At 46.3% G+C, this 144,179-nt stretch overlaps 1 protein-coding gene and 1 non-coding gene across 2 annotated transcripts; one reads left to right on the top strand and one right to left on the bottom strand.

The window, feature by feature from the left end:
• Positions 1–54,868: 54,868 nt before the first annotated feature.
• IGFBP5 (insulin like growth factor binding protein 5) lies at positions 54,869–112,723 on the bottom strand. The gene is made up of 4 exons (XM_060262763.1): positions 111,596–112,723; positions 60,358–60,587; positions 56,765–56,884; positions 54,869–55,341 (listed from the first exon to the last, which is right to left on the bottom strand). Exons 1-4 carry the CDS (start codon positions 111,924–111,926, stop codon positions 55,210–55,212), a joined length of 813 nt encoding a protein of 270 aa, XP_060118746.1. The 5' UTR covers positions 111,927–112,723; the 3' UTR covers positions 54,869–55,209.
• Positions 93,113–93,187, top strand: TRNAP-UGG (transfer RNA proline (anticodon UGG)). The gene has a single exon. It is a non-coding gene; the product is annotated as a tRNA-Pro (tRNA).
• Positions 112,724–144,179: the final 31,456 nt, after the last annotated feature.

The raw sequence follows: 144,179 nt of genomic DNA, 5'->3' as shown, positions 1-144,179 counted from the left end.
ACCCATCCTGGCTCATGCAGGTTCTGGGCAATGTACAACATGCATCATAAAAACAATGTATAATTAAAATCAACGTAAATTATATTAAAATTTACAGAAACCCGGTGGTGTCAAGGAGAGAAAATGGACGCTTAAGGCTATAGCTCTCCTTAATCCCAGCAGAAAAATCCGCTAAAATAGCGATTTTACCCAACGAATGGGAAAGAAAACAACAGAAAAAGAGAACTTACCATCTCAGAAGCAACCAGAGAAAAAAATCACGCCTGGTAAGCTCTTACTTTTTAAAAAAAATTGCAACTAAAGGAAGCCGAGAGAAGAAGCTGCGGCAACGCTAAAATGGCAGCCGGGCAATGGAGATTCAGGCTCCTTCTCTATCTAAAAATGACTTGACTGAATTAGAAGACAATTTACTTCAAAAAATAAAAGCTCTTTTGGACCCAATGAAGTCCCAGTTGTCAGAAATAACATAGACGCTATCTGAAGTAAAAAAGATTGCAGAAATGGCTATGACGTTAGCAGAGTCAATTCAGGAAGAGAACCAAGCCTTGCAAAAAGAAAATGACTATACAACTCTTAAAATTCTTGCTTTGGAAATAAAACTTAGGCAACATAACGTGAAATTCAGAGGCTTCCCAAAGAAACTATATGAAATGCAAGAATTACAAATATTTATAGCAAACTGGTTGGCAAAAAGAACTGGACTTAGAAGAAGTTGTGCCTATAGTGACAAAAGTATATCAATTGTGCTCTCCTTTCAATCCAAAAAGGGTCCTCGTGATATAGCGGTAACATTTATGGATTACAGAGTCAGAATAAAAATACTGCAAACAGCAAGACAAAAAGGTTTCTTCCTATATAAAGAGAACAAAATTGAAGTCTTTCCAGACTTGCCCCTTGAAGCAATCAATAAGAGACGATTTTTCAAACCCATTTTACAACAATTATCTGTACAATAAAAATACAAGTGGTCTGGCCCCGCAACTCTGCAAGTGATTCACAATGGAACAAAACTTCAAGCTACTGATATGGAATCTGGACTGAAAACTAAACTGGGACAAAAAAAAAAATCTTGGACTAAAAGAACCATCTGACTTGACCAAAAAGAACTCTAAAAGGAAATTATTTGCCCAATCTACTCCTCCAAGGAACAAGAATAGTAGGATTCCTGTTTCTTCATCCCCCAGATCTACAAGCACATAAATAGACTTTATTTTATATGAAAATAACATGCGTTTGGTTGGAAATGTATCTGAAAAGAAATAATATTGCTTATTGTTTATTGAAAAAACATAAAGCTCATATTAATGTGTAAAACCTTAATATTGATGCCAGAAATTAAGGGAGAGTTATTGAAAATTTTGTTAACAGGAAGAGAAAAGTCCTTGGTTTTGTTTTTAGTAATCCGTTTTTGGTAGTAATTGATTCTTTTACTGGCCTGTCATAGTGTAGGATCCACAAGGGTTTAGTAGCTACTAATATAGAATTTATTATAAATACAATTTTGAGAGGAAATAAATTTTTTCTTTTTCTTTTCTAAAATAGTTATAGTTTATTGTTAGTGTTATAGTAGTGAAAATTTAGAATAGAATTTATTACTATTAAGTAGTAGATAACGTATTAGTGTAGTTTGATAAGGTTGTAATAGATAATAGGAGGTATTTAAATAGAATTATAGGAGACTAAAAGTATACTTGATAAATAATATTAGTAATAGAATTTTGAAGAAGGAACAGTGTTATTGATATATATTTAACTGCATAAAGGTTTTTTATTGTTGTTTACAAGTATAATAACTTAAAAAACTACTGGTTTATTGCTGTAATTTTTGAAATAATAAACAAAACCCAATAGAAATGACACAAAGTCTTAATCTTAAAATTCTTTCTCAGAATGTCTGTGGTTTAAATAATGTTGTCAAAAAACAACATTAAAACCTGATATTTTATTAATACAGGAAACTCATTTAAAGAATTCTTCCAATTTAATTTTAAAAAATACATGGTTCCAGCAACAATTCCAGGCTTCTGGAACATCCAAATCAAGGGGAGTGGCTATATTACTATGAAGAAAGGTAAGATTTACTCTAACTGATATTATAAAAGATCCCCAAGGGAGATATATTTTTTATAAAAGGCCAATTAGACAATAAAACTACAACAATTGGATCAATTTACGCACCAGATAAGGAACAAACCTCCTTTTTAAGGGAAACCTTTCAAAAATTAGACCAATTTAAAGAGGAAGGAAAGAAAACAAACTCACTCTGTTCACAGATGATATTTTGCTTTTTCTTACGGATCCTTATCACTCTTTGCAAGCATTAGAAAAGATCCTCTATAACTATGGCAAAATATCTGGACTGAAAATAAACTAAAAGAAATCAAAATTATTACCAATAAACCTCAATGCTAGCCAACAACAAAACCTGCAAAAAACCCCCTTCAAATTCAGTTGGACAACCTTATCAGCAAAATATCTGGGAATACAAATGCCAGCCAATCTTAACGATATATTTCCATTAAACCATCTAAAAATAGTGCAAGAAATAAAACTCCAGCTTAGAAATTGGAATAAATAAATATTTTCTTGGATGGATCGTTATAATCTAATTAAATCTTTTATTTTTCCAAAATTCTTATTTTTATTTAGAGGAATACCAATTTTTATTAATAAATCTCAAATTCAAGAATGGCAAAAAATCCTTTTGGATTTTCTCTGGAATGGTAAAAAACATAGAATTAAGGCAAATACTTTCTATAGACAATCTCGTTTAGGAGGATTTCAGTATCCAAACATACAATTACTATATAGCTACCCATATAACGAGAATACTAATTATGTTACGATCCAATAATATACCAGATTGGATTTTAGGACTTAATGAGTTCACGATTCTTTATGACATAAAAGAAACAATATGGCAACAAGGAAAAGATAGATCAAAAAATATTCAAGGGAGTGATTTTTTTATTTACTATAAAAATATGGGACTTAAATAGAAAAAAAACTTTTACCTGAAATATCTAGATTTACCACTTTTTAAAGAAAAAAAAAGGTACTCTCCTGGATTAAACAAAATAGAATATGAACCATGGAAAAAAGCTAATATAAGTACTTTAAAAGATTTAATACATAAAAATAAGATCTTAGAAAAAACCCTACTAGAAAAGAAACTAGGGAAAGCTGTACCATGGTATCAATACTTACAAATACAGCATATGTGTACAATAATAAAACTACAAGAAATAATGAAACAAGAAGTTTTGAAATACTACTTAACTTGGTGGACAAAAATAAACAAAGAAATATCTCTAAGATTTACCAAATTCTAGATAATCTCTCTATGAATATAGATCTCTCATATCAATCAAAATGGCAAAAAAAACCCTGCAAAACAGCACTCACTCCAGAAACTTGGGATAAAATATGGCATAATATGGAACATACATCCTCAATTATTCCTCTACGTTTACAAACTTTAAAATTCTAGCCTTTGGTACATGACTCCTAAAAACCTAGCATATTTAAATAAAGAGGTTCAACCTCTTTGTTGGAGAAAATGCAATAATATTGGATCATATATGCACTGTTGGCTTGAATGTCCAAGAATCTTACCTTTCTGGCACAAAATATTGAAAGATGTTCAATTAATAACATGACAGAAAATCAGTCTCACTGCCAAATCTCTATTTTTGAACTTTAGAATGGGAGTCAAACACTGCAATGTTATCCAAAAACGTATAATGCTGCTTATATATGCAGCCAGATCTGTAATAGCTGTTAACTGGAAAAAAGAAAAAAACACCATGTATTAATCTTTGGTACAAAACTATTTGGAATACATATGTTATGGCTAAATTGAATGAACAAATGAAACTAATATCTTAAATAGAAAATCAGTCTGACTTTTTAGCAACTTGGCTGCTAATACTACAATATTTACACGTACATTCTGAGATACCAGATATTATAAATGTATTGCATCTTTATTGAACTAAGAGAAACAATTTACACTTTTATAATTTGCAGTCTCTTAAGTCTCCAATTTATTTCATATTGCATATATAGTTGTAATTTTGAATTAAAAGTCAATGAAATACGTTTACAACAAATTTTTTTTTTACAGAAATCCCAGATGACACCCTATGGGTTTTAGTTTATGTTCTGGACTTCCAAAGCATCATACTGGGGGGTGGGGAGAAACTTATAAAGTTACTGTGGGGGAGGGGGAGTGGGAGGTGCCAGCTGATGTCAAAGCATTGCTGTCTTCAACCAAAAGCTTGGTGGAACATCTCTGCCTTACAGGCTCTGCAGAACTGCATAAGATCCCACAGGGTCCCAATGTCATATCCGGCAGAGAGTTCCACCGGGCTGGGGACAGCTGAAGTTCCCTAGGGCCAGGGATTACCAGTGAGTTGTCTCCAGTAGAGCACAATGCTTTGCTGGGGACATACATACCAGAGGAGATGGTCCCACAGATATGTTGGTCTCAGACTGCTCAAGGCCTTATAGGTCAGAACCAAAATCTTGAATCTGACTCAGTACTCCACCAGGATCCAGTGTAGCTGGTGCAGCACAGGTTGAATATGCGCCATCCATGGCGTTTCTTTCAGAACTTGGGCCATCACATTCTGGACCCACTGTAGTTTCCACAGTCAGCATTATAGTCATACTGCAGAAAGAGGGCTGATACCGATAAACAGTGCCATCCTAAGCGGAATTACAGCGGAATTACAGCCTCTTAAATCTATTGACTTTACTGGACATAGAAGGGTGTAACTCTTTCTAGGACACCACTGCGAGGCTCAGCAAATCCACCACGGAGATGAGATTGGAACCTCGGGGTTTCTCACTTATCGCTTTAACTATAAACTACATCGTGTACTCTTTTATGCTCTTCTGCTTATTTGTACAAAGCTATGTTTGATGTCACTTTGGAATTACAGACATGTCCCATTGACTTACCTAAACTGACTCTTGAGCCTTTCTCCCTTCTCTTCTTACTAAAAACACAAACGAAATCTTTGGCTCTATCTTCAGCTGCCCTACTCAGCCCTGCCAAACACACACACACACACACACACACACACACACTCCTCCTAATAAATAGCTTCTCCATCTTCTAATTTCAGGGGACAGATCAGGGTGAGGGGCAGCTATTCTCAGCATGTGGTGGGCATAGGAGCTAACAAGAGTCTCTGTGTATATATAATACAGGCAGCTTACAAAACACCCCCCCCCCTTTCTCCGCTTCCTGCCCCATTAGATTTAAGTCATGGCCTTAGGAAAACACAGCTTTTCTAGCAAAGCTATTCAGTCAACAGAAATGCCACTGACAGGCAGCTGGAGAAGGCAAGGCAGGCACATTCCACATATGGAGCAATTAGTTAAGAGACTCCATCACTCGTCCATCTCATTTGGGCATGAAATCAAAGAAGCAGCCTCAGTAACCGTGGAATCATAGCACACTATTGTTTGGTGCTGACTTCAAAGGTCACCTAGCATAACCTTCTGTGGTGAAGCAAGATCTACCACAACAGAGATCTGAGCCAATATGAAAGATAAATATGCCCTGTGACCAAACCAACCACAAGCTGAGAGCAGGATGAAACAAGACCCACCAACAACTGGACGAGCCCAATGTTTAGTTCCCAAGCTGTACCTAGCTGACTTAGCAAGTACTGATACGTGTTGTGCATGAAAATGAGAGTCACATGGATCAGGATAACATTTCTTTCCCATCTATACTGATCAATTGAAGCTGTTAGTAAAACACTAGAGATAGAGCTTTAAAACTAGGGATAAAACAATGGATATACGTTTACCTCTGACTCTGTCTATCTCTCCTTGGACCTTCTAAAAAAAAAAAAAAGAAAGCTAAATTACAGATTCATGGATAGCTCCATCCTCTGCTGACGTGCTTCCCAAGGGCATCTGCTTGGCCACTGTTTGGGATCACAGGGATTCTCACTCTAAAACCCAGCACAGACAGCTCTGGTGGATGCTTAGTAGAAGAAGAAGAAGAAGAAGAAGAAGATATTGGATTTATATCCCGCCCTCCACTCCGAAGAGTCTCAGAGCGGCTCACAATCTCCTTTATCTCCCTCCCCCACAACAGACACCTTGTGAGGTGGGTGGGGCTGAGAGGGCTCTCACAGCAGCTGCCCTTTCAAGGACAACCTCTGCCAGAGCTATGGCTGACCCAAGGCCATGCTAGCAGGTGCAAGTGGAGGAGTGGGGAATCAAACCCGGTTCTCCCAGATAAGAGTCCACACACTTAACCACTACACCAAACTGGCTCTCTAACACGTTGTTGAGGGCTAGGGAAGCGATCCCCAGATGATGTTGTCCCCATCTCTGTCACCACTGCTGAGGAGAGAAGGAAGGAAGGCTTTCAGCCCCCCCATTGGTAGCATCAGGAGTGACAATGGGTGGTTAGTACCATCGTGAGAAAGTGATGGTGTATGTTTTTACTGCAGTTATCACTCCAGGCGTAGGTGAGTTATAGTCAGGCCAGATACCATCCCCTCAAGCCCGTCATTCTAATTTTCTGCCACAGTGAGGTAGATGAGAAATCGTATTGCGACGGAAAGAAACGTTCTGTGGTGTGATTACTACCCTTTAATTCCCCCAGCCTGCCTGAATTGATCTGTTAGTTCCTGTAATAAACTTTGTTCTTGTTCACTTTTTAAAAGAAACCATCCTCTGCAGCCCCATAGCCAGGATTTGAAGAATTGGGGGGCCCTGGTTTTTTTCAGGGGGCACATAGTGGCCCCAACCTCTATGGCCTTCTCTCCTACCACCGCTGAGGAGGAAAGCTGCCAGCTTGCTGCCATACAGCCTCCTCCCTCCCCACAGTTGCCCCAAGGTGATCCCTTTCCACCCCTCTTCCAGCAGCTCTGGTGGGGAGCCACTCAGAGGTTTAGATACGTGCCACATGGTCTCCTGCCCTTACCTGTAGCATGATCCAGCTAGGCAAGCCCGGCGGGACAAGGGGGTGGGTGGAAGGCGCCACTAAGTTGCAACTGATTTCTGGGGTTACAAGACCTCCGATTCAGATTTCTTCCTGTCGGAGGGTGAGCCAAGGCTGCTGAAGCACAGCTCCCATCCTCGCTCAGGTGACCAGCGAGACCAGGCCAGAAAACCCTTGCAGGCGAACATCACCTCTCCACTGATCCCCAGCCCCGGACTGCAGCCGGGACCTCCACTTGTGTGCGCCAGCCTACCCTACCCTGCCCTGTCCGGCAGAGAAAGCCTGCAATGGAGCCATCCACTCCCTACCCCTGCTGCCCCACTTGAGGGCCAGAGCGGCCTCTTCTTGCAGGCGCCCTCTAGCCCAACATCAGCCCAAAGCGGAGCTTAACTTTCAGTCCTGGGGGCTGAAAGTGCCCTGTTGTTTCTGCTTGCTGAGGGGTCAGAGATTTCTTCTAGCCCCTAAGGAAGCAGAAGCAACACGGAGCTTAACTTTCAGTCCTAGGTGCTGAAAGTGCCCCCTTGTTTCTGCTTGCTGAGGGGTCAGAGATTTCCAACCCCTAAGGAAGCAGAAGCAACACAGAGCTTAACTTTCAGTCCTGGGCGCTGAAAGTGCCCCCTTGTTTCTGCTTGCTGAGGGGTCAGAGATTTCTTCCAGCCCCTAAGAAAGCAGAAGCAATACAGAGCTTAACTTTCAGTCCTGGGTGCTGACAGTGCCCTGTTGTTTCTGCATGCCGAGGGGTCAGAGAATTCTTCCGGCCCCTAAACAAGCAGAAGCAACTGTGTATGATCAGGTCCCCTAAGCAGAAGCAGAGGTGTATGATGATGGCAGAATGGAGAAGGATGCGGCCAAGGCACTGGAGGCTGGTTAGGGGCCCCAAGTCAGGGGGTCCTGCCTAGCAGTCAGGGGGCAGTGCCCCCACAGGCCCCCTTGTAGCTACGGGCCTGATCCTGTCCCTGTCAGCTTTACCTCCCACTGTAGCGGGAGACCTAGCTCCCTGTTACAATGAGAGATACTGAGTGGCTCTAGGTTACTAAGGTAGCTTCCACAGCAGAGTGGGAATTACCTGCAGGTCCACCAGATCCTAGTTTGATGCTCTGACTAGTACATCATAGTGGCTTTTTCGCAGAGGAAAACTGGGACATGCTGAAACACCACGGTAGATGAGAGCTTTACTCCAACTGCTGTGCTTACAATAGCTTAATCACCTTTGATTTCAAAGTCAAGACAGGGATTTTTTGTTCTTGTGATCAAAGATATATTTAGAAACTATAAATGTTCTACAATATGCTACCAACAGTACAAACTATGGCTGTTTCCACACATGGCTCTTTTCCAAGGTCAGTGCTCTAGGAATAGGGTTGCCAAGTCCAATTCAAGAAATATCTGGGGACTTTGGGGGTGGAGCCAGGAGACATTGGGGTGGAGCCAAGATCAAGGCTGTGACAAGCAGAATTGCACTCCAAAGGGAGTTCTGGCCATCACATTTAAAGGGACGGCACACCTTTTCAATGCCTTCCTTCCATAGGAAATAATGAAGGATAGGGACACCTTTTGGGACTCATAGAATTGGGCCCCCTGGTCCAATCTTTTTGAAACTTGGGGGTATTTTGGGGAGAGGCACTAGATGCTATATTGAAAATTTAGTGCCTCTACTCCAAAAAACAGCCACCCCAGAGCCTCAGATACCCGCAGATCAATCCTCCATGATTTTCTATGGGAATAAATCTCCATAGGGAATAACAGAGTGCCCAACAGACATTTCCTTCTCCCTCTCCCACTTTCTGAGGACCCTGAAGCGGGGGAAGGGCCTCCAAACCGGGGGATCCCCTGCCCTCACCTGGGGATTGGCAACCCTATCTAGGAAGTGTTAATGCTTCAGCTTCTGTAAACTGGCTAGGTTTTCCTCAGACTTTCTGTGATCTCTCTTCCAAACCTACTCTGCTCCGATGTTTCAGAAAAGATTGCAGCAAAGCTGGGCTGGCTATTATGTGGGTGGAAAAGGCTGGATTTTCCCAGTCTATGCTACATGGCTGCATTTTCTCTGCCCCAGCCCCTTTGGCAGCCATCTCCTTCCCCCAGTTGCTACCAAGGACTTTTTAAAATTGGCAAAGGGCATAGCAATATCATGTACATACCAATGTCGAAGTCAGCCAAATATGAGGGTACTTAAAATTTGGTGACTAGAGCTGGGAATGGGCAAGACAGATCTTTCTACAAAACACTACCCCAGGTAGGGAAAAACACACATTTTTTGTTTAAACCAAAGCGATAAAAGGAGTATCTGTATATTTCAGCAGTGGATTTCCTCTGTTTGTCGATAGGCAACCACAGTTTTCCAGGCTGGGTGTCTATGAGTAAAAGAGGGAGGGGGAGCTGGAGCAAGGGCCTTTTCCTGGCCTATTTTGTTCTTGGAGTGATGACTTGTTGGGACTAGGATTGACTAGGGTTGCCAAATCTAGGCTGAGAAATTGCTGGAGATTTTGTGGTAGAGTCTGAGGAGGGCAAGGTTTGTGGAAGGGAAAGATCTCAGCTGAATATAATGTCATCATAGAACCCACCATCCAAAGCAGCCATTTTCTCCAGAGGGATATCTCTGTGTTGTCTGGAGTTCAGTTGTAATTCTACGAGATCTTCTGGTCCCACCAGGAGGTTAGCAACCCTGGGCCTGGCAGCAGCCTTTGTGTGACTTAATATTACCTGACTTTCATGACTCAACTAGGCCTAGCTGCTTGCTGCTCTTCAACAGCAGCCACCCTATGAAAGCCAGTGCAATGCAGCAGTTAGACTTTAAGAAAGGGTTGCCAAGTCCAATTTAAGAAATATCTGAGGACTTTGGGGGTGGAGCCAGGAGGCTTTCGGGGTGGAGCCAGGAGACATTAGGGGTGGAGCCAAGATCAAGGCTGTGCCTCTCCCCAAAATATCCCCCAAGTTTCAAAAGGATTGGGCCAGGGGGTCCAATTCTATGAGCCCCAAAAGAAGGTGCCCCTATCCTTCATTATTTCCTATGGAAGGAAGGCATTGAAAAAGTGTGCCGTCCCTTTAAATGTGATGGCCAGAACTCCCTTTGGAGTTCAATTATGCTTGTCACAGCCTTGATCTTGGCTCCGCCCCTAATGTCTCCTGGCTCCACCTCCAAAGTCCCCAGATATTCCTTGAATTGGACTTGGCAACCCTAAAGTGTGGCGTAATATGCAAATGAGTTCCTGCTGGCCTTTTCTACAAAAAAAGCCCTGACTACAATCAAGCGGGTAGTTACTCTGCAAGAGAGGCGGGGAAAGGGAAAGCCAAAGCCAGAGAGGCAGAGAAAGGTAAATTGGCTGTTGGGTAGGGTTGCCAACTCCAGGTTAGAAAATTCCTGGTGATTTGGAGGGAGGAGCTAGGGGAGGGTGGGGTTTGAGAAGGGGGAAACATCAGAAGAGTATATTGCCATAGAGTCCCCCATCCATAGCTGCCATTTCCTCCAGGGGAAGGGGGGCTGGTCTTTGATTGTAGTTGTGAGTCCAGGAGATCTCCAGGCCCCACCTGGAGGTTAACAACCCTAGAGGAGAGAATGAAGCATGAAAAGGGGAGAGGATATGAGGCTTTCAGGAAAGGGATAGAGGAAATAGCGTATCACAGGGATAATGAGATGTCTTGGACATATGAACATATGAAGCTGCCTTATACTGAATCAGACCTTTGGTCCATCAAAGTCAGTATTGTCTTCTCAGACTGGCAGCGGCTCTCCAGGGTCTCAAGCTGAGGTTTTTCACACCTATGTGCCTGGACCCTTTTTTGGAGATGCCAGGGATTGAACCTGGGACCTTCTGCTTCCCAAGCAGATGCTCTACCCACTGAGCCACCATCCCTCTTACACAAGTCCTTGTAGGATCCCATTGGTAATAATATATTATAGGGCAGGCTGCCGTGAGATCTGGGCCAGAAAAAATGTGGGGAAACCTATCACCTGGAATTCTTGTGGCTGAATCCGAAGAATGCCAACTCTAGCAACTCTCTCTGGTTTAACAAGGCATTCCCCAAAGATAAAAGTTCAACTAGGGGCAGTGATTTATCATGAGGGAGGCACCTCAGTAACCCCAGTCACCTGCAGCAAACAATCCTCCCCCCACTGGCACCGCTTTTCAGGATCCAGCCCATGAAAGGACATTGCTGTGCAGCGGCACTTAAAGGATCAGTTTCTATCTGAGCAGCAAGATCTAGCTCCACGTTATGATGGCATGACATTACGATGGCCACCGTCTATCAGCAGCTATGAGTTATCACAGCTAGATGGAACCTCCTTGTTCTGAGGCCATGTGCCTAAATAGCAGCTGCTAGGGAACGGGGCTCCACTCAAGGAGAAGGGCTACTTCTTCAGGTTCATCTCAGAAGCATCTAGCTGTTGGTTATATTTAGATACAGGACGCTGCTGAAGGGGCTGGACCTCTGGTTGAGCAGGGCCCTTCTTATGTGACATGAGAATCAAAATGGAGGGCACTGATTTCTAACATGCATACCCCCCAAATAAATTAAGACTGGTAGTGGAAGCACCGCACCTCAAGATTCAAATGATGCCCCATTTATTAAGTCACAGGCAGCAGGTGAATTAAAAAAAAAAATCCAGCCTTTCTGTTAATGTTTTATGATTTTGGGCTGCCCTTCCTGAAACTAGAAGAAGAAGAAGATATTGGATTTATATCCCGCCCTCCACTCCGAAGAGTCTCAGAGCGGCTCACAATCTCCTTTACCTTCCTCCCCCACAACAGACACCCTGTGAGGTAGATGAAGATATTGGATTTATATCCCGCCCTCCACTCCGAAGAGTCTCAGAGCGGCTCACAATCTCCTTTCCCTTCCTCCCCCACAACAGACACCCTGTGAGGTAGATGAAGATATTGGATTTATATCCCGCCCTCCACTCCGAAGGGTCTCAGAGCGGCTCACAATCTCCTTTACCTTCCTCCCCCACAACAGACACCCTGTGAGGTGGGTGGGGCTGGAGAGGGCTCTCCCAGCAGCTGCCCTTCCAAGGACAACCTCTGCCAAGAGCTATGGCTGACCCAAGGCCATTCCAGCAGGTGCAAATGGAGGAGTGGGGAATCAAACCCGGTTCTCCCAGATAAGAGTCCGCACACTTCACCACTACACCAAACTGGCTCTCCAGTTTTAATTATTTGCTGGTATAGCTATTTAGGAGCCCCGTGGCGCAGAGCGGTAAAGCTGCAGTACTGCAGTCCAAGCTCTCTGCTCACGACTTGAGTTCAATCCTGGCGGAAGCTGGGTTCAGTTAGCCGGCTCAAGGTTGACTCAGCCTTCCATCCTTCCGAGGTCGGTAAAATGAGTACCCAGCTTGCTGGGGGGGGAAGTGTAGAGGACTGGGGAAGGCAATGGCAAACTACCTCGTAAAAAAGTCTGCTATGAAAACGTCACGATGCGACGTCACCCCAGAGTCAGAAACGACTGGTGCTTGCGCAGGGAGCTACCTTTACCTTCACGCTCTTTTACCGCTGTCTTATCCTATTATAGAGAGAACAACTTCAGCAGGATAAAACATTTTATGTTGCTACTACACATTGTAGTTAAATTGAATATTGTTTATAATACTGTTAAGGCATCTTGAGCTTTTATGATGTCGTAATCCTTTTGAATATATTGTAGGCATTGAAAAAAAATCTTGATGAATTAATCTCGGGGGGGATATATATAAGAGGCAGTAAAACGATATTGTAGCTGCTGCCTAAAAATTACTTCCCCAAAGAAGACTTCATCAATATATTTTCTAAGGTGGCCAAAGTTTGTAGGGAAATCCTTTAAAAGGGGAGGGGGTCCTAACTGAAGAGAGCAGCCCACCAGCGGGAGAAAGGAGATCCTTTTGACATGCAAACACTGCCACCTTCTGAGCATTCACAATGATGTCTTCAGCTAGACCTGATACATGGGTGATGGACTTCCATCTTTTTTTAAAAAAATTATCTCCTTAATTCATTACCAAAGATTATTGTAAACCTCATTACCAAAGATTATTGTAAAGCACCATTTTCTCACCAGAATGAGAATATTTTATACATTTTGAAACCAGTATAACTTTTTGGATGGAAAGTGCGGCAATACCCTACAGTTTTCAAGGCAAGAGGTGGACAGAGGTGGTTGGCCATTGCCTGCCTCTGCATGGTGACCCTAGACTTCCCATCCAATACTAACCTGGGCCAACTAAGCAGTTTCCAAGATCTGACAAGATCAGACTAACTTGGGCCATCTAGGAGAGCCAGTTTGGTGTAGTGGTGAAGTGTGCGGACTCTTATCTGGGAGAACCGGGTTTGATTCCCCACTCCTCCACTTGCACCTGCTGGAATGGCCTTGGGTCAGCCATAGCTCTGGCAGAGGTTGTCCTTGAAAGGGCAGCTGCTGGGAGAGCCCTCTCCAGCCCCACCCACCTCACAGGGTGTCTGTTGTGGGGGAGGAAGGGAAAGGAGATTGTGAGCCGCTCTGAGACTCTTCGGAGTGGAGGGTGGGATATAAATCCAATATCATCATCTTCTTCTTCTTCTTCCTCTTCTTCTTCTTCTTCTTCTTCTTCTTCTTCTTCTTCTTCTTCTTCTTCTTCTTCTTCTTCTTCTTCTTCTTCTTCATTAGCCCGACAACAAATATGGAAGCAGCCTGCCCTTCTGCAATCAAGCACAGAGAAAGCAGATTCTTAAATGATCGATAAACTTTACCTGAATACTGCAGCCCTTGCCCACCCTATAACTGTGTAACTGCTAAACTGGGGGGGGGGGCAACAGGGGGAGGGCTTCTAGCGTCCTGGCCCCACTGGTGGACTTCCTGATGGCACTTGGGGTTTTTTGGCCACTGTATGACACAGAGTGTTGGACTGTATGGGGCATTGGCCTGATCCAACATGGCTTCTCTTATGTTCTTATCTATTCTGTAGTAAACTGGAAATATCATTAGTCTTGCAGTTTTTCAGTTGCAGCAGTGTTTTCTGGGAGGTTCTTTATGCCAGCACTACTGAGTTTGATGGTGCATATAATGGTGCTGTAACATGGTGTGTATAATGAATATAATACATATCTCGTTCTGGCTTTGTCTTTGGAGCTGGCTCACTCCATAACCCTTGAGAATATTGATATTCCACCTATAGCCTGGAAGCAGAATACATGTTATGGATGTGTATTCTGCTCCAGGACATGTATTCTGCTTTATGTTATGGACATGTATTCTGCGAAAAAAAGGTGGGGACAAGCTCCTTTTCCAAATTCAGCCTTTCCTCCCTATACTAAATATGATCATCAAGCCACAAACCTAAGAAGACCTGAACATTAACTGAAGGAAAGAAGAAGAAGAAGAAGAAGAAGAAGAAGAAGAAGAAGAAGAAGAAGAAGAAGAAGAAGAAGAAGAAGAAGATGATGATGATGATGATGATGATGATGATGATATTGGATTTATATCCCGCCCTCCACTCTGAAGAGTCTCAGAGCGGCTCACAATCTCCTTTACCTTCCTCCCCCACAACAGTCACCCTGTGAGGTGGGTGGGGCTGGTGGAGAGGGCTCTCACAGCAGCTGCCCTTTCAAGGACAACCTCTGCCAGAGCTATGGCTGACCCAAGGCCATTCCAGCAGGTGCAAGTGGAGGAGTGGGGAATCAAACCCGGTTCGCCCAGATAAGAGTCCGCACACTTAACCACTACACCAAACCAGCTCTTTCCAGAGAGAGAGAGATAAGGAATCCTTTCCACATAAGGAATCCTTTCCAGAGAGAGAGAGACAGAGAGAGAGATTGCAACTGTTCCCACTGGAGAAAAGAGAGACTGATCCCTTCAATGGAATCTCAGTGGTGGTAGTTGGGTTTCCCCCCCATTATATTGTCCCTAAGTTTAGTATTTTGTTTCTTTTCCTAGCTGTCTCAGCAGGCTCCAGATTGCAGCCCTTTTACAGTCTAATAGTCCTCAAGGGGAGTGAGGGGACCAATTCGGATCTAAACCAGCTCCATCCCTTCATCTGTATAGTTCTAACCAAATGTCGACATGTGACAGAATTTTGGAAAGTCAGAAGGCTGAGAACTGGTTTTTATTCAGAGACTTGCTGTGGATATTTTTCCGCTCTCTTTCCAAAGGGAGCTTTACACTTATGGCAATGTGTGAGGAGATGTATATTTTTTCTGGAAGGCTGGTCAACCACCAGAGAACGGATACTTTCTGCGGAAGACTGGTTTTCTCTGTGGGGGAAGTGAACTTGCTTTGTGGGTGGATGTTAGTCAAAGGAAGGAAAGTTGCCTTCTGGTTTTTTCTGGCTAGTCCGACAATGGTTGGTCTTCCCATTATCCCAGGATTTCTTTGAGTCAGTTTGGCTGTGCATTGAGGCTGGCTTTCCATTCAGATTTTTTGAATACTTGGGGTAGGCATTTCTGTGCTCTGCTTAAGCACTTTGTAAAATTCACCTAATAAATTGATTAAATGCACATAAAACAGCATTTTAATTCTTCCTTTCATGTGTTTCTCTTCTTTTTTTATTATTATTATTAAAATTCCGTTTCACCATTCCTCTCATTGCTGTGTGCTAGAACTAAAGTGTCGCTGGTTTTGTGACTCATAATTTCCAATTGTGCAACGTTTCCCTTTAGGCAGTGGCATGACCTGGCCATTTCTGGGGCCAAGTGACACTAATGGACCGTTTGGGTTGCTTTTTTTGTCTAAAGTGGAATGTACCTCCACTCTGCCCACCTGCAGAATGATACAGGCCTGAAACTGTTTGCTCAGCCTGAATTTGGAAAGTATGAGACGGGAGCTTTAAAAAAAAAACTTACTTAAAACAGATCTGGATTTCATGGGACTAGATAGATTTTAAAATCTCCCCCCCTCCCTCCCAGTATATCTTGTTCTTTAATATATGCCCAATCTGCATATTTGTAAAATGTGGTAAAATCGCATATAATATAGGTCCCCTTTTCCCCCAAAGAAATTTCTCTTGTAAAGGCTAGATTTTCCCACTGTTAGGTAACAGACAGCAGACTGGAGACAAGGTTTTTGAAGCTTCTGAAAGCTCATGCCACAGCGTATCTTTTTAAAACGATGGTTATTTCAGGGAAGAAACTGAACTCCTTTCAAGGTTTATATCTCTGCACGTGTTAAGTGACCTAATAAATACTCATGAGACTTTAATCTATGCTATTGCATTTTTTTTTTTTAAGTTCAGGAGAGTGGAATCTCAAAAGTTTATGATACTCAAGGGAGACAATAGTCCATTTCCTGAGCCTTTCCTGCTATTCACAAAGCAAATCAACTTCTTCTTTCTTTCCACTGTGACGGGCAGTAGGACTGTGCTGTTCATATCAAAGGACACACAGCAGCTAATAAGTCAGAATCTCATGTGGGCACACGTCCGTTTCATTCTTCCCTTATCCCTGTCAGACATCAATAAACATAGAAATTTATATCTAAAATCCAGAAATCTGCAACCACAATTCTGTTATTAAGATGAACTGTTTCACTCCATGATAATATCCGTTAACGGAATTCATATAACAACATTTTATACATTAATTATAGTTGGCAGTTATGCTTATTTTGTGGTGATAAGTTTTGTTTCACTGTAGTGAAAAATCTGCTTTGATTCCCAACCAATGTTTTGATTTTGTGTTAATTGCTGTATTCAGTTATTTGTGGTCAGTTGTACAGATTTGTTCCTCCCCAAGTAGGTGAGAGAAAATATTCTTCATGGCTTATTCAAGAACCGTTGTAATTTAATTCAAAAGAAAATTTCCATTTGGGTAGTTCATTTAAGACTCAACAATTGAACATGTATGTCAGAGATATAAAGGAAACTCCAGAAAAGGATGCAAAGATACCCTACTTCTGTCTGGGACAGTTATCTGCCTAAAGTAAACCACCGAGCAACTGTCAAAGAGAATTTTTTTTCAGAAAGGAGCCTATTAAGTACAGTATGTTTTTTGAAAGTTATGTTTGACCAAGCATGTTTGACTCAAGAGATGCCGAATTGCCTTGCCTGATTTATTTATGACATTGAATAGCTTTTTGCTCAAACAAAATCTTTGCGAGTTTTAAAAAGGAAGGGTCTTTTTTACACTGTTGGTGGCTGTGCCCGGAAATAAATAATTTTTGGAAAGAGACTAAACAAACTTTAGACAACACTGTAGAGGGTAATATTCCTTTTACCCTGGAATCGATCCTTTTGAATTACTGGCCAAATTTAAAACTTTCTCCAGTAAAAAAAAAGAATTAGCAACTCTATTACTCATGGCAGCTAAACCTCTGCTAGCTCAACATTGGAAGCGAGATGTGTCTCCTACAAAACAACAATGGATGTCTAAAGTATGGGAAACAGCGGCATTAGATAAACTAGCCATACAGATAAGGGTAAATGACTTACCGCAGAAAGAAAACAATTTTGTTGAAAAACGGTTCCCATTTTTTAATTACATCAACTTAGAAGAAGAATGTGAAAAATGTATTCCCAAAAAGTACATAAACTTCTCGTATTATTGAAGCTTTTTATATATAATATCGTATCGTGAAAGATAATATATTTGAAATATGCATTGTAAATGCAAGACTATGAATTAATAGAAGACTGTAAGAGTGCTCTTATTGATATTGTTTTATGTATATTACATGTATTTATTTTTTGTTGTTTGTTTTGTGTAATGTTTGTGGATTTTTTAGAAAAATTAATAAAAATTTAAGTATAAAAATAAATTAAAAAAAAGTATATCGCTAGCCTATTTAGATGCAGAGGTAAGTTTAAACACAAGATCTGTGTTGCCATTGCATCACACAATGCTGCAAACCTCTTTCTTGTCTTTTTTTTATTTCATGGATGCTTGGCTCAGAGGTTAGCTTCATGATATGCATACACTCCCTACAGCATTGAAATGAGACCAGATGTGCATTCTAGAGACAAGAAGGCAGTAGCTGAACGTGGAATACAATACCGAATATCCTACCTTGTGGGGGTGAAGCAGAATTTGAAGCAGAGAAGCAGCAGCAAGAAGAGTATGCTTAACCAACTACCTGCATATGTGCAGCCCTTTCCAGCACAAATAATACCTGCAAATCCTGGGAGACATGGAGAGGCACAGTCTGGGAAAGGAAAGCATGGTAGACACTGCGACATCACTTCTGGGCGATCACTGAAGTGACATCACAGTACAATCCCATGTGACAATCTAGGAATTTAATACCATAGAGACTGGGGAATTTCCTAGAGAGTTAAAGAGGCGATGACTTCCATCTTTCGCCTACTGCAAACTTGATTGAGCTCACAGAGTTGAGGATGAGGGCAAGAGTTTTTCCACTGCTAGTGGGCATCTGGCTACTAGACCCAGTCTGTATCAGGTTGGGAAAATAGTTTATGTCGGAAGAAGGCAAGATACGTTCATTTTCTATGGATGTTTGACTGTGCAGGGCTTAGGTAATGCTCAAATGCATGTTTTCCTCTTGACTTTCGCTTTGCAGACTTTTTTTTTCCCCTCTCAAAGCAGCTGTGAGAAGGTGCAGTCCAGTCTGGAACTTTGCACTGTGGGGAGGGGAAATATCTTTGCCTCTGCAGCTTATCAAAATCACCCACCTAACTGCTTTGTGCCCAAAGGAAAATATGTTCACATTGAGATCTGTCAAAAGTAGATGCCAGGAGGGATGAACCGCATGATATTTATACACATGCCCATCAGTTCACTTTCAAAGCAGAAGCCACCCCCCCCCCCCCATTTTAAAATAGAAACCACACATGGCCATTCCCTATCCCACGTTACCTCAGCATACTCTGAGCCTTTCAGGATCTTCAACCCAGCTTACTTCCAATATTGCGTTATTTTTAGAGAATTGATAGCCGCTGTGAGGTAGAATATATACATATTTTACAAATATATGTAACCAGCCAGTCATACTTGTTTCCAGTCTTGCTCTGAAGAAGTTGCTGTTATACAAAGCCTCAAATGCTCACAGTATTCTGTATGGGAGAGCTTTAAGAAATCCCAACTAGCTCTTTTATAAATCACCAACCTCTAGCTAAATACAAGCGCAGCTATTTCATGACAGGAATTGCAGGTGTGTCCTGTGAGCCCACCTCCAGTTCAGCCCCATAACTGATTGAGGGTGTCCTTGCCCTTTCTCAGGAGGTTATAATGTCCTTTAAGTCCTTTTCGGTATTGCATTTGATTTCACTGCATGCAGTCCTACCGATACACACAATTCCATTTTGTCTGAAAGGGGTAAATGAAAAACGTACCCTCAGAAGGCTTCGCCTCTTAGGAGGAGAAGGGAGAGCAGCAGGTTTGGACTAGCCTTGCGTCCTCCTCTGTATTTTTTTTATGGCAGGAAGACCTCCATCCCGAGCATTCACTACTGCAGTACAAGCCAGGTACAAAGAGAACTTTTTAAAAATGGTACTGGCTTGACTTCATATAGGGGTCAGCATGTGTTGAGAACACTGGCATGCGGAGAGCGACTGGAGGAGTTCCTGTGACTGCCTCATCTGACAGCAAAGCCTCCGTATTCAATGGCTGTCCAGTAGACTAGGCCATTATTTGTAATGGATTTTTAATGCATAGTTACAAGGTAAGATAACCGGCTTTTCCTAAATCAGTACAGCACTGCCATGCATTCAATCCCAGTAGGTAAAATACTTGCTTGGAAAAGCTAAAGAATTCTCACCACTGGTAAGAAGCCCATGATCCCTTTACTGGGCTTAGTTCCAAATTTTTATGCCAACGTTCCCAACCCCATCTCCCTAAAGATTATTATACCTAGCATATAAGATGATATACAAGGAGCCTGATGATCTATCTAGTGCTGCAGTATTGACCAGCCAGGTAACTCGAGGAAGATCACAGGGCTGGACATGGAATGAGAAACCTTCACTCCTGTTTGTTCTTGGCATCTAGCATACAGACGTTTACTTCCTCTGAATATGGAGGTTACATTTAGCAAACATGGTTAAAAGCTATCGATAGGCCTATTTGACATGAATTTGTCCAGTCCCCTTTTAATGCTATCTTAGCCAGTAGCTACCATGTCCTGTGCAATGAATTCCATATGTTAATTAGGACTGTGGGAGGGATGGTGGCTCAGTGGTAGAGCATCTGCTTGGGAAGCAGAAGGTCCCAGGTTCAATCCTCGGCATCTCCAAAAAAGGGTCCAGGCAAATAGGTGTGAAAAACCTCCGCTTGAGACCCTGGAGAGCAGGGGAGGGACGGTGGCTCAGTGGTAGAGCATCTGCTTGGGAAGCAGAAGGTCCCAGGTTCAATCCCCGGCATCTCCAAAAAAGGGTCCAGGCAAATAGGTGTGAAAAACCTCTGCTTGAGACCCTGGAGAGCAGGGGAGGGACAGTGGCTCAGTGGTAGAGCATCTGCTTGGGAAGCAGAAGGTCCCAGGTTCAATCCCCGGCATCTCCAAAAAAGGGTCCAGGCAAATAGGTGTGAAAAACCTCAGCTTGAGACCCTGGAGAGCAGGGGAGGGATGGTGGCTCAGTGGTAGAGCATCTGCTTGGGAAGCAGAAGGTCCCAGGTTCAATCCCCGACATCTCCAAAAAAGGGTCCAGGCAAATAGGTGTGAAAAACCTCAGCTTGAGACCCTGGAGAGCAGGGGAGGGATGGTGGCTCAGTGGCAGAGCATCTGCTTGGGAAGCAGAAGGTCCCAGGTTCAATCCCTGGCATCTCCAAAAAAGGGTCCAGGCAAATAGGTGTGGAAAACCTCAGCTTGAGACCCTGGAGAGCCGCTGCCAGTCTGAGAAGACAATACTGACTTTGATGGACCAAAGGTCTGATTCAGTATAAGACAGCTTCATGTGTTCAATTACATGCTTTTGACTCTCCTGATTCTGAATCTGACAATTTCATCACCTGGCATCATAGTCTAATATCATGAGGGTACAACTAAATATAACACAAGAGATTCGTGACTCAAATCTCCCACTGTCTAATTATAACACCAGCCATTGGGTCAGGGCTGCACATCAGTGCAGCGACACTAAGGTGTGTGTAGGCAGAGGATATAGTGGTTAGAGTGTCAGATTATGATTTGGGAGACTCAAGTACAAATCCTTACCGTTTTCGCACACAGCTTACCTCGCAGTCACAATCCTGTTCCCTCCACAGCGTCTGTCAGATTTCCCACCATCTGCGCCGGAGTTACAGGAAGTGCCGCAGCTTTTGCGTTGCAAACGTAAACTGGGTTTTAGCGGTTTACGTTTGCTGCGCAAAAGCTGTGGCACTTCCTGTAACTTCGGCGCAGATGGTGGGAAATCCGACCAGACGCTGCGGAAGGAACAGGATTGTGACTGCGAGGTGAGCTGTGTGCGAAAACGGTCCCTGTCTCTGCAAGAAGGCCTCTTCAAGTGGTCTCTCTCAGCCTCAGCTACCTCACAGGGCTGTTGGGAGGATAATACGAAGGCGCACAGAATAGTGTACTGTATACCACCCTAAGTGTTTTGGAGGAAAGGTATGTACTAAAGAAATACATAAATACATTTCCCATTATAAATCCCCTCCCTAAATAATTTTTACCCTGTAAGGAAAAAAGACAGGGAATTCTTTTTTCTCTTCTTAACATTTGCAATTTTATACACCTCTATAGTATAGTATAAAACCAACCAGCAGGAGGTTTTAGTAGACGTTAGGTCAGAGTAAGGAACACTCCAAGACAAAATCCCAAGTAAGCTTAAAGAAGGCAAGGGCTCTTGGAGGCTCCTTCATCCCGCAGTCAGAACGTTGCTAGGTGTGAGTTAGGAAAGAGGAGACAGGCAGCTGACTGCCAAGAACATATCACCGATCACGGGGGCTAGGTGAAACTGATTTTATTGATACGTTTCTAATCTGTTTTTCTGGCATAGATTGCCTGTACATATTTCACAGCAACTAAACAGGCTCTGTCAATGGAAACTTGACTGCAGCAGGTTCCCAGACAAGAGGGAAACAAGTTGGTTCATGAAATATACAGTCTCAGTGCAGATCAAGAATCTCAGATCTCGATTGTATTATTGTTCTCTGCACTCCTATCCTTGTCGAAGATTGTCCAAACAAGAAGACAGTCCTTTTAAGCCTTTCATGGTATCTTTTATGGGATATTTGTAGGGAGGGCAGATCTGTTTCTTCCTGAAGGTGCAGATTCAAAACCAGGACTCCGGAGTCTGGATGAAGAAATCAAGGCTACTACAGCTCTCTGGAGCACTCACGAAGAATGACTGACTGCATGGGTGGCCTGAGCGCAGGCGTTTACTCCCCCCACCCCCAGAGTATGTCCGATTTGGCTCTTCCCTGCCAAAACTAGTACACTGCTTCAGTGTTCCCTCTAAGCTGAGATAGTGTGAGCTAGCTCACAGATTTTTAGCCTCCAGCTCACACATATTTGTTTTAGCTCAGGAAAAATGGCCCCAGAGCACAATAATTTATGCAGTAGCTCACAACTTAAATGCCGGTAGCACACAAAGTAGCATTTTTGCTCATGAGACTTTGCAGCTGAGAGGGAACATTGCACTGCTTCCATATGGACAATGACAAAGGCAGATTTGGAGGAATGTTCTGCTGCTAGCTAGCTGTTCCCCCACAGGGTTGACTACAAGTGGTAAGTAAAAAGGTAGCAGCAGGAAGTCGTGGTATCTTTGAGGGGCTGAGAAGTTGGGGCACTGAAATTAGGGTTGCCAATCCCCAGGTGGGGGCAGGGGATCCCCCGGTTTGGAGGCCCTCCCCCCGCTTCAGGGTCGTCAGAAAGCGGGGGGAGGGGAGGAAAAAGTCTGCTGGGAACTTTGTTATTCCCTATGGAGATTTATTCCAATAGAAAATCATGGAGAATTGATCTGCGGGTATCTGGGGCTCTGTGGGGGCTGATGTTTGGAGTAGAGGCACCAAATTTTCAGTATAGCATCTAGTGCCTCTCCCCAATATACCCCCCAAGTTTCAAAAAGATTGGACAAGGGGGTCCAATTCTACGAGCCCCAAAAGAAGATGCCCCTATCCTTCATTATTTCCTGTGGAAGGAAGGAATCGAAAAGGTGTGCCGTCCCTTTAAATGTGATGGCCAGAACTCCCTTTGGAGTTCAATTATGCTTGTCACAGCCTTGATCTTAGCCCCACCCCTAATGTCTCCTGGCTCCACCCCCAAAGTCTCCTGGCTCCACCCCCAATAGGGTTGCCAAGTCCAATTCAAGAAATATCTGGGGACTTTGGGGGTGGAGCCAGGATACATTAGGGGTGGAGCCAAGATCAAGGCTGTGACAAGCATAATTGAACTCCAAAGGGAGTTCTGGCCATCACATTTAAAGGGACAGCACACCTTTTCAATTCCTTCCTTCCATAGGAAATAATGAAGGATAGGGACACCTTCTTTTGGGGGCTCATAAAATTGGACCCCCTGGTCCAATCTTTTTGAAACTTGGGGGGTATTTTGGGGAGAGGCACTAGATGCTATACTGAAAATTTGGTGCCTCTACCCCCAAAACAGCCCCCCCCACAGAGCCCCAGATACCCGCAGATCAATTCTCCATGATTTTCTATGGGAATAAATCTCCATAGGGAATAATAGAGTTTCCAGCAGACATTTCCCTCCCCTCCTCCTGCTTTCTGACGACCTTGAAGCGGGGGGAGGGTCTCCAAACCGGGGGATCCCCTGCCCCTACCTGGGGATTGGCAATCCTAACCCCCAAAGTCTCCAGATATTTCTTGAATTGGACTTGGCAATGACCTTCTTGGCTGCTGTGCAATGCTCTCTTGGCCGCTCTCAATGCACAGCAGCCAAGAAGGTCAGAGCGCCTGCTCCGGCTGCAACGCCACTGAGGATGTTCTCCGCAGCTGAGAACGAAACGTCTGGAAGGAAAACTTTCTCCAGTAGAACACGGCACTTGAGCCCGAAAGATTCTACAAACCCTAATGTTACCAGCCGTGAAAAATCTTTGATAACTCTAGTGTACTCAGAGATCAAGTCTCATGAGCAAGGTTTGAGTAGAAAACTTTTGGGCCCCTTTAACAGCAAAAAGGCCCAGCTCCTTTAATAGCAGAATTCCCAGCCAACAAGCTCCGCAGCATAATTTAGTATACAAGGAGTCATAATCCATGGAGTGAGTGACCTTCCCTAGAAACGTAAACCTTTGTCATAGTAGCTATTGTTGCTTTTACACTCTCTCATTTTCTTTTCAAGTTTTGCCTTTCACCAGTTGTGCCAAGTTACTAGCCAACTGCCAAGTAATAATTAGATCCCATTGGGTACGTGCATGGCTGCACACAGGACGAGGGGTTTCTGTGTACTACATTACCAAATCAACGAACCAGCTTGAAGACTGGCTTGTTGTCCAGGAGGATAATTTAATACATCTTACACGCTCTCAAGTTTTAAATTGTACAATCAGTTACAAAGCACTAACTTTTTCCTCTTTAGTTTTCTCTGAGAGTTGTCTGCTTTTTTAGTGGATTAAGATCTCAGTAAGGATGCCTCTAGATTCGTGAAGACAACGCTGAACTACCTGAAGGAAGAAACTGGTCCCTTGCGAAGGAGCTATCATTTTGGTGGCCAAGTTCCAAAAGAAGCATGTACAAGTCTGCTTTTCTAGGGATGTTTCTAAAGAGATGCAGTGTAGTCTCTTCAGTGTTGCAGCCGACCTAGATTCCAATGCATCGTTGGGTGGCTTTTGATAATTGGTTGTTTTTTCATCCACGCAGCTTAATGTGGACTTGGAAGTAAATCCCACTGTGATCCTTGGGCTTTATGGCTAGATAAGTGTGCAGGGGATTGGCTTGTAAAGATGTTATCCACAACCAGTTGAAGTCAGTGGCAAAACGTCAGGACTCTTTTTTTTTTTTGAGCAGGAACGCACAAGAACGCAGTTCCAGCTGACTTGGTGTCAGGGGGTGTGGCCTGATATGCAAATGAGTTCCTGCTGGGCTTTTTCTACCAAAAAAAGCCCTGTAAAACGTTACCTAATTTTGATGGCTATGGATCACATCTGTGTATTGGAAGTTCAAATGACTAGCAACAGGTTTAGGCTTGCCAATCCCCAGGTCCCAGTGGGGGTTTGCTGCTTTCCCAGGCTCCTTCCCGCTCCCAGTCAGCTGACCAGTGGGGGGAGGCCCCGCCCCCACAGCCACCATGTGCCTTTCCACCTCCGGAGGCTTCAGACTCCGCTTGGAAAGCCTTCCTCTTGGGAAGGTGTGTCTGTGTCTTTAAGGCTGAATGGGGGCAGGAGAGGAGGCGGAAGAACATGGCTGCTCCCTAGGGTTGCCAAGTCCAATTGAAGAAATATCTGGGGACTTTGGGGGTGGAGCCAGGAGACTTTGGGAGTGGAGCCAGGAGACATTAGGGGTGGAGCCAGGAGACATTAGGGGTGGAGCCAGGAGACATTAGGGGTGGAGCCAAGATCAAGGCTGTGACAAGCATAATTGAACTCCAAAGGGAGTTCTGGCCATCACATTTAAAAGGACGGCACACCTTTTCAATGCCTTCCTTCCATAGGAAATAATGAAGGATAGGGACACCTTCTTTTGGGGCTCATAGAATCGAACCCCCTGGTCCAATCGTTTTGAAACTTGGGGGGTATTTTGGGGAGAGGCACTAGATGCTATACGGAAAATCTGGTGCCGTTACCTCTAAAAACAGCCCCCCCCAGAGCCCCAGATACCCACGGATCAATTCTCTATTATTTTCTATGGGAATAAATCTCCATAGGGAATAATAGAGTTCCCAGCAGACATTTCCCTCCCCTCCCCCCGCTTTCTTGATGACCCTGAAGCAGGGGGAGGGCCTCCGAACCAGGGGATCCCCTGCCCCCACCTGGGGATTGGCAACCCTATTCATAGGGCAGAGAAGGAAGAGCCCAGTCGAGGCTCACGTGGGGCCAGGGTGACCGGGAATGCTCTTGCTCCCTCCCTCCTTCAGAAGTGTGAAGCTATGGGGAGGGGAGGGGAGGGGAGGGTGTGGCTGGGGGCCCTTTTTCTGGTGTCACTTTGTGCTTTCAGTTCACCCCTGCTATTTATGTTTCTCTAGGGAAATTCCTCTGCCTGGAATCCTGGAGATTTTGTAATCTTTGAAAAATAATCTTTCCATTTCAAAGGACAACAAACCTGCAAGACTGCGGCAACACTGTTGCCACCCACAAAGGGCAGACAGAAATCAAGGGTGGCCCTTAATTTTTCCTTCTTTGTCATCCTCTAGACTTAGAGTTGCCAGGTCCAACTCAGGAAATATCTGGGGGACTTTGGAGGGTAGAGCCAGGAGACTATGGGAGTGGAGCCAGGAGCAAGGGTGTGAGAAGCACAATAGAACTCTGAAGGAGTTCTGGCTATCACATTTAAAAGCTCCCTTTCAATGCCTTTCCCCCACTGACAATAGTGGAGGATGGGGGCACCTTCTTTAGGGCCTCATAGAACTGGGCCCCCTAGACCAATCTTTTTGAAACTTGGGGGTGTTTTGAGGAGAGGCACCAGATGCTATGCTGAAAATTTGGTGCCTCCACCTCAAAAAAAGCTCCCCAGTTATCCATGGATCAATTCTCCATTATATCATATGGGGACCAATCTCCATAGGGTATAATAAAATGCCCAGGAGACATCCCCCCCATCACTTTCTGATAACCCTGAAGTGGGAAGAGGGCCTCCAAACCCTCTTCCCTGCCCCCAACTGTGGATTAGCAACCCTATTAGACTCCTGGGCACTCTGCCTTATTTATAGCTAGTTCTTGAAGGTGGTCCTTATCACCAAGTGGTGGTGTGCCTGGAATTTATATTGTAGAACAATCGAGACCCTTAAACCTCCAGTTTAAAAAAACAAACAAACACATGTTTGCCAGGAGAAGAAGGTTTCCTGGGTCATGTAGCTCATTCTCTGGACCCAGAAGTAATGGAGAGGCTACAATTCAGTATCTAGATGGTAACTCTGATGGCAGTGAACCAAGTTGCTTGTTTTAGAAGAAAATGTTCTTCCCTCAATATTAGAATTTAATCAAAGGAACAGAGAGGGGTCATGGAGCAAATTCTTGAAACGAAAGGCATGAGTTATAAATAGACACTCCTTGGCTAGAACAGAGGTTCCTTTGGAAAAGCCTAACAAAGCCAGAATGAGATATTCCATTATGATGGACTCTCCAAACTTTTTTTTTTAAATTCCTTGTTATTAACAGGAAAGATCAGAGAGCAGTTCTTGCTACAATTCTATCTGCACTGTCTGACTTGGCAGTGAGTATTGTCCTGCCCTCCTGTCTAAACACACACGCAGAAAATCGGGCACACAAACCAGTGTTTCCAGGAATGTCGAGAAAGATTCCTGTTGAGCATCCCTTCTCTGTGCTTCATCTGTGATAACTTGGCCAAGCTGCTGAGAGCACAGTGGCTCTTTGCTAGGCTGCATAAATTACCAAAATGCCTGTGACCCTTTACCTGCCCTTTTGTTCCAATTATCATGCAAAACTTGAGATCCTGTGGATAATGCCAGGAGCTATTCTGGGGCAGGGTGGAGGGTTCTCCTGGGCATTGTTTGGATGGCAATGGTTTTTTCCCAGTGATTAGAATGCATGTAGTAAAACAAACCTTACCGCTTACTCATATGATCGGTTCCCCTGAGGTAATGACAGCTTTATTGAAACACTTACAGCCTGTTCCTATGCAGACGTTTCCAGAAATAAATCCCACTGAATTCAATCCAAGCCATTCTCCACTAAGATAGATCCAAGCGGGCAGTGTGTTGGGCTGAAGCAGTTGAACAAAGCAAGAGTCAAGGAGTCAACCTTTAAGACCAACCAATTTTTATTTAGAATGTAAGCTTTCATGTGCTCCTAAGCACACTTCATCAGACAAGGGATCCAGCACAGTGTGCTGTGCTGGATTCTCCACTAAGTATGCATAGAGTTGTAACAGAATATAGTAATGTATACAGAATATAGTAATGTATACAGAATATAGTAATGGAGAGGCTGCATAGCTCAGTTAGCTGAGCGTTTATCATAATGCCCCTGTATAAATCGATGGTGCGGTCTCATTTGGAGTACTGTGTGCAGTTCTGGTCGCCGCACCTCAAAAAGGATATTATAGCATTGGAGAAAGTCCAGAAAAGGGCAACTAGAATGATTAAAGGGCTGGAACACTTTCCCTATGAAGAAAGGTTGAAACGCTTGGGGCTCTTTAGCTTGGAGAAACGTCGATTGCGGGGTGACATGATAAAGGTTTACAAGATAATGCATGGGATGGAGAAAGTAGAGAAAGAAGTACTTTTCTCCCTTTCTCACAATACAAGAACTCGCGGGCATTGGATGAAATTGCTAAGCAGACAGGTTAAAACGGATTAAAGGAAGTACTTCTTCACCCAAAGGGTGATTAACATGTGGAATTCACTGCCACAGGAGGTGGTGGCGGCCACAAGCATAGCCACCTTCAAGAGGGGTTTAGATAAAAAATATGGAGCAGAGGTCCATCAGTGGCTATTAGCCACAGTGTGTGTGTGTGTGTGTGTGTGTGTATATATATATATATATATATATATATATATATATATATATATATATATAAATTTTTTGGGCCACTGTGTGATACAGAGTGTTGGACTGGATGGGCCATTGGCCTGATCCAACATGGCTTCTCTTATATTCTTATTTACCTTGCAAAAAGAAGGTCCCAGATTCCATCTGTCCTCTAGGAAAGCTGGACCACCCCAGCCCCTCTAGCTGGACTCAACTGATCCATGCTTTGGGTTCAGATATTAATAAATGCACTAGGAAGAACTGATGGCTTTTACAAGGCATATTTATTTCTAATGCTCTTTTTCGCTCATTTCCAGGCAAATCAAAAGTCAAACATATGAAATCTGGAAAATTTGGGGAAATTGGCTTTTTTTTCTGGCCTCAGAGCTGGCATTGGTGCTACCTTCCAATGTTAGAACATGGGCTCATTTTCAGCATCTTTTTCGCTTTTGCGATCCTCGGTAGCATTTTTGACAGAGCACTGCCTCATTCACCCTAGCTTTTGTGACACTAATTTTCTTAGTGGCTTACTAGAAGGGAAACAAAAGCGCAAAGTTACACATCTTCCGAGTGGAAAAGCACTTGACGATACCCGGAGAGCTGCCAGCAATGTTTATGTGGGGCGCTAGAACAGGGCAGTAGCCAGGCTTTTAAAAGTCAGGGTGCTTTTGAAAAGTTGGGGGGGGGCACCCTTTCCTATTGACTGAGGGGCTTGCTGCTTCTCAGAACCTTTCCTGGGTAGGGACAAAAATGGACGGCTCTGAAAGTGGCCAAGTCGAGGCAGCCAACCCTAAAACTTTGGAGTGAAAAAGAGACTGCACCTTATGTGCAACACGGGAGGGGGGGGCGGTCCTTCCACCTCCTTCTCCCTCACCGGGGCGCTTTGCAGCCAGCAGCTCCATCCATCCCCCCTCCCTGCCATGGCCCATTCCATGTGGCTTCCTCCACCTCTCGCTCCTCTGTCTCTCTCCTCTCCAGCTGCTGCTTTTGCTTCTGCAATGCCCTGTGCCCTGCTCAGCTCCTCAGGCTTTGATTGCCGCTGCTCTGCCAGCTCAGCCATGGCAAGAAAGAAAGAGAGGAAGGAAGGAAGGAAGGAAGGAAGGAAGGAAGGAAGGAAGGAAGGAAGGAAGGAAGGAAGGAAGGAAGGAAGGAAGGAAGGAAGGAAGGAAGGAAGGAGGGAGGGGGGAGGGGGGAGGGAGGGAGGGAGGAGGGAGGGGGGAGGGAGGGAGGGAGGGAGGGGGAGGGAGGGAGGGAGGAAGGAAGGAGGGAGGGTGGAGGGAGGGGGGAGGGAGGGAGGAGGGGGGAGGGAGGAAGGAAGGAAGGAGGGAGGGGGGAGGGAGGGAGGAGGGAGGGAGGGAGGAGGGAGGGGGGAGGGAGGGAGGAAGGAAGGAGGGAGGGAGGAGGGAGGGAGGGAGGAAGGAAGGAGGGAGGGGGAGGGAGGGAGGGGGGAGGGAGGAAGGAAGGAAGGAAGGAGGGAGGGGGGAGGGAGGGGGGAGGGAGGGAGGAGGGAGGGAAGGGGGGAGGGAGGAAGGAAGGAGGGAGGGAGGAAGGAAGGAGGGAGGAAGGAAGGAAGGAAGGAAGGAAGGAAGGAAGGAAGGAAGGAAGGAAGGAAGGAAGGAAGGAAGGAAGGAAGGAAGGAAGGAAGGAAGGAAGGAAGGAAGGAATGCCCCAGAGGGCCCCTTGAAAGTCAGGGGCAGTGCCTCCCCCCACCCTGGGGCCCGTGGGCCTGCACTAGAAGCTCTCCAGGCAGAAGACTCGTTGGTTGGTTTTCATTTATAGTCCATCCTTCTCAAGGACTCAAGATGTATTACAAATATGATATTATTCCCTGTTGGATCAAACCAGTGGTACACTTGGAGCCCATATGATGTACTGTCGAAGTAGGATTTGTACTCTCTTTCAGCTTAATGTACCTCTCAGCACGGTTGTGGAGTTAAAATACTGTTGTGGAGTTAAAATAAAACTCAGGGCCATAGCCAGAATTTTAAAACTTTGTGTGTGTGTGTGGGGGGGGCTTTTTAAAAAGTCAGGGGGTACCCTTTCCCACCCGCTGTGGGGCTTGCCGCTTCTCAGAAGGTTTCTGGGGTAGGGCAAAAGCTGGGGGCCCTGAATATGGCCAAGCTGAGTCAGCCAACCCTAAAACGTTGGAGTCAAGAGGGGACTGCGCCTTGTGTGCAAATAAGGAGGGGTCTCCTTCCACCTCCCTTTCCCCCACCCAGGCACTTTGCAGCCAGCAGCTCCATCCATTCCCCACCCCTTCCCGGCCCATTCCACACAGCTTTTCTCACCTCCTGCTTCTCTGCCTACTTCTTTTGCTGCTGCAGTGCACTCTTCTCCTGGCTCCAGCTCCCACTGATAATGCTTTGCCAAGTCAGCCCTGGCAAAAAGAAAAAGGAAAAAAGCAGATTGTGCCCTGGAGGGGCCCCTCGGAGTCAGGGGGCACTGCCTGAAAGTCAGGGGGCAGTGCCCCCGCAGGCCGCCCTGTGGCTACAGGCCTGGGAGAACTATGTATGTATGTTTGTATATATGTACGTACGTACTTCATATATACATTGTCTTTTTCCCCAATAGGGACCAAAAAATGGTCTTACGACATTCTCCCATCATCTATTTTATACAACCCTGTGAACTAGGCTAGACGGAGTGTGTGTGTGTCTGGCCCAAGGTTCCAAGGCATGGTAGATTTAATCCTTCATCTTATTTCTCCCTGTCCATTCAAATTTATTTATTTATTTATTTTAGTAGGCTTCTATTCCACCCTTTCCTGTAAACGGACTCAGGGCAGATCACAACAGACAGTCTCTCTCTCTCGGCTTGGCTTCGCGAACGAAGATTTAAGAAGGGTGCAATAGTCCACGTCTGCTGCAGGCTCGCTGGTGGCTGACAAGACCAATGCGGGACAGGCAGGTCCGGCCACAGTGGCTGCAGGGAAAAGTCTGATTTAGGGTTGGTGCTGTAGCAGTGCGATTCTTCCTCAATCTCCTTTTGTCCTCAAGACCAGCTATGCGTGCGTTCTCAAAAGAAGAGACAGCCTGGTGGATGGTGTGCCTCCATGCTTTGTGATCTGAGGCTAGGTCAGACCACTGATGATGGTTGATGCGACAGGTGCCAAGGGATTTCTTCAAGGAGTCCTTGTACCTCTTCTTTGGTGCCCCTCTATTTCGATGGCCGGTGGAGAGTTCGCCATACAGGGCAATCTTGGGAAGGCGGTGGTTTTCCATCCTAGAAATATGCCCTGCCCAGCGCAGCTGCATCTTCAACAGCAGTGCCTCGATGCTGGTAACCGCCGCCCGCTTGAGAACTTCAGTGTTGGTCACAAAGTCACTCCAGTGGATGTTGAGGATGGTGCGAAGGCAGCGCTGATGAAAGCGCTCGAGGAGTCGCAGGTGATGACGGTATAAAACCCACGATTCGGAGCCGTAGATGAGGGTTGTCATCACAACCGCTTTGTAAACATTGATCTTTGTGCCTTTTTTCAGATGCTTGTTGCTCCACACTCTTTTGTGCAGTCGGCCAAATGCACGGTTTGCCTTTGCCAGCCTGTTGTCAATCTCCTTGTTGATCTTAGCATCTGAGGAGATGATGCACCCCAGATAGCTGAACTGCTGGACTGTCTTCAGAACTGATTCACCCACAGTGATGCAGGGAGGGTGATAATCTTCCTGGGGTGCAGGCTGGTGGAGAACTTCTGTCTTCTTCAGACTAACTTCTAGGCCGAATAGCTTGGCAGCCTCTGCAAAGCAGGACATCATATGCTGCAGAGCTGATACCGAGTGGGAGATGAGTGCAGCATCCTCAGCAAACAGTAGCTCTTGGATGAGTTTTTCCATTGTCTTGGAGTGGGCCTTTAGTCGCCTCAGGTTGAACAGGCTGCCATCGGTGCGATAGCGGATGTAGACACCATTGTCATCATCTAGATCTACTGCGGCTCTTTGAAGCATCATGCTAAAGAAGATCGTAAAGAGAGTTGGCGCGAGAACGCAGCCTTGCTTTACATCTGTGCCTATTGGGAAGGGCTCCGAGAGGTCGTTGCAGTGTCTGACTTGGCCTCGCTGGTCTTCGTGTAGCTGGATGATCATGCTGAGGAACCTTGGGGGACATCCTAAACGTTCCAAGATTTGCCACAGGCCTTTCCTGCTAACGGTATCGAAAGCTTTGGTAAGGTCGCCAAAAGTCACATACAGAGCCTTGTTCTGTTCCCTGCATTTCTCTTGGAGCTGCCTGAGAACAAATACCATGTCGGTGGTGCTCCTGTTAGCTCTGAAGCCGCACTGGCTCTCTGGGAGGAGTTCTTCTGCAATGGTGGGCACCAGTCTGTTCAGGAGTATTCTGGCAAGGATTTTGCCTGCGATGGAGAGCAGGGTTATCCCCCGGTAGTTGGAGCAGTCTGACCCCCCCACCCTCCCCCAACAACAGACAGTAATAACAATAAAAATTTACAATTCAGAGTTAAAACAGTGCATTGAAATTAACAGGTGAGAAACAATAAAACAATAAATAAAGTGCATCACACTTTACTCCAGAAGGGCATGGCATCCCAAGCTTTCATTAGTAGTTGCCCCTCCCAGTAACTAATAATTAGAGTAAAAGGCAAAGGTGCAATTAGAGTAAAAAGGCAAAGGTGCAAGCGCCAGTCATTTCTGGGGTGACGTCACATCATGACGTTTTCACAGCAGACTTTGTATGGGATGGTTTGCCATTGCCTTCCCCAGTCATCTACACTTCCCACCCCCACCCCACCCCTAGGGTTGCCAAGTCCAATTCAAGAAATATCTGGGGACTTTGGGGGTGGAGCCAGGAGACTTTGGGGGTGGAGCCAGGAGACATTAGGGGTGGAGCCAAGATCAAGGCTGTGACAAGTATAATTGAACTCCAAAGGGAGTTCTGGCCATCACATTTAAAGGGACGGCACACCTTTTCAATTCCTTCCTTCCATAGGAAATAATGAAGGATAGGGGCACCTTCTTTTGGGGCTCATAGAATTGGACTCCCTGGTCCAATCTTTTTGAAATTTGGGGGGTATTTTGGGGGGAGGCACTAGATGCTATACTGGGAATTTGGTGCCTCTACCTCAAAAAACAGGGCCCCCAGAGCCCCAGATACCCGCGGATCAATTTTCCATTATTTTCTATGGGAATAAATCTCCATAGGGAATAACAGAGTTCCCAGCAGACATTTCCCTCCCCTCCCCGCGCTTTCTGACGACCCTGAAGCGGGGGGAGGGCCTCCAAACCGGTGGATCCCCTGCCGCCACCTGGGGATTGGCAACACTACCCACCCCCCAGCAATCTGGGTACTCATTTTACCGACCTCAGAGCTGGCTACCTGAATCCACTGCAGTACTGCAGTTCGGACTGCAGTCCTGCAGCTTTACCACTCTGTGCCGCGGGGCTGCTAATAATTAGAGTACAGAACCTCTAAATATGGCGGTTCTATTTAGCCATCATGGGTAACAGCTATTCAGACGAGGATTTGTTTAATCTCCTTCTAAAGCCTCTTAAACTACTGTGTGGCTTAAGATCTTTTAAACTGGATAAGCCAGGATTCTCTATACGCCCTGCTCTCAAGCTGCAGCCCTTGCAACTGGCTTAGAAGATTTGGATAGTATCATGGTGTAGCCATTCAAGTGGCTAGCTATGTTGGTCTGAAGCACCATTGAAGACCAATGAAGTTTCATTCCGAAGAAGTGGGCATGCACACGAAAGCTTCTACCCAGACTTAAACTTCGTCGGTCTTAAAGGCGACACGACTCAAACTCAACCCAGCCATAGAACCTTGGCCAAGTCATCGTTCCCAGATTCTGCGTGGCATCAAAGGAATAGGAAGTATAGTAACCTTTCTAAATGTAAATCAGTAAGGACGTTTTATCGGTCAGAGAGGAGTATTGAATATTAAACTGTGTGCTTTGTGAAATGAAGCTTCCTACGGAAGCTCTTGCCATACTTGCCGCAGGTAGTGGGCCATCTCTTTAAACTCCCCTCAAAACATACTCAAAAAACACATGGCCGCACAAGCACACAAAGACTACGGCAGCCGACCCCAGCCTGTGAAATTAATGGAGATTTGGGGGCAGCCCCTGGGAAGGGCAGTGGAGAGGGGAGAGAGCTCAGTAGGGGTGTGAAGCTGCTATTCCCCCACCCCCCCAGGGAAACTGATCCCTGTAGTCTGGAGATAACATTGTAATTCTGGAAGAACTCTAATCCCCACCTGGAGATTGGCTTCCCAATCCCCAGGTCCCAGCGGGGGATCCCCCGTTTTGACAGGCTTCTCCCCGCCCCCAGCCAGCTGGCCAGCGGGGGAAGCCCCGCCCCCACAGTCACCCTGTAGTTTTAGAGCTCCTGCAGATTTAGAAACCTGCAAACAGTTTTTAAAATGTGTGCCTTGAAGGCTGAGCAGGAAGCAGGAAACAGGAAGGGCTTCATGGGAAAGGATCAGTAACAGTTTCCTCGGAGAACGGCCCCTCCCTTTCTTTTGGTTTCGTTTTCAGAGCGAGTAAAGTTCTGCAGGAGCAAGATCCAGTAAGTATTTGTGTGTGTGAGAGAGGGAGGGGGCAGGGGATTCCCTGGTTTGGAGGCCCTCCCCCCCTTTAGAAAGCAGGGGGGGGGAAGGAAATGTCTACTGGGCACTCTATTATTCCCTATGGAGAACAATTCCCATAGGGAATAATGGGGAATTAATCCGCAGGTATTGGGGGCTCTGGGGGGGCTATTTTTTGAGGTAGAGGCACCAAATTTTTAGTATAGCATCTAGTGCCTCTCCCCAAAATACCCCCCAAGTTTCAAAACGATTGGACCCGGGGGGTCCAATTCTATGAGCCCCAAAATATGGTGCCCCTATCCTTCATTATTTCCTGTGGAAGAAAGGCATTTGAAAAGGTGTGCTGCCCCTTTAAATGTGGTGGCCAGAACTCCCTTGGCATTCAATTATGCTTGTCGCACCCTTGTTCCTGGCTCCACCCCCAATGTCTCCTGGCTCCGCCCCCAAAGTCCCCAGATATTTCTTGAATTGGACTTGGCAACCCTACCTGGAGGCTGGCAACTGTACCCTGTGCGAGAAGTCCAGGCACGGAATGAAGGAAGAAGGCGCTGTGTATCTGGGAGAATCTCCAAGAAAAAGGAGGAGGGAAAGGCGGGAGGGTGTGGAGACCCCTCCCCCACAGCGCCATTCCTTGTCGGTCATCTACTTACTTGCCTTACCTGAAAAGGAGAAAATCAAGGCATACAGAGGAATGCCTGTAGGCTGTTTTGGATGAGAGTTAGATGGCACTGGTCTGCAATACAGCTCTTGATGAGTAAACAAGTGGGGGATCCACACGGGGCATCTTGTTTCCCCTTCGTTTACTATTTCTTCTTTTCCTTCCCTAAAAGGCCCCCGTAACCTCTCTCCTTTTCCTTATTCCTTCTCTCCTTTCCATCTGCCAACCAACCAACCTTTAATCTGTTCTGCCATCTCTCAGCTATAGCCATTATTTATTTACTTATACCACAGCTTTTTTTCCCACCGTGAGGACCCAAAAGAGCTTACAACATTCTCCTCTCCTCTAAGGCTGGAAAGCAGACACAACTGTTGCGGTTGCCCATAGTAACAGCCACTGTGGGTATTCATTTCTTAATGCTATAGGTGCTATTTTATTATATTGGGGGGGGGGGGGGAAGTCCAGTCCTTCTATTTATTTATTTAGATTTCAGGTTATTGTGCAAACCTGGGGCTTTTCTAAGGTTTGTAAAAAGATCTGCCTTGCCTGTTCATGGTTCCAGTCTCTGAATTTAAGTAGCCACAGATTTCACCATGTTGAGAATTAGATATATCCATATGATGTTACAAGCCAGAAATGTCGGTACAACTCAGATGGCCTCTTCAATTTGTAACTTTTTACTAAGGGCAGATGATACGAGAATAGCTTGGATCTGTGCTTCCCTCTTGTGGAAAGAACAACAATTGCAGCCACAGTCCAAAAAACTACACATTTTATGATATTACACTCAGGTGGGTAGCTGTGTTGGTCTGAAGCGGCAGAACAAAATTCAAGTCCAGCGGCACCTTTAAGATCAACAAAGTTTTGTTCAAGGTATGAGCTTTTGTGTGCATGCACACTTCCTCAGATACAATGGAACAGAAGTTACCAGTCCATATAAACAGGTAGAGGATGAGCAGTAAATTAGCCTGCAACATAATGAAGATGTTTAACAGATTCAAGAAAAACAAGCTTCAAGATTCAAGAATAACAAGATATATTTGTCCAGGTTCAACTCCGGAGGGGGGGGGGGCGGTGGCATAGCAAAGGAAATAAACATGTCTAAATTGGAGACTGATGAATCCCTAACTGTGGAATGCAGAGAGCAATCAGCTGAGATCCTGTCACCATGCCCCTTCTGTCTCCCCTCAAGCATGGAGGTGCCCTTACAGCATCATCTTCATTGGACTGGGGCAACTGTTTGTGTAGAGTTATCTCCCCTGTTCCCAGACCAGATACATACTTTCCAATCTACCATGCTAAATTTCATTACATTCTATTCATTAGGTTACATTACAATCCACTATTCTAATCTATAATTCCAAATAAGAAATAAAATCAAGAGGATGTATGGCCCTTCTGTGGGACTGGTAAGAATACGGATGTGAGAGATGAATGAGGTTAGCATGCATAGTGAGATAAGTAGCCAGTATCCCTGTTAAGTCCTGGGGATTCCATTGTTCTGAGTGTTGTAATAGCTTGCAACTCAGCAATTTCCCTTTCTAGTCTGTTCCTGGAGTTCCTTTGCAATAAGACAGTTAGTTTGAGGTCACCCAGTGAATGCCCTGGAAGGCTGAAGTGTTCTTCTGCAGGTTTCTCATTTAAATTTCCCCTGAACTCAAGGCATCTGTGAAGAAGTGCTGAGAGCTGGCAGGCCTTATCATGAGCATGGTGGTTTCAATTAAACATGCATCTGTGTTCCTATTATCTATTGTTATGAGGATAGCTGACAAGTTGATCTGAAAGGGCATGGCATAAATCAGGGGTGGCCAACGGTAGCTCTCTGGATGTTGTTTGCCTACAACTCCCATCAGCCCCAGCCATTGGCCATGCTGGCTGGGGCTGATGGGAGTTGTAGGCAAAAAAACATCTGGAGAGCTACCATTGGCCACCCCTGGCATAAATAATGTGTCATGCCAGGATTTTCAGACTTTCTATTTTCTTGTATCCACCTTCTTGTAGAACAGAAGGAGGAAGAGATTGGATTTATACCCTGTCCTTCAATCACAGCGGTTTACAATCTCCTTTCCCTTCCTCTCCCCACCAGAGACACCTTGTGAGGTGGGTGGGGCTGAGAGAGCTCTGAGAGAACCCCTCTTGAGAGAACAGCTCTTAGAGAACTGTGATTAACCCATGGTCACCCAGCAGCTGCATGTGGAGGAGTGGGGAATAACAAACTTCAAGATTCAAGTATAACAAGCTATACGGCCACCATTTGTCCAGGTTCAACTCCGGAGCTGGAGGAAATCAAACCAGCTTCTCTTAAACACTACACCAAACTGGCTCCCTTCAAGTCTGTTCTTGAGTCGGAACAAAGTTTGAATCTAGTGACACCATTAAAACCGTTTTATTCAAAATATAAGCTTTTGCGTGTTTGTGTGCACTTCTTCAGATACTTTGACATTAAAGTTACCAGTCCATACCTATAGGTAGAGGGTGAGCAGCAAATTAGCATACAGCATAATAAAGGTGTTTAATATGTACAAACTGAAATAACGAGCTGTATACATAGTCAACATTTTGCTGCTTGTATCTTGACTAAAACTTTGTTGGTCTTCCAGTTGCCACTGGACTTGAACTTTATTCTGCCGTTTCAGACAAATACGGTTGCCCGCCTGAATCTGTTCTTATAGAACAAAGAACAAAGAGTTCTTTAAGAAACGTTCTTATAGAACATTTCTTATAGAACCCAGATTTATAGCATTTCACACCTATGACATTAATCTGCTTTTTATCACCCTCCACTGTTGTTTCAGTCCAGTTAACAGCGCTAACAAACAAACACAGACCCCAATTTGTGATTCTTTTAATCTGCTAAAAAACATTTCCATGACTCTACATACCAGCTCACTGCCCACTTTCTCTATGTTTAGGACTGGTTGCCATTCTGTTTTTGTCTGATGAAGTCTGTTTAGAGCATACGAAAGCTTCCATTCTGAAGAAAACATACTTGGTCTTAAAGGCAACACTTGTCTACTGCTTTGCTCTATTGCTTCAGACCAACATGGCTGCCGACTTGGATCTGTTCTTATAGGTTTGTGATCCTTACCCTTCCCGTTGGTCCCTATCAAGTTATCAGCAGAACAAGTCAGCAGGGGGGACCTCATAAGTGCAATGATTTCTTAAAAAACAGTGAACATATGAAGCTGCCTTCTACTGAATCAGACCCTCAGTCCATCAAAGTCAGTATTGTCTTCTCAGACTGGCAGCGGCTCTCCAGGGTCTCAAGCTGACGTTTTTCACACCTATTTGCCTGGACCTTTTTTTGGAGATGCCAGGGATTGAACCTGGGACCTTCTGCTTCCCAAGCAGATGCTCTACCACTGAGCCACCATCCCTCCCCTGCTCTCCAGGGTCTCAAGCTGAGGTTTTTCACACCTATTTGCCTGAACCTTTTTTTGGAGATGCCAGGGATTGAACCTGGGACCTTCTGCTTCCCAAGCAGATGCTCTACCACTGAGCCACCATCCCTCCCCTGCTCTCCAGGGTCTCAAGCTGAGGTTTTTCACACCTATTTGCCTGGACCCTTTTTTGGAGATGCCAGGGATTGAACCTGGGACCTTGTGCTTCCCAAGCAGATGCTCTACCACTGAGCCACCATCCCTCCCCTGCTCTCCAGGGTCTCAAGCTGAGGTTTTTCACACCTATTTGCCTGGACCCTTTTTTGGAGATGCCAGGGATTGAGCCTGGGACCTTCTGCTTCCCAAGCAGATGCTCTGCCACTGAGCCACCATCCCTCCCCTGTTCTCCAGGGTCTCAAGCTGAGGTTTTTCACACCTATTTGCCTGGACCCTTTTTTGGAGATGCCAGGGATTGAACCTGGGACCTTCTGCTTCCCAAGCAGATGCTCTACCACTGAGCCACCGTCCCTCCCCAGTGAAGTTTAAGGTTGCTTCCACATGGAGGTTTTGCTCTGGTTAGGCATCTAAACTGGGGCATGTTTTTGAAGCATCCACACAATGTTGTCTCCTAATGGTCCACTTTCTGGATGTTCTCCAGCGTTGCCTCAGTATTTCCAGAAAGATTGCAGTGCACTTTTGCAGGCTGTGTGGATGTGAAGACGTGTACTTTCAAAGGTCCTGCCCACACTGATATGATTTTCCTTACCTCAGCCTCCATAGATGACATTCTCCTTTATCCATCACTGATGGAAGGCTCTGGATGAACATCACTTGCTTTCCCCACCACCCATATGGAGCTTGTAGGGTTGCCAAGTCCAATTCAAGAAATATCTGAGGACTTTGGGGGTGGAGTCAAGAGCAAGGCTGTAACAAGCATAATTGAACTCCCAAGGGAGTTCTGACCATCCCATTTAAAGGGACTGCACACCTTTTAAATGCCTTCCCTCCATTGGAAATAACAAAGGATAGGGACACCTTTGGGGACTCATAGAATTGGACCCCCTTGCCTAATCCTTTTGAAACCTGGAGGATATTTTGGGGAGAGGCACTGGATGTTGTGCTGCAAATTTGGTGCCTCTACCTCAAAAGACAGCCCCCCCCCCAGAGCCCCAGATACCCACAGATCAATTCTCTATGGAAATTGGTCTCCATAGGGTATAATGAAGTGCCCAGCAGACATTCCCCCCTTGCTTTCTAATGACCCTGAAGTGGGGGGAGGGCCTCTGAACTGGGGGATCCCCTGCCCCCACCTGGGGATTGGCAACCCTACTTGCACAAATTCCAGCTATCCCTGAGGGTAATACCTTAATGGCTAGTAAATTCTAAGAGGTTTTTGCTTTCAGGAGAGGCATAGGACTGACCTGCTTAAAATCATATACTTAAGTGGCTTTGAGCTAAATTGCTGTCAAAATAATGGCTCGCTTGAAATTAAAATTAAAAATGAACAATTAATTATAAAGAGTATAAGAGCAACTGGCCATCTAAAGAACAGCTTGCTTATAGTAATATATTGTAGAGAGCTATAGGCCAGCAAACTCCAGAAGGCTTGTGCATCTGGTTAAAAGAATACGTTTGGATCGGCTCAAGCTCCTAAAACAAATCATTGAGTGAACGAGAGAGAAGATTTTGCAGAAGAACATTAACAGTGGGTTGGTACTAGAGGCTGGTAAGCCTGGAAGAAGCATAGGAAGGATTACTCCTGAGGAAGTCCACTGACGAAATGAGCCTACATCCGGGTGCTCATAGGACTTTTTTTTGTAATATGGGAATGTGAGAATTGGACCTGTGTTACAATATGAAGTATAAAAAGATATGAAGGTTTTTAAAATGGTTTTATCAAACATTGTTAGTCAGCATATCACAGTAGTTGTTTCTTTCGTTGCTTGTTCCACCTGGGGTTTGGCAACCCTACCTGCACAACTTCCGGCTATCCCTGAGGGTAATACCTTAAGGCACATTGCTTCATCATTCCCACTAGTTCCAGTATACTTCCAAATCACAAAGCCTTGGGCATGTCAAGGAGGACAAGAGCTCATAAGCAATAAGAAATGCACAGGAATGCAGCTCCAGCTAACGTGACAGCAGGGGTGTGGCCTAATATGCAAAGGAGTTCATGCTGGGCTTTTTCTAAAAAGAGCTAAAGAATGTTGATGTCGGGGGTGTGGCCTAATATATAAATGAGTTCCTGTTGAGCTTTTTCTACAAAAAAAAAAAAAAAAGCCCCGCTCAGAAAATATACTGGAAAAAACACCTGGTTGTTTTGAGGGTGAATGTTTCTTGGACAATTCAGTCTGTGCAAAAATAAGCTGATGTAAGGCCACTGATTTCACTGAGCCTTGACTGAAGTAACTCTGCCCTGTAGCTGCAGTTTCTTGCAGAACTGGTGTTGCCAATCTCCAGGTAGCACCTGGTAGCTATTACAGTTGATCTCCAGATGGCCAAGATCAGTTTCCCTGGAGAAAATGGCTGCTTTGGACAGTTGACTCTATGGTATTATACCCCAATGAGGTCCCTTCCCTCCCCAGGCTCCACCCCCAAAATCTCCAAGTATTTCCCAAACCAGAGCTGGCAATCCTAGGATGAACAGAAAACCAGTGAAAGTGCAGAACACATTTTCATTCATACATGAAACTTCAACCTTTTTTGCACACAGCTTACCTCGCAGTCACAATCCTGTTCTCTCCGCAGCGTCTGTCGGATTTCCCACCATCTGCGCCGGAGTTACAGGAAGTGCCGCGGCTTTTGCGTAGCAAACGTAAACTGGGTTTTAGCGGTTTATGTTTGCTAAGCAAAAGCTGCGGCACTTCCTGTAACTTCGGCGCAGATGGTGGGAAATCCGACCAGACGCTGCGGAGGGAACAGAACCAATTCCAGAGATGTTTGTTTGCTGAATATCAAAGAGTCTTATAGCATCCACACTAACTAATTTCTTGTGGCATATGCCTCTGATAGATAGAGCTTTACTCAACTTATTTAAGCATCACAATGGAAAATGTCATCATCCTTAAAAGAGGTTCTGCAACTGAGAATGGGTGAGTGTTGGATCCAATTAAGCTTTGGATATGATCACAGAAGACTCAGTTTGGGTGGGGGAGAGGTAGGGTTGCCAAGTCCAATTCAAGAAATATCTGGGGACTTTGGGGGTGGAGCCAGGAGACATTAGGGGTGGAGCCAAGATCAAAGCTGTGACAAGCATAATTGAACTCCCAAGGGAGTTCTGGCCATCACATTTAAAGGGACGGCAAACCTTTTCAGTTCCTTCCTTCCATAGGAAATAATGGATAGGGGCACCTTCTTTTGGGGCTCGTAGAATTGGACCCCCTGGTCCAATCTTTTTGAAACTTGGGGGGTATTTTGGGGAGAGGCACTAGATGCTATACTGAAAATTTGGTGCCTCTACCCCAAAGAACAGCCCCCCCCCCCAGAGCCCCAGATACCCGTGGATCAATTCTCCATGATTTTCTATGGGAATAAATCTCCCTAGGGAATAACAGAGTTCCCAGCAGACATTTCCCTCCCCTCCCCCCGCTTTCTGACGACCTTGAAGCAGGGGGAGGGCCTCCAAACCGGGGGATCCCCTGTCCCCACCTGGGGATTGGCAACCCTAGGGAGAGGGGGCACATTGGTGAGAAATGCAATTCCTTATAATAGAAGCACTACCTTGAGAAAAGACATCTGGATCCCATGGAACAGCTAACAACTAGACCATTATTGCCCTGAAAACAATCTTCTGGAAAAATACTTTAGTGTGAAACTTTTCATGGCCCCAACCAGCTGCCAAGCAAGGGAAAACTTGAGAAATGAAGACCTTTGGATCCGAGCCTGCTTTCCCTCTGCTGAGTTTGTGAGGTTGAAGCTTGTTCACGATGCTCTGTACAAGAGCCTTTATGCAAGTCTCCTCTGCAGTAGGCCCCACCTTGGCAAGTAGGTGTTCTGGCCGCCATTCACTTGAATTTCATCAGCTGACTGTGAGTTTGCAGACGGCATTCAGAGTTCGAATATATATTTCAGAATGTTAACTACTACTGACAAGTTGGACACTCTCCCAAATGTTCAGATTAAACCTAGCTCAAAAAGGGTAATTAAGACTGATTACAGACCGGCACTTTGGGTCGACTCAGAGACGCCTCTGAAGTCGACCCTAAAAAACCGTCCAGATGGCAACACCTGCTGCCCGCCCCTGTCCCACACTTACCCCGTCCTCGAGGACGCTCCAACCGCCTCAAAAAAGGCACCACTTGGAAAGTGATCCCTTTTTGCTGGGTTGGCTCCGAGGCAGTGCCTGGCCATCTTGAAGGCCGTAGGGTGCCTTACAAGTGCCCGGGGAGCCGCGAGTGGGACGCATGAGTGTTCCAAACGCTCCCTGGCTGCCCAAGGCCCGCCCCTTCTTCCAGTGCTGTCCGGAAGCTCCGAGGCGCTCTCCTTCCGGTCGGCTGAAACTAGCCATCTGGTTTCAGCCTTAGAGAAGGATTTTTTTTTAAAAAAAACAAAACCCAGGACCTAAGCATAGATTAAAACCAGTTCCACAACTGGATTTATGCACAAGAAAATACAGCCATACATATAGGGTTGCCAACCCTCAGGTGGGGCCTGGAGATCTCCTGGAATTACAGTTGATTTCCCAACTACAGAGAATAGTTTCCCTGTGGACAATGGCTGCTTTTGAGGCTGGACTCTATGGAATTACATCCCCGCTGAGGTCCCTTTCCTTCCCAATCCCTGCCCGCAAGCTCCTCCTCCAAATCTTCAATGGATGAGTATCAACAGCTATCCATTTGCGATTGTGCCTCTCACTTGAATTTCATCAGTTTATTATGAGCTTGTGTGAGGCAAACCATCCCACTTGCTCTTAGAGGTTAACGTAAATATTGGTAGGCCCGCTCCAGTTTGCAGCTGTAATTGGGTCTCCCTGCCACCCTATCCTTATCTTCTTCAAGGCTGGACTCAAGAATGTGGTAGTTGGCTAATCATGAGAACCTGTGTTCAGTTGTGTAACTGGATGGGAGTGGGGGGGGGGAAGCAGGAGTGGATGTCATCATCTTCTGGAGCAAACTCCCTGATGGATTTTGGGAGACCACCTGGCGCCAGAGGGCCAAAGACTATAATTAAGCCACAGGCAAGAGGGAAGCCATGCTAACTTTATGATTCCACCAGGCTGTTGCTCTCACTATGTTATGTTTCTTCACGATGGACTGCTGCATAGAGAATGTTTAAACTTATAGCTTGGACTTTTGTATTCTAAGAAAGTGTGCCATCTAATAGCAGGTACTGATGGATTAAATAGAAAGTTAGCTTTGTTGTTTTCTTGCTATTAAATTGCAGAGACCGCGTTGCTTAGTGATATCCTTTCTTTTAAAAATACTTCATAAACCTTTCTACATTTTTAAGAGGTCTGTTTACTTGTGTACACGTTACCTCGAAGACACACTTGGACACTCCTGACTTGCCAAAGGAGTAGTGAACCAGGGGGGGGGGACCTAGGCTTATGTTCCTGACATCTTGTGAAAATCAGTGCTGGAATATATTTCAGAACTGGAACCACTAGCAAACTTGGATATTTCCCAAATGTTCACATTAACATGGGGGAGGGGGACAACATTTGGCTTGGGCTAGAATTCACAGCAGGGTGGGCCAGATTTACACTCCTTGTTAATTTTTTTTTGGCATTTGATAAACGTTACAACTTGTTTGTATGTTTTCACATGTTGTCAGTTTTAAATTATTATTGGTGGGGGCTTCAAAAACTAGAAGGGCTTCTGGACCTCTGAGAAGGGCAGACTACAGTTTAGGGCCTTAACTTACTAAAAATTGTAAAATTTGTATTTTTTAGATAATGCTATGGTGTTTCATTTGAGGGTCTCATCGTCGAGTTGCCAACCTCCAGCTAGGGTTGCCAGGTCCAACTCAAGAAATATCTGGGGACTTTGGGGGTGGAGCCAGGAGCAAGGGTGTGACAAGCATGACTGAACTTCAAAGGGAGTTTTGGCCATCACATTTAAAGGGACCCTGCACCTTATTTGGAAATAATGGAGGATAGGGGCATCTGCTTTTGGGGCCCATAGAATTGGACCCCCCACACACCGCTTTCTGATAACCCTGAAGCAGAGAGAGGGCCTCTAAACCGGGGGATCCCCTGCCCCAGCTGGGGATTAGAAACACATTTCGTCTTGCTGCATAAAGAGTCTCATTGCAAAGGTTGTCTTCTTCCGTCACAATGTAAATAAGCCCAATAGAAGAATTAAGGCCATTTTCCCACTGAGCTTACCTCGGAGCGACGTCCCTCTTCACCGTGCAGCGTCTGCACGGATTTCCCACCAACTGCTCCGAGGCTGCTCCGAGTAACCAAGTAGAGTTGCGGCTTTTGCGTCGGTAACGTAAACTGGTTTTTAGCGGTTTCCATTTGCGACGCAAAAGGTCGGGAACTTCCTGGTTCCTCGGAGCAGTTGGTGGGAAATCCGCGCAGACGCTGCGCGGTGAAGAGGGACATCGCTCTGAGGTAAGCTCAGTGGGAAAATGGCCTAAGTCAATTCAATGGACCAGTTTCGATTTCAAAAACCTTAATCAGCCAAGGCTTCAGCTCTGCAGTTTAGTACATCATGGCTTCAAGCTGTTATGGAAGAGACTTAACAATAATAAAACGTTCCTATAGTTACACTGCAAAATATTTCCTATAAAATACTCCATACTTACCTACGTAAACAAAAGACAACTTTTCTGTAGAAATGTTTTATAGTGCTACACAGTTTATTTTTTTCTGTCTGTGTGAAACTGTGGTTCTTTATTGCTGTAATCCCAACTGCGGATTGACAACCCCACCTCCTGGTGAGGCCTGGAGTTCTTCCAGAATTATACTTGTTCTCCAGATTACAGAGAACAGTTCCTCTGGAGAAAGTGGCAGCTTTGGAGGGGGGACTTTTTGGCAACGTACCTTGCTAAAGTCGCTTTCCTTCTCAAACTTCCCAGACTCCACTCCAACTATCTAGGAATTTCCCAACCTAGAGATGGTAATTCTAACTCTGACATCACATGCCTGCTGAACCCCCTCACCCCACCCCCCCATAATTGTACCTTCTACAAGTTACATCTTCAAATCTGCAGGAATTTCCCAAGCTGGAGTTGGCAAACCTACCCTTGATGAGTTCCCAACTATCTACCCCATTCAACATTTTGTCACATTCTAGCATGCCCAAGAAATGAGAATTCGGTGGGACTATATAGATAGCCAGTGTGGTGTAGTGGTTAAGAGTGCTACACAGTTTATTTTTTTCTGTCTGTGTGAAACTGTGGTTCTTTATTGCTGTAATCCCAACTGCGGATTGACAACCCCACCTCCTGGTGAGGCCTGGAGTTCTTCCAGAATTATACTTGTTCTCCAGATTACAGAGATCAGTTCCTCTGGAGAAAGTGGCAGCTTTGGAGGGGGGACTTTTTGGCAACGTACCTTGCTAAAGTCGCTTTCCTTCTCAAACTTCCCAGATTCCACTCCAACTATCTAGGAATTTCCCAACCTAGAGATGGTAATTCTAACTCTGACATCACATGCCTGCTGAACCCCCTCACCCCACCCCCCCATAATTGTGCCTTCTACAAGTTACATCTTCAAATCTGCAGGGATTTCCCAAGCTGGAGTTGGCAAACCTACCCTTGATGAGTTCCCAACTATCTAACCCATTCAACATTTTGTCACATTCTAGCATGCCCAAGAAATGAGAATTCGGTGGGACTATATAGATAGCCAGTGTGGTGTAGTGGTTAAGAGTGGTGGACTAGGCTTCCCAATCCCCAGGTCCCAGTAGGGGATCCCCCGGTTTTACAAACTTCCCTCCGCCCCCAGCCAGCTGGCTGTCGGGAAGCCCCGCCCCCACAGCCACCATGCAGTTCTAGATCTTGGGCAGGCTTAGAAACCTGCAAACAGGTCCCATTTCAAAATGTGTGTGTGTGTGTGTGTGCCTTTAAAGTTGAGCAGGAAGTACTTCATGGGAAGGGTCAGCAACACGGTCCCTCCGTTTGTTTTGCTTTCGTTTCAAAGCAACTAAGTGTGTGTGTGAGAGAGAGAGTGGGGTGGGGGGAGCAGCTTAGCCCCTGTTCTTTTCAGATGTCTTGCGGAGTTACCAGACCCAGTAAGTGTGTGTGTGAGAGAGGCAGGGTTGCCAATCCCCAGGGTTGGAGGCCCCCCCTCCCGCTTTAGGGTCATCAGACAGCGGCGAGTGAGGGGAGGGAAATGTCTACTGGGCAATTATTCCCTATGGAGAACGATTCCCATAGGGAATAATGGGGAATTGATCTGCTGGTATCGGGGGTTCTGGGGGGTGCTGTTTTTTGAGGTAGAGGCACCACATTTTCAGTATAGCATCTGGTGCCTCTCCCCAAAATACCCCCCAAATTTCAAAATGATTGGACCAGGGGGTCCAATTCTATGAGCCCCAAAAGAAGGTGCTCCTATCCTTCATTATTTCCTATGGAAGGAAGACATTTAAAAAGGTGTGCTGTCCCTTTAAATGTGATGGCCAGAACTCCCTTGGAGTTCAATTATGCTTGTCATACCCTTGCTCCTGGCTCTGCCCCCAATGTCTCCTGGCTCCACCCCTAAAGTCCCCAGATATTTCTTGAATTGGACTTGGCAACCCTATGGTGGACTTTAATTGGGAGAACTGAGTTTGATTCCCCACTCCTCCACACGAAGCCCCGCCTACCTCACAAGGTGCCTGCTGTGGAGAGAGGAAGGCAAGGCAATTGTAAACTGCTTTGAGACTCAAGGTAGAGAAAAAAGTGGGGTATAAAAACCTTCTCTTCGTCCTTGGGGACAGGCCCAGTTCTCAGTGTTTGGTGTCACCGAGGAGCCCTCTCACACACATTGCCTTTGGCTTCGAAGAGAAAGTTAAATGCTATCTCTTGGGGACAGTTGTGGTCAGACATTTTTGCAGGCAGGTCTAACTGGCCTGGTTCTCACTGAAAGGGATATTGTAGGGCTGTGTCCTTTGGGTGTCTGCAGAGTGCAAGCCCTCAATCCACGCACGTTCCACTTGTCATAATACTGGGTAGTTTCTAGTCCCAAAGACAGGCAAAAAGATTTCCCATGAAATCAGTCACCCAGCATACATGCAACACACCAACATTCTCCAAGCCATGCACACAGGCTAACTGAATGCATAACTTTATTAAATAAATGCTTTGTCATGAGAAAAGACAAAGATCAAAGAGTAACATAAATTATAAGTTGAATAAATAGTATACAGCAATCTTCACTTTTTAATAAAATGTGAGATTCTTCCCCCCCCCCCTTAAAAGTACAAAAGGCTAAACAGAGCATAACACTCCTCATCCGTTGTCAGTTTTTCACAAACTGCTCCCCCCCACCGGTCAGAGTACAAATATTCTTGTTTACTGCAAAAGAAAAAAAAATATCCACAGAGCTACTGTATGCATGTAAAGCTATTAAAGCTACCGTAAAAATGTGTTGTATTTTGCGTAATGATAAAAACCAGGCAGGAAACTCGGAATCTCGTATGTCATTTACTGTCCTAGTGTGGGTGATCACTCCATTGGAGAACAGAGGCGGCCTGGGTGGGGCTTAGAGTAGGTAGAGTTGGAAGTGGAGTGATACAAGGCTTCCCAGCCATTAGCCAAGATGCTCATACCTGGGACAGCAGTGACCCCGTCAACTGCTTAAATATAGATGCTCTGTTAAAAGAGGGGGTGGGGATAGAGACAAACAGGAGATGAAGTGAAGAAATAGTGCAATATGCTCTTGTACTAGTGGTTTCAAAATAAAACTACCCACTGCAGAACTGACAAGGAATAGCTCAGCCTGAAAAATCATTGCTTCCCAGGATACTGTTTTTCATTGGGAACATAAGCCACAGCGAGCCCCCCCTTGATATCTTTATACGCTCCTGATTCCTATCCATGTCTCAAAATTCTGAAAAGTGAAAGCTGAGATGGAAACTGGGACTTACCAATGCTATCTTCAGTATTTTCCTTGTGAAAAGCTGCCTTCAAAACCCTTTTAACTCTCTCTGCACTATGTGCGGTCTCTGAAGGTAGCTCCCCCCCCCCCACTGCTTTGTCTTCAAATGTCCTTCCTGATTTGCTCCTTGGGCTCTTGACTGGAAGAAAATCAAATGCCTCCAGTGAACATTTTGGCAACAACGGAGAGACTCTCCCGAGCATTTTTGCACTTAGCTAATTTAGGTTTTCTTGAGGAGAATGGTAGGGCCATATAAGTGCCCACCCTATCGGCCAACCAGAAGCGAGGGAAGACTGTATGAACTACAGTACTTTTATAATGTTGATGGCTTTGAATTTCAACACAATTTAATTCAGCAGTTTTTAAAAAGCTGGATTGTGTTATCTAACAGGGGCTAATCTTTAAGAATTGCTGGCACAGATGTTATCAGAAGAAGCTAATGAATTTTCTGATGGTAGGTAGGTAAAGAGAAAAGGAGTTACTCTAATGTTGGATTCCCTCATGTAAGAAGTTTCGGAACTTCTACTAGCTTGAATTGAAACATATTTGTTCTAAACAGACTCTTGTACTACTGCTTAGAAAACGGCAGGTTAGAAAATGGGCCTCCCTGTCGTTGATAGTCATGAAGATCTGCTGTTAATTATGGATGATTGTGATCAGTGCGGCAGGCCAAGTGGGAAGTTAAAGTGGCCTAGCAGGGCCACTGAGTCTTGGTCCTGCGTGTTCCTGGCTGCCATTGGTTCTCCAGGGGATTGAACCTAGGACCTTCTGCATGCAAAGCAAAAGTTCCTCCACAGAGCAACTCCTGAACCTAATCTGTCCATAGGATTGCCAGGTCCAACTCAAGAAATATCTGGGGACTTTGGGGGTGGAGCCAGGATCAAGGTTGTGACAAGCACCACTGAACTCCAAAGGGAGTTCTGGCCATCATGTTTCAAGGAACCCCACTCCTGCCTTTCCCCCATTTGGAAATCATGAAGGATAGGGGCACCTTCTTTCGGGGCTCACAGAATTGGACCCCCAGGTCCAATCTTTTTGAAACTTGGAGGGCGTTTTGAGGAGAGGCACCAGATGCTCTGTTGGTGCCTCTACCTCAAAAAACAGCTCCCCCACCCAGATCCCCATGGATCAATTCTCCATTTCACCCTATGGGAGCCAGTCTCTATAGGGTATAATAGAGTGCCAAACTGACATCCCCCCGCCCCCCGCTTTCTGATAACCCTGAAGCAGAGGGAAAGCCTCCAAACTGGGGGAACCCTTGCCCCCAACTGGGAATTCGCAAATCTATCTGCCCATCCTTGCTTCTTAGTCCGATTTCTTCAGCCTTTGCTGCCAGAATTTCCACAAGCCTTATTTCATTGCTGTCTTTTTTAATCGGCTTGACTATGATCAAACTTTGCATAGGGTTATGCCCGTGGTCAGCTCAGATCCTCTTAATGGTATCAAAGGCTGCCATCCTGTTAACAACTTTGCTGCTGGCATTAGAATAAAGTTAGACTCCAGTGGCACTTTTAAGACCAACAAACCACCTGGATCTTGCTGCTGGCATTTTCCCTCTAGGACTCTCTCCACTTGAAGCAAACAACTCTCAGGCTTTGAAAGATCGCATGCTCTTTCCTGGTCAACTGTGTAAGAACCATCTTCTTGATCAGGGACTGTTTTTTAATCCCTAGAATATTGGCAGTTTTTCAGGATGAGGTTGAGGAAGAACAGGACTCAAGAGTCCTGCTTCTCATATGAAACGTTTAGCTGCTGTTGCAAGTAATCTAGATGAGTTGACTTTCCAATGGCCAAAGTCATACCTGCATAGTTCCCAGAGGCCTTGAGCCTTTGCATAAACCCTTGAAAGTGAGCCTCAAAAGGAACTACCAGATGGTAATATTCCCTTGCAGACACTTCCCCTGACTACGGGCGTTTTCGTACTGACCTTACTCCGGAGCGACGTTCCTCTTCACCGCGTAGCGTCTGCGCGGATTTCGCACCAATTGCTCCGCAGAACCCGGAAGAGCCGCGAAGTGCCGCGGCTTTTGCGTCGCAAATGTAAACCGCCAAAACCCAGTTTACATTTGCGACGCAAAAGCCGCGGGACTTTGCGGCTCTTCCGGGTTCTGCGTAGCAATTGGTGTGAAATCCGCGCAGACGCTGCGCGGTGAAGAGGGACGTCGCTCCGGAGTAAGGTCAGTGCGAAAACGCCCTACAATACCTATACTTGATGTGCATCACCAGTGATGGGAAGTCAGAGGGGCCTGCCCCACCCTGAAGATCTCTTAACTTTCTATGCAGAGAAAGATTTTCAAGTTTCAGGAAGCAACAAAATAATAGATTTGGGGGAGATCAAGAAAATTGTTAATTAAAAAAGGAAATAAATGAATTCAAGATGGCTTTTAATGAAACCTGCCCCAAAGTACCAAGAGACTATCTCCAACATTTATGGAGGAAGGGGGATTTTGAGTGTAAACCTTTCATCTTACTCAATTCAGGGCATATTTATAGCACAAACTAATAACGATTTTATAGTCAGTTCATCTTTCCAGGAAACCTGGGAACTGTAGTTCTTTGAGGGGAGCCAGGGGTATCTACCACAGAATTTTCAGCACCTCACCAAAATATAATTCCCAAGATTTTTTTGGAGAAAGCTATGAAAAGTACACTAGCATAATTCAATAACTTGCATGGTAAAATGTGTCCTGTTTTATTTCCCTATGTGCCCAGCACAGCTCCTGCCCCTTTGTATGCTATATAGATTTTATGTCTTATCTCCCCTCACTTCATCCTTTTCAAGCTGCTTTGGAGAATAGAGGGTTGCATGCATGTCTCTGAAATCACAAGCTGTGAAATTCCTCTGCCCCTCCCATTCCCAAACTAGTCTGTCTTGGAAACTTCCAACATATCCTCTAGAGAAAACATGCTGCCTTCCCTTGAGTTATCACCTTCTTTTGTAGGAACAAAGAGTATTTGGGTGATAAAGAGTCCCCTTGCATTGTATTCCATCTATTCCAAGGAACTCAGCCTGGCAAATAGGAGCTGGTTATTAGGATAGTTCATTTTGGGATGCCCACGATACTCTAGTAAAAGTTAAAGTAACAATTTTGGCACCACTGTAAGTCTCTCCTCCTTGGAATACTGGCTGTTATTCCAGTATTTGAGAGACCATGTAGAAGGAAAGAAGTATTCAGAATTTTTCCCTGGTATCAATTTCTGGTCAAGTGATTTGTCCACTCGGAGATATGAGCTATGCTAAAAGTTGGTGCCAGAGAGGAAATCCTTAAACAATTTCTTTCCCCTTAGAGGATCGCATGGATAGCCCAGATGCTGGACATGGGTCTCTTCCACAGAATTATGACAAAAATGCAGCTCAGATCCTCAACAGCAACCCCCCCCCCTCCTTCCACCAGTACCAAGTCCACACCTTTCCTCCACTCTTTAGTGGTAGAGAATCCTATTCAGAAACCCTTGTAGTACAAAATCCCTAAAAGGAACAGTGATTCACTCTTCCTGTCCTAAAAGCACCTTTGACTAGTATAAATGGTCATTGTTTCCAGCTTAGAAGACCTGCTAGGCATGAATGGGGTAGGTGCAACTTGGAAAAAAGTTGTTCTGATTACATGAGTAGCACAGTTTCCCCAAGGCTTTTCCCAGAGGCTTGGAAAAGCACAGCCAAATAATCAAATCAGCCAACCAACCTACACCCAAATGCATGAAGTAAACAAAGGGGCTGTTCACCTTTCAGAGTCCTAAATAGGACTGGGGTGGGGGAGACCCCACTGTTTTGGTATCAAGTCTCACTCAAAGCATGGTCCTGGCTTTGGACACCAATTTGTGTATCCTGAATGGTGAAAAGTTAAATGTTCATCACTGCTGCCAAAGTCCAAGCGGTGATGGAATATTGAATAGAGATGTAAGAATTTCTTGAAATCCAAAAGTGAACAGATATTATGATTCAACATCTAAGAGACAAATTAAAAGACAGAATAGATTTTGTTTGGATTGCTCATGTTTGAGTTCAATCTACCCAAATTATTAGAATCTTAAACTGTTTATCTGGGGGGGAAAAAAATTAGTTTCTCTCCCAAATTTTCCTGGTTTCTTCACAAACGGATGGCATTTGCATACTCAACTGTGGAGAAATCTCCTCCACAGTCCAGGTATTTAAACATTATTTCAAAGTCCAGTTTGTGGTAGTGAAAGGGTTGGAGCAGAACCCACCAGTCACTTTCATACGCGGCAACCATTCTGTCAGAAAGATTCCTTATTTCCCTTTATAACTGTGCTATGGTGTTGTGTGTTGTGATTATCCTTTCAGTTCTCCTCACAACAGCTCTCTTTCTGGGTGTTCAGCAGGCAGCGAGCCTTCTCTGTCCGCCTACAAGGAAGAAATTTTTTCTCTCTCCATGCTTCTGATTAGCATGTTGTCTGGAAGAGCTCGCAGCCACACCAGCGTTGAGTCCTTTGGAGTCCTTCTCCAGGATGGAACGATCCCCAAGGATTCCATTTCTTTCTCACCCTTAGGTAGCTTGCAGTGCCCCAATGCTGCTTTATGGCTACTATTTCATCAGTTCCTCCGACTCAAGGGACTTTAATGGAAAACATTCTTTCCTTGGTGTGTTTTCTTGCTTTCTCATTCATTGTTATGGGCATAGGAAAGACCCTTGTTGTGGCAGAGTCCATAGCAATACACCGAGGAATCAAAAATATCAACTTAAAACATTGGCTTTCGTGGTCTGCCCATGTCTGAATGTGAACATTGTCAAATTAATGGTTTTGGCCAACCATCTGTGCTCACAGCTAGCATTATCAATCCCCCCCACCCCAGCTTGAGGACCTGTGCCTATAACTTTGGTACAACAGCCAGAAATTCAACAGGTAATTGTTTTCCCATAGCCTAGTGATGAGAAGGACACGTGTTGAATTTCTGTCTGCCATACAGCTATTGAAGACCGTCAGGAAAAATCTAGAGCAACAACTCTTATTAGCAGTCAGTTACTCAAGCATGCTCTGAAAGGGTAGAGGCCTCTCTCTTTAGGGACTATATTTTTTAGATACCAGGTAGTTTTTTTGTGGGACGAGTTTACATTTACATTTCAAGGGTATGTATAATGGTCATTAGTTATCTTGTTCAAGCTGTCCTACTACAGGATAATGATTTAAGATACTTGAGAGTGAAATAAGGTTAGTGTTTTTCATCCGTGTTTTGCAGTAAAAGGTAGACGAGATAGAAATTTCTAACTCACTTGGGTATGGCTGTCTCCCCGTTCATTTTCGAAAGCAATGATGCTGTACATATTTGCAGGGGGGCATGACTGACTGTTGTTTCAGCTAGGGTTCCAATTCTGCAAATGTGTGATTTTGACTGCTTTCTAATCATACTAATAAATACAAAGAGGCATGAGGAATTTTTTTTTTTTTTTGCAGAATTAAAGTCAAGTGGCTCTGCTTGTACAAACAGGGCTTTGTTCGACAAAAAGGTGAATGCGCATTGATCTGTATTTACATAGAAGAAGGATGCACAAGGATACCTTAAATAGTCAGGTCAAACTTCTTAAATGCCACCCCAGGGGAAAAGTCCCATTGGGAATGGGAAGCTTTTAATTAACTCTTGCTTCAGCTTGTCCTACCTGCTGTACATTCTTTTGTGCTCCAACCCACATACTTTTTATTAAAGGAAAATGTTTGTGCGTGTGTGTGTGTGTGTGTGAGAGAGAGAGAGTACAGTTCAGTCAGTGATGGGACGGAGAAAACTAAAAATGAAAGTGTAATTTAACTCCCTCCCCCAACAAACCAGAATACCCCAAATGACTGAATAGTGAGAGGCCTCCTTGTCTTAGGGTTCTGCTTGTAAAACTACCGAAAGCGAAGTGATATGTAAAGGTTTTATGCCCACAACGTAAAAGGAACAATAAAACATGAGTTCTGTCAGGGTGGGTGGCCTTGAGGTTGCTTGCTAATAAGGTGGCCTGTGGGATTTTTGAGGGCCTAGTCCTAATGGAGCTAGCTGGCTTGTCGTCCTTGCCTTTTTTGGCTTAATGCGTTGCTTTTTTCTTTTTTAGTCTTTTTTTTTTGCTGTTGAGAGGAGCAAGTGATGTGCTGTAGATTCCGAGGTCCTCAGATTCTTAAATGACATTAAAGGAATCAGTCTCCTGGGGCGTCGTGAGGTGTAGACTGAGGATAGAGAAAGGCTCTGGCAGAGAGAGACAAGAGGGATGTTCATTCAGTGTTGCCGCTGTCGAAACTGTGACATTGGAGGTCTCCGGTTACATAATCACTTCCTGGCAGCTTCAGTCCATACTTGTCCACACACCAGCAGAGCCCACGTTTTCGGCCCTTGGATGGTTTGCACTGGAAAGGTAATGAAGGTGACAACAGTGAGAGGTGCATAAATTTGAGCTGGAGTAGGGGGCAAGACATATATTTCAGAAGAAATTAACTTGGGACATCTATAGACCTGGACATAAGAACATCGGAACATAAGAGAAGCCATATTGGATCAGGCCAATGGCCCCTCCAGTCCAACACTCTGTGTCACATAAGAACATAAGAGAAGCCATGTTGGATCAGGCCAATGGCCCCTCCAGTCCAACACTCTGTGTCACATAAGAACATAAGAGAAGCCATGTTGGATCAGGCCAATGGCCCCTCCAGTCCAACACTCTGTGTCACATAAGAACATAAGAGAAGCCATGTTGGATCAGGCCAATGGCCCCTCCAGTCCAACACTCTGTGTCACATAAGAACATAAGAGAAGCCATGTTGAATCAGGCCAATGGCCCCTCCAGTCCAACACTCTGTGTCACATAAGAACATAAGTGAAGCCATGTTGGATCAGGCCAATGGCCCCTCCAGTCCAACACTCTGTGTCACATAAGAACATAAGAGAAGCCATGTTGAATCAGGCCAATGGCCCATTCAGTCCAACACTCTGTGTCACATAAGAACATAAGAGAAGCCATGTTGGATCAGGCCAATGGCCCATCCAGTCCAACACTCTGTGTTACACAGTGGCCAACCCCCCCCCCAAATTTTATATATATATATATATATATATATATATATATATATATATATATATATATATATATATATATATATAAAACACACACACACTGTGGCTAATAGCCACTGATGGACCTCTGCTCCATATTTTTATCTACCCCCCTCTTGAAGCTGTCTATGCTTGTAGCCGCCACCATCTCCTGTGGCAGTGAATTCCACATGTTGATCACCCTTTGGGTGAAGAAGTACCTCCTTTTATCCGTTCTAACCCGACTGCTCAGCAATTTCATTGAATGCCCACGAGTTCTTGTATTGTGAGAAAGGGAGAAAAGTACTTCTTTCTCTACCTTCTCCATCCCATACATAATCTTGTAAACCTCTATCATGTCACCCCGCAGTCGGCGTTTCTCCGAGCTAAAGAGCCCCAAGTGTTTTAACCTTTCTTCATAGGGAAAGTGTTCCAACCCTTTAATCATTCCAGTTGCCCTTTCCTGTGCTTTTCCCAATGCTATAATATCCTTTTTGAGGTGTGGACAATAATTCAGTTAACCAGTACTCATAATGAGAACGTTTTGCCTTCCGGCTTAGCTGATCTAAGGGCCAGAAATGGCCTGGTTTTTATGGAAACCTTTGCAGAATTATGGCCTTCTAAGCTAGAGATGCCAGCCTCCAGGTGGATCACCAAAATTACAGCTCATTTCCAGGCTGCAGAGATCAGTTTCCCTGGACAAAAAAAAAAGGATATCCTGATTTGAGAAGGCACGTGTACCTGTTTCCTTTTGTAGAATCCTTTCCTGTCACAGTTGGGAAGGTGGACAGCCCGGGGGATCATTCGCTGGCTAGATTTAAGCTCTTGCAAGGATGCCTCCATCTGTCTACGGCAAGGGCCCTGAATATAACAAACAGAAAAGGGAGGGGGGGGGACAGTTAGGTGCTGAAAGCAGATGCTATCTAGAGAACCTGTAATGAGCAAGATGAAAGACTAAGTTCCCAAGAAGGTCATATGAACCAGAATGTTAAATATACTACTGAGCTGGGCAGAGCCAATTGGGAATGCCCCAGTTCATCTGAGACAGCGACGTGTACCTTGCCTAGCGCCTAAGCGACAGCTTATAAAATTTCTCACAGTTAGTCCCATGACGGGGAAGAAGCAGCTGCATTTCACATCTATGAGGAAATTTTAATTACTGCTAGTCTTCCGGCCGCAATAAGGAATGAAATGATTCTGCTCTACGTCAGCCAAGGAATTTCAACTGTAAGATTAGTACAACGGGCAGAGGAAGTCTGCTTCCATCTGTGCATCTCTAGAACTGCACCTTTAGGCATGCTTCAGAGTTAGTGGGCAGAAGAAACAAGTATGCAGATGTTTTATGGCCTGCTCCTAGCCTGGGGGCTGTCTTATCCAGGGCTTTTTTTAATAGCAGGAATGCACAGGAACACAGTTCCAGCTGGCTTGGCATCAGGGGGTGTGGCTTAATGTGCAAATGAGTTCATGCTGGGCTGTTTCGACAAAAAAAACCCTGTGTGAAACAATGGTGATGTCAGGGGGTGTGGCCTAATATTCAAACAAGTTCCTGCTGATCTTTTTCAACAACAAAAAAAAGCCCTGATCTTATCCATAGCATTTTAGACTGCTTTGTTTTATGTGCTTTTATGTCCTGGGTTTAGGCTTCCCATTCCCCAGGTCCCAGCTGGAGATCCCCCGGTTTTACAGGCTTCCCCCGCCCCCACAGCCACCATGCAGGTCTAGATCTTGGGCAGATTTAGAAGCCTGCAAACAGGTCCATTTCAAAATGTGTGTGTGCCTTTAAAGTTGAGCAGGAAGTACTTCATGGGAAGGGTCAGCAACACGGTCCCTCGGTTTGTTTTGCTTTCGTTTCAGAGCTACTAAGTGTGTGTGTGAGTGAGAGAGAGAGCGAGAACAGCTTAGCCCCTGTTCTTTTCAGATGTCGTTGTGGAGGAACCAGACTCAGTAAGTGCGTGTGTGAGAGAGAGAGGGTTGCCAATCCTCAGGTTTGGAGGCCCCCCCCCTCCCCGCTTTAGGGTCATCAGAAAGCGGCGAGCGGGGGGAGGGAAACGTCTACTGGGCAATTATTCCCTATGGAGAACACTTTCCATAGGGAATAATGGGGAATTGATCTGCGGGTATCGGGGGTTCTAGGGGGGCTGTTTTTTGAGGTAGAGGCACCACATTTTCAGTATAGTTTTTAGTGCCTCTCCCTAAAATATCCCCCAAGTTTCAAAACGATTGGACCAGGGGGTCCAATTTTATGTGCCCCAAAAGAAGGTGCCCCTATCCTTCATTATTTCCTATGGAAGGAAGGCATTTTAAAAAGGTGTGCTGTCCCTTTAAATGTGACGGCCAGAACTCCCTTGGAGTTCAATTCTGCTTGTCACACCCTTGCTCCTGGCTCCGCCCCCAATGTCTCCTGGCTCCACCCCCAAAGTCCCCAGATATTTCTTGAATTGGACTTCGCAACACGACCTGGGTTGCTTTCATGGGCCATTTTTATTAGCATTTTTATTGATGTTGGTTCTATTATCGATACGTTCTGATTGGTATGTTTTCTGTTGTTTTTACTTGGTTTTGTTCTATTTTGTTTTATTGCTGTGAGCTGCCTTGAGAAGGTCTGGAGAGGCAGCGTATAATTCTTCTAATATGCTGGGGCTCACAAGGCATTCCAGGGCAGAGCGGTTCAGAAACACACTTGAAAAGCAACTAACCCCCCCCCCCCCTCTCTTTCTATATGCAATGGCTGAGGAAATTCTGTTTCACTGTATCTGCGAAAGTATGTTTGCACACAAAAGCTTATACCTTGAATAAAACTTTGTTTTTTCTTAAAGGTGCCACTGGACAAACTTCATTTCACAACAAAACAGTGTGTGTCATCCTTGTCTGTTGTTTTAGCAAAGCCTGCCTCCTTGTGACAACCACACATAATCCATCAGGTATTGTGGTAATCACTGAAGGCGCAATATATTTCCCTTTTTCCTCCCTGGCCCCAAAACAATGGTCTGCGAAGCACTTGACATGCCATAGTATATGACTGATGGGTTGTGTCTAGCTTCGCTTACACATGCCTGGCCTAGGTCAATACCTACTCACCCAAACTAGCACTATTAAATCTGAGAGACTGTTGGCCATCTCAACACAGTCTCTAATGCAAAACTGATTTCACATTATGGTGAAATGGTGAGCCAGTATGGTGTGGTGGTTAAGTGTGCGAACTCTTATCTGGGAGAACCGGGTTTGATTCTCCACTCCTCCACTTGCACCTGCTAGCATGGCCTTGGGTCAGCCATAGCTCTGGCAGAGGTTGTCCTTGAAAGGGCAGCTGCTGTGAGAGCCCTCTCCAGCCCCACCCACCTCACAGGGTGTCTGTTGTGGGGGAGGAAGATAAAGGAGATTGTGAGCCGCTCTGAGACTCTTTGGAGTGGAGGGCGGGATATAAATCCAATATCTTCTTCTTCTTCTTCTGAACTCACTGGCACAGATACAAGGCCTTCCCAGTCTAAATGTTATTCAGCCATCTATCCCAAAAGTACTGCTAGATAAACGCTCTCTGATGAAGCAATCCGAGAGTCTTTCTAGTTTATTTTACTTTATTCTAATCGTATGAGCTGCGCTTATCTATAGACAAATATATCCTACAGGCAAGTACTGGCTTGTTCCACTAGTTCACCTCCCATAGCTCCCCTTCACTAAAGATCCCGAATAACGGTATTACAGTTTCTGAGAATTCTGTTCAAAATCCCTACGTTCTCAGAGAACAATACAGTTTCTTAGAGCGACAGAATCACATTGAAGCTTATTTCAATGTGTAGGTAATACACTCAAAACTAATGCATATTACGGCTAACACGTGGAGGCAGTCAACATGCAGAGGGTCATACAGCCTTATTTTAAAGCATTCTGGACAAGTACAAAAATTAGGATCTTCTGTATACCATGCAAATGAGACAGCTTCTTCTCCCCCCCACCCCCCCGTCAATTCCAGCCCAGGCTGGTATTTCAGTGAAGATTTCTGCATGCTGACTATCCCCATGAAGAAGGGATTAAAACAGCTGTAATATGGGCACTAGGGTACATGCTCTTCTCTTCCCTTCATTCTGTCATTTTCAGTGGTATGACAAATGATCAAGTGGGAAGAAGATACCAACGCAGGAGAGGGTACAAGCATGGCTTTTTTTTAGTAGAAAAAGCCCAGCAGGAACTCATTTGCATATTAGGCCATATCCCTGACACCAAGCCATCTGGAACTGCATTCATGTGTCTTCCTGCTCAAAAAAAGCCCTGGGTAGAAGAGACTGACGGGGGGCAAAAAACCACCCACTGTTTAGCAACGAGAAGAGCCAACTTACAAGTTCAAATTCTGGTCTCAGCTCAGGGGCAGTAGCCCGAGGGTGTGCTGTGTTTTCTGCTCCGCCAACAAACTTGGATAAAGTTAGCTTCTTCCTGCGATCCTTCTTCAGCGCTTCAACCTTGAGGTCAGAGAGGCGCCCATGAGACTTGCCCCTGTACATTTTAGAAGAGTAGGTCTCCTCCGCCATCTCTGATGTGGTTGGCTCCTCATGTTCTCGGGATTCCCTTTCTGTACGGGAGAAAGTAACAAAAAGACATTTTTAAAATGTGTTTTAACACTGTTTTTTGAATATTTATCTCATCCACAGGATACTTCCCCCCCCCCTGCAACATGCCTGAGACCTATGCAGACTTATGCAAGATCTGTAAAGTGTGGAAATATGAGCTCACACTTGTATTTTTGCATGATTATCTGCAGTCACTGGAAGGATTTTGGAGTGTCGTTTGTGTGTGTGTCTGCCCCTGGAAATCATGGCAACTACTGATAACTGACCCCTGCTGGGAGCCTGGAAGTTATTCAGAGAGGTGGTGGAATAAAGCCTGCCCCAGCTTCCTAATTCCTGGTATTTCAAGGAGGTCTCCCATCCAAGTACTTGCCAGTCAACCCTGCTTAATTTTTGAGATCTGATGAGATCAGCCTTGCCTGACTGGAAGGTTTTTTTAGCTCAGCTAGAGCATTTCAAAGAGTTTCCCAAAGATATATCATCCCTGCCAGGAATAATGAAAAGATGCTACACATACTGCTGTTTTTTTCTGGGATGGCTGTGAATGGACTTTGCCATAATACCAAGTTAGTGCATTATTGCTTGGTTCTGATGCTACACCAGGGGAGTCAAAGGCCACTGACTCCAGTGGCTCACCAATGGCTCTGGAGAGCATTAATGTGATAGCGCAGAAAATTCCCAACCCACACCATTCCTTTCCAAATGACTGCAAAGTGATGAAAACGCACTGAACTCTGGCAGTTGCATAGGGGAGCAGCTAGCCACAGTAGCTGCGTCTCACACCTGTTCTCTACCGATTACAGTGCCTATCAGTTTGTTTCTGACCCCAATACAAAGTATTGTTGATAGTCTTTAAATGCCAAAAAAGCTTGGGTCCAAGGTATCCAGTGGGGAGGGATGGTGGCTGAGTGGTAGAGCATCTGCTTGGTAAGCAGAAGGTCCCAGGTTCAATCCCTGGCATCGCCAAAAAGGGATCCTGTCAAGCATTGTCTATTTCTTTCTGATTATAGTTACCAGATTATAGAAATGTTACTAACCATGAATTGAGCCTATGCACATCAAAGTAGCGAACCCCCCTTCTTGTTCCTTTCGCTTTTACTAACAAATGCAGGAATGTACGCTTTGAAGATAAAACCTCCTGGGACTAATTCCCATGCCAGCGAGGCTGGAACCCAGGATGAGCTGACCGCAGTAGAGATAAGGGAGTTACAGAGAGAAGTTTCACACGTGAATGTAGAATTGTTTAGAGAATGTAGAATTGTTTATAGAACCTTTAATGTGCCATCTTTAAGTATGCAGTTTACTGTCACACTGGCTGGAACCCAGGATGAGCTGACCACAGTAGAGATAAGGAAGTTACAGAGAGAAGTTTCACACGTGAATGTAGAATTGTTTAGATAATGTAGAATTGTTTATAGAACCTTTGATGTGCCATCTTTAAGTATGCAGTTCACTGTCACACTGGCTGGAACCCAGGATGAGCTGACCACAGTAGAGATAAGGAAGTTACAGAGAGAAGTTTCACACGTGAATGTAGAATTGTTTAGAGAACGTAGAATTGTTTATAGAACCTTTGATGTGCCATCTTTAAGTATGCATTTTACTGTCACACTGTATCAGTTCCAATACCTAGCTCGGCTGAGCCACATGGATTATCAATAAACCAAACTTTGTTTCATACTTCAAGGACTGGTTACTTTGAGATCTAATGCCTGGCATCTCCAAAAAGGGGTCCAGGCAAATAGGTGTGAAAAACCTCAGCTTGAGACCCTGGAGAGCCGCTGCCAGTCTGAGTAGACTATACTGACTGTGATGGACCAAGCATCTGATTCAGTATAAGGCAGCTTCATATGTTCATCTTCTAGCTCTCAGGATGGCCATCTGTGGTAAGCTAACCTCTGGCTAGGGAAATTCAGTCAGTGGCAACCTGTATCAGAGTTTTCTCATTGGCTGTCCCTGCTTTATGGAACTCACCTCTCTCCAGTGTGCATTGTGCTCCCTTCACTGGAGACCTTCTGGAGCTAGCTGGAAATTTTCTCATTCCAGAAGGTTTTATTTTTTTCCCCTCCCTTGGCATTTAAAGTGCGTTCAGTCTGTTATCTGCTTTTATATTGATTTTTAATGGATACAACCTGGTTGCTGTCAGTAGAGTTGATCTGCTGGATTATATGAGGATTTAGCAACCACTGTGGCTTCCCTGGAGTATGACCTTGCGGCACATCTGTCTGGAAGTCACTGACAATGGGTGTCATTGCAGGAGAGTGAGTCTGTCATCAAAGAAGTACTTGTGGCATGTCATAAAATATCAAAAGAGACACTGTGAGGGACATTGGCCTCTCTCCTGATGTCTGAGAAGAGCTCTCAGTGAAGGGTGGCAGCAGATTTGCTGCCAAAGAAAGACTCCAGGTTGCCCTTTTAAGCCACAGGCTGGAAAGTCTGTCATTTGGGAAGGCAGAGCACATGGTTTGCATTCAGAAGGTCCAAGGTTCAATCCCTGGCATCTCCAGTTAAAGGGTCTTAGGCAGCAGGTGATGGGAAGGACTTTTCAGTGTTTGAGACCTTGGAGAACAGCCCAGAGAGAACTGTATGAGATGAACCAATGGTTTGACTCAGTAAAAAGCACTCGCCTGCACTCAACTGTTTCCCCAGCAGCAGTTTAATTCACCAGTGAACTGTACAACCTACGGTGTGACGAGGACAATGTGTTTTGGAAGCTGCCATTTAATCGTTCACATTCTGCACTGTCATGTACAATGAAGTTAATCGGGTGGTTGTCAAATATCAGTTTTTGTAGCCTCCTTCTTCACGGATATATTAGATAGCCCCCTCTGGAAGGGAGCAATGTGCAGAAAGGAATCTCCTGACAATAAAGGCACATTCCATCAGACAAAGAAATGGCAACCGTTATGCATGTGCTTGAATTCCACTAGCATTTGGAGACCTTTATACAAAGTCAGTCAGTTTGGTATAGTGTTTTAGAATGTTAGATTGCTCTTGGGAAGATTTAGGCTCAAACTTTGACCGTTTTCGCACACAGCTTACCTCGCAGTCGCAATCCTGTTCCCGCCGCAGCGCCTGTCGGATTTCCCACCATCTGCGCTGAAGTTACAGGAAGTGCTGCGGCTTTTGCATAGCAAACGTAAACTGGATTTTAGCGGTTTACGTTTGCTACGCAAAAGCTGCAGCACTTCCTGTAATTTCGGCGCAGATGGTGGGAAATCCGACCAGATGCTGCGGAGGGAACAGGATTGTGACTGCGAGGTGAGCTGTGTGCGAAAACGGTCTCTCTCTCACCCTAAAAGTGACTTAATGCTCTTAGGTTAGTCATTTGCTTACTCTAACATCTCTCTCAGAATGGATGCAAATATAAAATGGCATCTATGCCACCTCAATCTCCTTGGAGAAAAGGTGGGATACAAATGTACCCCATGAAAAGTCACAACCCCCAGTTTATGAATTCATAATACTGTTAGTTTTCCTGCAATTCTCATTTCGATTCAAGTGTCAGTAAGACATGGCCAGCCTCACCACCAGTGCATCCTAAGCAATCAAGCTACCCCAGGATCTTTACAGATGAGCAAAATGTCAGCATCTTTGCACACAGAGTTTGTTCACCAGAGATGTATCTTTCTAGGTATCCTGGCTACTAATTGCTTGTACCCCATATAGTTTTTGATTTTTTTTTTAAAGTAATTTTTGTTCAGAGTTCTGAGCAACCATATTGGTCCAAAGAAAATGCCCAAACCCAAAATCCAATGACTGCCCTTTGTTAAGACCAATCAAAATGACATAAATAATGTGAAAACTTTGGAATTCTCTAGAGATTTTTCACCCAGATGGATTAAAAATAAAAAGGAATGGGGAGGGGGAATTATTTCAGGCAGTCATCTTTAGGCTGCTGGTTTTATATTGACAATACAGGTTCTCATGGCTTCCCCAGTCTTCTTTCCTCAAGACTAAAGCAGTTGGCTACAAACTCCTCCACATGACCCATTAGGGTTGCCAATCCCCAGGTGGGGGCAGGGGATCCCCCAGTTTGGAGGCCCTCCCCCTGCTTCAGGGTCATCAGAAAGCGGGGGGAGGGGAGGGAAATATCTGCTGGGAACTTTATTATTCCCTATGGAGATATATTCCCATAGGAAATAATGGAGAATTGATCCACGGGTATCTAGAGCTCTGGGGGGGCTGTTTTTTGGGGTAGAAGCACCAAATTTTCAGTATAGCATCTAGTGCCTCTCCCCAAAATACCCTCCAAGTTTCAAAAAGATTGGACCAGGGGGTCCAATTCTATATGCCCCAAAAGAAGGTGCCCCAATCCTTCATTATTTCCTATGGAAGGAAGGCATTGAAAAGGTGTTCAGTCCCTTGAAATGTGATGGCCAGAACTTCCTTTGGAGTTCGATTAGGCTTGTCACAACCTTGCTCCTGGCTCCACCCCCGAAGTCCCCAGATATTTCTTGAATTGGACTTGGCAACCCTATGGCCCATGCTTCCTAACTCTGCATGACCCTCTAACAGGAGCAGATTAACAGCCTCAAGATCATAGCCTGACCTCCCCCCCCCCCCCCAGCACCCAGCCCGATTAAGAGTCCTGGGGAACTCCAAAGTTTGCCCGTTGTGTTAATTATTCTAGCGGTCATCTTTGCTCATTCTTGTGGTGATGAACAGTGTTCCCTCTAAGCTGAGTTAGCGTGAGCTAGCTCACAGCTTTGTAGCCTCCAGCTCACACATTTTCGTGTTAGCTCAGGAAGGATGACCCCAGAGCACAATAACTGATGCAGGAGCTCACAACTTTAATGCCAGTAGCTCAACAACGTAGGATTTTTGCTCACAAGACTCTGTAGCTTAGAGGGAACATTGGTGGTGAATTCCTCCAGGGAAAATCCACACACAGTTTCCTGAGCTCTTTGCTTTTATATTCGTGCTGTCTGATCCTGCCCAATATGATCTTATTAACAGATGGTCATTTTCAGAAAGGTTTATATATAGGAGCAACTTGGTGGCAGCCTATACTTAGCTAGCTTGTGACCTTTAATGTTACCCTCAGAGCAAAAGATTGTTATTTTTGGTTCTAGATTTGAGTTAAAATTCTAGCCCCACCTCTACCCCACCCCGGCAGTGACAGAATCCTGTACTGCCCATTGCCACCAGACTTAATTGCTGAGAGCTGGTGTGGTGTGGGGGAAATCTTGAAGAGCGCTATGGATGGGAAGCACATGGCCTCCATTCCTCAAATCCCCTTGGAATCTGAGCCATCACAGCTGACCCAGTTTGCACTAAGCATGTGTTTGCAAAGCTTACTCGAGAGGATAATACACCTTTGCTCATTTCCAAGAAGACCTTTTCTCCATTTAATTTAGAACCCCACCTCCCCTCTCTTTCTGGAGTGGTTCTCGGGCCAAAATCCCCTGACGCCTAACACAACTGGACTTGTCATCAGCTCCTTCCTGCTTGCTGGAGTCCTGCTAGTGAAAGGAGGTATGGGCGACGGCTGCACAAGACGAATGAGCAGCCACAGCTGTCTGATCTCCTGTTGCCCATGAGAACATACAGGCACAGACAAGCAAAGTAGTAAGGGTAATATCAGATTAGGATCTGGAAGAACCAAGTTCAGATTCCCCCTCTCTGCCACGGAGCTCGTTGAGTGACCTTGCAACCAGTCACTCTCTCAGCCTAACCTCCCCACAGGGTTGTTTTGAGGATAAAATTCAGGCGAGAAAAATGTTTTATACCACACTGAGGTCCTTGGGAAAAAGTACTAAATAAAGGCTGCTTACAGACCGGCACTTTGGGTCAACTCAGAGACGCCTCTGAAGTCGACCCAACAAATCTGTGCAGACGGGAACATCTGCCAGCCGTTCTCCTCTCGTTCTCCAGGCCCCTTTGACCGGCTCAAAAAGCTACCACTTCCAAAGTGGCAGCAAATATCTGAGGTGGCCGTCAGTTGCCTCCTTGCCATCCGGACAGGGAAGGGCGCAAGCAAGACGACTTGGCGGTCTGGAGCTGCCAAGCCACCCCAAGCTGTTCTGTTTTTTAAGGAATCCAATCAGAGCGCTGGTGTGCTTGTGCGCACGAGCGCTTGCCCCACAAGGGAAAAAAAGGAATCCGGCTTCTAGGGTGCCTTCCTGTGTGGAGGCACCCAGCTGCCTCACAGAAGGGATGGGGCTGTATCGCCGGGGACCATCTGGAGGCTCCAGGACGGTTCTTTTTGAGCCGTCTTGATTCGGGACACCTCCCAGCCACCCCAGAATGCCCGTCTGTTCTCAGTCAAAGAAATCCAATTTAACCCTGAAAGGCTTAAAAAATAATTAAACTGTTAATTATAATTTGTTTTACCTATATAAGCAGAGGTGGCCAAACTTCCTTAATGTAAGAGCCACATAGAATAAACGTCAGAAGTTTGAGAGCCACAAGACATGAACAAATATCACACACACATCTTTATGGAAACTCTCAATATTTGCTTTGCCCAGAAAGATAACATGCATATGAATGCACTTTGCAACACAAAAGCTGGGAATAACAGTCCCCATAAAACCAGCATAAAGAAAGGTTAGGGAGTTATTTTTTGGCACCAGTGGGAGAAGGAAACAAACATGCACCATATAAATCACTGGCCACCGTTTGCATCAGTATGCATCTCTCTTTGCCTTAACACCAAGGTTAGCAAATACAGCTCCTACAAGAGCTAAGAACTAAGGGGGAACCCTGTGCCACCCTCCTTAATTCCATCCCTCCTTCCAGTGGTTCCCTTGGCTCTTGTGCTTTCTTTCCCTGCTCTAGGTCTCTGGGCAACCTCTGTGGTGGAGGAAAAGAGCTTGCAAGCCTGCCTATCCCCCCCTCCCTTCCCTGCTTCACACATGGTGGAAATAGGCACCTATCTATGGGTCAGCACTCAGAGGCCGACTGAGGTCCTCATGCTAAGCATGCTTACTTGATAGTAAGCCTGCATTGATCTCTCAAGCCACATAATATGTGTGAAAAAGCCACATGTGGCTTCCAAGCCACAGTCTGGCCACCCCTGCTATATACGCTGCCCCCTGAATTTAAAAGACAGTCTGAACAGCTCTTCCAAAAATGAGGGTAAGGTCGTGATCTTGATCTGGAGTCTTTTACGTAGATAATTATCACACCAATCTGTTTTCACAGCTCCTCATAAGCTTCAAAGCACTGGGACATAAAAGCATGCCAGGGACAAGTGGCAAAACATGTACACACCTCACTCCGAAAAGAACCTTAAGGATGGATAAAAGCTCTGAGGCCTGGATGATTAAAACATGCTCCGCTACTACCCCATATTACATGGGTTTGGAAGGTCATTCATGAGGAAAGAAGACCCATGGCAACATTCATCTGACTAAAGCCAGCATTATGTAGCAGTCAGAATGTTGGGATAGGATCAAGAGACCCAGTTTCAAATTCATTTCACACTTCCCTTAAAATGCACTGGGTGACCTTGTTTCTCAGCCGGCTCTACCTCACAGGGTGATGAAGAGGAGAAACAAATATTGCCTCTTTGACGGAAAGACGGCATAGAAAAGCGTTAAGTAAATAAAAATAAAGCAATTGTGGAACTCGCTTTCTCGCCAAGTATCTCATCAATATTACCACGGCAGTCAACACTGCTTTAGTTTCGACTCGATGAAGATCTCAACTCGTCAGAGTATCAAAGAGAACTGTTTTAAGATGATGTACAGGTGGTATATGACTCCGAAAAAGCTGGCTAGGATGAGTAAGAAAATGTCGGATAGATGTTGGAAATGTAAAAAAACATGAAGGTTCTTTTTTTCACATGTGTTGGACTTGTGAAAAAGCGAAAGAATTCTGGAAGATGATACAACAAGAAATCTCCAAAATTTTGGGTTATGACTTTAAAAAAACTGCAGAGACTTTCCTGCTTGGATTACAATTAGAAAAATTTCCAAAGGAAGACAGGACTTTAATTTGGTACTTGCTCTCAGCTGCTAGGACATTGTACGCGCAGCTGTGGAAACAAGAAAAAATACCGGAGAAATGGGACTGGATTGTGCAAGTTTTATCGTGGAGTGAGATGGATAAACTAACTAGAACTCTAAGAGACTATGATTTAGATATATTTTTAAAAGAGTGGAAGAAATTTAAAGAATATATGGAGAAAGAGTGGAATGTAAAAAGATATTGGACAATTTTTTTAGTATTAATGAGAAAAAAAAATATTGAACTTTGATTGGTTAGTGGTACCTTTAGTATTGAACTTAATCTATAACTTCGGGGAAGTCAACATTGGAGGGAGAGGGGGGTTGAAATATCATACGGGTTAGTACAGAAAATTTATAAATTAAGTTTTGTAACCATATGTTATCAATAAATTGTTAAAACTCAACACTACTTTAGTTTAGTGAAGGTCACTTTGACCCTATGCAATCACATAAATCTGCTTTATTCTACTGGTTTGTCAAAGGCTGTGGTGACACAGGCGGCTTGGTGCAATATGGCAGCGCCTCTAATGGCACTGGTTTAGAGTGTTGCAGGGCATACAAACCAGACAGCGTACCCTGCTGTGGGTTACCTGCGTGACTGTCCCATGGTCAAGCATCCACATTAGTGTTGTGCGTCAGCCACAGGACGTGCCGGGCCAGTGGGATTTTGTGAACGATCACCATTGCGCATGCGCATAAGCACATAAGGGAACAACTGCTTTCGTTTGCTAGCTCCGTCACAGTGGTGTCCAAAAAACAAACCCATGACTGAGACAGAAGTGCCTGTTCACACTTCCCTTCTGGGTTTCTTCCATGCCAGGAGAATTCAGACATTGGACAAAACAGAGTGGAAGCACTACCAACTGTAGAAGAAGAAGATATTGGATATCTGGAGAAAGTCCAGAAAAGGGCAACTAAAATGATTAAAGGGCTGGAACACTTTCCCTATGAAGAAAGGTTGAAACGCTTGGGACTCTTTAGCTTGGAGAAACGTCGACTGCGGGGTGACATGATAGAGGTTTACAAGATAATGCATGGGATGGAGAAAGTAGAGAAAGAAATACTTTTCTCCCTTTCTCACAGTACAAGAACTCGTGGGCATTCGATGAAATTGCTGAGCAGAAAGGTTAAAACGGATAAAAGGAAGTACTTCTTCACCCAAAGGGTGATTAACATGTGGAATTCACTGCCACAGGAGGTGGTGGCGGCCACAAGCATAGCCACCTTCAAGAGGAGGTTAGATAAAAATATGGAGCAGAGGTCCATCAGTGGCTATTAGCCACAGTGTGTGTGTGTGTGTGTGTGTGTGTGTATATATATATATATATATATATATATATATATATATATATATATATATATATATTTGGCCGCTGTGTGACACAGAATGTTGGACTGAATGGGCCATTGGCCTGATCTGACATGGCTTCTCTTATGTTCTTATCCCGCCCTCCACTCCGAAGAGTCTCAGAATGGCTGACAATCTCCTTTCCCTTCCTCCCCCACAACAGACACCCTGTGAGGTGGGTGGGGCTGGAGAGGGCTCTCACAGCAGCTGCCCTTTCAAGGACAGAGTCTCAGAGCGGCCTACAATCTCCTTTCCCTTCCTTCCCCACAAGACACCCTGTGAGGTGGGTGGGGCTGGAGAGGGCTCTCACAGCAGCTGCCCTTTCAAGGACAGAGTCTCAGAGCGGCCTACAATCTCCTTTCCCTTCCTTCCCCACAACAGACACCCTGTGAGGTGGGTGGGGCTGGAGAGGGCTCTCGCAGCAGCTGCCCTTTCAAGGACAGAGGCTCAGAGCGGCCTACAATCTCTTCCCTTCCTCCCCAACAACAGACACCCTGTGAGGTGGGTGGGGCTGGAGAGGGCTCTCACAGCAGCTGCCCTTTCAAGGACAACCTCTGCCAGAGCTATGGCTGACCCAAGGCCATGCTAGCAGGTGCAAGTGGAGGAGTGGGGAATCAAACCCGGATAAGAGTCTGCACACTTCACCACTACACCAAACTGGCTCTCCGGACTTTTTCTAGTGCCTGATTATTCCACTTCCAAAGTGGAGTGGGACAGGCTGCTGACAACTGGGCCGTGGAACTCAAATGTCATCTGATTGAGCCCTTTAAAGCCACACACATAATGCAAGTATGTCGCGTCAAACTGCTTATGTGACCCATGGTCATTGTCTTATTATCTGACTGGCAGCAACTCTCCAGGGTCTCAGACAGAAGCATTTCACATCAGTTACTCTCTGTTCCTTTTAACTGGAAGTGCCGGATTGAACCTGTGATCTTCTTCATTCAAAGCAGCTGCTCTACCACCAAGCCAGGGTGCCAACGGAAATTTCTTCCAAGTACATAGACATAGGCTTGCAATTGTAGTGTTTAGGGTTTTCTGTGGAAGAGAGGTAATGGCCAAAGCACGTTAGTAAAGTGATGTGCCCCTTTCCCAGCGTGTTAGAGAGGCAGCAAAGCCACCGATAGATTTTGAAACACAGGTTAAAAAGCCCTTGAAACCTCACGATCCAAAGAGTTGTCGGCAGGTTTGTCATGTCACACCAGATGTATCCCACTTCAGTGACAATTGCTGAGCAGTCGGGTTAGAACGGATAACCCGCCGACAACTCTTCGGATCACCAAAGGGTGATTAACATGTGGAATTCACTGCCACAGGAGGTGGTGGCGGCTACAAGCATAGCCAGCTTCAAGAGGGGGTTAGATAAAAATATGGAGCAGAGATCCTTCAGTGGCTATTAGCCACAGTGTGTATATAACATGTGGAATTCACTGCCACAAGAGGTGGTGGCGGCTACAAGCATAGCCAGCTTCAAGAGGGGGTTAGATAAAAATATGGAGCAGAGGTCCTTCAGTGGCTATTAGCCACAGTGTGTGTGTGTGTATAAATTTTTGGCCTCTGTGTGACACAGAGTGTGGGACTGGATGGGCCATTGGCCTGATCCAACATGGCTTCTCTTCTGTTCTTATGTGACACAAGAGTGTTGGACTGGATGGGCCATTGGCCTGATCCAAAATGGCTTCTCTTCTGTTCTTATGTGACACAGAGTGTTGGACTGGAGGGGCCATTGGCCTGATCCAACATGGCTTCTCTTCTGTTCTTATGTGGCACAGAGTGTTGGACTGGATGGGCCACTGGCCTGATCCAACATGGCTTCTCTTATGTTCTTATGTGACACAGTGTGTTGGACTGGAGGGGCCATTGGCCTGATCCAACATGGCTTCTCTTATGTTCTTACAATGGTGTGTACTTCTGACTTCATTTTGCTTCACATATAACCAGCGGCAGACTGGGTCTAAAAATATTGGTCGCCAGGAGACACAGGGCCCCCATCCATAACCATAAGGCAATTATTTATTTGTTATAAGAAATAAATACAATTTTCAAAAATACATAAGTGGAAAAAAAGGTCAGCCAGTGAGCTTCATAGCTGAGTGGAGATTTGAACCTCCATCTCCCAAAACCAATGTTCTAACCACACCACCACATTTGTTTGTCATTTTTGTCCTAGGTAGTGCTTCTGTAAGGGAAGAAACCTGGGCCCAATAGGGTAAGATAAGAATATAAGAAGCAAAGCTTTCACAAAAAAGCATGGTGTTAAACGTCCCATTCCTTCCTGAAGCAACATTGTGTGTGTGTGCACACGCATGTTAAAGTGCTGTCAAGTTGCTTTCAACTTATGGCAATGATATAAATCAATGAAGTACTTTTCCAGTTCCTGAAAATTACCCATTTCTGGGAAAGGTAGTTGAGAGAACAACAGCTGAACAACTCCAGGCTTTCTCAGGGTATGTAGCCATCCCTGACCCATCCCAGTATGGTTTCTGCCCTGCCACAGGACAGAGATGGTACTAGTTGCCCTCACAGATTACCTCCGGAGACATCTGGATTAGGGCGGGTTGGCACTGCTGTTACTTCTGGATCTGAAAGCACTGTTCGACATGGTCAGTTATGATCTTTTGACCCACTTCCTCGCCAAGTTAGGAGTCTGGGGTGGGGTGGATCTGCCTTACAATGGTTTTCTTCCTTTCTCCATGATCAGGTACAGAGTGTCGCTTGGTGAGGGAGTAGTTCTGTGATACCCTCTTGAATGTGGGGCATCACAGAGAGCGATTCTCTCACCAGTGTTATTTAACATCTACATGTGCCCCCTTGCCCAGCTGGTCAGGGAGTTTGGGTTGAGATGTCACCAGTATGAGGATGACACCCAGATTCTTCTGTTGATAGATGGCTGCTGGACTCTGCCCCAGAAAATCTGACCAGGGCATTGGAGGTCATGGCTGGACAGCTGCAGAAAAGCTGGTTGAAACTTAATCCAATGAATACAGAGGTCCTGTACCTAAGTCTGGAGTGGGGGGGAAGGGAGTTGGATCAGGAATCAGGCCACCCACCTTGGATGGTGCATTATTTGTGCCAGCCCAGAGTGTGAGCAGCCTGGGGGTGATCCTGGATGTTTTACTTTCTATGGAGGCCCAGGTCACCACAGTTGCCAGCTCTGCCTTTTACCATCTCTGGTAAATCAGGCAACTGGCTCCCTACCTCTCCCCCCAGGATGTGACTACAGTGACCCAAGCAATGGTCACTTCCAAGCTTGATTACTGTAACTTGCTTTACGTAGGCTTGCCCTTGGGGCTGATCCAGAAACTCCAGCTGGTGCAAAATGCTGCAGCACACCTGCTTACTGCACTGACTGTGCAGGCACACATTCAGCAGGTGAGGGGAGGGAACGGTGGCTCAGTGGTAGAGCATCTGCTTGGGAAGCAGAAAGTCCCAGGTTCAATCCCCGGCATCTCCAAAAAAGGGTCCAGGCAAATAGGTGTGAAAATCCTCAGCTTGAGACCCTGGAGAGCAGGGGAGGGACAGTGGCTCAGTGGCAGAGCATCTGCTTGGGAAGCAGAAGGTCCCAGGTTCAATCCCTGGCATCTCCAAAAAAGGGTCCAGGCAAAGAGGTGTGAAAAACCTCAGCTTGAGACCCTGGAGAGCAGGGGAGGGACAGTGGCTCAGTGGCAGAGCATCTGCTTGGGAAGCAGAAGGTCCCAGGTTCAATCCCTGGCATCTCCAAAAAAGGGTCCAGGCAAAGAGGTGTGAAAAACCTCAGCTTGAGACCCTGGAGAGCAGGGGAGGGACAGTGGCTCAGTGGCAGAGCATCTGCTTGGGAAGCAGAAGGTCCCAGGTTCAATCCCTGGCATCTCCAAAAAAGGGTCCAGGCAAAGAGGTGTGAAAAACCTCAGCTTGAGACCCTGGAGAGCAGGGGAGGGACAGTGGCTCAGTGGCAGAGCATCTGCTTGGGAAGCAGAAGGTCCCAGGTTCAATCCCTGGCATCTCCAGGCAAATAGGTGTGAAAAACCTCAGCTTGAGACCCTGGAGAGCCGCTGCAAGTCTGAGTAGACAATACTGATTCTGATAGACCGAGAAGGGTCTGATTCAGTATAAGGCAGCTTCATAAGTTCTGGGGAGGGACGGTGGCTCAGTGGTAGAGCATCTGCTTGGTAAGCAGAAGGTCCCAGGTTCAATCCCTGGCATCTCCAAAAAAGGGTCCAGGCAAATAGGTGTGAAAATCCTCAGCTTGAGACCCTGGAGAGCAGGGGAGGGACAGTGGCTCAGTGGTAGAGCATCTGCTTGGGAAGCAGAAGGTCCCAGGTTCAATCTCTGGCATCTCCAAAAAAGGGTCCAGGCAAATAGGTGTGAAAAACCTCAGCTTGAGACCCTGGAGAGGAGAGCCGCTGCCAGTCTGAGAAGACAAGACTGACTTTAGTGGACCGAGGGTCTGATTCAGTAGAAGGCAGCTTCATATGTTCATATACCAATTGCACTGGCTACCAATCAAGTACCAGACCTGCTTCGAGGTACCGGTATTGACCTTCAGAGCCTTGCGCGACCTGGGACTGACATACCTGAGGGAATGCCTCTTCCCATATGTGCCCTGGAGAGCCTTGAGCTCTGCTGATCAAGTTTTGCTTGCTGTCCCCAGCCTGAAGGAAGTCCATTTAGCCTCGACAAGGACCAGGGACTTTTCTGTCCTGGCCCCAGCCTGGTGGAACATGTTCCCACTTGAGATCAGGGACCTTCTACCATTCTGTGGGGCCTGTAAAATGGAGCTGTTCCACCAGGCCTTTAGCTGAGGTGGCAGGCATCCAATAAAAAAGGTCAGGGGACACCCCTCTCACGCAGCCCAGATCAAACAAAACTTCAGCGGCACCAGTTTCAGAGTTGGTGCACATAACAATTGGTGCAATTTGTTTTTAAATCTCTTTGTTTCAATGTGTCTTAACTATTTATTAATCTGTGTACTGTTGTGAAGATGAATGGCCGATTTGTCTGCAATTCCTCCTGAGTCCGCTTGTGGGGAAGATACATTTGAGAAATAATGAACAAATAAATTCTATCCACCTTGGGTGCAATGGTACAGTATGTCCTAAAGAGGGCTCCAGTGACATGCATATCAACCAAGGAAATATAATCTAGGCATGCAAACACTAGACACTTTTTAAAATTATGGAAAGCATAAACAATTCTTTGAACTTGGAATTTGTCAGCTAGCCAGGGAAGGAAAGTGCTGGCTGATTTCTAATCCCTCTTGCTTATCAGAATGGAGGTGCTTGCAGCTATCAAGAAGAAGAAGAAGATATTGGATTTATATCCTGCCCTCCACTCCGAAGAGTCTCAGAGCGGCTCACAATCTCCTTTCCCTTCCTCCCCCACAACAGACACCCTGTGAGGTGGGTGGGGCTGGAGAGGGCTCTCCCAGCAGCTGCCCTTTCAAGGACAACCTCTGCCAGAGCTATGACTGACCCAAGGCCATGCTAACAGGTACAAGTGGAGGAGTGGGGAATCAAACCCGGTTCTCCCAGATAAGAGTCTGCACCAAACTGGCTCTCCACTACACCAAACTGGCTCTCCACAAGGTTTTAAAAAATGTCTAGATTGGGAAGGGCAGAATCCCACACTGTCTCTACATTACTTCTTACATTTTAAGGCCAGTTCACTCAAGCAAACTGAAAAATCATCGGGATTCAATGTCAGGTGGATCCATGCAGAGTCCAGCACATGGTAAAGTGATGATGAACAAAAGATGGGCTCTGCTTGAAGTCCCATTTCGTCCACATTCTGAATCAGACTGTGGCCAGTCAGACAACCCCCATGAAGCTTGTGCATCAAGCATGAAGGCAAAAGTCACCTCCCCACACTGTTTTACCTGTTTTGCAAAAAACAGTCTCCCTCTGAACATGCAGGTTCTATTTCGTTATCCCGTCTATTAATAACGGACAGACCTTTTCTCTGTGAAATTACTAAAAGCAGCGCGAAAAGCAGTTCTGTAATTGTGGACTGAGATAAAGCCATTAGAATCCTTGTCCTACAGCCTCACGCGTGGAACTTTGCACGGCTCCACACTTCTCCCAAGTTAGCTTGATTATGCAAATTGGCCCTGAATGAATCCTGAGTCAGATTTTACTCTTTCATTGGATGATGACATTCCTTTTTCTTGGTGTCCACAAGTGGATTTCTGACACCAGCAGTAAAACTGTGACCCTCTGCCACACATATTCCTCCCATGGCTGCAGGGGCAACCCGATGCCCCATGGCGCCCTAGGCAGACTTGCTGCCTGGCACCCCCCAAGCCTCGGCTCCGTGCCCCCCCTCCCTTTGGACCCTTTCCCATCCGCCCCATGCCAATTTCAAGGCTGGAACCAGCTCTAGCGCCGCGTTCCAGCTCTCTAAACCCGCCCCCCTCCCCAGCCGAACACTTGAATCATGTGTAAAACCGCGCTGCAAGGCCGAGACGCACTCACCGTCTCTCAGGAACAGCATCCTGAAAAGGCGACCCCTGCTGCCGCTGACTCCTCCCCTCCCCACTTCCTGAATGGGAGAGGAGGCAGCGGGGGTCACTCTTTCAGGTTGCTGTTCCCGAGAGACGGTGAGTGACAACCTCTGCCAGAGCTATGGCTGACCCAAGGCCATGCCAGCAGGTGCAAGTGGAGGAGTGGGGAATCAAACCCGGTTCTCCCAGATAAGAGTCCGCACACTTAACTACTACACCAAACTGGCTCTCTTCCTCCCCAACAGACACCCACTTTGGCCAGGGAGGGGGGGGACTTTAGTGAGCTGGAATGCGGTGCTAGAGCTGGTTCCGGCATTGAAATTGGCACGGGGTGGGAAAGGGTCCGAAGGAAGGGAGGAGGAGGCATGGCGGGGAGGGGGGGAGGTGTGGGGGGCGCAGAGCTGCAGTGGGGAGGTGGGAGGCGCAGAGCCATGGGGAGGGGAGGTGAAGGGAGGAAAGGGAATGGAGGGGCTGGTGGCGGTAGCGGTGGCGGCGGGCGGTGCTTGCCTGGGGCACCGGGGGGGGGATGGGGAGCCCAATTTGGCACCCCCACCCTCTCGGCACCCTAGGCAACCACCTAGTTTGCCTAGTGGGGGAGCCGACCCTGCATGACTGAAAGAAATGATTCACTTGGAGGGGTGGGGTTGATGTGATGATCAGAGATTCCTGCCCTGCAGTGGATACACCTAGGATGCATGCATGACCAGGAGATGCCAAGTGCTCCCATTTGGGAGATCCAACAGTAGTTGTGAGAACACAGGCAGGATGACATGCTCTTCTCGCCTAGACATTGGGTTGCCAGATCCCTTGGTGAAGGTGGGGGTCCCCCACTCTCAGGCCCCATCTCCCCACTGCTGATCAACTGGCCAGTGGGGAGGGGACTCACCCAGAAAAAAGAGAGAGACTCAGCATCATTACCCATGTGACCCAGAAGTGAAATCATCACTTCTGGGACATCAGGGGGACAGTTTGGTATTTGGGTAAAAACTCTGTGGTAGAAGCTGAATTTACCATAGAGTTTTTGTCTAAATATCAATATGCCATCCTGGAAGTGATGACATTATTTCTGTGTCACGTGGGCACTGATGTAGACACATCACTGTGTGAAGACCAGGCCCCCCTGCTGCTCCTGTTAAGTCTCTCTCACTCCCACTGGGATCCGGCAACCCAACCTAATTGGGATATACAACATCACTAGTTTTTGCACAACAATCAGCACAAAGAATCTAGTAATTTTAAACTTCCTCATGGGATGCTTCTCTTCACAAGTGTTATTTTAATTGAGGCACACTCTGGGCTTTTTGGAACCCCACCCCCCAGCAGGAACTCATTTCCATATTAGGCCACACCCCTTGACAACCCAGCTGGAACTGTGTTCCTGTGTGTTCCTGCTCAAAAAAAGCCCTGGGTAAACTGTTCATGACAAGGAGAGGAAGGCTTCCTGGTGGAAAGGCCTGCATGAATTGCTCGTAAGTTTTCCATGGAAGTTCCTGGTGGCTCTAAGAAGACTGAGCCAAGCGGCCCCTGAAGGGCAGGTGAACACGTGGACCACACGGCTCAGATTGTTCCGGGGCAGCTTTAATGCCACCACTGCATAGGTCGTCAGTCCGAAGCTACTCACTGAAAGAAGGATGAAACAACTGGACAGTCCCTAACCAATATTACTGATGGACGTTACCACAATACCATTTTAAAATAGAAGAGAAAATTGCCTTTCCCTCTTTCCTAGGGTATTCTGGTAAACATGAAGGAGCAAGTCACTCTAGCTAAACTACAATCCTCAGAGCTTTTTTTTTTTTTGGTAGATAAAGCCCAGCAGGAATTCATTTGCATATCAGGTCACACACCCCGACATCACCATTGTTTCGCACAGGGCTTTTTCGTAGGAAAAGCCCAGCAGGAACTCATTAGCATATCAGGCCACACCCCCACACCAAGCCAGCTGGAACTGTGTTCCTGCTCAAAAAAGCCCTGACAATCCCCAAAACTCTTTGGGAAATCTGTGACCTTACTATGAATTGCTCGGGCTGTTCTATTGCACCAAAGCCTGGAAAACAATAGTTTGCAACTATCAAACTGGTTTTGGGCTCGGCATTAGGACACTGGCTCTCATGAGCATTTTTAACAGCTATAGGTGGGTGACTGTATTCTTCCATCTGAAATCAGTTGTTGTTTTCTTGCATCCTGAAGAAAGGCACTATTTTGGTTTGCCCACATCGCTGGCGGAGGAGAGAGAAATGAGGCGTTCAAGCAAAACACAATACACGAAATGTTTTGAGCTGATCTCTGAAGCTCTGGTATTCTTAGAAACTGGTTGGAAAAAGAAAGAAAGAAAGCCCAGCCAGGTCTTAGCTGGCAAACTGGTCAGACTGGTTGAAAACCTTGGTGGTCCCCATCTGCAGAAAAACCAACAAGATCTCCAGCTTAACGAAGACTTTTTATGGTGTGAACGGGGAGGGGAAGGGGAATCCAGATACTAACGGTTGCTTAGGAGTTGAAGGAACAGGGTGGGGAGAGCTGGAATTCTGAAGGGCAGAGGTCTCCCCTCCTTTCCACTCCCTGCACAGAAGCTCGGTGGGATTATGGAGGGATCAGGTGTCCTTGGGCTAGAATGCAAAGGAGCAGGCTGCATCCGGTGGAGCGCACACACTCAGCCTGGGCTGTGTCACTGATACCACATCGCACTGAGACCTGATACCCCAGCTGGTTCTTGAGACTGAAACAGGCAGCCTAAACCTGAGCTGCCTGCCTCGCTGGGCTTTACCCTCTGCTTGCTTGATGCAATCAGGAGCCACCATCTACACCGACCATACACTAGTGGATCTAAACAGTCTTGCGTTTCCCTCTCAGCCCTTCCCTCTAAACCTCCAGGTTAACGAGGATCTCCGCAGTTTAAGCTTATTGGGAAGAAAAGCTGAGAGTTACAGGGGGTCTCATGAAGCCAGCATGCACCTTCCCATTGCAAACGGGACAAATAACAGCAGAGCGTCATCTTTTGTCATTCTCCTGAGCAGCTGGCTGGAGGAAGAATGCTAGCTTCCAGTGCACTTTTGGTGTAAGCCAGCTAAATAATTCTTGTATTCATCCAGGGGACGTTGGATTGTGAGCATTAATACAGAACAAGTGCAAGAACTCTGTGTCACGCTCAACAGGACGCTGCTCACTCCTGCGCATGCAGACGATGCTCAGCAGCTCCCAGTTATCCACCTGCACTGGAGACTGAGCCCTCATGTTTCCCAGCTTGCCCACACTACCCTCAAATAAGAACATGCTGTTTTGTCTCTACGGGAAGCTTTGGACCACCGACACCTGTCCTCACTAGGAACATTTCCAGGTGGGGCCAGGCTGCTCCTGGTAATTTTCATGAGGGGTGGTGGTGAGGGTGGGACAATATTACGATTATCAAAGATTTCAGGTTTTCACGGCTGGTAACATCATTAGGGTTAGTAGAATCTTTCGGGCTCAAGTGCCGTGTTCTACTGGAGAAAGTTTTTCTTCCAGACGTTTCGTTCTCGGCTGCGGAGAACATCCTCAGTGGCGTTTCCAACGGGGTGATAGAGAGTCATAAACACAGCAGCCAAGAAGGTCATAGCGCCTGCTCCGGCTGCAACGCCACTGAGGATGTTCTCCGCAGCCGAGAACAAAACATCTGGAAGAAAAACTTTCTCCAGTAGAACACGGCACTTGAGCCCGAAAGATTCTACAAACCCTAATATTATGATTGTTTCAGCTTGAAGTACTCATTCTTTGGTTGCAGACGGAAAAGTCGAAACGGCTCAAAAAAAGAAAAAGAAAAAGCCAAGCAGAGAAGGAGAGCTGTAAGTCAGTGGAGAGCCAGTTTGGTGTAGTGGTTAAGTGTGCGAACTCTTATCTGGGAGAACCGGGTTTGATTCCCCACTCCTCCACTTGCACCTGCTGGAATGGCCTTGGGTCAGCCATAGCTCTGGCAGAGGTTGTCCTTGAAAGGGCAGCTGCTGTGAGAGCCCTCTCCAGCCCCACCCACCTCACAGGGTGTCTGTTGTGGGGGAGGGAGATAAAGGAGATTGTGAGCCGCTGTGAGACTCTTCGGAGTGGAGGGTGGGATATAAATCCAATATCTTCATCTACCTCACAGGGTGTCTGTTGTGGGGGAGGAAGGGAAAGGAGATTGTGAGCCGCTCTGAGACTCTTTGGAGTGGAGGGCTGGATATAAATCCAATATCGTCATCTACCTCACAGGGTGTCTGTTGCGGGGGAGGAAGGGAAAGGAGATTGTGAGCGGCTCTGAGACTCTTCGGAGTCGAGGGCGGGATATCAATCCAATATCTTCATCTACCTCACAGGGTGTCTGTTGTGGGGGAGGAAGGGAAAGGAGATTGTGAGCCGCTCTGAGACTCTTCGGAGTGGAGGGCGGGATATAAATCCAATATCTTCATCTACCTCACAGGGTGTCTGTTGTGGGGGAGGAAAGGAAAGGAGATTGTGAGCCGCTCTGAGACTCTTCGGAGTGGAGGGCAGGATATAAATCCAATATCTTCTTCTTCTTCATCTTCTTCTTGCCGCTGCAAGGCAACTCAACGAAGCGGCACCCACAAGAGGCGTTAGCTCACCCGTAGCTTTCTTTTGCAAACGGACGACAGTATGGGAGGAGGCAATTGGTGAGCTGATACTGATCGTCATTGCTGTCGAAAGGTCTGAGGCGAGTGGCCCCCGGGGACTTGGCTCTGGTTGCTCCTGGCTGACAGTCCCCTGGGAAATTCCCACGAATGTTCAGTGGCGAGCCTGCCCCTGTGATTCCGTATCAAACTTACCTAGGGTTGCCAATCCCCAGGTGGGGGCAGGGGATCCCCCGGTTTGGAGGCCCTCCCCCCGCTTCAGGGTCATCAGAAAGCGGGGGGAGGGGAGGGAAATGTCTGCTGGGAGCTCTATTATTCCCTATGGAGATTTATTCCCATAGAAAATCATGGAGAATTGATCCACGGTTATCTAGAGCTCTGGGGGGGCTGTTTTTTGGGGTAGAAGCACCACATTTTCAGTATAGCATCTAGTGCCTCTCCCCAAAATACCCCCCAAGTTTCAAAAAGATTGGACCAGGGGGTCCAATTCTATGAGCCCCAAAAGAAGGTGCCCCTATCCTTCATTATTTCCTATGGAAGGAAGGCATTGAAAAGGTGTGCCGTCCCTTTAAATGTGATGGCCAGAACTCCCTTTGGAGTTCAATTATGCTTGTCACAGCCTTGCTCTTGGCTCCACCCCTAATGTCTCCTGGCTCCACCCCCAAAGTCCCCAGATGTTTCTTGAATTGGACTTGGCAACCCTAAACTTACCTCCTTTGAGTACTTTGCCATGCACACAGCTATAGTAGCTACATTTTGGGTTTTTTTTTTTTTTTTTTTTTAAAAAGGACTTTCCTGTTCCAAAATCAAGGTCTTGGAGCAGAGGAAGGGAGTCCTGCTGCAAAGGAAGGGTGTTTTTACATTCAGTTTGATCAAGGTCTTGGATCCTCTGCCGTGTTTTGTAAAGAACACTTTGCTAGCAGCTCAGGAAACGAGTGCTCTAGCGAAGGAAAGCCTCTGCAGCCGTTGGAGAAAAGGACAAGATGAACAAAGGCATAGGATCCAAGTCAAGTTTTTTATTGTTTAAATGGAAAAAAGAGCTGTGACTCATGAAAACTCATATGCTGGAATGTGTGCTGTTGGTCTTTAAGGTGCCACAGAGTTCTGCTTTATTTCACAAAAGCCTTTTAAAAGTCTTCAGTGGGGCAAAACAGAGTTCCAGCAGGGGCAGTGCAGCCCCTTACCCCATGAACAACCTCTCTTGAGAGCTCCGTTTCCTCCGCTCACAAATTCTTCTCCAGTTTTTAGTCATCTAGAAGCTGCCTGTCAATTTCAGCCCCTTTTGATTAAAAAAAAAAAAATCCTTGTTCTTTATTGAACTTATGAAGCTGCCGTCTACTGAATCAGACCCTCGGTCCATCAAAGTCAGTATTGTCTACTCAGACTGGCAGCGGCTCTCCAGGGTCTCAAGCTGAGGTTTTTCACACCTATTTGCCTGGACCCTTTTTAGGTGGAGATGCCGGGGATTGAACCTGGGACCTTCTGCTTCCCAAGCAGATGCTCTACCACTGAGCCACCGTCCCTCCCAACAAAGTCAGTATTGTCTACTCAGACTGGCAGCGGCTCTCCAGGGTCTCAAGCTGAGTTTTTTCACACCTATTTGCCTGGACCCTTTTTTGGAGATGTCAGGGATTGAACCTGGGACCTTCTGCTTCCCAAGCAGATGCTCTACCACTGAGCCACCATCCCTCCCCTGCTCTCCAGGGTCTCAAGCGGAGGTTTTTCACACCTATTTGCCTGGACCCTTTTTTGGAGATGCCAGGGATTGAACCTGGGACCTTCTGCTTCCCAAGCAGATGCTCTACCACTGAGCTACCGTCCCTCCCCTTGGTCTGTAATGTCCATATAAACTTGACCTCAATGGCTCCAGCTAGCTCAATCACATGAGATCTGAGAAGCTAAGCAGGGTTGACCCTGGTTAGTACTTGGATGGGAGACCACCAAAGACCAAGGTTGCTGTATAGAGGAAGGCAATAGCAAAGCACTTCTGTTTTGCCTCTTGCCCAGAAAACCCTATGTGGTTTCCATTAGTCAGTTGCAACTTAATGACACTTCTCCCCCCCCCGACCCCTACCTATGTCCATGTAACAATTGTGCATGACAATGCTGGCATGTTATCTCAATAGTCAATACCAACACACTCATAGGTTTTGTGCACAAAGAATGCCAGAGGTGCTCACAGGTATTTATGATGCCATATGTGGAAACACTCAGTGGGCTCGATGGGATCCGGCCAAATGCAATGTGGTTGGCACATGCAAATGCATGCAAGGCCTCCAAGAGACTTTCCTGGCTCTGTCAATTAGGATAATCAGGGAGGCTGTACTGGGATTGGTGTAGAAGGGCATCTGAAGGCCATTTCTCACGCAGTGGCTTCCTACAGAGATATTATTCCCACATCTATGTATACTGCCATGTGTGCATGGTTTACTTTGCTATGCACTGGTAACCTTGGTCCAATCACTGCTTGCTACTGAATGAGAACATGTTAACTCTTCCCATGCATACATGTTTCAGAAGCCTCTTATCCCGAATAAGTCAGTTCAAGAGACTCAGAAAAATAAGACCTATATCCCAAAAATAAACAATGGAAATAATGCAGATTTGGAGACAAGGAAATAATATATGTACAGATGCAAGGGAAAACTTGCAGGCTATTTTCTACCCAATTGCTCCTTAAAGAAGCAAACTTGCTCCCAATATTCTGGCCAATCAGTGCAAATGTTCTGGGATAACTGAGGAGTCCCAGGAGTTTTTGAGCTTCTTTCCATGCAATAACTAAAAAAGGTAAAGGTAGTCCCCTGTGCAAGCACCAGTCATTTTCGACTCTGGGGTGACGTTCCTTTCACAATGTTTTCACGGCAGACTTTTTACGGGGTGGCTTGCCATTGCCTTCCCCAGTCATCGACACTTTCCACCTCAGCAAGCTGGGTACTCATTTTAGCAACCTCGGAAGGATGGAAGGCTTAGTCAACCTGGAGCCGGCTACCTGATCCAGCTTTCGCTGGGATCGAACTCAGGTCGTGAGCAGAGGGCTCCGACTGCAATACTGCAGCTTTACTAAGCAACAATTTTCCCCATATTGATGATTTCCCTTCTCTTTCTCCCTTGGGTCCCCATAACACATAATTTCTGAGCTAGCAACCCTACAAATAACTCTGATTTTCCTGCTGATGGGGACTTTCGGAAGTTTATGATACAAAGCCTCTTATCTAAGCAGGTCATCAGTTTCACTTGCTAATAGATCCTTTAAACTGAGGTTTGCTTCTTGTGGTCAATGGGATTATTTATGTGAACTACTTGGATGACCTATTAGGAGATATTTTTCTGCATGCATCCACCCACAAGAATCACTCCAAGCATTGACGCAAAATATCACAGTCTGTTTCAGTACTTAGGTAATGGAGATACAACTTGTTTTTCTTGGATGGGTAGAAGCCATCAGCTACAGCCAATTCAAACTGGATTACCAACAATGACCATCTAGTAAAAGGTCCTTCATCCCATTACTAACACCCCCAGCCTGTTTATCCTCAGTAATGCGCACCATTTTGCCTGTGAGGGAAGTGTCAGAGGGTTTTAACAAAACAAAACTATTGTCCTCGAGTTAACTGGGATGCAGAAGGAGTGATGGAATTTTGCAGCCCCTTTGGATGCCAAGTAAAAGAGTTTTTACAGCCAGATAATAACACCTTTGAACAAAAGGTCCCATTCTAGGAAATCTGGGAAGCGAGAGAAGCCATTAAAAGGTGGGAAGGATGTGAAGCAAGGATTATGGCTGTTGCTCAGCTGGAGGAGAGAGAAAGCCAGGCAGACAGATAGATGTAGCTGAATATGGATACGTTGGAACATGATGGGCCATCACGTCTTATGCTTTCAGATCAGGGCTTGGGAGCCACACCCTGATGATGTCAACGCCTCTGCATTTTTGAAACAGCATCAGTGTCAGCTTCCAATCCCCTGTGCCAAGGGTGAACTCACTACCAAACGATAACTCGTTGTGCCAGAGAACAAGCTGTGGTCAAATGCAAGGGACCTTTGCCTTTTGGGCAAGGGCAGCAGCCAACATATAACAGATGAGAAAATGCTAGAAGGGCTGTTTTTCACTTGACCCAAGTTTAGAATCAAGTATATGAAGAAGAAGATGATGATGATGATATTGGATTTATATCCCGCCTTCCACTCCGAAGAGTCTCAGAGCGGCTCACAATCTCCTTTCTCTTCCTCCCCCACAACAGACACCCTGTGAGGTGGGTGGGGGCTGAGAAGGCTCTCACAGCAGCTGCCCTTTCAAGGACAGAGGCTCCGAGCGGCCTACAATCTCCTTTCCCTTCCTCCCCCACAACAGACACCCTGTGAGGTGGGTGGGGCTGGAGAGGGCTCTCACAGCAGCTGCCCTTTCAAGGACAACCTCTGCCAGAGCTATGGCTGACCCAAGGCCATTCCCGCAGGTGCAAGTGGAGGAGTGAGGAATCAAACCTGGTTCTCCCAGATAAGAGTCTGCATACTTAACCACTACACCAAACTGGCTCTCCAGCTGTACACACTGTCCTGCACCGTTGTTGCAGACATCTGTGAACACGGACAGTGAGAGGGCACGTGAGGGGCTGGGGGGAGGATGTACAGGCAGGTGGATTGGTCAATGCAAAGAGAGGAATGAGCAGAGGAGGGGCGGAGGCCTTGGCCGCTCTGTCCGCAGCTCCCCAAAAACTGGAACTATCCCTTATGCAAGAAGTCAAAAATATTGCTTAAGCTACTGAGGAACAATGTGATGATTTGGCTAGCAAGTTGGGCTTTGCCTGGGGAGACTCAAGTTCAGTACAGTGTTCTGCCAAAATCACTCCATGGCTATTTTGGGTCAGTCAATACTATTGAACATATGAAGCTGCCTTATACTGAATCAGACCCTTGGTCCATCAAAGTCAGTATTGTCTTCTCAGACTGGCAGCGGCTCTCCATGGTCTCAAGCGGAGGTTTTTCACACCTATTTGCCTGGACCCTTTTTTGGAGATGCCAGGGATTGAACCTAGGACCTTCTGCTTCCCAAGCAGATTCTCTACCACTGAGCCACCGTCCCTCCCCATGTTGTGTTGATAAAGCTGAAGAAGAGAACCAATATGCTGCAAGAAATATATTCGGGACTCGGAATGGTCTATAAACTTGAAGTTGCCTCAGTTTTGCTGTCACGTCATTTAAAAAAATGCATTTAGTAATAATGTTATCAGTCATTTACTAATACTGTGTCACTCAGCCCTCCCTAAGAAACAGGGAAACTCAGAGACTTGATTACCCATGAAGCCTATGGAATTGGGTAAGTCCCTGTGATTTTCTTTAAATATTTGGAACCCAGAAGGTACTATATCTGTGGGTCCATGGTAGCTTTCAGCCCTGGCCATACCCAATTATACCACCATTATTTCGATACTGGCCTTTCTTCATTCAGCTTTGCTCAAGATCTAGTGAGCGCTGAATCCGCCTGCTACGAACTCGCATCGTTCAAAAATGCTTCTACGTTTTAAAATTTGCTCCTCGCCTTTTGCGGAGTTCTACATTTGCAAAAGAAGGAAGGCGGCCTGCAGACCCATGCCCCTTCCAGAGGCCGGAGGTTCAATTCAGCTGTCTCTTGAGATTGCCTGGTCGTAGGTGGGGAGGGGGGTTTGAAACCCCAGTAAAGATGCCGCTATTGCACATGCGCACCGAACCACCCAGAATGAGCTTTGCTTTAGGTCTAGTTGGAACTGGGCTTTCATTCCAGAAGGGGGGAGAAGTGGGCAGAGCTGCCAACAACCTGGAAGGGGGGAGAGATGCCTCTTATTAGGGCTGGAACTAGGGGTCCTGCCGTTCTAGGCAAGGACCCTTGCCCCCTGCACGGTGGGGCGCACACTGCTGCCACATGCCACTTTTTACCTGCCTGGAACCCAGGCAGGTGAAGGGGGTGGTGGGGCACCTCTCCACCACTCAGAGGCCGCCTTTGGCAGCTTCTGAGTGGCACACGTTGCTACCACGTCTTTCACCTGCCTGGGACCTGGGCAGGCCTTGCAGTAGGGCCTCAGGCACCCCAGGCTGGAACATGCCCCCCCCCCACCCGTGCCTGCCCTGCCACCACACCCCCTGCAGGGATAGCAGGCCCAGCATTGTAGAAGGAAGGCTGAGCGGGCTCCAGCCAAGCCAGGTCCGTGCAGTGTGCTCTCAGAGGCATGGAGCATCTCTAAGAATACACCGTGGAGGCGTTCTCTGAGTCACACTCAGAGAAGCCACACGAATGCCCCGTCTGGCCGCTTTTGCCTTGAAGGCAAGAGCAGGAAGGCAGGACACGTTTTCCTCCAAGCTGGCTTTCCTTTTGAGGGAAGCCCAGCTTGGAGCAGAGGACATGATGGCATGCCTCTGAGCAGCGCATCTAGTGACTTCCTGAATCAGTGCTCTCACAAGCGAACAATGAAATGTGGGACAGGGCTTTGGGGAGGAGTTTGAAAACTCAGAGGGAAAGTTCTACAATTGCAACCTTAGATCCAGATGTTCAGGAAAACCCCCGTTCAAAAGCACTCTTGTAAATCGCAGGGCAACTCCAGGGTGAAAGTGGTTTCAGTGCTCATTCAACAAAACGAACGTAGAAGACTTGAGAAAATGCAAAGCAAGACAGAAGTGATGATGATATTGCAATGCTGATGATTACTTTTAAATATGCACAAAGACAAGGATTTTCTGCCAAGTGTAGAAACAGTCACTACTTCATTGCTTCTGCAAACTTAAAACAAGCCTCACATCTCTCTCCTCTTCCACCAGTCTACATACTTGGGTTTAAGGGACACTTTGAATTGTCAGCATCTGTCAAGAGTTTAAGTGGGGATTCCACAACATGGGATCCCATTAGAAATGCCTCTCTCCCAGCTAAACATGGTGTCCAGGGTGGGGGGTAGACATGCGTGCCTAGAATCATCTCTGAAGGATGGTAACTGGATAGGGATCTGAAACTCTGAACTGGGCTCCCAGCCATGCGGGTGGTGAGTGAAAGCTGTTATAGTCCGACAGCTGTTTGGTGCTCAGCTGGGGGGTGGGGGGGGGAAGGCTATGAGAATTCATCACAGTTCAGTTCCTAGAGGTCAAGTGTCTGAGTAACAAACCACATCATAGATAATGCATTTTAGGTCTGTCTCCTGATGGAAAGACCACAGAATGAAAGATCCTTGGAGACAGGGATACTGTCTTAAAAACATTTATCTCCTGATCAATGGAGAAGGGCAAAAGGGGTGAAGGCAAAATACTTGTGATGGGCCCTGAACTTTTTTGTTTTTACCCCAAGGATTGGATGTGCTTGTTTTAAAGTACCTGATCCTTGTATGCCACAGAGAACCTGGGCAGTGCCTGAGTTGCAGACTACGGTCACTGCAGATATATCACAATGAGGGGGTGCCAGTCATAGCTAGCACCCTAGCATAATAATTTTAGAGGCTTAAGAAAGCTCTTCAGCATCACACAGACATACTATGTCACTTTAATCACAAAACCAGAAAAGACATGTTGTTGGGGTGATCCTCTAAGATTCACCAAAAACTACGGTTAAACCATAGACTTCGAGTCAATTCTAGAGCGTCATCCCAAGACGATGACATCACTTCTGGTTTCATGCTGGAAGCAATTACCGTTTTCGCACACAGCTCACCTCGCAGTCACAATCCTGTTCCCTCCACAGCGTCTGTCGGACCTCCCACCATCTGCGCCGGAGTTACAGGAAGTGCCGCGGCTTTTGCGTAGCAAACGTAAACCGCGAAAACCCAGTTGACGTTTGCTACGCAGAAGCTGCGGCACTTCCTGTAACTCCGGCGCAGATGGTGGGAGATCCGACAGACGCTGTGGAGGGAACAGGATTGTGACTGCGAGGTAAGCTGTGTGCGTAAATGATAAATGAGTGACGCCAAATCCCCCTTGTTGGACTGTTCAGCGTTAGTAGGGATATAGCAGAAGATCTGGCTCCCTTGGTCACAACTAGGGAAACCATCTTTTTTCTTCTTGTCAGGAGCTCTGTAAGTGGAAGAAATCTGCTCCCGTTGAATTCCTGCCCTTCATACACATTTTAAAGGCACAGAGTCCTCTCTGAGGAAAAATGTGGCCATGGCCAGGATCAGGAGTGGCGAGGTTTGTGTGTGTTTCAAGGCCAATGACCAGATAGAGGGTGCACTACCGCTTAACTAGGGTTAGCTGACAACCAGGAGAGGGAGGGCGTGGGGACGGGGGAACAGATTTTGCACCACTGGCACAGCGCCACTTTAAGCAAATTCTCCTGCTAGCCCTCAGTAGACCAGCGGAGTAACTGATTTGACCCCTCTGCGCTCATCAGGAAACTGGAGGTTGCCACAGGACCTTTGGGATCCTATTGACTCCAATGAAATGGCCACTTCGCATGACAGTTTCCTTTGCAGATATCATTTCTGCACAGGAAAATCATGTGCTCTTCATCACTTGCGGCAAGTGCATATGTCTATTTTACCATGTGTTCATTCAACAGAAAGCTGCAATTGGACACTGCTCGCTAATGCATGCATACCTGGGAAATACATGCCATTGGCTGGCATCCCCTTTGGGGCAAGAGGATGGGCCTACTGGTAATCCTAGGGTTGCCAAGTTCAATTCAAGAAATATCTGGGGACTTTGGGGGCGGAGCCAGGAGACATTGGGGTGGAGCCAGGAACAAGGGTGTGACAAGCATAATTGAATTCCAAGGGAGTTCTGGCCATCACATTTAAAGGAACAGAGCACCTTTTTAAAATGCCTTCCTTACATAGGAAATAATGAAGGATAGGGGCACCTTCTTTTGGGGCACATAGAATTGGACCCCCGGTCCAATCATTTTGAAACTTGGGGGGTACTTTGGGGAGAGGCACTAGATACTATACTGAAAATGTGGTGCCTCTTCCTCAAAAAGCAGCTCCCCCAGAGCCCCCGAAACCTCCAGATCAATTCCCCATTATGCCTTATGAGAATCGATCTCCACATAGGGAATAATGAAGTGCTCGGCAGACGTTCCCCCCCCCCCCCCGGCTGTTTCTGGAGACTCTGAAGCGAGGGATTGGCCTCCCTACTCACGAGTTGCTGCCAGCTTCTTCCAAGTAACACAGACACACCATCCCAAGAGGAAGCCTTTCAATGGAGGCTGAAGCCTCCAAAGGCACATGGTCCTCTGGGGGAGGGGCTTCCCCCCGCTGGCCAGCTGACTGGGGGCAGGAAGGAGCCTGGGAAAGCGGAAGAACTCCCGCTGGGACCTGGGGATTGGCAAGCCTAGGTAATTCCAAACCAGTAACCCAAAAGCATATGTGTGGAAATAATTCCTGTGTCAGAAAGCCTTTCAGAAAGAATGACTTTCAGGGACCCTTACCCACTTGTAACCTCCTGTCTTCCTCTCTAGAACTGTACTCTGCCAGCTTCCCTAGATGCCTTTGGTCTTCACCCAGGAAACAGGAGATTTTGCATTTCTTTAAACACTGTCAGGACTAAAATGAGGACCAAAGAGCACGGCTCTGTACTTTCTCTCCCGTGGTCCTCCCAAGCAGGCAATGGGCTATTACCACAGAGGCCTCTGCAACAGCAGAAAGAGTGGAGCACAGCCCTGTTGCCAGAAAATTTTGGGTGGAGGGGCCTGGGAGATAAAAAAAATTGGTTGAGGGGGCCTTGGGGCTTGGCTGCTTCTTCCCTTCAGTGGCCAGCACTTCTGGCCCCAGCTCTTTCTCGCCCAAAAAAAGGGGGAAGATGAGGGGGAGAGTTAGGGTTGCCAAGTCCAATTCAAGAAATATCTGGGGACTTTGGGGGTGGAGCCAGGAGACATTGGGGAGGAGCCAGGAGCAAGGGTGTGACAAGCATAATTGAACTCCAAGGGAGTTCTGGCCATCACATTTAAAGGGACAGCACACTTTTAAAAATGTCTTCCTTCCATAGGAAATAATGAAGGATAGGGGCACTTTCTTTGGGGGCTCATAGAATTGGACCCCCTGGTCCAATCGTTTTGAAACTTGGGGGGTACTTTGGGGAGAGGCACTAGATACTATACTGAAAATTTGGTGCCTCTTCCTCAAAAAGCAGCTCCCCCAGAGCCCCCGAAACCTCCAGATCAATTCCTCATTATGCCCTATGAGAATCGATCTCCACATAGGAAATAATGAAGTGTTCGGCAGACGTTTCCCTCCTCCCCCCCCCCCCCCGGCCATTTCTGGCGACTCTGAAGCGAGGGATTGGCCTCTCTACTCACGAGTTGCTGCCAGCTTCTTCCAAGTAACACAAACACACCATCCCAAGAGGAAGCCTTTCGAAACTTGGGGGTTACTTTGGGGAGAGTCACTAGATACTATACTGAAAATTCGGTGCCTCTACCTCTCGCTTGCTGTTTCTTATGCTCTCTCCCCTTGCCTTTTCCTCTGGTCCAATGGAGGGGCCCTACAGAGGGAGGGGGGGTTAAACAGAGCAGCCTGCCCCCCCCAGCCTCCCATAGCTATGGGCCTGGTGAAGCATAATTAGGATTCCACTTACCAACCTCCAGGTGGGGCCTGGAGATCTCCCAGAATGATAATGGATCTCCAGACTACAGAGATCAGTTCTCCTGGAGAAAATGGTAGCTTTGGTGGGTTAGGGTTCTATGGCTTTATACCCTGCTGAGGTCCCTCTCCTCCCCAAATCCCACTCTCCCCAGGCTCCACCCCACAAAACTCCAGTCATAATGCTCATCTCTGTGTACTGTGGAAAGGTTCTGAACCGCTTGAAATCAAGCCAGTATTAAAAACGTAGAGCCACAGCTAGGGCTCCCAGCTCTGGCTCAGGAAGTTCCTAAAGGTTCAGGGATGGTGCTCGAGGAAGGCAGAGTTTAGGGAGGGCGCTCAAGAGGGATGTGATGCCACTGACATCTCCCCTCCAAAGCTGCCATTTTTCTCCAGGGGATCTGATCTTTGTTGGCCAGACATCAGTTGCAATTACGGGAGAATTCCAGGTCCTTCCTGGAGGTTTGTAATTTGTGGCAACATTACAGTTGTCTTCACCCAGCCTGCAGAATCATTAAGCAGATCAACGCAGAAACATAGGAAAAGGAAAGGTCCCCTGTGCAAGCACCAGTCGTTTCCGACTCTGGGGTGATGCTGCTCTCACAACGTTTTCACAGCAGGCTTTTTATGGGGTGGCTTGCCATTGCCTTCCCCAGTCATCTACACTTTCCCCACCAGCAAGCTGGGTACTCATTTTACCGACCTCGGAAGGATGGAAGGCCGAGTCAACCTGCAAAATGGAGAAGGCATCTGCGAGGGACAGAAGAGAATGAAGTGAAGCTTTACAAAGGCATGCAGTGACGTAAGGATCCATTATACAGGTACGTAAACACACAGCGCAGGAGTGTCTGATATTTGACTCTACAGCTAGAATGCCACTATTCTTTTTTTCAGGAGGCCTGCTAGGTAGTAACAGTTACCTAGAAGTACCCAGCTGGAAAGCATCCATCCAGTTTGCATCCATCCAGTAGTTAAGTGCACAGACTTTAATCTGGGAGAACCAGATTTGATTCCCCACTCCTCCACATGCAGCTGTTGGTGTGACCTTGGGTCTGCCACAGGTTCTCAGCAGAGCTGTTCTCTTAACAGAAGTTCTTGAAAGAGCTCTCTCAGCCCCACCTATCTCATAGGGTGTCTGTTATGGGGAAAGGGAGGGAAGGGAGATTGTAAGCCGTTCTGAGACTCCGAGTGAAGGGTGGGGTATAAATCCACTTCTTCGATTCAGTAACCTTTTTAGAAAATTTCCTGCATTGCAAACTTGCCCTTAAAGTTAGGAAATGTAGCTGAATGCCTGTACAAATTTTATCTTCCTGTGGGGTACTTGTAATAATAATCACACCAACTAATGCAGAAAAGACTCCAAGCAGACTTTAACTGGAGATTTCTACTTTTGTTCATACTAAACATATATTAGAAAGAATCCAAATTTGAATCCAACAAGATTTTCAGGGTATCAGCTTTCAAGAGTCAAATCAAAGCTCCCTTCTCTACTCTTGTCTGACAAAGGGAGCTTTGACTCTTGAAACCTACCCAGAAGCTCTTGTTGGTCTCTAAGGTGCTCTTCCTGGACCTGAATCCTGCTCATCTACTACCAATCAGCACAGCTACCCTCATAAGGAAGAATCCTTTGGGGAGGGATGGTGGCTCAGTGGTAGAGCATCTGCTTTGGAAGCAGAAGGTCCCAGGTTCAATCCCTGGCATCTCCAAAAAAGGGTCCAGGCAAATAGGTGTGAAAAACCTCAGCTTGAGACCCTGGAGAGCAGGGGAGGGACGGTGGCTCAGTGGTAGAGCATCTGCTTGGGAAGCAGAAGGTCCCAGGTTCAATCCCCGGCATCTCCAAAAAAGGGTCCAGGCAAATAGGTGTGAAAATCCTCAGCTTGAGACCCTGGAGAGCCGCTGCCAGTCTGAGAAGACAATACTGACTTTGATGGACCAAAGGTCTGATTCAGTATAAGGCAGCTTCATATGTTCAATCGAACAAAGCCCAGAAATTTCTGGCCCCAAGGGGTGGACAATATAAGCTCATAATGTATTTGTTTAAACTTTCATTCTACAGGGGAAAAAATAACTTACCTTAAGGAAAGGGGAGGAACGGTGGCTCAGTGGTAGAGCATCTGCTTGGTAAGCAGAAGGTCCCAGGTTCAATCCCTGGCATCTCCAACTAAAAAGGGTCCAGGCAAATAGGTGTGAAAAACCTCAGCTTGAGACCCTGGAGAGCCGCTGCCAGTCTGAGTAGACAATATTGACTGGGATGGACCGAGGGTCTGATTCAGTATAAGGCAGCTTCATATGTTCATGTTCGTATGTTCATGTTCAAACTTTGTTTTCTATGTCTTGAATTTCTGCTTGTCATACAATTGTTGAATAGGAGTGGTTCCTTCAGCAAGGAGATGAGGCCATGGGGAAAGTTGCAGCCGTTGACTAACACCCCAACCCCCATACACTAATGCAGCTGTTCAAGGCACAGACCTTCTCAAGGGGGGGAAATGGTGACCCAATTATGATAAATCAAAGTCAATTAAACAAATCCCAGAATGCATTTCATTGCCTCTCTGCCATGCTATATTGAGTACCAAAAGCATTCCTGGCATTCTAAGGGGACCATTTAGGCTCTGAAGCATCTGCTTGGATTATGCTGAGTCACTTCTGTCTGTTGAGAAGACTGCAATGCGTGAAGTGAAGGGTTGCCAACTTCTCTCTTTCTTTCTTTCTGGTAGGGGGGCACCTCTGACATTAACAGTTTTGTGCAGGGCTTTTTTTGAGCAGGAACGCACAGGAATGCCGTTCTAGTTGGCTTGGTGTCAGGGGGCGTGACCTAATATGCAGGTAAGTTCCCGCTGGGCTTTTTCTACAAAAAAAGCCCTGTGCTAAAGAATGGTGCCATCAGGAGGTGTGGCCTAATATGCAAATGTGTCCCTGGCTATGTGAATAGCCGAAATACAGCAGGTAAAGCTTTTCTTACCATTGCATCTTGCATTATCATGGACATTTTTGTTTGCTGAATTTCTGATACGCATCTAAAGACCCATTTAAATGGTTTATGAATATGTGTGTTTGATGTGTTGGTATGTTTGTGGAAGAGCACCTCATTTCGTTGCTCTCTTTTTGTTGAGAACAATGACAATAAATTCATCTATCTATCTATCTATCTATCTATCTATCTATCTATCTATCTATCTATCTATCTATCTATCTATCTATCTATCTATCTATCTATCTTTTCTAAGCCCTAAATATGGCTTAGATCAAACCCTAACGCAGAATTTTCACAGTACAGATGATATTTCATCATCATCATCACATTTTATTTGTATCCCGCCCTCCCCACCGAAGCAGGCTCAGGGCAGCTAACAGCAAGAATTCAATACATACATTGTATAATATAACATTTTAACTACAATTAATTAAAAATCCATTAAAATTCTAAAAAACAATAAAATTAATATTTTTGTGCTATTACCCGGATGGCAAGTTTTATTTAGCAGTTCTCCTCAGCGAAGGCCATTCGGAACGGGATGGTCTTGCGGGTCCTGCGGAACCGTTCAAAGTCCCGCAGGGCCCGCATCTCTTCTGGAAGCTGATTCCACAGCTGTGGAGCCAGGACAGAGAAAGCCCAAGTACGGGTACTCTGGAGTTTTGCCTCTTTTGGCCCGGAATAGTCAGCAGGTTCTTCCCTGCTGACCTCAGTGCTCTCTGGGGTTCGTGCAGGGAGAGACGGTCCCTAAGGTAGGCAGGTCCTCGGCCATATATTTCAAAATTGAAAAGTCACATATAAACTAGCTGACCAACTCCCTCCTCCCCAAAAACCCACAATGCTGGGCGAAAAAGCAGTGTCACAGTACAAAATAAAATGTTACAGTCCTATAGCAGTAAAGCAGCACCATGTGCAATAAGTGGGGACTATTATGATCCGCCAGTCATGTCACTGGTGATTAAGGCAATCTACCCAATTGATAGGCATCAGTCCACTTAGATGAAGTGGGATTATGCAGTTGCTTGTTAATTGTTCTTTCCAGCTTTCATATATCAGATATATGCTCCACTACTGAATTAACTATTAAGTCTACTTGCCTAAATCATCATTAGAACGGCATTTGATGAAGGCAGTTCTGGCTTATGACTGCTTCTGCCACAACACATTTATTCATTTTTAGATTAGTGCAAGATACTTTGGCTGCGGGAAACTAATAAGGCTAACCGTTTGGAATTTATTACTAGGGGATAAGTCCCTTTGAGCCCAATGGAACTTCCTTTCGAAAAACCGTGCCTAGGATTGGACTGCCAAATGCCCACAAAGTTTCCTTAAAAAAAAAAAAAAACCAAAAAAAACACCCCTCAATTGATTTGATTATTTTGCAAAAGTGACAACTATGCCTGTTGTTTTAGGAAAATCTCTTACTCCAGGCAGAAAACACTGCTTTAAATCAGCTTCTAAGTCAGTCCCCACCCCCACTCAGGAACTGCTACCTAAGTTTCTTTCTCCACTTTCTGTGGAAAACCCAGAATGGCTGTCTCCACCAGCTACTGTAGAGTTAAAACAAATCCAACAAACAGATCCAAGTAACAGGTTCCCAATCACACAAGATTTCTGACTCTTTCCCTCTTTTTGGAAACGGGTTCTCAGTGGTTAGCAGGATTGATCCCCCCCCGGGCAGCTGTTTGGAAGATATACACCTGGTGACTTGGAGAAACCCATTCACAGAGTATTTGCTCTGTTTGTTTACACAATGTATTTCTGTTCCTCTGTTTTGGCTGAAAAGGGGATTTCAACAAAGCCGGTGAAAGGCAGATACTGGAAAGGAACAGGGGGAGAGGGAGTTGAGTGATAGGCGGGGACTTAAAACAGCGAACTCCTTAGAAAGCATAGACCGGTCTCAAGGCAATCAGAGTATTATTTTTTTCAATTCTGCCCACTTGAAAACTGAACGACTGTTGATTCACCAAAGGGTTAGATGGGAGCTAGGCCAAGTTCTGCAAGCCATCAATTCAATCAGAAATGGCTAGGGCTAAAAGCATTACTTGATTAATCAGCACAATTAACCTATCAAAGGCTCAGTAGCATTGAATTAAAAGGAGTGGTTGGATTTGCCAATGCTGACCATCTGGTAATTCTGCCATTCCAGCAGGGCTCCCTAGGGTGTGTCTAGCAGGAATTCTCAGCAGGGGTGGGTGTAAAATGCTTTTTTAAAAAACACTCGGACCTCCTAAGCTCTACTTTTTTGGCTTTCTAGTAAATTCATCGGTTTTAGGGATCAGCATAGGGAGATCAGGTGTGTAGGAACTTTGACTCAGAGGCATGAGGAGAACAGGGTATTATTTATTGGAAATTTGCAACAACTCTACAGATTCCTTTTTCTCTGTGGAGCTTTGTACCTCTCTTAAAAGCACCAGTCGTTTCCAACTCTGGGGTGACGTCACATCACAAGGACCGTTTTCGCACACAGCTTACCTCGCAGTCACAATCCTGTTCCCTCCTCAGCGTCTGGTCGGATTTCCCACCATCTGCGCTGAAGTTACAGGAAGTGCCACAGCTTTTGCGTAGCAAACGTAAACCGCTAAAACCCAGTTTACGTTTGCTACGCAAAAGCCGCGGCACTTCCTGTAACTCCGGCGCAGATGGTGGGAAATCCGACAGACGCTGCAGAGGGAAAAGGATTGTGACTGCGAGGTAAGCTGTGTGCGAAAACGGTAAATGTTTTCACGACAGACTTTTTATGGAGTGGTTTGCCATTGCCTTCCCCAGTCATCTACATTTTACCCCCAGCAAGCTGGGTACTCATTTTACAGACCCCGGAAGGATGGAAGGCTGAGTCAACCTGGAGCCTGCTACCTGAACCCAGCTTCTGCCAGGATCACTCAGGTTGTGAGCAGTGCTTGGACTGCAATACTGCAATTTGCCACTCTGTGCCATGGTAGAAAAAGCCCAGCAGGGACTCATTTGCATATTAGGTCACACCCCATGACACCAAGCCAGCTGGAACTGCGTTCTTACCTATTAAGAAAGACTGTGGCTCAATGGAAGAGCATCAGATTTGCATATAGGTGATCTCAACTTCTGTCTCTGTTTAAAAGAAGTGGGGTTCACCCCATATTTGACAACCTAGACCAGGGGTCCTCAAACTACGGCCCGCAGGCCAGATGCGGCCCGCTGAGGACGTTTATGCGGCCCACCGGGTTATGGCAAAATCAGACCGGAAGTGACGTTCGACCTAAACTCGCGTTAGCAACGCACACTTCCGGCACTGGGCTGAGGCGACGGAGACAGAGTGTGAGGTGATACCGAGGTGAGGTGAGTTCCCAGGTTGGGGTGTGTGGTGTGGGGAAGGGAGAGAGATGCAGAAGACGGAGAACTGACGGCCCGCGGCCTTGTACAGTAACGGCAGTCCGGCCCTCCAACAGTCTGAGGGACAGTGAACTGGCCCCCCATTTAAAAAGTTTGAGGACCCCTGACCTAGACTTTAGGGTATTATACAAGTAAGCTATTCTTATTACAAGCTTTCTCTATAAAACATCTGAAAATGACTGCTTTCAAAAGATGGAACGGATCGCTAAAAGTAAGGCTGGTCAAAGTTACTCCTAGACAGAGGAGGAAGGGGACACCTTGGTGGAAGTAATTAATTTTGGCATCTGTGTGTGGAGTTTTTTAAATTAATAAATAACAGCAGTGTTGTATATGCGCTTAGAATTGTATCTATAAGCTGGAGTTCTTGCCTGGCTCACTGGGGCCTGAAGGACAGAGCTTGGGGGACTCGGGAACGATAGGCAGTAGGATCCAAATCCTGCTGCCCTGCTCCAGTCAAGAGCCCTCGACTGGTTTGAATGGTCCAGTCACAGGCAGTGTGGGAACTTTGGGTGTATATATATAGGGGGCCCTGTGGCTCTAGTTTTCAGTCTTCGTAGGCAGCGCTATATATACCATGCTGTATTCAATAAAAGAGCTACGTTCGCTACCACCTCGCCTCATTAATGTATAGAACCCACTATATCATAAGCAGTATAGTGAAATATACTTTAGTTGCTTAATTTATGAGAGGAGGGATCTCCAACCTTTTCAAGCCTGCGAACACCTTTGGAATTCTGATGCCGCATGGTGAGCACGGCCACAAAAAAGACTGCCACAAAATAGCTGCCACAGGAGGCCGAGCCCGGCACAAAACAGCTGCTGCAGCTTTAGACACTGTGATGGCACCTGCTGCTGAAGAAATGTTTTTAAAAATCTGCACAGCCTCTCAAAAGCCTTGCTGGGCAAAAGTCCCACCTGACTCTGCTCACTTTCTAAAAATGCTTGGTGGGCACCAGAAAAGGTGTCACCGAGCACTATGGCACCCATGAGCATAGGCTTCCCAAATCCCCCGCCTGGGCGGGGGACCCCCGATTTGGAGCCTCCTCCCCCGCTTGGCAAAAATCCAGAAAGCGGAGGAAATGGCGGCCCTTCCCACGCAGCCTAGAACCCAGCAGCTTCTCCTCTCCCCTTCCCACTGATCCCTGATGCTTCTCCTCCTCCCTTCCCTTCTCACCTCGGATCGCAGCAGCTTCTCCTTGCTCCTCCCCTTCCCACCCAGCTCCATCGCAGCAGCCGGAGCTTTCCCAGGCTGCTTCCTGCCCCGCCCCAAAGGACCATGTGCCTTTGCATCTCCAGAGGTGGTGAAAGGCTTCAACTTCCTGTGTCTGTGTCTTTGTTGCTGTGAAGAAGCTGGCTGGTGAGTAGAGAGCCAATCCCCTACATCAGATTTGCGAGAAGGGGGTGTGTGGAGGAGAGGGAAACGTCTTCATTATTCCCTATGTGAAATATTTCTCATAGGGTATAATGGGGAATTGATCTGGAGGTTTTGGGGGCTCTGGGGGAGCTATTTTTTGAGGTAGAGGCACCAGATTTTCAGTATAGTATCTAGTGCCTCTCCCCAAAATACCCTCCAAGTTTCAAAACGATTGGACCAAGGGGGTCCAGTTCTATGAGCCCCAAAAGAAGGTGCCCCTATCCTTCATTATTTCCTATGGAAGAAAGACATTTAAAAAGGTGTGCTGTCCCTTTAAATGTGATGACCGGAACTCCCTTGGAGTTCAATTATGCTTGTCACACCCTTGTTCCTGGTTCCTCCCCCAATGTCTCCTGCCTCCACCCCCAAAGTCTCCTGGCTCCACCCCCAAAGTCCCCAGATATTTCTTGAGTTGGACTTGGCAACCCTACATGAGCATCACACTGGAGACCCCTGCCTTAGAGATTACTCATTAGAAATATTTGAAACTTAAAAAACAGCAACAACTCCTTCCCCCCTTCCATATTATCTAGTCCTTTGGGCGCTGGGCTGCACAGAAGGCTCTATAATAATTAATCCTGGCGGGTCTCATTCTTGATGGTAGGGTTGCCAAGTCCAATTCCAGAAATATCTGGGGACTTTGGGGATGGAGCCAGGAGACTTTGGGGGTGGAGCCAGGAGACTTTGGGGGCAGAGCCAGGAGACATTGGGGGCGGGGCCAGGAGCAAGGGTGTGACAAGCATCATTGAACTCCAAGGGTGTTCTGGCCATCGCATTGAAAGGGACAGCACACCTTTTTAGATGCCTTCCTTCCATAGGAAATAATGAAGGATAGAGGCACCTTCTTTGGGGGCTCATAGAACTGGACCTCCTGGTCCAATTGTTTTGAAACTTGGGGGGTATTTTGAGAAGAGGCACTAGATGCTATACTGAAAATGTGGTGCCTCTACCTCAAAACACAGCCCCCCTAGAGCCCCTGATATCCGCGGATCAATTCCCCATTATTCCCTAAAACTGCTGGAGATCTAGAACTGTGGAGGCTGTGGGGGGTGGGGCTTCCCCCGCCGGCTAGCTGGCTGGGGGGGGGGAACTTGTAAAACCAGGTGATCCCCCGCTGGGACCTGGGGATTGGGAAGCCTACTTGATGGCCACATTCCTGGAAAGCAGGAGGAAGAGAACTGAACCCAAAGTACTGAGCCCAAAGTGAGAGACTAGATGATGAAGATGGTCTTGCTCCTTTCTTTCCCATTACAACTCCCCTAGCAGTATAGCAGACAGAAAATACCAGGTTATTCTGTCCCCAGTAATTGGATCTCTGTGCTTGAGAAGCTTCAGGTGTTACATTACTCCTGCTTGTTAGCTCAGCAGTTAACAATGCAATGTTTCCTAGCCGTAAAACGTTATGCACTGCATGAATCCTCAAATGGCTGTGGTCAGGCCTCATATAGAAAGTTGGACAGTTTTTCACCAATCCTCCCCGCCAGGAGTTGGGGGAGCCCCCTCCCAAATGTGCTGGTATTCTGTACAGGTGAGAAGTGGCACTCCCCCCCAAAAGTCCCAAACTGTGCTTGACAATACAAGTATTATATCTTTGTCTATGGAGATCTCAGCCTGCAGAAGGTTGTAAAAGGCTGGGCATTGGCCTGCTGGTTAAAGTTACAACCTACAGTAGGTGCTCTCTTTCCCCTGGGACTTGTCCTGGCCTCAGAAAGGTCTCTCTTGTCTCCTCTGCTTTTTGGTATGTCTAGAAAGCCAGGAAGAAAGATATTACAGAACCTTCAGGAGAGCACTATCAGTATGATGAAGACATGTAAGGATGCTGCATAGGGTCGCCAATCCCCAGGTGGGAACAGGGGATCCCCCGGTTTGGAGGTTCTCCCTCCGCTTTAGGGTCATCAGAAAGCGGGGGGAGGGGAGGGAAATATCTGCTGGGAACTTTATTATTCCCTATGGAGATGTATTCCCATAGGAAATAATGGAGAATGGATCCGCGAGTATCTGGGGCTCTGGGGGGGGGGCTGTTTTTTGAGGTAAAGCCCCCAAATTTGCAGCGTAGCATCTGGTGCCTCTCCTCAAAATACCCTCCAAGTTTCAAAAAGATCGGACCAGGGGGTCCAATTCTATGTGCCCCAAAAGAAGGTGCCCCTATCCTTCATTATTTTCTATGGAAGGAAGGCATTTAAAAGACGTGCAGTCCCTTGAAATGTGATGGGCAGAACTCCCTTTGGAGTTCAATTGTGCTTGTCACAACCTTGCTCCTGGCTCCACCCTCAAAGTCTCCTGGCTCCACCCCAGATATTTCTTGAATTGGACTTGGCAACCCTAATGCTGCCACCTGGAGTTAACATGATATTTCAAAGATGTATGCTGGATCTTTCAATCAAGACATCTTCCAATATATGAAAATAATACAAGAAATCAATTGGAGGACAGGAAATGATGTAAACCGGCTTGGGCCCGTGCAAATTTCCAGAAACTGGAGGTGGAGTTGGGTCGTCAGGTCTGACTCCAGAAATATCTGGGGGCTTTGGGGGTGGAGCGAGGAGCAAGGTTGAGACAAGCACAACAGAACTTCGAAGGGAGTTCTGACCATCACCTTTAAAGGGACCCTGCTCCCTTCGAATAACTTCCCCTCGCTGGAAATAATGGTGGATGGGGCACCTTATTTTGGGGCTCGTAGAACTGGACTCCCTGTCCAATCTTTTTGAAACTTGGGGGGAGGGGTTGAGGAGAGACACCAGACGCTATGCTGAAAATTTGGTGCCTCTACCTCAAAAAATAGCTCCCCCCCCGATAGCGCTGGTGCTGGGGTGCTTGCCGCCCTAGGTAAGGCCCCCACTGTGTACCCTTCTTCCCCCCCCCTCCACCTTCACCCAAAGCAAGGGTTTTAATACCCATCCTAGTGTGCTCCTGAGTAGAGGGAGGCTGGAGGCAATGAGGGCGAACACAGTGGCAGTGGACCCTGAGTTGATGTGCTGCGGCACCCCCACCTCTGCACTCCCTCCCCCATCGGGAAGGGTTGAGTGGCTGCTGCCTGCAACTCTTGCCTTGCTGCCAGCCTCCCTCCCTCCCTCAGCAGCAGCACCAAGAAGAAGCTCCTCAGGCTGCAGAAGCCTTAGCCAAGGCAGGAAGAGGCGAAGCAGCAGCAGGGAGTATCCGAGAGCAACGAGGCTGGGTGGGCGCCGCGCTGGGGTTGCCAAGTCCAATTCAAGAAATATCTGGGGACTCCCTTGGAGTTCAATCATGCTCGTCACACCCTTGTTCCCGGCTCCGCCCCCAATGTCTCCTGGCTCCGCCCCCAAAGTCCCCAGCTATTTCTTGGACTTGGCAACCTTCGCCTCAGCAGGGCATCCCACGGAGTCCAAAGAACAGCTATTTTCTCCAAGGGAAATGATCTCTTTAGTCTGGAGATCGATTGTAATTCTGGGAGGTCTCTAGGCCCCACGTGGAGACTGGCAACCCTACTGGGGAGAGTGGAGTTTGGGATGGGAGCTCAGTAGAGCTGTGATGCTGCGGAATCCACCCTCAGAAGTCGCCGTTTCCTCCAGGGAAAGTGGTCTGTGGCGTCTTGGAGATCCATTGCAATGCTAGAAGAACTCCAGGCCTGGGTGGAGGTTGGTAGTTTATGTTGCTGCTGCCCATTTCGGGTCACAGTGAGACGAAGGGAAATATGCCCCCACCCCCACCCCCCAGCTTGCTATTGTTCTGTCAAACTGGATCAATTCTGTCTCTAACGGGTGGGGCTTCTCATTCAGACCACGTATGGAATGTGGTGCCTGAATCAGGTGCCTGGGGGGGGGGGGGAGGTTGTATCCTTTTAAGAGGTTTAATGTGTGGAAATAGGCTGTTGAATGTTTTGATGGTGCAGATAGGGTTGCCAAGTCCGACTCAAGAAAGATCTGGGGACTTTGGGGGTGGAGCCGGGAGTAAGGGTGTGGCAAGCGCGATTGAACTCCGAAGGGCTCAAGGGACCGCATTCGTTTTAAATGCTTTTCCTCCATTGGAAATAATGAAGGATAGGGGCACCTTCCTTGGAGGCTCATAGAATTGTACCCCTGGGTCCAATCCTTTGGAAACTTGGGGAGTATTTTGAGGAGAGTCACCAGATGCCAGGCTGACAATTTGGTGCCTCTGCCTCAAAATACAACTCCTAGAGCCCCAGATACCCACATATCAATTCTCCATTATACCCTATGGGAATCGTTCTCCAGAGGGAATAATGGAGTGCCCAGCAGATATTTCCTCCTCCCCCCCCTGCTTTCTGATGACCCTGAAGCGGGGGGAGGGCCTCCAAACCGGGGGATCCCCTGCCCCCACCTGGGGATTGGCAACCCTAGGTACAGAAGTAAATGACATCACCTGGAACATAACATCACAGTAAGCCTCATCAATAGAGTTGCCAAGTCCAATTCAAGAAATATCTGGGGACTTTGGGGCTGGAGCCAGGAGACATTGGGGGTGGAGCCAGGAGACATTAGGGGTGGAGCCAAGATCAAGGCTGTGACAAGCATAATTGAACTCCAAAGGGAGTTCTGGCCATCACATTTAAAGGGACGGCACACCTTTTCAATGCCTTCCTTCCATAGGAAGTAATGAAGGATAGGGGCACCTTCTTTTGGGGCTCATAGAATTGGACCCCCTGGTCCAATCGTTTTGAAACTTGGGGAATATTTTGGGGAGAGGCACTAGATGCTGTACTGAAAATTTGGTGCCTCTACCTCAAAAAACAGCCCCCCCCAAGAGCCCCAGATACCTGCGGATCAATTCTCCATGATTTTCTATGGGAATAAATCTTCATAGGAAATAATAGAGTTCCTAGAAGACATTTCCCTCCCCTCCCCCCGCTTTCTGATGACCCTGAAGCGGGGGGAAGGCCTCCAAACCGGGGGATCCCCTGCCCCCACCTGGGGATTGGCAACCCTATCTACAGGCTACCACTATAAACAGGCATATGAGGGGCTGACAGTTACGCCTTCTCTCCCTACTTGGCTCTTTTTAACTTTTCCTAGCAGATACAGTCTTCTTGTAGCCCATGAGTTTAGAAATTTCAGGTATGATATTTTTGTTTTTCTGGCTGTTGGCAATCCCAATCCTGGATTACAAAAAAGGAGTAGATTCAATGAAGCCAATTCAGACGAACCTTCCAAATATATCATGCCACGAAGTAAACACGGTGGACATACTGAGAAAATGCAAATCTTAGGCTATCGCGTTAAGCAACAAATAAAATAGGAATGGTAGTTAAAGTTATGGCTGCCAAGCCAGCTTTAGCCTTGAGCTGCCAATAAAGGTCTACGTCAGAATTTGTGGTGCAAGAAGCATCTATTACATCCATCTCATAGACATGAATGGCCCACAAATCTTTATTTCTATCACACCTGTTCAAATACTGTAAATGAAATAACATAGGCATTGTTAAAGGCTGAACTGCTATCATAAAGCTGCCTTCCGGCATGGCCGTCAGTTGACTCTGAAACTTGACACAAACTCATGTAAAACTAACTTTCCGTTTTTCCTTCAAAGGCAAGAGGGGCGAAAAGTGCTTTAAGCAGCACATGTGAATTCAGCCCTTACCAAAAATCCCAGGGAATAGCAGAAGTGTGAAGAAATGTAAACGTTCTGAGAGTTAGAATGGTGTGGTGATCAGGGTGTCAAATTAGAATCTTCCAATCTCTACTCTGCCGTTCAAGTTTGCTGGGTGACCTTGGGCCAATCACGTACTCTCTCAACCTCACCTATTTCACAGTGAGGACAACCCAAGGGAAAGAAGAATGATGTTATAAACCATTTTTGGTCCTTACTGGGGAGAAAAGTGGGGGTATAAGTAAAGAATAAATGGATATCACTGGTTAATGTTTGCGTATTCAGCGTCTGTGAACATGGCTTGCTGTACAGTTTTTAAAAATCTCCTTATGTTTGGAAGATACGTTTAGGGCTGGCAGGCATAAACACCCTTACCCAGGGACTTTCTCCTTCAGCTCAGTGGGGCTTAGTTCTAACTAAATTAAATAGAGTCCAGATATTCGATCAGAGATATGAGGTGCTATTTGAAAGGGAAAGTTTCTTTTCCTGCCTCTCCCAGGGGCAGCTGAAGACGGCCCAAGATCATAACAGTTCAACCTCTGCTACGTAGATGGACGGGCAAGTCTGATGCTCTGATTCCATCCTGTTTGGCAAAGTGTGCATGCACACAAAAGCTCACATCCCGAATAAAACTTTGTTGGTCTTAAAGGTGCTATTGGAGTCCAACTTTGTTCTATTGCTTCAGACCAACATGGCTGCCTTCTGGGATCTATAGCCACTGCTGCAGTCAGGGATTGCTTTTGAGGAATGGGTGGCAGAGCCCCAAAAGAAGGTGCCCCTCTCCGTCATTATTTCTAATGAAAGGAAGGCATTAAAAAGGTGTGCGGCCCCTTTAAATGTGACGGCCAGCACTCCCTTTGGAGTTCAATGATGCTTGTCACCACCTTGCTCCTGGCTCCACCCCCAAGTCTCCTAGCTCCACCCCCAAGTCTCCTGAGTCTTCTGGCTCCACCCCCAACTCTCCTGGCTCCACCCACAAAGTCCCTACTACCAAAAGGTCTTGGGGAAATAACCTGTCCCTTTAATAGACACTTAATTGGATATTATTTACCAGGTGATGTTCTTTTCCTCCATACCATGAAAAACTTTAGCCACTCTTTTCTACCTATTGAGGTTCTATTAAAGGACAAATGTCAAAAAAGACATTTTTCTCTAGACCAGTTGGCAACCAATGTAAGCTTGGTTTTCCCCCCTCTATTGTTAGGAGCCAATGGATTGCTTTTCTGATGCCATTATATTTTTAAACAATTATTAGATCTAGACCTATATGGTGGGGAGAACCACATATACAACTCTCCACACATTTCAACGGGATAATGTCGCCCTTCATATGTTCTCTTGTTTCCACCTCCTGCTTTATAGGCCTAGTTGTGGGGAACTTGGTAGCTTGAAATGAATTCCTTAAACCCATTCCTCTTTCGAAACCCAAGTGCCACCCAACTGTCTTTCCACAGACGGAAAGTCAGTTTTCCTGCTCAGGCCTGATGGATTAAGCTACTCACTCCCACTCCCCTATCTTGTAAGTTTTAAAAAAAGAAAGAAAGAATGGAGTTTTTCCTGTTTCTGAGAGCCATGGGCCTGTTATTACTGGCCCCTGGCTTTAACATCTTGAGAATTTCAAAACTGTCTTGCCTTCTTCACACAGAGTGAGAACAGTGCACAAAGGGTAGCGAGTTACAAGGGAGACAGGCAGCTACATAGTGTAGAAGCCACGCAGCTTGCTGCTCCCATGACCCTTGCCCAGACCCTCACCCTACCTAACCCCAAGTTCACCCCGAGTCTCTCCCTCCACTCCTACATGCGCACCTGCCCCCCACTCCCAGATCCCAGACTCTCCTTTGCAGCTGTTAGACCCAGCTCCCATGCTAAACCCATTCGAACACAGAGTTTGAGGGGAACCACGTCAAAGGAATGATAGAATATTAAAATCTGTGACTAGCCACAGGAAACAAGCACAAGTCACTGCTTCTCTCCTGCTTCGCGAAAGCTGATACAGCAAAAACGTTTTTTTAAAAGCCGCATTAAGACTCCCGCCTTCCTAGCAACAGTCACTGTTGGCTCGTTGGCTCATCTTTGAGAGGAAAAGGGGAGAAAACTTTTCGGCGCTACCTGGTTTCGAAGTACATTTTTCTCTTTCAAGGAGTTCTGGGGATCTGACTACCAGACCTTACATTTGACCCGTAGGGCTGTGTCTCAGGGTCTACATCATCTTGACAAGAAGCCGCACTCAGGATTGGTTTTGGATTGGTTGTGGGTTCTGCAAGCTAGGCATGCACAACTTACTGCTGGGAACTGTCTCAGATTCTTGACTGAGCAGGATATTTATTGGGTCCTATTCTCCGAATGGTCGCGTTTCATTAAAAATAAACTCGGGACTGTTCCTGGCCTTTTTGGTTGCTGAGGAAATCACCTGGACAATATGATTTCTCATTCCCTTTGGTAAGGTTTCTTTACTGCAGCTGCTGTTGCAGCATGTGACCACCAGAGGCTGCTCTTGTTGTTACTGCATATCTTTAAGAATAAAGACTCTTCTCAGGTGAGAGTTATGAAGGTGTGGGTGATACCTGACATAGCGACATGTCCAGCAAAATCACATGGGGAAGTTCTTTTGAGACTGCACCAGCTAGGAATCAAACCACTGCATCCTCCCCATGTCAAAACTCCCTATCTTTAAAAAGGATTCTAGCTTAGGTAGAACAGGGAAAAAACTGGGGTTTTTTTGTCTTTAACAGGAGAAGCATTCAACCATATAGCCTCCAGGCCAATTCAGAGATTGTTCAGTTCCCAAGGGCGAGTGTCACGATCCTACACTTCCATAAGGATTGTCTACATCACAAGAAGAAAACTTGAAGATTAGAGTGCCATCTCTCTACTGAAGTACTCACAAATGAAGAATTGAGCTGAAAGACATGTGGGAAAGTTTCTAAGGTAGTCACATCATAAGCGTAGAAGGTGTGGGTTCTGCTTAGCAATAGGCAGAAGTTAAGCATGTCACTGGGTACTGGGAGGCATGGACAATCACATTGGCAGCATATGATCCAGGCCTGGAGAAGAGCTGGGCATCTACTCTAGCATGGCATATCCACAGCAGGGGAGCTACTAAATATTTCAGTAGACTTGTCAAAGGTTTTATTCTCTTTGGATGGCAGTCAAGGACCTTCATTTTGGGACACAGACAAACCGGGCATAAGAAGTCAACCCCTGTGTCAAACAGACCTCAGATCTATTATTCACAGTCCCAAACTAGGGCAACCTATCCCGTTTAAAATCCAAAGTCGGGAGGGGAGGGCAGGGGTCCTTTCTTAAAACTCAGTAAGGTCAGTCATATTTTTAAGAGGCAGAAGCAATAACCATCTCTGTTCACCAATGCTTACTTTATTATACATATAGTCCTGATCCCCTACCCCTCCACTTCCTGTTCTGGACCAATTTTGGTCATCAATAGACCACATCCCGGATTGACTTCTTCGGTACTCATTTTTTTGGATTTTGGGCCAACCTGGCAGAAGACCTTCAAGTTCAAGTCAAACTTCATTTTTTCCCTTTCTGCAGTTGCTTAGAAACATGCCTATGAAAATATACTTCTCCATTCTCACATTCTACTGTTCTGATGCCAAGAGCTTTTATTTTCCCTGTGCCTTGCCCTCAGAAATTCCTGGTCTTTTTTTTTTTGTTTTTTTTTTGAAGTCTTGCAGGCCTAAAGTTCTCCTGCAGTCATCTGTTCCTAACACACTTAAGACATCTTCCGTTTTCAGAGAAAGGCAGCTTTGTTATAATTTGCATCAGCTTCTTTAACTTCGTTGTGAAGAGCAAAGGCACTTCTAGAAATTCACTTGCAAGACTCTGGGAGAAATGAGTGAGGCCACTGCTGAATGGAACGGCCAGATGTCCTGTTCTGAAGGGTTGCACGGCACATGAAAGATCCTTAGAACACGACCAAAATGTCTGAAATATTTCAAAGCCATGCTGAATGTCTGCAGCATTCATTCCGTCTTAAACTTGCACTCTAGAGGTTAAATTATGCCAACGATTCACTTTAATATGATAATCAAGGTGAGTCTGTCTTTTGTTCAGTATTTGCCTTCTAAACCTCAAGTCCTCGCAAGACTTATAGGCCTCAGTCTGATAATAAAACTTCCTGAGCCCCTGCAACGCACAAACTGCTCATAGCCAATCCACTAGGATTGTGTGTCCATCCTTGTATATTTCTTTTTGGGGGAGGGAGTGTCACTGAGAGGACTGAAATGAACATAAATGTACACAAAACCCCCCCCCCCCAAAGAGCACCTTGACCATAGAGCCAATTTCACTGAAGGTCATTGGGATAGTAACTTAGATGAAGTGGAGTGTGTCCCACAAAGCAGGATTTCCCGCTGGCCTGCAAAAGGTACACCAAAGTTCAAATTTCTAAACCTTAAGTCCTCACAAGATTTATAGGCCTCAGGCTGACAGTGAAACGTCCTGAGCCCCTGCAACGCACAAACTGCTCATAGCCAATCCACTAGGATTGTGTGTGTCCATTCTTGGGTATTTCTTTTTGGGGGAGGGAGTGTCACTGAGAGGACTTAAATGAACATAAATGTACACAACCCCCCCCCCCCCCGCAAAAAGACCATACAGCCAATTTCACTGAAGGTCATTGGGATAGTAACTTAGATGAAGTGGAGTGTGTACAAAGCAAGATTATCTGCTGGCCTGCAAAATGTCCACCAAATTTCAAATCAAGGCAAAATAAAGCCTTTTCACACTACACACAAGAAAACAGTTTTCAAAGGCATTGCGTAAGAGAGGATTCCTCATTTTGCTACACAGTCCTTTAGACTGTGTATGAAACAAGGCTACTCTGGGATTTTATGACAACCTGACCAGATGTGGTGACACGGGCTAATCTGTTCAGCAAAAGAGATGTCCAGCCCAAAGACCAGAGAAGCCTTGTGAGTACAAAATTTGCCTATCCCTGACCTGAGAGACCTCCTCTGAGCACCTGCTGTGCAGCTGGAGTGTGACAGAAGAGGGTAGAAAAAAAAAGGAAAGGTTCAGGCACGTTCAGAGTCAGTCGAAGTGCTACTGGTCTCATCTGTCTGTAAGTGGCACTGTTGTTACTCCAAATGATGTAGAAGGGGAGTGGCGTGTACTCCTTTGCATACTGCCGTATTTGCCTCTAGTCTTACTGTTCATATTACTGAACAAACTGCTGGCTTTCTCTCTGTACACGCGCGCACACACAAACACACACATGCAGTGCATGGGTGGTGGTGGTATAACGCTAAGGATGATCTGCAAGGGGAAGATTTCACAGAATTCCAGTTGGAAGCAGACTGTCACAGTTTACTGGGCTATGAGACAGGAAACCAAGTCATATATCTCCTCCTCCTCACACAGCTGAGCAGATCCCACATACAGAATTACCCAAGCCATCATCTTTGCCTTTAGCCCTTTCCAAAGGCAGCACCTGACGTTTTGAAATTTGTGCCTGTTAGTTTTTAAAGGAACTTTCCCTCTGCCAGAGGAAATGACAACCAAAGGAAGCCAACGCATGCAAGCGGCAGAGGACGGATAAAATTTAAAAAGCAAGATTTATCGGTGCTGGGAAAGAGAAACTGTAGCTGCAAGTCTCCCTTGCATGGATGCAACAAGCACTTTGGCAGAAAACAGCTGATGGAGATGGAAGGAATAGCAATTATTGCTTGACAGGGTGACAATTTTGAGTCCAAGCGTGAATAAAGACGATTCAATGGTCCAGTTGGAATAAAGGATAAGAAATGCAGTGTCAGGAATTTTTTCCCCTATGGATATGTAAAATAGAAATGTTGATCTTATTTTTTTTCCTCAAAATTATTTCTTTTGCATTCTTCAGTTGCACCTGCCAAAGCGATTTAGCTGATGACAACTGCCACTAGCCACACTCGAAAACCCCATTCTGGGATTTGGGATAGAATAGGATGGACCAGTTGGGCTGCAGACACAGGTATGGCGATTGACCTGCGTGCGACTGGATGGTGGACGGGCGCTGGAGGGCCTTCTTTGCTTCTACCACATGGCTGCAAAGCACACAATATTGACTGAAAAAATACCAAAGGGAAAACTGCTACCGGACAGTGACAATATCATGGAAGAAAAGAAGGGAGGGCAGGATTCAGAGGGGGTGTGGGAAAAGGGAAGGCTCTTGAAACAAGAGAGGTGGTTAGCAAAGGCCAAGCATTAAGCCAGGGTAGGGATCCAACAGGTGGTGAGGGAAATTCACCACAGTACGAAACCAGGTGTGCAGTAATGATAGGAACAGTTATGAAACAGGAGAGAAGGAAAAGAGTGGCCTCAGGCTAGTAAAGGTGGGTCATGCTGATGAAGCAAAGCTGATGCCCTCTAGGCACAAAAAACCCAAAACACTGCAGTGTGAACGGAGGTTGCATTAGCCCTTGCATCCAGAAAATGAGGAAGGGAAATCTGCTGCTGCTCAAGTTTTGTTAATCAATGAGCTTCTAAGGAAATAATAGGAACGTTAAAGCGAAGGTCACTTGATTTTTAAGCAAAAGGGCGTATGAAGGCGCGGAGAGGCAAAAAGGGGGAGAAAGCACTTGTGTGCAACAGAAATGAAAAGAGGGCCCGATGGGACAGGTTGCACCTCAAAAAAACCCGGGAAAGCGGTGCAGAGCGTGGTTGGCGCATTGTAGGCAATAGATGGGAGATGCTCCAAAGGAAGGCAAGTGGAGCAACATAGAAAAGAATCCGCCCCCCACCCCTTGCACCCGAGCCAAGGCCCAGGATAGAACTCACCATTCTTGGCTTGCTCCCGGTAGCTCTTTTCGTTAAGGCAGGCCCCTCGGCCATGGAGCAGCGCGTGCAAGGGCTTCTCCTCGCCTTGGCGCGGCAGGCAGCGCAAGCCTTGGGCACATCGCTCCGTGTACACTCCGCACGACTGCCCTTCGGCCAGGGCACAGGTCATACAGCATCCACAGCCAGGCTCCTTCACCAGCTCACAGCCCAAAGGGCTGGGCGGGCACATGGAGAGGGCTTTTTCATCGCAAGGTTCACAGTGCACAAAGGAGCCCAAGCCTTGCGAAAGCCCCAGCCACAGGCAGAAGAAGAAAACCTGTCTCAAGAGCATCTTCAGGGCGCACACTGTCGTTGGCAACCAAGGCAATGGAGCGTCTTTCTTTTTAAAGAAAACGAGGGGTTTTCTTTCTTTCTTTCAAAAAAAAACAACCCTTTCCTTTCTTAGATTCCAACAACAAAAAAAAAGGCTTTCCCACTTCCAAACGATTCAGAAGAATGAAACAAAAATTACAACAGGCTGTCAAGATGCAACAGGTTGGAGATTGGGGTGGGGGGTTTTTTTGCCCCCTGCCCCCAAAAAGACACTGGAAGAGGCGGGGGGGGGGGTGGTGGCAAAAAGGAGCAAAAGACAGCTTAGGTGAGGCTGCACAAAGCCCGTGCACAATAATCCACACGCCCCACTCCAAAGCAAGGTTTGCAAAAAGCAGCGCCTGGAGAAGCAGCCAAGTAAGGACTCTTGCTTCTCTCGGCTGTCCCGATATTATCTGCAACAAATTTTTTTTTAAAAAAAAAACAAAACAGAAAACACACACACCCCAAAACGGCTCGAGGAGTACGCAAGCAGGTAGAGCTGGGTTTTGTCGCAAGCAGCTTGGGTCGGGACTGCCTGGGTTTTTGTTTGTTTTTTCCCTCCCCTACTCTCGTCTTCCTAGATGGGGGTTAAGAACAACAAAGAGGTTTTCTGTAAAGTTAGAGGATTTTCACAAAGTCGGCAAGAGAGAGAGAGAGAGAGAGAGTGAAGGGGAAGGCAAAAAAAAAAAAAAGAGGCGGGGGGTTGGGGGGGGAGAGAGAGAGAATTCCACTTTGTAGATCTCCCAACACTTTTCCCCTGGAGAAGTTTCTAAAGAGACTGAATAACGCCGAGGAGGCATGTCTTTTAAATAGACTGCCCCTGGCTGCCCGCCAGCCCCTCGCTGCAATCTGAGATCCCAGTGACACCTCAGCCTGAATGGGTGCCAATAACCAGGGCAAGATCAGTGCACACTCCAAATGTGTGTGGGGGTGGGGTGTGCAGCTTCTGACTTCTAGGCTTCCAAAGCTCTGGCGAGGATCGGCAACGTTGCCGTCGCGGTGACACACAAACAGCCACACACACACACACACACGCGATCGAGTCAAACACCCCCCCCCCCCCCCCCCAGGCATCCGTCTTTCTCTTAAAACAGGATTAGAAGACATGAAGTTCTCTTCGGTGCAAAAAATGCAGGGAATATTTCAAAGCTTTAGGAGAGGGGAATTATCTTTTTTTAAAATACTCGGGACAACCGCTTTGCTCACGTTTGTTTGCAAAGTAGCCTCATTGGACTCTTGAGGCTTACAGGAGGATGAACCGTTGCCAATTAAAAAAAAAGCCCCCAAACCCTCCGTTCCTCTGCAGGTGCTAAATGCTTCTCCACTTTGCAACGCAGAGTTTCATTCGCTGTAGTTCATGCTGCTTTTAAAGGCATAGGGGCAGAATAAGACGCTGGTTTTTTTTTTTTCCTGGTCAGTTGGCAACCGGGGCAGGGCTCCAGCTGTCGCCTTACTGCCAGGGTATGCTCTTTGCCAAAGGTCATTTACAGGATCAGACACATATGCAGCGCCTCGATTTCAATTCACCAAGGCTCTTGCAGTACATAAACCCATGTTGGCAGAGCCACTGCGAAGAGTTATTTGCAAAGTTACAGCCACAATGTTAGACGTACCATACCTGCGGCTAGCGTGGTTAGGTGCCCAGTTACCCACGACATCAGGTCACTGCGGGGTTATAATCTGTATGGCCGCAGAGGTGTACGGTGTGCTCAGAGTTAAGATGTACTTCAATGCGCATGTGGCTGGCGAAAAGCAGCTCGCCTATCAAACACAAACAACTTAAATGCGAAGCATGGACTTAGCAAAAAGGCACGACAGGTCCCAACAGAACAAGTCAGCTGCAGAACAAGATGACTTTTTGTCCTGCAAAGCCCCACCTCGTGGATTGCAAAGACATCCTTGTCTGCTACCTTCTCAGTGCTCTTCCACCTGGAAGAGTGTTTTGAAAAATGTCCCAGTTCTGGAAAGCAGGTTTTCTTTCCCCCCTTCTCTCCCTAGCATTCCTAAACAAGAGAGAGTTGAGGACATATAGCTGCATGCTGTACAAGGTTATATTTTAAGGGGAGGCTGTCTGTATAGATGAAAAGTGCACTTTGATCAGCGGTCCTCCCAGGAAGTTGAAACCCAAACATAGCTATAGAAGGAAGACAGTGCGTCTTGAACTGTAGCACTCTGGAATTCTTCCTTCCACAAATAACCAATAAGCAGTCCGTGATGCCTTCAAGGCAAAAGGGGACGGCATTGAAAGCAATCTGTCGCTTTCGGGAGAGAGATGCACAAGGAATGACTTTCTCTCTTCGCCTTCTGCATGGGACCTCAGGTCTTTCGTCTGCCTTGAATATGCTTGCATTGCATAGCTTTTGCCACTAGAATGCACCCTTATCTATGATAAGTCTTTGGGCCGGCTGCTTTAAAATGTTAACCCCTTTCTGCCTTCCTTGCTCTCTCTTTATGCTGGCTACTTTAACGTCTTAAATTCTCACTTGTACTATTGCTGCTTTGATATGGGAAAGACCCCAGGTATCTATTTTGTTAGAAGGATGACTCCAAATGACCAAGGGCTAACTTTTTTTTTTGTGTGTGTGTGTGTGTGTGTATGATTTAATTTATAACAAATAAAATAACCATTGTTATTTTATTATTTATTACAAGCTTATTTTACGGGCCCTCGAAGTGTGGAATGCATGATTTGCCCTTCTTCCATTTTAGCTTCCTGACAAGCCTGTGAGAGAGATTAGGCTAGGGTTGCCAATCCCGAGGCGGGGGCAGGGGATCCCCCGGTTTGGAGGCCCTCCCCCCCGCTTCAGGGTCGTCAGAAAGCGGGGGGAGGGGAGGGAAATGTCTGCTGGGAACTCTATTCCCTATGGAGATTTATTCCCATAGAAAATCATGGAGAATTGATCCGTGGGTATCTGGGGCTCTGGGGGGTGGGCTGTATTTTGAGGTAAAGGCACCACATTTTCAGTACAGCATCTAGTGCCTCTCCCCAGAATATCCCCCAAGTTTCAAAAAGAGTGGACCAGGGGGCCCAATTCTATGAGCCCCAAAAGAAGGTGCCCATATCCTTCATTATTTCCTATGGAAGGAAGGCATTGAAAAGGTGTGCCGTCCCTTTCCAATGTGATGGCCAGAACTCCCTTTGGAGTTCAATGATGCTTGTCACACCCTTGCTCCTGGCTCCACCCCTAATGTCTCCTGGCTCCACCCCCAAAGTCTCCTGGCTCCACCCCCAAAGCCCCCAGCTATTTCTTAAATTGGACTTGGCAACTCTAGATTAGGCTGTGAACAAATAACTGGCCCCAAGTAGGGTTGCCAGTTTCCAGGTAGGGCCTGGAGGTCTCATGAAATTACTGATGATCTCCACACTACAGAGATCAGTTCCCCTGGAGAAGAGGGCTGCTTGGGAGGGTGGACTCTATAAAGTTGTATGCAGCTGATATCCCTCCCTTTCCCAAACCCTGCCCTCCCTGAGCTGCAACCCCAAATCTCCAAGAATTTCCTAGTCTGGAGTTGACAAACCTAGCCCCAAGACACTTAATGAGTTTCATGGTAAGCAGGGATTTAAATTCCAGTATTCCAAGTTCTAGTCCAGCACTTTTGCCAACTACACTGGACGTGTTTGTCCTCCTCTTTCATCCTGTATACAGGATCCCAGGGGTAGGACTAGAATCTAAGAATGAGCTAACACAAAGTTAGCAACCCTTCCCACCTCTCTTTTCCAGGCCATTGTAGTCTGTGACCCATCAAACAAAATCCTGCCTACCTGTGACATGCTAGCCCATCTTGGTCAAACAGGCCTCTCACCGGCAGAAAAGAAATCATTGCTCTTCGAATGATGTCTGTAAGAAACGATTTTGTAACTTGATGAGCTGGTTTGGCTTCACTATCATCTGTCCCCAGCCAAAATAATTTTTCCCTCCCCGCTTGTCCTTTTTTTGTCCTTTATAAAAAGGGGGAGTCCTCGATAATGTCTGAAACATGGTGCCAACTTTTCTGTTTGCAAATATCCTGCACATAAACGACTGTTGAATTAACTCCCCCCAGTCCTTTCTCCCTTTTCACTCAATGCACCTATCCTACTCCTAATGCCATCCACTGTTCATGCCATGAAATACTGTTCCAATATAGCCAGATTCAAGTTATGAAAGGTCAGATTGTATGGTGGATTCCCAGATTTTAGTAGGGAGATTGGCTATGCAAACTGAGCCTATGTATACCCCCTCTGAACATTAGGCAACTTCATGGGGGTGGGGTGAGGGAGCTAAAATGCTGGCAGTAGGAAAAGAACACTGGGTAAAGAGGCAAAATGCACACTTAGTCTCCCTCCTATGCATGAGAGTTGAGCATTGTCCAAGCTGGCCCAGAATCCTTATTTCTATTTGCATCAGCCAATATGTTTCCATCACAAAATGTATGGTGTGTTGGAAAGCTGCCATTCTTTTTCACTGACTGTGCCTTTATTAGCAGCCTGACAAAGAAATTAGCTGCTGAAGCTTTTCTCTGCAATTCTCTATTGCAAGAAAAGCTCTTCCAGCTTCACTTCTGAATGCATGTCTTTTAGAAGCACAGGGCAACTAGTAAAAAATATGGTAACCCTATTATGAAGAGGGTATTTTGAATTCTGTAATGTAAATTGCTATTTAAAAAATGGGGCATGGAGCCCATGAATACCTGTGCCCAGTGTCCACACTTACACAATACTAACCCCCATGGTGCAAACACACACTGCGCAATAAACTTCAAAGAGGAAACTGTTAAGGGTGGGGAGAAACAGTAAGGAGGATGGATGAAGACGTTATCTATGCCTTTCTACACTGGAATGTTTTAGGGCGGTGCTTGGGGAGGATGGCGTTTGGGGAGGATGTGACATCACTCCCTCATGATACTCAAAGAATTCCTCCTAATCTCTATGGTAAAGACTCCAGAGACATGGAGAAATAGAGACTCACTATTCTCCAGCCATTCCTCCCCCCACCTCCCCACACACACTTCAATTTCTTGAGGGTGGAGGACTGGAGCTAAAGCCTAGGGAGGTTGGGGGGGGGCATACTTTGGGACAAACCAGTCCAGGGCAGGTGGTCGCAATCCGAAGGTCGGCTTCCCATCAATCTCCTAGAAGTCAAAGCCATACGTCTAGCTCTGGTTGCCTTCAGGACGCAATTGTTTCAGAAACACGTTCTTGTCAGAACAGACAACATAATGGCCAAGGTGTACCTGAACAATCAAGGGGGTTCCAGATCCTCACAGCTACACAAGGAAGCATCAAAGATTCTAGCGTGGGCAGAAAAGAATCTGACCTCTGTCCGGGCGGAACACATATGAGGCCAGGACAACATACAAGCAGACTGGCTGAGTAGACAGGTAATCTGCGAAGGCGAGTGGGCTCTCAGCCCGTGTCTATTCGATTTCATCTGTCAACGTTGGGGTCAACCAGACGTGGATCTTTTCGCTTCCGACACAAACACAAAGCTACCAAGGTATTTCACCAGGTTTTTTCATCTGAAGGCCGAACAGACAGACGCTCTGACAGCTCCATGGCCTCCGGGTCTACTGTATGCGTTTTCTCTGGTCCCTCTGGTTCCTCGAGTTCTTCGGAGGGTGAGAGATCGACAGGTGGAAATCATCATGGTAGCGCCCTATTGGCCACGGCGACCGTGGTTCTCAATGTTGACAGGTCTATCAATAGACCTTCCGCTGTCACTGCCAGTGCTTCCCAACATGCTCCATCAGGGTCCGGTGTGGCACCCCAACCCAGGGTGGCTTCACTTGACCGCGTGGAGATTGAGCAGGAAATCTTCAGAGGTTTAGGCTACTCACCTGAAGTGACAGACACTATGCTAGCGTCAAGGAGACCTTCCACTGTTCGTATATACAATACAACTTGTCTGCTGGTGTCATAGGAAAAAGGTTCCCTCACTTGCCACTTCCATTGCAGAGGTACTAGCATTTCTACAGGAGGGCCTAGAGTCCAGCTTAAAACCAGCTACCTTCTGAAGGCAGATAGTTGCCCTGTCCATGGTCTTACCTGCCATAGGAGGGTACAGGCTATCTCAACATCCGCACATCCAGTTGTTTTTGCGGGAGGCTTACTTAAAGTCACCTCTGACAGTTCATCGCTTTCCATCTTGGCGACTCCATACTGTTTTGTCAGCCCTTACAAAGAAGCCATTAGAACCTCTTTGAGAGGTTGACTTAAAATGGGTTCTTTTTGGTAGCCATAACGTCTGCACGTCAAGTTTCGGAATTGGGGGCCCTGTCAGTCAAAGCTGGGCTTTGCGTGTTCCATAAAGAAAAGGTGGTTCTGCACACAGATCCTTCCTTCCTGCCCAAGGCCATATCTAAGTTCCATTGCACACAAGAAATATACCTACCTATCTTTTGTCTGCAACCCAAACATCCAAAGGAAGTCATTTGGCATACCTTAGATGTATGCAGAGCCTTAAAAATTTTCATCCTGAGATCTGAATCTATTAGAAAGACAGACTATATGTTCATTAACATATAGAGATAAGATGTCCACCTCGTCAATCAGTGCAGTTCTAAAGGCCTGTATCATTGAAGCACATAGGGCTTCAGGGTTGCAAATCCCTACGGGAATTACGGCACATTCCCTTAGAAGTGCCTGCACAAACGCGGCTCTACTGAATTGCGCTTCAGTGGAAGAGGTGTGTAGAGCCGCTATCGGGTCCTCTCCATCTACATTCGTAAAGCACTATAAGATTCATTCCATGGCCTCAGCAGATGCAGCCTTTGGGAGAAAGGCATAACAGCACGTTCTGGGGGAGGCCAGCGATGAAGACCCACCCAACTAGGGGACTGCTCTGGGAGGTCCCACAGAGATGTCCGATAACCTCTGAGGGAGAACGGCCCATTGGACTTACCGTGAGGGGTCCTTCTCCTCAGAGGTTTGGAGGACATCTCACCACTCCCAGGTTTATCTTCATCTATATTCTATTCTGTTATATCTACTACAGCCTTTTCTCCAGTGTACTGTTCTAGTTTCAGTACTATTGGAGTTCATTGTTACAGTTGATGTTGTAGTTGCATGTTGTTAGTTTGTGTTTATAGTCCTTCTAGTTAGAGGGAAGACAACACTGCTTTCGGAGTCCCACAACTGAGGGCGGGGTTATTCCGAAGGTGCAACAGGAAGGTGAAAAAAGTGTTTCCTGCCTCCCTGAAGGAACAGTAGGAATAACCCACAGAGATGTCCTCTGAACCTCTGAGGAGAAGGACCCCTCACGGTGAGTCCAATGGCTGTTTTTAAAACAGTTTACTATCAGAAGAAAGAGATAAATGGCATTAGGAAATTATTTTATATTTCTGAATTTTAATGTCTTGTACGTTGGTTGTGTTTTTCAAATTTCTTAATTTTTTAGAAAAGAAAAGTAGCCTGCAAGCTTATAAATAAACCAAGTATCATTTTTAAAAAACGGTTAATGCCACTTTTATATTTAAGGCATCTTCTGTATCTGGTGTTCAGTTGTTATCCTTCAGGTTGGGGGAAGGTCAGATTTAATGTACAAATATTTTAGGTTCAGACATGATTATGAACAATTGTGTATCTAAACAAAACAGTGATACAGATTTTGAGTCCAAAAGCACCTTGAAGAGCCACAAAAGTTTATTCAAGGTATGAGTTTTTGTGTACATGCACACTTTTAAAAGAAATATCTGAAGAAGTGTGCATCCACACGGAAGTTCATACCTTGAATAAACTATCGTTGATCTTAAGCTGGCAATGAACTCAAAACCTTTCTACTGCTTCACACTAACATGGCTGCCCACTTGGATCTATCAAAACAGTGATGGTAAGAACAAAGGACTTGTGTTTTATATGAGGTGAGCAACTATCTACCAAGAAGCACTGTGGACCCCATGAAACCTCCTGTGACAGCCCCAGCTAAAGGAACAGTGTAGAAGGCATACACCGCTCTGTGATATACATTAATATACTTAGAACTGTGGTGTTGAACAGATGAGATCAGCAGCAGTGATATAAAGCCCCAATGGGGTCCAAGGAAGTTAAAGAACCAGTGAGGAGCACAGGTTATTTTTGGAAAGGGTGAAAACTGAGCTTCATGGGTCTCCTCTCCACAGATACATTTTGGATGGAATCCAGACAGCCTCTGGAGTCTGGGCTGAATTAATTTATTCTGGACAATTGCCTATGCCCCTACTGCCTTCCCTTTCTCAAAGTGACCAAGGAAGGAGACGACAGTATAGTGGACAACTCTGCTCCTTCATCATAGTAGGTCTTAGTACAGAGGCTGTAGATGCTGCCATTAGCCTAGTGACAGTACCTAGAAACCTTTTGTAATGGGGGAGGAGACTCAAGTCATCCTGGCAAGTATGTAAAAAGAATGGAGGAAGACTATTGGGAAGAGATGGGAAAACAGAGAAGGCTCTTAGTAGCCTTGCCAGCCCCCAGAGCCTGGCAGGGGATCCCCCACCTCCCTGCTGCCAGCCAGCTGGCCAGCTGAGGGAAGCCCCACCACAACAACCATGATATGCCTTTAATCCTTAGCAGGTTTAAAAGAAGCTTGCAAACTGCTTGTGTTTTGGACTTTGTGTGTGCCTTTAAATCTCAGCTGGAGGAAAGCTGCATGGGTGAGGTGAGCAAGCAGAGCCACATGACTCTTCCTGGTGAGTGTGTGAACCATGTGAGAAAGGAAGAGAAGCCAGTACAGTCCCTCTGTTTGTTTTGCATAGGTTTCAAAAGTTGTGTGTACAGTAAAACGGAGTTAACTAGAACCTGATCATGAGATGGAGGAAAACTCCACCCTCTAGGCTGCTCTCCTTTCATTTTCCTGTTAGTTTGAAGAAGTTGGTTGAAATACAGCAGAAGGTTACATTCAGCAACTCCCATGAGTAAACTGCCATAGTGAGATCACAAAAGTGTGTTCTTCCAAACTGTTTATTTTGGCTGCTTTGTAAGCGTGTGTGTATTTTGTAAGTGTTCACTTTCATTTAATGAAAGTGCAGCTGCTGGGGGATGAGGAAATAAAGACTGTATTCAGGAGAACTGCACTGCTGTATTTTTATTTATTTATTTTAGGAAATGGGAAAGTCTCCAGGCTCCATCTGCGAAGTCCCCAGATATTTCTGAGTTGGATCTGGCAACTCTAGCTCTTAGAGAGGTATGGGGTGGATGTACAGGAAATTAGACATTTGGGCTTATTCAATTTTGGTCCTATTTTAAATGAAACAGTCAAACCAAACCTGATTCCTATCCTAAAAACAGGTTCAGAATGTATTCTGATGTAAACTGGAATTACCTGAACCTGAAATCTGTTTCCTTGAACCTGAACTTGGTTCCGGGTCAAGAAAACCTGGAGATTTTACGTTTGGGTTCAGTTTTTGTATATACCAAAATCTCTCTGAACTGTGGCATGAGGTGAGTAATAGTCTTCAGATCTAGCTTGACTTCCTATTTTAAATCAGATTAATTGTTCATGTAAAATTGGACACTAGGCAGTAAAGCCATTTTCTACACAAACGTCTGAACTAAACTCCTGTCTCCCAAATTTAAATATCTGTGAATCTCTATGTAGTTCTGACATATCCAGAGATCTGTACATGTGAGAGAACTGGGAGCGACTCTATGGACAAAAATTATAGGTAGACAAGTTTGTCATTGAAGGGGGGGGGGATTACCAGAAAAAGAGTAACGTGTATTTATTACGAATAATCAAATTGTCACGGAATAACAAGCACTGAGTCTAGAAAAGTATTTATTGTTTACATCTACAAAGATTCACAGAATTCAGAGGCATTTGACCAGATTTTGTATTCAGTGATACACCTTACAGGCCATCCACACTTTTCTTCACACCCTGGATTGTTGTTTGTTATGGGTGAATGGCTGCTGTTCAGTTACATCTCATCTGCTCCACGTTCCATGACTAGCTTCGGGCTACAATGTGTAAAGCTAACTTTCCAAATTGAGATGAAGGGAGAGAGCATATGTCTTCAAGACTCTTTGGCCTGGTGTGAGTATTTCGGTGCCACTTGACACATCAGATTCGGTCAGGGCATCCAGAAAGGCTAATAGATGACTCACGGATAAGAACTCAGTCTATCTGGAAGGGATCCTGTCCGGTTAGCTTGGTAAAAAGGAAAAAAAAAGAATAAACATTTTTAAAGGGTTTTTTTTTTCCTGAGGGAACTGGAGTTTTACGAGCCTGAAAAAAGTAGGAAACATTTTTCATGCAATTCAAAAGAAAGCCAAGGATTAAAGTTTCTCTGGGATTTAAATATCTCCACCCTGAAATGCCAGAAGACAATACCAATGTGGGAGGGTAAAAAAGAGGGGACAGTGATGACAGAAAAGAAGCAAGAAAAGGGGTTGGTCAGCCAACAGATGACAGATGGATTATCGAATGGGATTTAGTGTCTCACACCGTTTTAAGTTTGGGGCTATCAATTGGTTCAAGAATGTTATGTCTGAAGCTGCAATACCATCAGGCGCTTGGATCATTGGCCTTGGTATTGACGACTTTGACTAGCAGCACCGCTCAGGCATATTATCGATTAAAACCCAAATCTGGAACCTTCTAAAGCCATGTGCTCTAACAATGAGCCACAGCCTTTCCTCCCTCTAGGAAGATGTCCATTGTTATCAATACATATGTGAGTAAGCGGTGAAACGAATAGTAAGTGCATTCAGTTCAGGTGATTTTTACAAGTATGGAAGAAAGATAATCAATTCTCCCAACCAAGGAACACCACTTATTGCTTGGAAGGTCATTAGAAGTGGCACATATGGAGCACTGGGAGCAATATTGCCACTATGGCAGTAGAACTGACCAAGCACTGGTAATTCTGTAATAGTGCAAACACAGGCTAAAAGATGTTACAAGGGGAGAATCCCGAATGCTTCGTTTTCCTAATCAAGACACTTCTGTAAATCTTACGCAAGTCAGAGGACTGGTGAAATTTATTATACCGGCTCAGAAGCAGCTTCGGTCCTATAGGAAGCATGTAAAACAATCTTAAAGGGTGGGCATTATGGAGGAGAGACAGCATTGCACTATTTTTTTTTTCTCTTTCGGGTCAGGACTTCCTTGAGTGTTTATGTGAATAATAAACGCTTATCGTAATGTGCATGGTCCAATAGGATCCCACAACTGTTATTCCCCAAAATGCCAGCATTTATTTCAGGAGTGTTGGCCGTGCTTCTTGGGTATTACTTTTCACTTCTTCAAGTTATACTTGAAGTGCTACAGCTACTTGAAAAACTAGCTTGATTTAAGATTACAAATGGGATAAAAAAAAACCCCATACATGAATGTGTATATCATTAGTAATGTCAGTTGTACAGCACTGGCTCAAACCCTCTGAGAAAGCTTGATGCTGTTACGGATTATTTAAAAACAAATAACTGTAATCCATTTTAGTGACAGCAATGAATGGCGTTAGAGTGAAAGTTTAGCCTTGCTGTGGGGGCACAGCGACTCACAACATATGAACATATGAAGCTGCCTTATACTGAATCAGACCTTTGGTCCATCCAAGTCAGTATTGTCTTCTCAGACTGGCAGAGGCTCTCCAGGGTCTCAAGCTGAGGATTTTCACACCTATTTGCCTGGATCCTTTTTAGTTGGAGATGCCAGGGATTGAACCTGGGACCTTCTGCTTCCCAAGCAGATGCTCTACCACTGAGCCACCGTCCCTCCCCAAGCAGCAATGGATATAGTAATTGGAGGAAGAGTTGCAGTTTCTTAGGTAAACAAAAACGGAAAACATCCCAATAGAATGGAGGGATGGTATCTGAACATATAAATGTATCTATTCAACTACAAACTGATTACCGTATTTAATTAAAACATTTATTGGCCACTACCTTACAGATCTCAAGACGGCTTCTATATCTAGGAATGTCTTAAAATGCATTTTCTGAATTGCGGAGATGCATGTACTTATAGCGGCAAAGATCCAGAGCTGAACTGAACTCTGAAGTGTATGTGAAGCTCCTTGCAAGATGGATTTCCCTATTGGCTTGATGTGCAACCCTCATTGTGTTTTGGAAACAACAACAAGAACAATAGTTTGATTAACTGCCCCATCTCAGCTTGCACCAGGCTCTGGGTGAAGTACAGTGTACATTAAAAACACCATAGAAGTAAAAGCAGCACATAAATTAATTGACAGTGTAAAAACTCAGATGGCACCCTATAGGTTTTTTCCCCTACATCCTGGAGTACTAGGGCTGTAGGTCCAACTCAGGAAATATCTGGGGACTTAGTTTGGGGGTGGATCTGGGAGACTTTTCAATTCCAAACAAACAAATGACAGTGTGATTCCCTTGCATACAATCTTCATTTCCTCATCCTCTTTTTTGCCTTTTTTTATTCTCCAGCAGCTGCACTTCCATAAATTAGAGTGAATACACACACACACACTCACACTCATAAAGCAGCCAAAATAAACAGTTTGCATGCCCACGTTTTTGTGATCTCCCTGGGGCAATGGTATAGACAGCTTTACCCACCTGAGTTGCCGAATGTAATAATCCGCTGTATTTCAACCAACTTAAGGAGAGAGAGGTCTAAGGGGTGGGATTTTCCTCTATCCCATAAGCGGGTTCTAGTTAACACTTTACTGTCACTTTCACTATAAAAATAGCTTCTGAAAGGAATGCAAAACAAACTGGGCTCTCTCTCTTCCTCTTTCACACACAGGTGGCTTTGCCTGCTCACCCTGCCCCCATGAGCTTCAGTCTTGCCGAGATTTAAAGGCACACATACATACCTTCCAAAATACAAGGAGTTTGCAAGTTTCTAATCCTGCCTGAGATCTAAGGGCACATGGTGGCTGCTGGGCGGGGCTTCCCCGATCTGCAACCTTCCAAATATTGCCACAGTACCTGGAAGAAAATGGAATTGTAAGCGTTCTTACCATGTTATTGAAAATGTCTGTGGGAAGCTCATAGAAGCAGAAGTGAAATGAGGGATCAAGTACAACCTCATAGCATTTGAATGCTATGCCAGCTGCATTTTAAACATTTGCAGTTAAAAGCTTGGGACTTCGGAGATGTTTACTCACTTCTTGAACTGCCACCTGGACTTTTTCATCTGAAGAAATGGTGCATTGAATTGCATTTCAAATAAATTTTTCAGGACTCTGGTTTGGGTGGAATGGATGTTCTGTCGCCTAACGTTTTAATTATTTATGAATTGCCTTTACAAAAGAGTTTGAATTATTATATGTTTAATTAGAATTATTATTAATTTTTGAGGCTGGTAATCACAGAAGACTGTTGGACCTGGGGACTGGTAAACCTATGAACTACCAGGGTGTCCTGCTCTGGGGGGCGGGGGGTAGAAAAGGGAAGTGCCAGCCAAACAGTTGCTGCCCTCAACCAAAAGCCAGGTGGAACATCTCTGTCTTATAGGCCCTGTGGAACTGCAGGGCCCTGATGTCTTCTGGCAGAGAAACAATCAAGTTGGACCAATAAAACCCTGACCCTGGATGAGGGCAGCCAGGCCCAGCCCCGTAGCCAGGATTTGAAGAATTGGGGGCCCCTGATTTTTTCAGGGGGCACGTAGTGGCCCCAACCTCCATGGCCTTCTCTCCTACCACCGCTGAGGAGGAAAGCTGCCAGCTTGCTGCCATACAGCCTTCCCCCTCCCCACAGTTGCCCCAAGGTGATCCCTTTCCACCCCTCTTCCAGCAGCTCTGGTGGGGAGCCACTCAGAGGTTTAGATACATGCCGCACGGTCTCCTGCCCTTACCTGTAGCATGCTCCAGCTAGGCAAGCCTGGCAGGCATGGGGGGGCGGGGTGGAAGGCGCCACCAAGTTGCAACTGACTTCTGGAGCTACAAGACCTCCAATTCGGATTTCTTCCTGTCGGAGGGCGAGCCGAGGCTGCCCAAGTAGGCTTGCCAATCCCCAGGTCCCAGCGGGAGTTCTTCTGCTTTCCCAGGCTCCTTCCCATCCCCAGTCAGCTGGTCGGCAGGGGGGAGCCCCTCCCCCAGAGGACCATGTGCCTTTCCACCGCCGGAGGCTTCAGTCTCCGATTGAAAGGCTTCCTCTTGGGATGGTGTCTGTGTTACCTGGAAGAAGTTGGCAGCAACTCGTGAGTAAAGAGGCCACTCCCTCACTTCAGAGTCACCAGAAACGGCGGGAGGGTGGGGGGAGGGAAACGTCTGCTGAGCACTTTATTATTCCCTATGTGGAGATCGATTCTCATAGGGTATAATGGGGAATTGATCTGGAGGTTTCGGGGGCTCTGGGGGAGCTGTTTTCTGAGGTAGAGGCACTGAATTTTCAGTATAGTATCTAGTGCCTCTCCCCAAGTTTCAAAACGATTGGACAAGGGGGTCTAATTCTATGAGCCCCAAGAGAAGGTGCCCCTATCCTTCATTATTTCGTATGGAAGGAAGACATTTAAAAAGGTGTGCTGTCCCTTTAAATGTGATGGCCAGAACTCCCTTGGAGTTCAATTATGCTTGTCACACCCTTGTTCCTGGCTCTGCCCCCAATGTCACCTGGCTCCACCCCCAAAGTCCCCAGTTATTTCTTGAATTGGACTTGGCAACTCTATGCCCAAGCGCAGCTCCCACCCTAACTTGGGTGGCCAGTGAGACCAGGCCAGAAAACCCCTGCAGGCAAACATCACCTCTCCACTGATCCTCAGCCCTGGACTGCAGCCGGGACCTCCACTTGTGTGCACCAGCCTACCCTGCCCTGTCTGCAATGGAGCCATCCGCCCCCTACCCCTGCCGCCCCACTTGAGGGCCAGAACGGCCTCTTCTTGCAGGTGCCCTCTAGCGCAACATCAGCCCAATGTGGAGCTTAACTTTCAGTCCTTGGCTCCGAAAGTGCCCCTTTGTTTCTGCTTGTTGAGGGGTCAGAGATTTCTTCCAGCCCCTAAGAAATCAGAAGCGACAGGGAATTTAACTTTCAGTCCTGGGTGCTGAAAGTGCCCGTTGTTTCTGCTTGCTGAGGGGTCAGAGATTTCTTCCAGCCCCTAAGAAATCAGAAGCAACAGGGAATTTAACTTTCAGTCCTGGGCGCTGAAAGTGCCCGTTGTTTCTGCTTGCTGAGGGGTCGGAGATTTCTTCCAGCTCCTAAGCAAGCAGAAGTAAGGTGGAGCTTAACTTTCAGTCCTGGGTGCTGAAAGTGCCCCATTGTTTCTGCTTGCTGAGGGGTCATAGATTTCTTCCAGCTCCTAAGCAAGCAGAAACAACTTTGAGTTTAACTTTCAGTCCCCCTTGTTTCTGCTTGCTGAGGGGTCAGAGATTTCTTCCAGCCCCTAAGCAAGCAGAAGCAACACGGAGCTTAACTTTCAGTCTTCAGCTCCAAAAGTGCCCCTTTGTTTCTGCTTGCTGAAGGGTCAGAGATTTCTTCCAGCCCCTAAGAAAACAGAAGCAACAGGGAATTTAACTTTCAGTCCTGGGCGCTGTAAGTGCCCCTTTATTTCTGCTTGCTGAGGGGTCAGAGATTTCTTCCAGCCCCTAAGAAATCAGAAGCAACAGGGAATTTAACTTTCAGTCCTGGGCGCTGAAAGTGCCCGTTGTTTCTGCTTGCTGAGGGGTCGGAGATTTCTTCCAGCTCCTAAGCAAGCAGAAGTAAGGTGGAGCTTAACTTTCAGTCCTGGGTGCTGAAAGTGCCCCATTGTTTCTGCTTGCTGAGGGGTCATAGATTTCTTCCAGCTCCTAAGCAAGCAGAAACAACTTTGAGTTTAACTTTCAGTCCCCCTTGTTTCTGCTTGCTGAGGGGTCAGAGATTTCTTCCAGCCCCTAAGCAAGCAGAAGCAACACGGAGCTTAACTTTCAGTCTTCAGCTCCAAAAGTGCCCCTTTGTTTCTGCTTGCTGAAGGGTCAGAGATTTCTTCCAGCCCCTAAGAAAACAGAAGCAACAGGGAATTTAACTTTCAGTCCTGGGCGCTGTAAGTGCCCCTTTATTTCTGCTTGCTGAGGGGTCAGAGATTTCTTCCAGCCCCTAAGCAAGCAGAAGCAACACAGAGCTTAACTTTCAGTCCTGGGCGCTGAAAGTGCCCCCTTGTTTCTGCTTGCTGAGGGGTCAGAGATTTCTTCCAGCCCCTAAGCAAGCAGAAGTAAGGTGGAGCTTAACTTTCAGTCCTGGGCGCTGAAAGTGCCCCCTTGTTTCTGCTTGATGAGGGGTCAAAGATTTCTTCCAGCTCCTAAGGAAGCAGAAGCAAGGTGGAGCTTAACTTTCAGTCCTGGGCGCTGAAAGTGCTCCATTGTTTCTGCTTGCTGGGGATGCAGAGATTTCTTCCAGCCTCTAAGCAAGCAGAAGCAACAGGGAGCTTAACTTTCAGTCCTTGGCTCCGAAAGTGCCCCGTTGTTTCTGCTTGCTGAGGGGTCAGAGAATTCTTCCGGCCCCTAAGCAAGCAGAAGCAACGGTGTATGATGACAGCAGAATGGAGAAGGATGCAGCCGAGGCACTGGAGGCTGGTTAGGGGCCCCAAGTCAGGGGGCTGTGCCCCCACAGGCTCCCTTGTAGCTAAGGGCCTGGCCAGGCCTCCCTAGGGCCAGGGATCACCAGAGTGTTGCTACCAGAGGAGTGCAAGGCTCTTCCAGGGACATATCAGAGGAGACAGTTCTGTAGATACGTTAGTCCCAGACTACTCAAGGCCTAAAAGTCAAAACCAAAACCTTGAATCTGCCTTGGTACTCCACTGTGAGCCAGTGTAGCTGGCGCAACACCACTTGAATCTGTGCTGTCCGTGGCGTTTCCGCCAGGACTTGTGCCACCACATTCTGGACCCTCTGAAGTTTCCAGGCCAGTCTCAAGGGTAAGCCAGTGTAGAGTGAGTTACAGTGATCTAGTCTGAAGGTTACTGTTGCATGGATTAATGCAGTTAGATCAGGATGTGACAGGAGGGGAGCCAGTTGCTGGCGGAGGTGGAAAATTGCCCCCTTACTAATATGCATGACCTGGGCCTCCATTGAGAGGGAGGTATCCACCATCACACCCAGGCTCTTGACAGATGGTGCTGGTATCAGCGGTGCCCCGTCAAGAGCCAGTAATCTGCATGCTGATTCCAATCCTGTCCCTCCCAGCCACAGAAGCTCCATCATTGATGGATTCAGCTTCAACCTGATCTTTCTTAGCCAGCCCACCACAGCCTTCAATCCCTCAGCCAGATTTTGTGGGACAGTAGCTGACCAGTTGCCCAACAATAGATATAGCATATCGATGACACCCAAGCCCAAAACTCCTTGCCAGCTGGGCAAGGGGTGCATATAGATGTTATCATCAGGGAGAGGAATGCTCCCTGAGGAGCCCCACATAACAGGGGGCAACTAGTGGACATATCCTCACCCTGCGTGACCCTCCGTCCCCAACCATAGAGAAAGGAGGAGAGCGTATTCCTATGTTGGTGAGGCGGTGAGTCATAAGGTCATCGTTGACTGTGTCGAATGCCAGCGAGGTCAAGCAACAGCAGCAGCATTGACCCGCCTTGATCCAGCTGTCTTCGGAGATAATCTGCATCGAAAAGTAGGGAAGCCCCTTGAACATATGAAGCTGCCTTATACTGAATCAGACCCTTGGTCCGTCAAAGTCAGTATTATCTACTCAGACTGGCAGCGGCTCTCCAGGTTCTCAAGCGGAGGTTTTTCACACCTACTTGCCTGGGCCCTTTTTTAGTTGGAGATGCCGGGGATTGAACCTGGGACCTTCTGCTTCCCAAGCAGATGCTCTACCACTGAGCCACCATCCCTCACCTAACCACCATCCCTCCCCTTGTAGTAAGAAGATCTGTATATGCATGATTAGAGCCCTGGTTTAACAATACGGTCAGCTTTTTTGAAGGGGAACTATCGAACCGCAGTAAGTTTTCAAAAATTTGCGTTTTAAACCTGGGATCGATATGTTGATGACATTATAGAGATGTCTCAGTCCTTTTATAGGAAAAAATAAATGTTCTTCCTCTCAAGCATATGCATTTGTTTGCTGTGTTTTTAAGTAGGCATCCTTGTGTTTATTGATCTTAATAACACCCGAAGAAAGCTTCTGTCTTCCGCTGTGGTTTTATGCCTAAAGGGAACGAAAGAAGAGCTACACGATACTAGCATTCTCTTTGCAGCAATGTATTATTAGGACTTTCTCGGTGTAATTGTAATCATGAGGGCTAGAGGGCATGCTGGATTCACAACTGCTGCAGCTGCAGCTCCTTTGGTATCCAGCCTCCTGCTCTGGAGAATCCAGTTATTCCTTTTGCAAGCAGCATTCTGGGTGACTACAAGCAAACACAGCAAGCCGTGAAGACAGCAACAGTGTTTGGGTTACTAATGTGTCTCCCGGGGAGTATCAGTTTTACTGCATGCATAATTAGAATTCCCCAATACTAGATCGATGTCTACGCTGACATTTGTGGTTACTAACAGAGCTGTAAATGTTCCATGGGATCCCAGCACCCACCATGCGCTGCGCAATTTGGAATCTTTTTTTTTTTTTTTTACGACACATTTTATTTCCCTTTTGTCAAATTCGTAGAGCAAAAGATAGAAAATCATGACTTTTCTGGTCTATGTTTTTTGTCAGAGGCAGCATACGCTCCACTGAGAAAACAGAAGCCGCGATGGATCGTTCTCAGGCCTTTGTGGAGACAGTATACCTTCTTTATCAGGCAGGTGTTGCCCAGCGCATCCATTCCTAGCACATCCTTGCCAAATGTCATTGTGATATGGACACCCACTGGGCGAGGTGATCTAGGATGTCCAGGAGCAATTCACAAAATATTTCTAAGTCCTGGTTCTTGTGTACATTGTTATGTGCAACTGTTTTTTTTTTAAATTTTTCTTACAACTTTCTTAGGTTCCTCTTAAAAGTGCCCATGCAGAGCGAATGGTGTGTGTGTGGGGGGAATTTGCAATATTTTCCCTGTCATTTTTGCTTGATGGTTAGGGCTGTCAGCTCTGGGTTGGGAAAAACCTGGAGATTTTGGGGTGGAGTCTGGGAAGCATAGGGTTTGGGGAGGGGAGGGACCTCAGCAGAATCCATCCTCTAAAGCCGCCATTTTATCTTTTGCCTGGAGATCAGTTTTAAAGCAGGAGATATCCAGGTCCCACCTGGATAGGGTTGCCAATACCCAGGTGGGGGCAGGGGATTCCCCGGTTTGGAGACCCTTCCCCCGCTTCAGGGTCGTCAGAAAGCGGGGTGGGGGAGGGAAATGTCTGCTGGGAACTCTATTATTCCCTATGGAGATTTATTCCCATAGAAAATCATGGAGAATTGATCCGTGGGTATCTGGGGCTCTGGGGGGTTGTTTTTTGGGGTAGAGGCACCAGATTTTCAGTATAGCATCTAGTGCCTCTCCCCAAAATACACCCCAAATTTCAAAAAGATTGGACCAGGGAGTCCAATTTTATGAGCCCCAAAAGAAGTTGCCCCTATCCTTCATTATTTCCTATGGAAGGAAGGAATTGAAAAGGTGTGCCGTCCCTTTAAATGTGATGGCCAGAACTCCCTTTGGAGCAATTATGCTTGTCACAGCCTTGATCTTGGCTCCACCCCTAATGTCTCCTGGCTCCACCCCCAAAGTCTCCTGGCTCCACCCCCAAAGTCCCCAGATATTTTTTGAATTGGACTTGGCAACCCTACTGTCATGGCGCTGAACCACATTGAGAGCTCAGCTGCCCTTTCCATCTTTAGTGATAGCTCTTATCTTGCTCATTGCTCAGAACTCATTTAAAATCTGGTCTTTATCCTGCACCTCCCATCCTTGGCCTGAGTTTTGTGTGGTAGCCTGGCATTTAACTGGACCAGCCTTTTAAAACTCTGAACAAGTAGTTTTACTCAGAAGAGACCTGAAAACATGCGGCCAGTCATGCAAAACACGGCCACTGTTTATTTGTAAGCAACAAAGTGAAATATTTACATTGTCTTTGCTAATTCACATTGCTATCTTAAACAGAGTTACACCCTTCTAAACCCTTTGAGTTAAATGGATGTAGAATGGTGTAACTCTGTTTAGGACTGCACTATTAGGCAGGTGGCAAAAGCTCCACTAAGTTAGTGAAGACTGAAGCAGAGAAATAACGAGGTCCGCACACATTACTGGTATGAAATGAGGTTTACTTTTGGCACCAAGAGCGGAACTTAGTCGGGCCCCCAAAATGACTAAGTTAAAATCATTCTACATATAGACCATTTTATTCACACAGGCACCCAACAGCGCAGGCACCCAGGCTTATCTGATTCAATATTCCCCACCCCCTTGTAACTCTTTCTAGTACTTTTCCATTCCTCCTGTCTCCATGCTTTATCAGCTCCAGCAAGAAGCTTCTCAAGGAGGCCCCTTTGTGTTACTTTTCCATTCCTCCTGTCTCCATGCTTTATCAGCTCCAGCAAGAAGCTTCTCAAGGAGGCCCCTTTGTGTTACTTTTCCATTCCTCCTGTCTCCATGCTTTATCAGCTCCAGCAAGAAGCTTCTCAAGGAGGCCCCTTTGTGTTATCCTAACTCACATCTGTTTCACACACCCACTGAAGGCTGTCTGTGCTTCTAGCGAACATTGCATCAGAAACAGAAGCATGTTTTGAAGACAGAAGCATGCTTTCATTCATTATCATAGGGGTATTCATTAATTATTCAGGGGTCTCCCTTCAAGACCTTGTGGGTGCTTTGACTTGGTGGGTCACTTTACAGTTGCCAGCTCTGTGTTGGGAAATTCCTGGTGATCTGAGGGTAGAGCCTGGGGAGTGGAGGGACTGCAACTGGGTATAATGCCACAGTAGTCACCCTCCAAAGCAGCCATTTTCTCCAGAGAAATTGTCCTCTGTAGTCTGGAGATTAGTTATAATTCTGGGAGACCTCCAGGCCCTAAATCACTAGCTGTGTGGGCCTGGTGCATGATTATTTTCTGACCAATTGTGGAGGATGAGCGATGGTGCCCTTAAAATGTCAAAGCAATGCTCTTCATGATGCTCAGATGAAGTAGGCACAAGAGTACTCTGGAAGGAGGAAAGGTTTTTTGCCTTCTCATCTGTCTCTTGACCTCCTCCCTTCTCTTCTTTTCACCATAAATTGGACTCTTTCAGCCTGAGGCAGAAGTGCCATTGGTGCTTTCAACCCAGGGGGGATAGCACAGAGGCAAGCTGTGAGGGGAGGGACGGTGGCTCAGTGGTAGACCATCTGCTTGGGAAAGCAGAAGGTCCCAGGTTCAATCCCTGGCATCTCCAAAAAAGGGTCCAGGCAAATAGGTGTGAAAAACCTCAGCTTGAGACCCTGGAGAGCCACTGCCAGTCTGAGAAGACAATACTGACTTTGATGGACCAAAGGTCTGATTCAGTATAAGGCAGCTTTGTATGTTCATAAGCTATGTACATCTGCTGCTCCTGTAGTAGAACTCTATCATTTTTGATCATCGTATTTGAAAAGGTGACCAAAGCACAACCTGAGACTGGAATTGGCTGGGAAAAGGGGAAAGCGCCTGAAACGGAAGACTAGAAAAACACCTGCAGCTAGTAAAAGCAAATGAAAACCATTGTCAGCAAGCAGCAAAGAATATCAATAAAAGGGTTGGGATTCGGTGTGGGGGGATGCTGAAGGATGATGTGTCTTTCTGGATCTGAGAGAGGCTGAGAAACTGGTTATTTTGCAGTGTGATAAAAATATAAGGATGCTTCCCCAGAGTTGTCTGTTTTCCTTCCATTCCAGATTCTGCAGTAGAGTTGCCAGGTCTGTGTTGGAAAATACCTGGAGACTTCAAAGCGGCCATTGTCTTCAGGGGAGCTGATCTCTGCCAGCTGGAGATCAGTTGGAAAAGTGGGGGTTCTCCAGGTGTCACCTGGAGGCTGGCAACCCAATCTGGAAGCAGGAGAGGAGAGGCACTCCAGACGTACACAGGAGTAGGCAAAGAGTTACTGAATGAGCCAGTAATGGACAGGAGGACTTTCTGACTCCTAGAGGAGGGCTTGGTATTTCAGCTGTCTGAGGACCACTTTGTGAAGCCAAGTTGAACCTAAAGTCCGAAATTAACCATGCACAGGAATGCAGTCATTTCCCGTAAACTGAATTACGCGATTTTGATTAAAAATTTGTTCTCAATGTCTCTGTTTTTAGGGTGGAATGTTCTAAGAAGGTATAAGTCATATAAAAGCCTAGGTGGCATAAGTGCAAGTTTTCTTTGGGGTCATGGCTATGGCCACTGTTCTGAATTGCTTCAAAATGTACCTCCGCTCACTTGTAGGATACAAGTTTGAAGTAAGAAGACTGCAGCTACTCTGAACTCTGTACATTGCTCAGAAATTGAATGCCCAGCAACTGTTTTGAATTCTGCCCTAGGTCAGAGACTCCAGCCATGCATTTACCAAATGAAGGTATCTGTGATGCCATAATTTTGTAATTTTCAGTACCATGTTACCCTTATGAATGAGGCAGAAACAAGGCACCTGTAAATGAACATCCAGGGAAACTTATAAAATGTTCCCCTAAAGGCTTTTCTGTGTTGCCTTTTAGTGTCAAATTTGTGACCATTAGTTTGTCCTATGCACATGATATGTATATTTGCAGATCTTAAAGTGACTTATTCTAAAAGTGAATTTCAAAAACAGGACACAGCAGGAGACCACCTTATGGAGGCCTCACCACCATAAGTAGTGATAATGGAGGTCCCTCCCTGTGATATCACTGGCTCCTCCCTATGATGTCACTGGATCCACGTTCTTTTAAGGACTTAGCATAGCAATGCCTCTGGCATTGGAAAGTCTACAGCCCTGCTGACAGATCTTCAGCCTATGATAAAGAAACTTGCACATTTTGAATCATAAACTTGGTCTCACTGAATTATTTCCACCAGATTGCAGCCCAGAGATTCATGCTAAAGGTTTACACACAGAGTTTAAGCAAGAAACAAAGCAGTTGTGTCTCATCTGTTTCTCTGGGTTGCAACCTTGTGATCCAAGTTAAAAATCTCTCTCTGAAATTAGCTTAGGCCCATAGTTCATTTTTGAGCAGAGATAGGGAAGGAAACAGGATCCCTCCCTGCATTTCATCTTGTTAGTTTAGAGCAGGGGTGTCAAACATGAGGCCCAGGGCCAAATCAGGCCCCCGAGCAATGGTTTCTTGTCTGCTTCCTTCTCTCTTTCTCTTGCTTCCTTCTACATCTCAGCTTGCTTTGCAAGGCTTGCTCAATGGCACAGGAGTTACAGAGCAAAACCTTGTTTTTCTCCATTGGTTGAGGCTCCTACCCCTCTGGGTCCCCTTAGGGAAATAAAAATGAAAGGGGAAATAAAGAAAGGGAAATTGTTTAAGTTGATAAATTTGTATGGCCCGTGAATGATGTTATAAATATCCAAATGGCCCTTGGCAGAAAAAAGGTTCCCCACCCCTGTTCTAGTCCATCATCCTGTCTCATATGGCGGTCAACCAGTTACTGTGGATAGCTAACAGCAGGCACAGAGGCCTGCTGATGACATCTTGGCACTGGTATTATTACTAGGTTTACTGCCTCTGAATGTAGATTTTTCCTTTTAGTCACAATGACTAGTATGCACTAATAGCCAATCTCCAGGTAGTAGCTGGAGATCTCCTGGGATTACAGCCGATCTCCAAGCAACAGAGATTTTTCACCTGGAGAAAATGGTCACTTGGGAAGGTGGACTCTATGGCAGTATGCCCCACTGAAGCCACTCCCCTCCACAAACCCCACCCTCCTCAGGCTCCACCTACCCAGATCTCCAAGTGTTTTTGAACCCAGAGCTGGCAATCCTACCTGTTCTCCATGAATTTGCCTAATCTCCTTTTAAAGCCATCTACTCCTGCGGCCATCACTACATCCTCTGATAGTGGATTCCACATTTTACTCTCTCGTTGAGTAATGAAGTATTTCTTGAATCTCCCACTGAGTAATGAAGCATTTCCTGACTGTCCTGAATCCCCTGAGTTCTAATATTTCAGAAGATGGAGAAAAAATTCTGCCTGTTCTCTCTAGCCCATGAATAACTTTGTAAACTCTATAATCCTCCCCTCCAGTTATCTCATTTCTAAACTAAAAAGTCCCAGACCAGAATTGCCTGGCATGATCTGGTGGCACGTGGGAGAAAGGGGACACAGAGACTTATGGTTGGAGAGGCGATCAGTGTCCCTGATGCAATGATATCACTTCTAGTGCATCCTAAAAGCACTTGTTTCCGGAGTGGGGGGTGGGAACCACCATACGATTACCCCAAAGGAGGCAACCTTTGTGTGCCAAAAATTCATCCCGGTGGGATGCGAAGGTCCAAAACTCAGCGTCTACTTTGCCCGTGGGCCAACCCCTCCCCACCCAGTCCAAAACACATGCAAGCAGGGCTTTTTGTGTAGAAAAAGCCCAGCAGGAACTGATTTGCATATTAGGCCACACACCTCAACACCAAGCCAGCTGGAACTGACATCAAGCCAGCCAGAACTGCGTTCCTGTGCGTTCCTGCTTTAAAAAAAAAAAAAAAAGCCCTGCATGCAAGGATATGGTTGCGGCCCGAGAAACGGGCTACCTCAGCATCATGTGGTGGACCAGCACCGGATCAGGGTCCTCCAATGGCAACGGGAGGTGTCTGAGGGCATCTCCGTGGTCCATTGCTTTGCCCGGGCGGTAGACAAGTGCATAGGTGCACACGCTGAGGAACTCATTCAAATGCAGGATGCACTGGGACAGGATCTGCGGGGTCTGGGGGTCTGGTGGGGGAGGCCCAGCAGCAGCTTGTGGTCTGTGGCAATTGTGAAGTGCCACCCATACAGGTAATTGTGGAATTTGTACAACCCCGCCACGATTGCTAAAACCTGTTTATTGATTTGGGCGTAGTTGTGTTCTGCCAATGTCAGGGTGCGCGAATAATAGGCCATGGGGACTTACCGCCCATCCGGAAGTTGGTGGCCCAGGACCGCACCTATGCCATATGGGAAAACATCGCAGGCCAAGATCACCAGAAGGGACTCATCAAAGTGGTGGAGTATCTTGTGAGATACCAAAATGCCCTTGACCGTCTGGAAGGCGGTGGCTTGCTTTTTACCCCAGACCCATGGGGCTTTTTTATTGAGGAGCCTGTGTAGGGGTTCAGTGAGGGCGGCTTTGTGGGGCAAGAATGAATGATAGAAGTTCAGAAGCCCCAAGAAGCTTTGAAGTTCTGCTTTACAAGCAGGGGCCAGGGCGTGGACTATTGCCCTGGTCTTGCCCGCTGTAGGGTGGATGCCAGCTGCATTGACTGCGAACCCCAGGAACTCCACCCTTGGAACCCCGAGCAAGCACTTCTTCCGCTTCACCTTAAGTCCTGCAGTCTGGAAGCGGTGCAGCACCTTGCATAAGGGGCTACTAAATTCTTTGATGTCTGGGGCCACAATGAAAACATTATTGAAGAATGGTTGTACTCCGGGGATTTCTTTGAGGAGAGAGTCCATTAGATTTTGAAAAATCCCCAGATCTACACTGACCCTGAATTGTAGCCTCTGCAGCTGGAAAGCCCTCCAGTGCATAACTATTATCTGGGCCTCTGCGGTCTGTGCATCCACTAGAAGCTGTTGGTAGGCTGAGCCAAGTCCAGCTTCCCAAAAACTTTAGAATCAGCCAATGATGCAAGGATGTGACTAACCACTAGGACAGGGTACACATGATCTTGGAGGGCTTTGTTTATTGTGCATTTGCAGTCTGCACAGATGCGTACGTCCCCAATAAGCTTCAAGGGTGGGACGATCGGGGTCTCATGGGAGACAGGCTCTAAGACCTCCTGTACTATGAGGCGGTCCAGTTTGGCTTTGATTTTAGGTTTCGGCATGAACGGGACCCACTGAGCCTTCAGCCTTATGTGCCTTACCACAGGGTCGAGCTGCAGTGTTATGGGTGGCCCTTCGTAACACCCCATAGCCCCATCAAACACCTCAGGGAATTCCTGGCACAAATGTTTGAAATTGTGGATCTGTATTTTGTTCAGCCTGACAATTTCTATGCCCAGTGGTTTGAACCAGGCCAATTCCAGTAAGGTGGTGAGCTGGTGTTTCACCACAAGTATGTCCAGCGTCCCCTTGAATTGTTTGAACTCTACCCTGACTCTGGACGGGGTTCTTCTGGAAGTCCTGCAAAATGAACTCCGCAGGCCACAATGGTGGCCTGCCATGGGAGCATAGTTTTTTAAGGATCTCCTCCAAGATTATGGTGATGGAGGAGCCCATGTCTAATTCCATCAGGCAGGGATCCCCTTCTATAAGGATCAACACCTTAACCTTATCGGGTGTGTCCATGAGCAAGTTCATTACCTGGATGCTGGTTGAAGCTGTTGTGTGTGTCAATCGAGTCATGGTGTGTGGACTGACACCTCTGGTTGGACATGGCCTAGCAGGCTCGAGCAACGTGGCCCATTTTCCCACAGTTCTGACAATCCATGTTTTGGAATAGGCAATCGCGGCGCTCGTGCGGATCTCTGCAGCTGGCACACCTTGTTGTGGTTGACTCTTGGCAACTCGTGGTTGAGCTGTGGATTGTGGGCCGCGGCACTGCTGGCGGTGGAGCTGGTGCACTTCATTCCCATCTGAGCTGTCAGAAGCCAATGAGGTGGTGGCCTGGTGTGCACTCATTGTGGAGTGGCCACTGTGTGCCTGCTCGAAGGTGGTCGCTTGTTGGAGTGCCTTCGTGAGGGTAATGTCGTTGGTGGCCAGCAACTTGTGGCGCAGTTGACTCATGTTCAGCGTATGATTCACTAAGACCCCTAGATTCTCTTCGTACATACTACTGCTAAGACAAGTCTCCCCCATCCTATAACCATGCATGAGATTTTTTCTACCTAAATGCAGAACTTTACATTTATCCCTGTTAAAATTCATTTCATTGATTTTAGCCCAGTTTTCCATCCTGTCAAGGTCATCCTGTATCCTGTTTCTGTCTTCTTCTGTGTTTGCAACCCCTCCCAATTTAGTATCATCTGCAAATTTAATAAGCATTCCCTCTATTCCTTCATCCAAATCATTTATAAAGATGTTGAACAATACAGGTCCCAGGACAGATCCTTGAGGCACTCCACTTGTCACTCCTCTCCAAGAGGATGAGGAACCATTCACAAGCTCTCTTTGGGTGTGATCTGTCAACCAGTTACAGATCCACCTAACGGTAACAGGATCCAAACCACATTTTACCAACTTGTCAACAAGGACAGTATGTGGAACTTTATCAAAAGCCTTACTGAAATCCAGATAAACAATGTCTACAGCATTCTCCTGACCCAGCAAGGTAGTCACTTTTTCAAAAAAAAAAAAAGAGATCAGGTTAGTCTGACATGACTTGCTTTTGAGAAAATCATGCTGGCTCTTAGTAATCACATCCATTCTTTCTAAATGTTCCAGGACTGACTGTTTGATGATTTGTTCTAAAACTTTTCCAGGTCCCAGCATGCCGCCCTCCACCCCTGCCTCCCTACTGCTGCAGGAACCCAGCCCGTCTTCCCCCCCCACCCTGAGGAATGGTGGTGGCACCCCTTGGAAGCACTTTTGGGGGTCAAGCAGACCTCTCGATCCCCACCTGAGGATGGCGGTGGGGAGTCAGGCAGGCGGATGGCGGTAGGGCGCGGGGAGTCAGGCAGGCAGACGGCAGTGGCGCCGGGGAGGCATGAAGGTGGATGGCAGCGGGGCCGAGGAGGCAGGCGGCAGGGCATGGGAGGCAGAGGCCGGCGGAGAGAGGGGGCGCCCTAGGCTGCTGCCTAGTTTGCCTACTCCCAGACGCTGGTCTTGCAAGAGAGAAATCGTTAGGAAAAGGGAGCTGGAGCCATTGTCATCGACAAGGAAGGGAAGCAAGACGGGGACCAGCAGCTCTCTGCAGCAATTCCCTAGTACAGTGTCTCGTTTTGTTTAGCCTGCCTTGGGTGGCAGATTAAGTTTGCTAAGTGGTGCAAATGTGACTTTAGCAGTTGAACCAGCTAGGCTGAGAGAACTTTGTAAAGCACTTTAAAGGCCAGCACAAGAACCTGGGAAAACGACATGTGGGTTGGATGCCTCTGGAGTCCCCTTAGAATGGATAGCGTTTGAGCCAAGGTGAAAATTATCTTTAATCATTTAAATCAGACTGAAATCACATTCCACTGTGGCGTTTTATGGGGGTGGAGGCAACAAAAAATAACTTACTTTCTCTTTTTCCACAAAGTCCACAAAGGCTGTCCTTTAAATGTCCACTGGCTCAGTGGAAATTGAAAGGGGTGGGCACTTCAGCTGATACACAGTTGCTGACTTCTGTCTGTTTCTGTCATTCAAGAATTCCACACCGTTCTCTATATGACAGCCCTTCAAGTACTTGAAGATATTGATCATATCACCTCTCAGCAGCCTCCTCTCCAGGCTAAACATGCCCAGCTCCTTCAACCTTTCCTTATAGGACGTGGTCTCCAGACCCCTCACCATCTTTGTCTCCCTCCTCTGGACCCGTTCCAGCTTGTCTATATCCTTCTTAAAATGTGGTGCCCAAAACTGAACGCAATACTCCAGGTGAGGTCTTACCAGAGCAAAGCGATACCATCACATCATGTGATCTGGACACTTTTCTGGGGAACCAGTCCTCCCTCCCTCTTGGGAAACTAGACAATAAAATGTCATCTTTCAAAGGATGATTGATCTGGTGTTGTTCTTTCCTCCCCCCCCCCCTCATTTAATATCTCTAGCATTTTGTAGAGAAGAAAGAGGGGCATGCTTTGGTTCTTCAGCCAAGGAGTTGTGCTTGAATTCCACATTGACTCAGCATGCTTTTTTTTGGGGGGGGGGGGCAAGAGCATGGGGTAGAGACTTTAAAAAAAATTAAATACACCAAGAGCCTCAAAGCGGTGCTCTGACCTGGATGACCCAAGCTAGCCTGATCTCAGAAGCTAAGTAGGCTCAGCCCTGGGTAGTACTTGGAGGGGAGATCACCAAGGAAGTCCAAAGTCACTGCTACACAATGGTAAACCACCTCTTTTTCTCTGCCCTAATGTGGATGCCCCAGGCAAGGCCCCTGAAAAGAGGGGGAGGGGCGCCAGAATGTAGCCTTGCCTAGGGCATCAGATAGCCTAGGGCTGTCCCTGCTAGTTGCTCAGGGGAGGCTCAGATCCCCCAAGAAAAATCCAGGGGGAGCTCAAGCTCCCAAGCCTCTTCCCCCATAGTTTACGTCAGGGGTCCTCAAACTACGGCCCGCGGGCCAGATGCGGCCCGCTGAGGACGTTTATGTGGCCCGCCGGATTATGGCAAAATCAGACCGGAAGTGACGTTAGACCTAAACTCGTGTTAGCAACGCACACTTCCGGCACTGGGCTGAGGCGGCGGAGACAGAGTGTGAGGTGATACCGAGGTGAGGTGAATTCCCAGGCCGGGGTGTGTGGTGTGGGGAAGGGAGAGAGATGCAGAAGACGGAGAACTGACGGCCCACGGCCTTGTACAGTAACGGCAGTCCAGCCCTCCAACAGTCTGAGGGACAGTGAACTGGCCCCCTATTTAAAAAGTTTGAGGACCCCTGGTTTACGTCCATGTCTGTCACTCTCATTTAATCTGATTTGACCGCAACAACCCATCGTGGAAATTAGTCGTCATTTGATGGCAAACTCAGTTTAGCACTTCCATAATCTACTGGTAAAAGTTGTTTCGATTTCCTACAAAAAAGCAGAGGACTTTTACAAAGGGAATACTGAGCTCTGTGGTAGAACATAACGTTTTAAATGCCAAAATGGTGTGGGTTCCGTCCCTGGTATCTCCAGTTAAAGAATCTCAAGTAGTAGAAGGTTAAAAAGGCTATACTCTTCCTCAGACCCCAGATAGCTGCTGCCCATTATAGAAGACAGTACTCAGCTATGTGGAACAATGAACTGACTCAATATAAGGCAACTTCATATGTTCCATGTGGCATGTTCAAAAGTCCTATTTTCTGCTGTGCTTATGAGGTCTGAGCATGACCTTGCTTTGTGGAGCCATAAGGGTCTTCAAGAAACTAGGCAGCAAGCCATATGCCTGCAATGTCAGCTTGTCATAAAACTGCTTACAGCTACAATCTTTCTTTACTGTAAACCTGCCATGAAGACTTGGCAATTTGGCAGGGTAACAAGTGTGGAGGCAGATGTGAAACATCTGGAGCTTTTAGCAAGATAATAATGCATAAGTCCGGTGTTCTGCACTTGTTGAGGAATCTGGGGAGTTTCCGGATGGGTGGATGAATTTGTACAAGTGAATGGAGAGACATGACAAATTGGAAGAATGGACAAAGCCTAGATTTTAAAGGAAACTCCAGGTAGATCATAGTTCTTAGAAGGAAGTACAGGTTTACTGAATAGCTAAGTGTATGACTCCTAGAAACTGCTGATGTGACCTCCCACTCTGTTTAGAATCACAATACAATAAATAATTGTAGTTGGAATATGCCAGATTTTTTATGTGGATGTGTGTTTCAATGTTACATTATGAATCCTGAAACTATGGTACCATTTGGGGTTCTTGCGTTTAAATACTTCAGTGTTTCTTATTAAAATCTAATTTGTATTTGAGTTTACACACTGGATATGTAATTCTGAACTAGAGAGATGTATGTGTGCAAAGAGAGAGGTTGACTTAGAACAAAGGGTATCAATATAACTAAATTCAACATGGCCAGATCTGTGGGCTCTTAAATCTGGAGACTGAAGCCATGAACAGACAAGACAGAAATTTTACAAACATGCAAGAAGCCCCAGGCTTGTGGGAAAACCTTTAAAAAACAAAACTGGTGGAAATAACGCCCCCCCCCCAAAAAAAAGAAGCAGTACCTGTAACTTGAAGAAATAAATGCTTTCTGAAGTAGAAACTGTGAGGGTTGCTAGGCAACCACAGCAGTATTGCCTACCTTCAAGCCTTGGTTTTTGTCAGTAGAAGGCAGGGGGAGAGGCCGGGGGGCTGTTTGGACCTTTGATGTAGGACTTATCAGGACCAGGGTGGACAGCAATCACTGGATGACTTGATACCATGTGACTTGCATGACCCACCTAGGACTGGCTGCTTGCTACTGTTCAACAGCAGCTACTACATGAAAGCCAGTGGGATGTGGTTTGAGTTTCAGACTAGGATCTGGGTTTGAATCACTCCTCTGTTATGGAAGCTCACTTGGTCAGTCCACCTACCTCACCGGATTGCTGTTTGGATAAAATGGAGGCGAGGAGAATGATATAAGCTGATTTTTGTCCCCATTGTGGAGAAACGTGGGGTATAAATGGAGTAAGTAAATAAAAAATGTAGCTGAAGATGGGGGAGGGCCGGAAAAAAAAACTACATCAGTTGGATGGGAAGGAGAGATAAAGGAAGCAGGGAGAGGCTGCCAGGAGGAAAGTAATAGTAAATCATGTGGGGAAGTGAGGTATCCCTGCGATTATTTGCAACTTCCTCACTATGCAACTGGGCCCACCCTGGCAACTGGCTTGCATTCTATAACTGAGCCATGTTTTCCATGATAGAGATAGATAGATAGATGAATTTATTGTCATTGTTCTCAACAAAAAGAGAGCAACGAAATGAGGTGCTCTTCCACAAACATACCAACACATCAAACACACATATTCATAAACCATTTAAATACATCTAAAACCATTTAAACCATTAAAACCATTTAAATACATCTAAAACGGATAAACATTCATAAAACCATTAAAACCATTTAAACCATTAAATAAACATTCATAAAACCATTAAACATTCATAAAACCATTAAAACCATTAAATACATCTAAAACAGATAATCCTTCATAACCCTGCATTTAGCCTAACCACAGCACTTGGATCGAAACTGTCCTTAAATCTGTTTGTCCTAGCCTTCAACACTCTATATCGTCTACCTGACGGTAAGATCTCAAAAAGCAAATGGCCCAGATGTGTAGGGTCCCTTAGGATCATTTGTATCTTCCTTTTACATGCCATATTATACAGATCCACCAATGAGGGGAGAGAACATCCGCCAATCTTTTGTGCTCTTCTCGTCACTCTTTGGAGCACCCTTCTCTCTGCTTCCGTGCAGCTCCCAAACCACGCGCAGAGGCAATAAGATAAAATGCTCTCAATGGAACTACGATAAGAGGCTGCCATGGGGAGGGAAAGCTGAGGACAGGGGTAGATAAAGGTAGGTTGGCTAGTGTGGGAGAAGGAAAGAGGAGAGGCTATGGGGACTTCCAGCGAAGGGAAAGAGGAAACAGTGGGGAGGGGAAATGAGATTACCCCCACAAATCTCTTGCTTGTACTATCTAATTTTTAAATATTGACTGAGATTGTGTAATTTGCAACGAATCAAACTTTAAATATTTAGTTATTATTTAATATATATTTGATTT

The sequence above is a fragment of the Heteronotia binoei genome, chromosome 21 (assembly GCF_032191835.1).
Source record: "Heteronotia binoei isolate CCM8104 ecotype False Entrance Well chromosome 21, APGP_CSIRO_Hbin_v1, whole genome shotgun sequence".
Classification (NCBI taxonomy): domain Eukaryota; kingdom Metazoa; phylum Chordata; class Lepidosauria; order Squamata; family Gekkonidae; genus Heteronotia; species Heteronotia binoei.
The sequence above is the reverse complement of the archived record's forward strand: the minus strand, read 5'-3'. Positions and strand labels throughout refer to the sequence as shown.

Excerpts from the sequence above, each read along its gene's own strand:
- IGFBP5 (XM_060262763.1), bottom strand. The coding sequence starts at position 111,926 with ATGCTCTTGAGACAGGTTTTCTTCTTCTGCCTGTGGCTGGGGCTTTCG. Across the intron at positions 60,588-111,595 it reads CCGGGAGCAAGCCAAGAATG|AAAGGGAATCCCGAGAACAT; the intron begins GTGAGTTCTATC and ends TCTCCCGTACAG. Across the intron at positions 55,342-56,764 it reads GATTCTACAAAAGGAAACAG|TGCAAACCATCCAAGGGCCG; the intron begins GTACACGTGCCT and ends TTACCTTTCCAG.